This window comes from Solanum verrucosum, unplaced genomic scaffold (assembly GCF_900185275.1).
Source record: "Solanum verrucosum unplaced genomic scaffold, falcon-dt-bn FXZP01000150.1, whole genome shotgun sequence".
Lineage (NCBI taxonomy): Eukaryota > Viridiplantae > Streptophyta > Magnoliopsida > Solanales > Solanaceae > Solanum > Solanum verrucosum.
This window is the reverse complement of record NW_026020371.1, coordinates 528,753-672,931: the sequence shown is the minus strand read 5'-3', so window position 1 is coordinate 672,931 and position 144,179 is coordinate 528,753. Positions and strand designations below refer to the sequence as shown.

At 34.1% G+C, this 144,179-nt stretch overlaps 2 protein-coding genes and 2 pseudogenes across 2 annotated transcripts; 3 read left to right on the top strand and 1 right to left on the bottom strand.

Annotated features, from left to right (window-relative positions):
- Positions 1-13,376: 13,376 nt before the first annotated feature.
- LOC125838344 (uncharacterized) lies at positions 13,377-14,672 on the top strand (annotated as a pseudogene).
- A 6,438-nt stretch (positions 14,673-21,110) lies between these two features.
- Positions 21,111-37,331, top strand: LOC125838423 (uncharacterized). The gene is made up of 6 exons (XM_049517483.1): positions 21,111-21,183; positions 23,943-24,028; positions 30,306-31,076; positions 31,175-31,396; positions 31,479-31,603; positions 36,731-37,331. Exons 1-6 carry the CDS (start codon positions 21,181-21,183, stop codon positions 36,829-36,831), a joined length of 1,308 nt encoding a protein of 435 aa, XP_049373440.1. The 5' UTR covers positions 21,111-21,180; the 3' UTR covers positions 36,832-37,331.
- Positions 37,332-38,576: 1,245 nt separating this feature from the next.
- On the bottom strand, positions 38,577-43,290 carry LOC125838347 (GDSL esterase/lipase At5g33370-like). Its single transcript, XM_049517409.1, has 5 exons — positions 42,963-43,290; positions 41,852-41,979; positions 40,519-40,761; positions 39,627-39,879; positions 38,577-39,037 (listed from the first exon to the last, which is right to left on the bottom strand). The coding sequence occupies exons 1-5, from the start codon at positions 43,207-43,209 to the stop codon at positions 38,805-38,807; spliced, it is 1,104 nt and encodes a 367-aa protein (XP_049373366.1). The 5' UTR covers positions 43,210-43,290; the 3' UTR covers positions 38,577-38,804.
- Positions 43,291-70,910: 27,620 nt separating this feature from the next.
- Positions 70,911-137,106, top strand: LOC125838389 (WAT1-related protein At1g09380-like; annotated as a pseudogene).
- Positions 137,107-144,179: the final 7,073 nt, after the last annotated feature.

Genomic DNA, 144,179 nt, shown 5'->3' with positions numbered 1-144,179 from the left:
CCAACCCTCTCAGGAATGACATGATCTGTTCAGCTAACACTGGGTCAATGAGAGTAACACCGGTAGTCTCAGCCTGCACCTCTTCCTCTTGTCCAACCTTCTCAACATTTTCAACCTCAATATCATTTTCTATCTCTTCATGATGCACATGAGGGGCCTCATTTTGGGAAGCATTTCTGACTGGTACCCCATCTCTAGTAGGCGCCACTCTTCATCGGCCTCTACCCCTAGCTCTTCCTCTACCCCTGCCTCGACCGCGACCTCTCGCTGCAGATTCCTCAACTGGAGCATTGACGGGAGCTATGGGCCTGACGCCGTTAAATCTAGTATTAACCATCTGCGGACATGAGAGTGAAGGGAGTTAGATACCAATTGGAATAAAGTCATAGCACGAAATGAGACAATAGAAAACATAAAAATTTTCTAAAGTCCTATAGCCTCTCCAAGAAAAGTAAAGGCGTTCCCGTACCGTCCCGCAAGACTCCACTAGACTCATTTTGGTACATCGAGATCAACGAACCTTAGCTCTGATACCAAATTTGTCACAATCCAGACCGTCATGATTGGCACCCACACTAACCCTCCGGTGGGAGAACCACTAATACAACCCAAACTAAACAACTAAACCAAAAACTAAAGCACTTAAGCTACGGAAGCAAATTAAATAACTAAAAATTAAAGTTCCCATAAACTTCCAAAAGATCTAACAACTAAACAATGCGGAAAATACATCTAGAACCTGAAAGTCAATGTACCAAAACATCTAACAAGATCCATAAGTCTAACAAGAAGAGTTACAACCCCAACTAATAAACTAATAACTACCTAGAAAAGTCTAAATCCGAAATGTGGACATAGACGAAAGAAGAACTCATGGCAGCGTGGTAGAACTGGCTCACCCTTGAATTTGAACAACGATCACCGATCTTCTAAGCGAGGTCTGTATTTAGCCGCCTGAAGATGCCCTGTACTCAACAAAGAAAGAGCAAGTGTAGTATCAGTACATAACCACAGTGTACTGGTAGGATCACGCGGCAATCCCACTAAGTGCATCAATCAATACAACAATATAATCACATGCAAAATATCGAACATATACAAGATTATCAACATGTACGAGCAACAAACAACTTAACATTTCTCAAGATACACAATTATGACAAGTCATTAGTCCTCTCATGGAACCCAAACCCAAACAGTTAGCATACCAGAACGTGGCCGATCCAATGTTTATGCCAGAACGTGGCAATCGATCCCATAATTATGTCGGAACGTGGCAAAAGATCCAAGTTAGTGTGTCGGAAAGCAACACCCAATCCATTCAATAAGCCACAATCATAATCACAATCACAAAGTACATTCTCATAATCATACAATCAAGTCATGATTCATGGCATTCATGAGTCATATATCCTCATTTACAACAAGTGTGATCAATAATGCAACATTCCATACAAACATGTATCATAATGAAGCAAAGACAAACATACATTACACAATCATAGAATCACAAACATCACCTACCTCAAAACAAGCTTGAAATCATAAAAAACTTGATCCTTCCCTTTCCAAATTCGTTCCGCTTATTCTTGGTCTACAAACTATCAATATAATACGGGAATGAATAAACAATCACTAATTACCCGAATTACTAACAATTCTAACAACCCTAGATCATACCCATGATCCCAAGTATCCAAACTAGGGATTTTTCCACCCTAGTTTCTAGATCAAAATCCTCCCCCATCGATAATTTTTAATTAGATTACGTTCTACAGTTCGAAAATGGATTCGGGGAGTAAAATCTTACCTTTAACCTCAAGAATGATGGAAAACTGTCAAGAATCGCCTGGGGTTAGTTCCTTAGCTCTAAAAACCAAAAAATATAGAATAAAGACGTTTTGGGGTTTATTTACGACCTTAAGTCGCGTCTGGCCCGCCACAATGACCCTCACCCCACTACAGCGGCCTCGCTAGAGCGACCAAAACTACCGTCAAAGCGGCTTGCACGAAACAGTGAGCTATTTTAATAATTCCAAGACCCCCATTTAACAACACGCCTTTAACCAATGACGCTCATAAAATACCGTGCACGCTAAGATCGATTTCGGAAATTCTACTCACCCGAATTCAATTCCGTATACGGATTCCTTAACGACTTATCTAACTACTCATGTAATCAAAATCATAAATAGATCACCCAATTGCTACTAGATTTATCTAGACTTTAATGACTCCGATTTCGTTCAAATCTAGACTAGGTTGAGAAATTCTAAGTTACTACGAAAAAGTTTTTCGACCCAAAAATTTTCCCCGTTGGATTTTCCATAACGACGGAACCCGGTCGTTACATAAATATTTCTGCTCCTTACAAAAAGTAGAAGCAGAAAATTATTTTTTTTGAAGACTAAAATATCACTTCCATATATACATATATTTACCAATATATTGCTTATCAGTTAATTAGCATATCTCATAAGTTTGGTTAAATTTCATTCAAAAAAATTATTTATTATTTTATATTTTATATAATAATTTTTTATTGTATTTTATGTTTATATATTATTATTTTATATATTATATTCTATATATTATTTTACTTTTTATTTCACGGAATTAGAAATAAAAGTAACAACAATATTTTTGTAGGATTAAAAAATGAAGGGCTTTATTTATTTTTGTGGTGAATTTTTTATATATAGTGGTTTAATTTGTGGAATGATTTTTAAATTTATTTTGCTTGATATTTTTAATTATATTTAAGGCATTATATTAATATTTTATTTAATTATTTGTTTATGTATGTATGTATAATATTGATTGAAAACTCGAATATGAACATTTTAATTTAATTTAAATTAACAAATTTCTAATAGATATTTAAAATAGTTTCTTGTTTGCAACAAATTTTAAGGTGATAGAAAATAAATTGCAATCACAAAAAAATATGAAGAAACATAATTTTATTGATAAACATAGTTCGAGTACAATTTTGTTTCTCTCTTGATACTTCTCTCATAAGATATTTAATTTATCCATTGATTCTTCTCTAATAAGATATTAATCCATGATTCGAGGGTCATTTGTATCGTATTCCTCAAATTAGGATGATTTGAATTTGATCTCCTTATGAATACTCCATGAATTTGCAGAATATGCAAGATGCTTTTTCAAGGGAATATATTACCATTTATATAGGCATGAGCTAGGGTTTAGCGTTGAGTAGCCTCCAAAAATTCTAGTTGAAATTGAACACACATTGTAGAGTCTCAACTCAATTAAACACGCCTTGTAAAGTCCCACAAAATTCCATTGTCTACAAAGGCCCCCTGCTTCAAGGCTTGTCGGAGTGTAGACTTGTTGAAACTCAAAGACGAGACTTGAAGTACTCATTCTTCCATCTTTGCAGTTTTGTGAGATCAGATTTGCAGATTTGATCTGTGAGAGAAGAGATGAAGGGTAGATTTGGTCACACATGGTGTGCCAAGTTGTTTGCAACAAATTTCAAGGTGACAAAATAAATTGCAATCACAAAAAAAATGAAGAAACATAATTTTATTGATAAACATAGTGCTGGTACAATTTTGTTCCTCCTTTTATTCTTCTCCCATAAGATATTTATCTATTGATTCTTCTCTCATAAGATATTTATCCATGATTTGAGGACCTTTTGTGCGTATTTCTCGAACTAGAATGATTTGAATTTGATCTCCTTATGAATATTATATGAATTTAATGAATATTCGCTATGACTTTTCAAGGGAATATAGTGCACTTTATATAGGCATGAATTAGGGTTTAGGGTTGAGTAGCCTCCAAGAATCCTAGTTTGAATTGAACACATCTTATAGAGTCTCAACTCGAATTAAACATGTTTTGTAGAGTCCCACAAAATTTCAATGTCTACATTTCTCTCTATAAACTAATCTTAATATTAAAAGTACATTGATACTTACCTTTTTTCGTAATTTAACTCTCGAAAACACTTTTTAAAAAAGATTAGTCTAACACAATTTATTTATTAAAAGTACTGTTCAAATGAATTAACCAAACAAAAATTATTATTTTTCAAAAATACTTTTTTAAAAAGCTATTTTTTAAAAATACTTTTAAAATAAGCAATTTTTAATAGCAATGTCGAACAGACTCTGAAAACTGTAAACTACAAATTGGCACGTCATTTGCAAATACTAGTTTAGTATACATGCCTTTGCATATAAATTTTGCATTTGTCAAAAATAAATTTTTAGAATACAAGAGAAGAATGAATGAATCAATATAAAAGGAGATGGAGATCAACTTCTTTTTTCATTATTATTTTCCACACTAAGCTAAATCATTTTTATGTCACTCTAGTTGAGAAAATCGTCTATCAAATTAACTTTTCAATAGTTTATGACTCAACTAATTAATCTTTTGTTCCTCAAGATACAATACCAACCGGTACACGCATTTTTCAAGTACTAGAATTGTAAAAAAAAAAAAAAGTAGATTCAACATCTAATTAATAAAAAAGTAAATAACATATATATTACATTGACATAACAGTTGAATTCAAAGTACGTAATTAAGAATTTTTATAATATGCAAAGACTACATATCGAGTTAGTTTTGGAATATGTGTCATCATGACCTCAATTTTGAATCGTGACAAATAGTGTATTTGTGTGTGGTGAGTTTAGGTTAGGTTAGGAGAGGAGAGAAAGTGAAGAGACACTTATATTGTTATGGAAATGAGAGGTAAATGTGGAAATTTTAAAAGATCGAGATCAAAAGGTTTTAATACTTGTTTCCATATATATGTACAGAATTGAAGCTCCAAATCACACGACTATTTAAAGATCCCATTGCTTTGTTTAGGTTACATGTGATACACGACCCTGGATTGGATTGTGATTCCATTCATGGATCGTGGTATTCTTCCCGTGAATTTGCTTACCCAACTTGTGCTCATGATGCTTAGGCCAATGAATGCATCTGCAGACATCACTGCCTATCATGAAAAATTGTAAAGACATATTTTTCAGATATCCTTTCAAATATTCTCATGTGACATTTCCTGGTTAAGCATGCATCATAACACATATTAAAAGCAAAAACGATCTATTCCAAAAATAAAGATGTATTTTTTTTAAAAAAATGAATTGCCTATCAAGTAACAGTTAATTTAACATCACAACAAATAAAAATTATGATCTCATTGGGTTGTTATAGCCTAATATGTTGGTTGTGTATTTACCATCGATCCTTAAAAGTGATCACATTTTTATTTTTCTCAGGTAGCTCTATCAGTGTCCCTGATAGAATGCGTGCGTCCACTCTGAGTCAATGGACCAGGTCCCTTGACTCAACAAGAACAATAACGAAGAGTAAATAATAACAAGAACGCAACACAAACAGTTTACGTGGAAACCTCCTTGCTCAAGGGAGTAAAACCACGACCTGTCACACAGGATTTTCAACTGTTTCCACTAATCTTCCTTAAACAAAAGTGAAACCCAGTTACAACCAAAGTGAGAAAAAGCTATTAATCTCACAATCAAGTAATAACTCTATTACTTGAAGAGCCTAAGCAGATGTCACACTGCCCACTAAGTTATCACCACTAGACAGCTTAGGATTCAACTAAACAACACACAAGTTGCCCACTAAACCACCCACTCTAGATGACTTAGACTTTGACTAAGCAACAAAACGATGTTGCCCACTAAATCAGTTACCCTTAACCGATTTAGACTTTTCAACCAAACACAATATCTGAATCCTTTATAGATTTAGGAACGGATTTACAATATACGTGCAGAAGAAATAATCCTAAGACAACTAAGCTTGCAACTCTATCAAGTCCCTGTTGTTCTTGAGGATGATTCTTCACTTTTGTTAGCCTTTGCAAGAGTTCTTGAGAGTTTTCAGGTTGCAAAAACTTATAAAATGATAGACACAAAATTTAAACTCAACAAAGACGCTTCAGCACTTTATCAGATCCTTTTGTTGAGTATGAGTATTGTTCTTCCTTGAAGATGGCTTTTTCTTTTAAAGCTTGTGAGTTTTTTTTTTTTTTGCCAAAATCTTGAGTTTGTGTATTTTGCAAAGAGATGATATAAATCAACACAAACTCGTTGAAACAATCCTATTGGCTGAGAGTCTGTTGGTGTGAAAAGTTGTGCACCTACCAGCAGCTTTTTCTGACGGACTGTCTTGTCACCTTTTCATATCGCAGTCTTGCAGGGACCAGGTCCCTTGCAAACTTCTTTGTGAACTGTTGAAAAGGCTTGCTAGCTTTCTCTCTTCTTGAAAGGATAATGTTGTTTGTTTATTGTTGTATATATCAGTTACCAACATGGGTTTTAACCACTTAAACAAACAACTCCATCCGCCCTTCCTATTGGTGAAGTACGCTGCACATCTCACCAACCAACCTGACAAGACAACTGTAAAGATAGCTTTACAGCTATGCACCACTTTGAGTTTGGACAGAGGTACTCTTCCAAGGACCAGGTCCCTGAATTTGTGAGGATCATCAAAACACCTAGAATATAACATTTTCCCCCTTTTTGATGAAGACACAGATTATTCATTCATTTCCCTGTCAGCAGTCCCAATAACAAGGATCTGGTTCCTTGTTAGATCGATAAGTTTGTTAAATCATCAAAACTTCATATCAACTTCGAACTAACATCTCATATCAGCTTCGAAGTAACATTTTCCCCCTTTTTGATGATAACATACTTATTCACCAGTTCCCCCTATCAACAAGAACTCTTCGGGTAACTGGAGTTTTATCATTCCCAAAATTTGTCAAATCATCAAAACATCTTGATAGCAGTCCCTATTACAGAGTTGGTCAATGATACTGAGAAAATCTATGTGAACTCTATTAGTCATCATGACTTTGGCTCAAATATTTAGTCTTCCTCCTGTACTATGTTAATCACAAAAATTGTTATATATGTTCTTAGGAGTTGAAGATCTCTTCCATCCCTAAAGTCCACCTCATCACCAGGGACATGAAATTCTATTTTGTTATTTTTCGAGTCCACGCAAGCTTTTCTGTTGTCAAAAGGATCTCCCAAGGATGATAGACACAATCTAGGATGACACAGTCAGCTGGTAACGTAAACATGCATATGCACTCGTACTAGCTCACCATCAACTATTTGAATGAGTTTCTAATTTATTGATTAATTTGTCATTTGCAAACCACAATATTTGCTTAGCTTAGACTGCTTATAGATAGACAACGTAACGACATCAAATTGATGTTAGCTCAAGGAATTTATAAACCTATGATGTAAGGAATGGCATCCTCCTCCTCCACAGAACCACTTTCTTCCTGCCCCTTAGCCAGAAAAACAACTGACAAGTATTGTTGGTTCAACAAATTTAGACTTTTCTACCTTCTCTGAGTAGTAATTATCATGCAATGAGACACAGTTCCATTTACATTATATTGTTTTTTTGGATCGATAGAACTTGTCTCTTTTGAGGCAAATATATATGTTTTGTGTCAAAATTTATACAATAAATAAATAATAGGTAAGATATTATTTATAACTAAATCTCAGGGAACAATACCGTAAATCATACTCTTATAGAATTCATTAATTGCATATATATTATTATTATAACTGAGTAACGGGTTGATGATAATCTCATATTTTTCTGCTATGACTAAACTCTTGATGCCATCTTGTTTTTGTCAATAACTCATACTCTCATCCATATTTGAAGATAGATGGACTTCTGAAGTGGTATTGATTTCTATACGTGAATAAAGTTATTGTTGGTCAGCATTTTGATATTATATTATATTCTACCTTGGAATGCATGGCCACATTAACTATTTTTGTTTGTCTATTCGTTGGAGCATCTACTGGATCAATGGATAAACATTTGTGCCTTAGTGGATAATTAATAACCAAAGGCATTATTGCATTAGCCTTTGTGATGAACGTTTCTGTGAACGTTGGAAAGTTGGCCGTTGTGCCAATGCACGTTAGAGGCATTGGTTAGCCCCTCTCATTATTCAATTCTTAATTCCTCGATTATCCTTGTAACCTATGTAACTCCTAAGACCATTATCTTTACTATTTACTACACCATTATCTTCCTATTCATTGCTAGGAAGACTTCTAGTATAAATAGTGGTGATCTTCATTTGGTTTAGATACAAGAAAATATAGAGTGCATAAGATTTGTCAAAAAGAGATTTCTTATTAGTTGAAGGGACGTGTTTCTTTTGTGGAGCTTTGGACTCAACTCTTGTCCAGAGTTGTTGAGTTATACTTTGTGAAGGCTGTTGTATCCTGGAGGGGACAAGTCAAGAGGACTACTGCTGGACCAGTGAAGAACATTTTCTGCAGTAGACTTGAATCTCCTTAAAGAGAGCGAGATATTCACGCCTCAGTCTGAAGAGATTTATTACTTTATTTTTCTTTTCAATTGTAATATTGTATTTTTTGTTATCTTGTAAGTTTTTCACTAACAGTTACTTCTTATCGGTCATATTTAAAAATTAAATTTGACATTATTTTCACTGACTCACGTCTTACCCATCTGATCATTCTTCACATGTCACCTTCTGACTCATTCACTTGTCGAGTCTGAGTTTTACCCTATACAGAAATGTCACTATGAAACTTATTTTTTTTTCCTCTGTTATTTTTCTTATTCTTAAGAAACTAGTCTTTTTTAGAGAAAATAGTTGAGAAAACTATACAAACTATCCATCAAAAGAAAAATAATTACACATACTTATAAATATCTATAAATTACTAAAGTTACCCATAAGATACAAGTACATTACCTGAATTTCCCCATCCTCTTTCTGACCGAAGTTGTCAACAATTCTAAGTGAAGTGATGTCACAATTTATTTATTTTTGTATTTCCCTTCTTTTTTGTTTTGTTTTGTTTTTTTTATATATAAAACAAATATAATAACTAACAATTTTTACACTAATAATTTTTTAAAAAAAAAACTAAATAACCAAACCACAACAATAAATAATAAAAAAAATGCTACTATATGTCTTTTTTTCTCTTTTGAAAATAAATAAAATTTATATCTAAAATATGACTCTATATATTATGTAGTTATTTTTACAAAATTTAACTTGATAATATAATATAAAAATTAAGTGTAAATTCTATTTGTCATATTTTCATATAGTTTATTCTTTTCTTTTAAAGAAATGAACTTCTCATTTATGATATGTTGGCAATATAATTATATTATATATACTATATGGATATCATAAAGAATTTGTGAGTTTCTTTTAAAAATGAATCGGTTCTTTATGATATATTATTTTTATGTTATATAACATGTTGGTATCATAAATGATCGATGATTTTTCTAAGCGATGAATAATTCCTTCATACTACTAGTATTTAATATATATCACGCGGGTATCATACGTCTCATGAGTGTTTTTCTTTATTTTTAATCAATCAACCAATATCTATGATACCTTGTCAGTATATGAAATATACCATATGCATATCATAGGTGATTAAGCTTTTTAAAAAAATAAAATAATAATGAGCCAAACTTCTATGATATTTTATTGATATATGAAATATGTGAGTCAGTAATCCATGAAATTCGATCACTTTATGATTTATATCATGCAAGTATTATAGATGACTGAGGTATATATATATATTGAAGAAGTGAACCAGTCCTCTATGATACAATGTTAATGTATGATATATACCATATGTGTATCATATATGATTGAATAGTATTTTTTGAAGGAATGAGCCAATCTTCTATGATTCCCTGTTTGTATACAATATATATCATGTGGGCATCAAGGTATACTGCAACAATATACTTTCACTATTACTGATTTAGTATACTATATGCTAAGCCAAGTTATTTTTTATTATTGATATTGAAAAGAATAAAGATATACTATAATTAACTAGTTTTTGAATTTTAAACTCTTTTTTATAAGGAGGTGTTTGGATAAGACAAAAAGTATTTTTAAGAACTTACTTTAAGGTCAAAATAATAGAAAAATAATCTAAAAATCAAAAGTATGACCAACATATGAGTTTCATCTTATTGGCTACTTTTAAAAGCTAATCCAAACACCTATATCAGTTATTTACATTGATATAGAAAAAAAGAGGACAAAGATAAGATTAAAAACAAAACAAAAGGCAAAAGATGCGTAGAATTTGATTATGAGAAAATGAAAATAAAGAAAGAAATAATCTTACATTGATATAGAAAAGAAGAGGACAAAGATAAGATTAAAAACAAAACAAAAGGCAAAAGATGCGTAGAATTAGATTATGAGAAAATGAAAAGAAAGAAAGAAATAATCTTAGAAAGGAGAAAAAGAAAGATACCGTCAAATCTTGTAATATCAATTATTGGTTATAACGACATTTCATTATAACGATCCGATTTCTCCAAAATTGTTTATTCCTATTATATTTAACTTCTCTATAACAACATTCTATCTATAACAGCAACATTCATCATAACAATACACTTTTTTTTTTGTAAAATTACTCCCATATAATATTCATACTCAAATATTGTCTAATAATATTTTGTAAGAAATATATTATGTCTAAATAAAATATTAATAATAATTACTTAATTTCATGCATATAGTAAATTTCAAGTACAAATATAAAAACTGAAAAACATTGTATCTAAATGGTATCCATCAATTATAATCATAACTTCACGACAAAAGGCTATTGATATTTTATTTTACATTCATGCTCTTCTAATTTTACATACTTTTATTTATAACAGCTAAATCAGATTTAAACATCAAAGCCTACATACATATATAACACCACCTCATCGTAACATCTATAAAACTTACACATAAACCTGCCATTATGGAGAGGTTTGGTTGTACAAGTTATACTTTAAGTGAATGAATATTTGCTATGTATTTTTTATTGTATATAAACAAACAAATAAAAAAGAACAAAACAGTAAATGAAATTAGATTTATCAAGGAAATCTTTTTTAATTAAATTAGAAAACAACAAGAAATAAATTAAATGAAAAAAAAAGAGAGGAGATTTATCGATATCAAATTCGTAAAAAAAAAAACAAATTCTTACTGACTACAAGAAAGTATGAATTTAGCAACAACTTTTTAGCAATAACTATATTGTTATTGCCTTATATCAATAAATTGCAACAACTTGATTTGATTGTTGATATTTCTTGTAATTTTTAACCACAATATTTTAATTGTTGCCATATATTTTGATATTGTTGTTATATTCTATTTTTAATATAATAAATCTCAAATATAAGAAAATTGCAACAATATTTTTGCAACAACCATAATACTGTTGCCTAATTTAAATAAATTGCAACAATTTAATTAATTTATTGCTATCCTGTAGAATATTTGGCAACAATTTTTTTTTTTTATTGGTAATGTACTTAACTTTGCGATAACTTATACAGGTTGTGCTCTGGTTTAATTTTCTTTTTCAATTTACCGCCAAAACAGAGCGCAGTCTTCTAATTTTCACCAAAATAACTCAGGGAAGTTCCCCAAATTTTAGCGGCCGGTTTAGTTTTTCCTGAAATGAAAGCTAGGTTCTTCAAAGAAAGCTAGGTTATGGGTAGTATCTGGTATGTTTTCTATTTACTTATTTAGTCACTTTTCATAAAGTTTGGTGAATTTTTGCCTATGATTATCTTATGATTTTAGTTTCTTTGATTATCGTCTTCTTGGGTATGAACCATTACAGCTTAAATTTACATAGTGAGACCAATATACAATTGTTTTGAACCTCTTTCTGCACTTTTGATAATTTTCCTTCGCATTCAATTATGGTTATGTTAAATTTTGGTTAATTATGTTAAACTTTGAGTCTTTTTTGTTTATCTGAGCATTGTTGGTTAAGTCTTTGCTGGGTGTTTGTCAAATTTCCATCTTACTATCTTGAGTTAAAGTGTTAGTTGGATCAATAGTGTGTAAAGCTATATTGTGTTTTCTTGAATATTCCTAATTGGGGTTATTAACTGACTGATTAAGAAGTCTTTTGTTTATGCGTACATATGTTTGTGTTTGTTCAAGTCTTCTTTTTTCTTTTGAATAATTGTAAATTCTATTAGTGATAAATGGATCAGTATTGCAAATTTTTTTGTGGTTTCTGACTACATTGAGCTTTTTTCCTAATTTTAAAATTGACATCCTAGATAGTAATGACTTGAATATTGGGGTTTATTTTGAGGAAGAGTTGATCGGATGATTGTATCTTGTTTGGGAGCTAGCTACATTAGATTTATGATTATATTTGGTGAAGTCAATTATATCCATTTCAACTTTTTCGTCAAATATCAATCGGAAATGTTTGTTTTCCATTGACAAGTTAAATTGGCTTATAAGCTTTACCAAAATTCTCTGGCAATCTGAAAATCCATACTGATTTATGGGTAAGCTAGTTTTGTTCTATTAGTAAGTATCTTTTATTCCTTGAGTAGTGGATCTACCGGAATCAACTTCTCTACCTCTAAAGTAGAGGTAAGGTATGTCTACATTCTATCCTCCCAAACTCCGCTTTGTGAGCTTATATTGAGTATGTTGTTATTGTTGTTGTAGGCAATTAAGATTATATTTTATTCTCAAACATTCGTATTAGTTTGTGAATCCTTCGAGGAAAGCAGCATGAATTAAAATAAAAATGGGCATTCTAAACGCATACCTTAGAGGGTCATAGAGAAACTAGTGCTTGGTGACTCAAGAGAGTTGGGGAAGTTGCAGGTCATCATTAATGGAGACCAAAAAGACTGAAATGTTATGAAAGAGTGGGTCGGACAATTGATCTCAAGGTACATTAACTGTTTGTTAAAATTACCAAAAGAGAAAATGTCTAGCTTTCATGAGGCACTCATTTAACCCAATAACTCTTTTCAAATAAAGAGCAGTCTAATTATGATTTATGATGTGCTTGAAGGAGTTGGCATAAGAAAAATAGATGACTCTGACCAAGATTTGAACTAAGGATGCTTTGCAATCATAGCTAATTTGTTGAGAGAATTCACGAACTATATTAAGTATGCCATAGAGTGAGGGAAAAAGGTCACAATAAGGTACGATAATGAAGGTTTGCCGGGTTTTTATCCGAAACTCAACTATATTAGGGAAGGAGAGTGGGTGTGAGCTCATGTGCCGCAAACTGTTTGTACAGGATAACTCTAGCCACCAAGGATAGAAAATATGAAAAGAAACCGCTTAGTGTTTTTGTCTCTGTTGGTATTTAAACTTGAAATGGATAATGACAGTAAACTTCATCGAATCAGCTGATCGTTGCGTGTAGATACCTTTCTTCTTTCTCCAATTTAGGGTTTCGTGTTCCCAGGTTTTCCTATTTTTTTAGGGTTTAATTTGGTTTGATAGCTCATTTTTGGGTTTAAAATGGCTGATGCATTTGAAGAGGATGCTGAGAATACTATTTCAATTGGAGAGTTTCTCCAAGATCTCGAAGAGCACGAACTGGAGGAAGATTTGGTCTTAGGTGGTGATGAAGGCAAGGAGTGCACCTATAGTAAAGGTTATATGAAGAGACATGCTATTTTTTCTTGTTTGACATGCACACCAGATGGGAATGTTGGAGTATGCACATCTTGTAGCCTCTCTTGCCATGATGCTCATGAGATTTTGGAACTTTGGACGAAGAGAAACTTCAGGTGTGACTATGGAAATTCAAAGTTCAGGGAGTTCTTCTGCAAGCTTGATGCTAGCAAAGATGTTGAAAACACGAAGAATACATATAATCACAATTTCAAAGGTTCATACTGCACATGTGGCTGGCCATATCCTGATCCTGATGTTGAAGACCAATTGGAGAATCTCCAATGCTGCATCTGTGAGGACTGGTTTCATGAGGAGCATCTTGGTCTTGAGTCCTCTGATATGGTTCCAAGGGATGACAAAGGGGAGCCTCAATTTGAGGATTTTATCTGCCAAGGGTGCGCAACTGTTTGTTCTTTTTTAAAGCTATATCCTGATTCTATCTTTGCACCAGTCCAGCAGCAGACTACTACGAATTCCTAAGGGACAAGGAGGTGGTTGAAGATGCACCATTGACTGTGGGATCTTCTAAGGAACTTAACAATGAAAGTTCCTCAGTTGAGACTCCTATAACCGATAATAATCCTAAAGAAGACTGCAACGGAAAGGCTGTTCTTCTTGGAGAAAATGCCACAACAAACACACTCCTTAATCAGTGTAACACAATTGCTGGTCCTAGTACCAAATGTGTTGTTGGACTGAATTTGTTAGAAGCTCCAATTAGCCTTGAGAAAAGCAAGTTGATGTTCCTCTCCAAAAACTGGAGAGAAGACCTCTGTAGGTGTCCACATTGCACAGAATTCTACAAATAGAAAGGTCTTGCCTTCTTACTTGATAAAAAGGATACCATTGCCGAATATGAGAAAATGGCAAAGCAAAGGAGAGTTGAACATGAGCAAGAACAGAGCATTGAGTTGCTTAATAATTTGGGCCATGTCGAGAAAATGGAGACTTTGACTGGTATCGCTGACCTTAAAAGAGGAGATTGGTACCTACCTGGCATCCTTTGATCCATCAAAGCCAGTTACATCTGCTGATGTTCATAAGATTTTTGAGAATCTTGCCCAGAAGCGTTGGCATATGTCTTGAGTTATCTTAAATGTTCAAGAAAGTAGCTCTGCAGCTACACATGTAGTGTAGTTAGTTTTACTGCTCAATGCTCCTTGTAAACTATTCTATTTACAAGGAGAATTCTTAATGTTGCTTTATTACTATCTAACTTTAGCTTATCGTATTGTGTTAGCTATAGTGAAACAATGCGACCATGTTAATTGTTAAGCTCAAAGAACTCCTTTGGGTTAGAAAGTATCTATTGAATAAAATTTTCCTAGTAAAAATAAAAATAAAAATTGAGACCTCATGATGCTTAATCAACTTCATTGACCACTAAGACACACCCTTGAGTGCTTATTGTTTAGGCTTCTTAAGTAGTGAGAATGAGGACATGAGATACTACTCAATTCTATTATGTTCAGGTTTTTCTAGTTCTTATTAGAATGTAAATTCTTGAATAAAGTCAAAGTATATATGGTTCTGGATTGAAAAGATATAACAATATCTTATTGTGATTCATTTTGTGACACTGAATGGTATAATGTGATAATTAGAACTGGCTAGCTGTGTAAGTTTCTTCATTTATGAAATTTTGCTGGCGAGAGGTGTCTTAATTTAGAGCCGGAGCTAGAGAAAAAGTTGTGTATTTGGCAGAACCCAATAGCTTTTGTCAAAACCTTATATTTGTGTTGCGAAATTCACTATATATGAATTTTATTTATCAAAACCTTGTGTAAGATACACTTGTTAGAAAGCAGAATTCATAAACTTAAATTTCTGACTTCACCTCTAGTCTTATTAAGTAAAGCGTTCCTTAACGTGTTTGTTCTTCTATGTCTATAACTTGATATATCAACTTAATTAATTTTTCCAATTGCTTTCATGGAAGGACCGTGGATATGTTGTTGCTTTGACAAGCAAAGAACAATACAGGTTACCGTTAGAACCTGTAATGCATGCCACTATGCCAGGAGTTATTTTCCTGGAGTATGGAAATGTTCAAGTAGCAAAATAAGTAATTCAGAGTGGTAAAATAGCTATTGTATTTGTTGAACCAGTCAAAGGTGAAAGTGGCATATATAGTGCAACAAAAGAATTTTTACTAGCACTGAAGGTTGTCTATGATAGTGCATGCTCTCTTATTGTATTTGATGAGGTAAGTAACTATACTGAGGCTTTTACTTATATTTTCTTTTATTAGATTCAGTGCGGCCTAGGAAGAAGTGGTTATTTTTTGGCGCACGAAGCTTATAAGTTATAACAAATATCAAGATATTATTTTGATTCTCTCTACTTTTAAAATTTGTATTTGTGATAATTTACTTTATCAAAATATAATTATATTTATCTTTTATTTGCAGGATGAAAATGCATAATTCAACAAAAGTGTCGTACAAGCTAAGTACTATTGGAAGAAGAGTTTTTGAAAATTGCGTGTAGGATTAGAATACAATAACTTGTCTATATATATATATAGAGATAGATACTAACAATTAGTAAAGATTTGCACAAGTATTTAGTTTTTTTAGGAAGGTGTAAATATCTAGGCCATCAATCTTATGTATTGACCTTTGCAAATTTATATAATTTTTAATTTCAATATTTATTTAAATTTTAAAGAAGAAATGTGTATTGGGTAGGGATGTGCACTATTCGGATTAAACCGAATAACCAAACCAAATCAAATCGAATTTTTATTTGGATTGGTTTTTTGGTTTTTCGGATTGGTTTTGGATTAATAAATTACTTTGTTTGGTTTTTTGGTTTGGTTTCGGATTTTAAAAGATAAAAATAAAAAAAAACCGAATTATATATATATATATATACTGCGTGGAGTCGCGTGGTGTGCCACATAAGTCAAAAGGTGTACAAAATTACAAAAAAAATGAGTTCAAGGGGGGGTAATAGGACCTTAATTTAGTTAAGGTGTGTCTCTGTAATTTCGGTCATAGTCTAGGGGGTACTTGTGTCTTCTCCCTTTTATGTTTGAATTACATCTATAAGATGTGTTTCTGTGATTTCGGTCATAGTCTAGGGGGTACTTGTGTCTTCTCCCTTTTATGTTTGAACTACATCTATAATAGGTATACTTATAAGTGTTGTGTTTTAAGTTTTACTTATGATTTATATTAGAAAGTATATTTAAGGGATTAAATATTATTACTTTGGCTATATATGTTATTAATTATTGACATAACTGAATAACCAAATTGAAGAAAGCCAAACCGAATAGAGGAAAACCAAACCAAACCAAATTTATTTTGGATCGGATTGGGTTACACTTTTACAAAACCAAAAACCGAAAATCCAAACCGAATAGTGTAAAACCAAACCAAAAAACCGAATGCACACCCCTAGTATTGGGTATATAACAACTACTTAAAAATTGTTGCTAAAGGTGTATAGAAATATATTTTTTTATTGCGACAAAAATTATCGTTGCTTAAAAGCCTTTCTAATAGAATAACAACTAACCATTTGCTAATTTTTTGCAACAATTAATATTGTTGGTAAAAAGTTCAATTTGTGGCAACAACGGATTTTGTTGCGAAAATTTAAAAAGGCACAACTATAAGAATGTAAGGCAACAAGTTTTTTGGTTGCGATAAGTCATTTCTTGCAACAATATATTTTGTTGTTGCAAAAACTTTTCGCATCAGCATTTATTGCAACAACATGCAACAACTTTTGTTTTGTTGCCAAAAGTACTTTTGGCAACAACATTTAATATATGGCAACAAAAAATATTGTTGGGAAGTACCTTTTTTCTTGTAGTATATTATTTATAATTTGTAAAAAAAAAGGCCAAAAATAGTTTTAAACTATAGGAAAAATATCATTCGTTAATATTTCGATCCAAAAATGCCCATCACTTTTGGGTCAAAAAGGTGTTTATTAGGAAAAACACTTTTTTCCTAATAAACATATTTTTTCTTTTCTTTTTAAACACATTATTTTCTAAATAAAATAATATTTTTGCAAATTATTTTCTTTTAAAAATCCGATTAACTAGTATAAAAGTGAAAAATATTTTTCTTCTTCTTAATCAATTAAAATTGAAACAATGTAATAAATTTTTGTTTATGACATTATGATTATTGTAACTTAATTCTAAAAGCAAGGATAATAATAATAACAAATGTTTACCCTTCTTCAACTCAAAAAATATTAAAAAGTGAAAATATTTGGTATTTCATTAGATTTTTTTTGAAATTTATTCAAATAAAAATTAATAATAGACTAATATGATCTTATATAGGTTAAAAATGTGTTACAATAATTTTTTTTAGAAAAAAAATGAGGTTAAAAAGAAAAAATATAATATATGAATAAGGTATTTTTGACACAAAATAACTAAAGAATATTTATGGATTAAAATATTGATAGCAAAGATTTTTTTTATCAAACTATTAATGGATTCTTTTTTATTCAATTTCACGTAGTTAAAAAAAAATTGACTTTTTTTCGTTAAAAAAAAATAAATCTGAAAAACTCTTCGGTTTTCCAAAGGATTCCTAGCATGTGGTATATTTAAGTCGGCATATAAATAAAATGGAAAATGATTTTAAAAAATGCCTTTAAACTATATGAAGTGAACAAAAAGCCTTTCTTTCGTAGTTGATAAAAAAAGGAAAAGACATATATTCCCTCTTGAACTTGTTCCGAAAAGTCAGTTACACGCTTAAACTATTATGACGACCTATTACACACTTTTACTACTTAAAAGTGAATTTATTTATCCCTAAAACTGATGTGGCAAAATAATTTTAAAAAAATTAAAAATAGGCGCGTCAGATTTATTAAAGTAGAAAAAAAAAATCAAAATTCAATTACACCCCACCCCATTCTCCACATCTCTTCTTCTTCACAACCCACCCGCCTTTTCTTCTTCTTCTTCTTCTTCAACCCCATCCTCTTGAGAAAACACATTTTTCTCCTCTTTCTTTTAAGCAAAAATCTCTCCTTCTTCCTTCTTCCTTCTTCGACTTATTCTCAACTTGCTTAGCAAATTACTTATCATCAATCTAAGTATTATGGATTTTGATTTGTGTTTGTTAACAAAAGATATTTTAATGTCATCGGCGGGATAAAAATTTGGGGGTTTCTTAGCCGTTGCAGCTATGACAGGCTTTTTTGAGAGAACGGGAGAATCTTCCACTCCATAAATCATCTTCATGTTTCCATTAGGGTCTGTTTGGAAAGTCACCTGGTAATTGGAATTGGTGTAATTACTAGGATAGTAATTACCAGCCTAGTAATTACACTGACCTGTTTGGTTGCCACAGTGTAATTACATTGTAATTACACATGTCATGTTTGGATGCACAGTGTAATTACACATGTTCTGTTTGGATGCACAATTGCAATCATAAAATTATAATAAATTTTTAAAATAAAAATTAATTATTTAAAATTTATACTAGACAAATAAGAAACTTTATAAATGACATTAAATTAAATATTTAAGATATATATTCTTTTCTGAAAATATATTAATTAATAAGCATATTTTCTGTAACTAATATTATGAAAAAATAATTGATTTATATTTTTTCAAATTAATATATTTCAATTGAATTGATCGTAACAACTAAAAGTATGAAGTTTCTACGAACATCGTGAAATGCATGTTTGATAAAAAGAATAATATATAAATAAAATGTCATAAATTATTAAATGTTTGACAAAAATATAATTTATCAACTCTAATTAAAAAATGACGTGCAATGTAGATTCAATATTACTAAAACAAATGAAACTGAAAATATAACATAAGTTATAAATTCAAAACAAAAATTTTAACATAATACTCTTATAACAAATTTCAACATAGCAATAAATATGATTTAGTTTTAGTTTTTCTTAATAAAGAAAACGTAAGTCTATAACTTACTTAACAATAAATTCTATTTTAATTTAAAAATTAGAATATAATAAAATTATGCTAATGAGAAAATAAGCATGGCATAAAGAAATAGATAATATGAAAAAATTACATAAAATCATGTAAAGTAAGGTTGAGAATAAGAAGAAAATGAAATATAATAATATAAAATATAAAATATAAAATATAAAATAAACTTTTACAAATTTTTAGAATAATAAAATTAAAAAAAAGAACTTAAAATAATAGAAGTAAAAAAAATTAAAACAAAAAAATTAAAATAGAAATAAAAAAAAAAGAAATTAAAAAGTAATCAGGTGGTAATTACACCGTGTAATTACCAGCAATTCACAGCTTCTGCCTGTGAATTATAGAGTGTATTACCCCCTGCCAATTACACCAATTACCTGCTGACTAAGTAATTACATGTCCTTCCAAACAGGACAAGACAGTGTAATTACACCAAATCCAATTATCAGAGTGTCCTTCCAAACAGGCCCTTAGTGTTCTTGGCAGCCATTGTTAAAAAATTTCATCTTATTGTAATTTTGCTATGAAGAACATATAATTATTAGATATTTTTAATAATTAATTGGAGATTAATTAGTGTAAAATATAGTTAACAAAAGAAAAGTTAACTAAAAATAAAAAAAGATGTAAATTTTTTTAATTTCTAACATGGCGTTGACATGGCAGTGATGTGACAACGAGTGTAATACACCACATATTGTGAGAGTGGTGTTACATGTCTCAGAGGTAAACAAATTCACTTTTAAATAGTAAATGTGTGTAATAGATCGTCATAATAGTTTAAGCGTGTAACTGACTTTTCGGGAGATGTACAAGGGGGAATCTATTCCTTTGCCCATGCCATCAATATTGAGGTAATGGGGGTCCAAAAATGCTCTTTTCTTTGTTAGGTTAGTCCAGAAATCCTCCTATTGTTACTAAATGGGTCAAAAATGTCCCTTTTTGAATAAGTATACTATTTTTTTTCTTTTAAAACACATCTTGTTTTTAATAAAATCATCACTTTTTTTTAAAAAAAAAAACCCTATTTTAATTTTTATTTTCTTTTAAAATCACTTTTACTAATAAAAATGTAGGAAATATTTTTTTCTTCTTAACCTCAGTTTATCAATTAAAATAGAATAATTTCATATAGCCTTTTAATGGATAATACATGTCATATATAAGATCATGATAAATCCATCATTACAATAACAAATAATTATAATAAAATAAGTTTTTCTTTAGAATTTTTTTAAAAATTGAAGTAGGATACAAAATTCCTAATAAAAGAATATCATTAGCATACAAATGTGTTAAAAAGAAAATAAATAATATATTTATTTTTAAAAAAGGACATTTTTGACCCATCAAATAATAATAAAGATATTTATGGATGACAAATACATTTTTGAACTAAAATATAAATGGATGATATTTTTAATTTTTTTTTAGCATAATTTAATGACATTTTTGACCCTGGTTAAATAATATAAACAAAAGAGAGATGGTACCTTTGTGTTTTGCTACTGTGGGTTTTTGGGGTGGGCGGTTTAGGGATTTGGGAACTCAAAGAGGAGGGAAAACTTGATCATCTTTTTGACATTCAAACATACATTACTTCCGGTGAACATACACACAGTTCCGGTGGGTCCTCCAAATTATGGTAAGTTTCTTGGTGCTTCCGCTGTTTTCTTCCTTGCTTCAATTTTAAGCTAATCGTTATTCTTTCAGAGATTTCTTGCCAGTTCTGTGTAATTGAGCGGGTTCCAATTTTGATTATTACTACTTTATACTGCTAGGGCTGATAGGGAAAGGAAGTAATTCCCTAGTGAAGATGATGTCCTTTGGATAAAATAATAGAGTCGGTTTATTTTCTCAAAATAGCTTTTAAACCGTTTTGTGTTTTTTTTCTTTGGTGGAATAACAAAATTAATCCAAACAAAGCTCACAGGAAAATAAAAAGTGGGTCCCTTCCCTTAATGAGCTTCTTATATTTTTAACTGGGAGGTGTGTTTGGTATGAACGACAATATTTTTCATGGAAAAGGATTTCCTAGAAAAAGTTTTCTTGGAAAATGAGTGGATTTCTTACTCTTTTTTTTTTTACTGTTTGGTATGTAAGTAAGAAAATATTATCCCAAAAGTATTTATATGTCATCAAGCAAAATATTGTTTATGGAGACATGATGGGATGAGTAGTGGGATTTCGAGGGTGGCGCGAGGTGGGATGGTCAAGGGGTGGGGGTGGTGGATTAGGTGGGTGAGGAGGAGACAATGAACTTGAAATGTTACTTAAGCAACTTGTTTTCCCTACTTCCATTAGGGAAGTTATTTTCTTAACTTTTAAGGAACTTGTTTTCCTAACATTTTGACCAACCAAACATAAGAAAATTGGGAAACATTTTCCGAAAAATGTTTTCCTCCATACCAAACACACCCTTGTGAAAAATGTTAAAGAGGAAGAATGAGTTGGTGACATGTTTTTTAATTTTTAGCGTTGTGTTTATTTACTGATCACCCAACTGATGTGGGTTTTCTTGAATGTTTTAGTTTTGTATACCATCACGTACAGAGAATTATGTTTTTGTGTTTCTTGACCTGTGTTGCAAGTCATTGAAAAGGAACAAAGATTTGTTGTTGTCTGGAATTTTGCATTTATTGGCAACAACTCCCTTATTTACCGGCTACTTATGGAAAACACTTATTTGTTTACCTGCTGTTTGGTAGAGCAATAATATAGCATTGGGCTAAAATATGCAGTATATCCTTAGATCCGTGTTTGTTTGATTGAAAATGAGATATATGAACTTTATTTGAAAAACCATTTTTGCTTGCAACTAGGTAACTTTCTTTCTGACGTTATCTGTGGATTGTAGGCTGTCTGACTACATGCAAAGGACAGTTTGTTATTAAGTTTCTTATATAAATAAAACCTCCTCTATATGTTATGGCATGACAGTGGACCTGGATATGTCAAAAAATCATTTATATTTTAACTCGGAAAGATCCAAGATTTGATCTTTATGGATTTGAAGAATGGGTTCAAAACATAGATTTTTACATATGGTCTACATGAAAAATTGTGGGGATCCCCATAGGCTATAACGATACATCTGCCACCATCTATTAGCACATAAAGTGAAGTTATTCACCTGTTGATATTTGCAAATTGGACAAAATCCTAAATGCACCATAAGCTTGCTAGTTTTGCTTCAATCTAGTGTCAATGCATTCATTTGCGATAAGTTTACCTCCATGATTTGCCTTCCTTTAATAATTGCCATTTGTGCATCATCCACCAACTTATGAATTGTTTCTTTTGAAATCTTTCTGCTAGTAACTTTGAAATGATCTTTTTGAAGATACCAGTCAAGCTTATGGGCCTAAGATCTCTCAGTTCCAAAACAACTTTCTTCTTAGGAATCAGAGCAATATAAGTGAGGTTGAAACCTTTTACAATCTTCTTCTAAGTAATGGAAAAGATCCAGGGCCTTCACTATGTCTTCTGTAATCATTAACCATCATCTTTTGTAGAAACTCATGGAAAACCTATCTGGACCTAGGTGCTTTTTCACCTACACATGCCTTATAATCTCCAGAACTTCATCTTCTTCAAATGGTTTTTGGAGCCATATTTCTTCCTCCTCCATATTTCTTCAAATGGTTTTTGGAGTCACCCATGCTGAACCTAGCACTCCTGTTTTCCCCATTAGCATACAGGTTCTGATAGAACTTCAAATTTCAATTTTTATTTCCTTAGAATTCTCCTTAGTTATTCCATTAATTCTATGAGCGTTTGCCATCTTGTGAAAGAAACTAGTTTTAGTATCACCTTGTTTCAACCATAACATCCTTGATCTTTATCTCCAAGTGACTTCTTCATATTTGGCTATGTCTTCCAACTCCATTTGTAAATTGACTATAACAACCTCCTCTTGAAATGTCCAATTTTGTTATTCTTTTCACTGTCTAGATGAGTTATTTATGCTAACAGCTAGCTGCTCACTTTTCCTATGATCCAAACTCGAAAGTTACTTTTATTCCACTCAGTCATCTCCCTTTTATTAGAAGCAGCTTCTTTGACAGAATAAATTTTGGTCTGTCTTTATTCTATATTCTTGTCCACCATTCTTTCACTTTATCCACAAATTCAGCTGGATCTTACTTTTTCTTTGTTTGGCTCAAGAGCTCGGTGAGCTTATATATGACTTCAACTGGGAACACATTTTACTCAACTGGAACTCAGCAAAAATTTAGATGAGCCAGACTAGTGGCTACTCAGTGCTCCATACCTCTAGTCTGAATCTTTGCATCTATGGTTTCTTTCCTCTCTAACAAGAAACTTGGCTTCTCTGCCTAGTTGTATATTTCTTGCATAATGATTCTATGTATCTTTAATTGGTTTTATTGTAATTAACTGCAGGGCACACTATGTTTAAATTGTGGCCACAAAGGTTTCACTAACGCATATGTTTTCTGTGTGAAATGCCTAGAAGTTGCTGTGCACCGGTAAGTTATATCAACAACTGAATATCATTGTTATATGTCAAATATTGTACTATCTCTTTATTGCAATTTAATTACCTCCACTAATCTATTAGCCTTTTTGTTTTTTTCTCTTGGTGGAAACCATTTTTTGGAGGTCTCCAGCATATCCTTAATGCTGATGAATACAACATTACCTTTATCAAAAAAAAAATAAAAAAATTACCTCCACTAAGTAAGGCTTGACTCACCTAAATATCCTACCCATTTTCATGGCAAAAATTTGATAGAGTTTCCTCTGTACCAAGAGCATTCCAATTATCCTTCTTTTGACCAATTACCACAACACATAAAAGATCCGCCGACATCAACAACTACAACTCTAAGTCACTAATGATCAAATATTCAATAGTCTACCAACACAAGGCTCGCAAAAGCAGCTCTCCAATTACCGTGACTGACTTGAGAATTATAATTCTAGAAAAATGTCAAAAATCATGATTGAAAAGTCCAAAAAATAAAAAAGTGAAATGCTCTCTCCGCTATTGCAATTGGGTTGTGGATGTCTAATTGTCCGGGCAATACTGAAAGTATCTTTCTCTCTATTAGTGGATCACAAGTCTGGTGCAGTCCAGGACAACTAACAAAATTTTGAAGGATGAGAAAGAGGGGGTCAATTAATGTGAGCGGTGTGTGGACAATCAACCATTGCCGTTTTGTTTGGAGAGAAGTATATATGTACATACATATACAATATAAAAAACAGCACTCATTTCAATTCAAAGTAATATGGGGGTAAAAGTTACATAATACATTAACTGAGCATCAGTACACATACTTCACAATTTTATCAAATTAGGTTTTGCTCAAGTTGTGAGGGAGCTTCCAAAGAATCAATATCAGACTGTTGACAGTCGAGTCTTAGTGTGAAATAAATTTTTTGCTAGTTTTCTCTAGTACAAGGTGCTCCAGGCGTAATGTGTTCTGCCATTGGACAACAATATGTAATGTTGCTACTCATTACAAGTATCTCAATATACATATATCATATATATGCATATAAATTGCTTACATGTATTCTTCAATTATCACTTGGTGATAACACCATAATAACATATAATAACCGTAAATCATCTCATGTGAATGATTTTATTTTTGAAAACTGGTAACTTGTATTCCTTAGCATTAAGGGTATGCTGGCCACCTCCATGGAAAGCTATCTGAAGTTTCTTCTTCTGGTGTGCCTCATGGGTGAGACATGCTTTCTTCACTACTAGCCAAACAAAACATTTCACCTTTGTTGGTGCCATGCTTTTCCAAGTAGCTTTCCATGGACCCTTGAGACTTTCTGCCATCTCAAATAGACTCCTCTTGTAAACTTTCACTGAGAACTTCCCATCTTCATTGTGTCTCCATCTAATTGTTCTTGTCCAGTGGTTGTCCCAGAGAAAATTTCCCTCATCCTTACAATTTAACCATCCTTTCTACTTCCCAATCATTCAACAGTCTTCTGAAGATTAGATTCCAGCTTTGTGCTGTCCACTCTCTTCAAGTTGCGATGTCTGGATTTGTGCAGATAGCAACTAGATCAGGGAAAGTTTCCTGCAATGAGTCTTTCCTAGTCCAGTTGTCTTTCCAGAAAAATATCATTCTTCCATTACCCACATGGTAGCTTATATTCCTACTTAGAGGTGCCCATAAGGACCTAATAGTTCTCCAAGCTCCAACTCCAAAAGTGTCTGTGACTTCATCAGTGCACCATGGCTCATCTGCCCATACTTCTGTTGAATGACCTCCTTCCAAAGGGCTTGTCCCTCCTTGTTATATCTCCAAAGCCATTTCATGAGTCAACTGTTGTTTTGCAGCTCAATTTTTTGACCCCCATACTCCTTGTTCCCTGTTCTGTTGTACTATCAGATTAAACCCTTTGGCCTCTTTGTTGCCATGCCATAGAAAGTTCCTTCTCATTCTGCCCACAGCTTTGATTACCTTACTCGGCATGGGAAATTGTGGCATCACATATGTTAGTAAATAGTCCAAAACAGAGTTGATTAAAATTATTCTGCCTCTTTAAGAGAGATACTGTGACTTCCACAATGCCAACTTCTTCCAGTTTTCTCAATAATGCCATCCCTGATTTCAAGTGCCTTGTGTTTTGAACCCAAAGGCATTCCAAGATATACAGTAGGTAGCTTTTCCATCCCATAACCCAAAATGTTTGCCAACACCTGAATTTGTGAAGTATCATTGATGGGAAATATATTTTTTTTCCTCCGGTTTACTTTCAATCTTGATATAGCTTAGAAAATGATTAGCATCACCCTGAGATAACTGATTTGCTCAGGCTTAGCATTACAGAAAACTACTGTGTCATCCGCATATAGTAAGTAGGTGGCGTATTTCCAGTATCTCATCAACCCTGTTTTCAATTCTGAAGCCTTGTATCCATCTGTTTTCTGTGGCAATCTTTGCCATGTTGTTGAAACTCTCCATGGCTATGATAAATAGCAAGGGTGACAGAAGATCTCCCTTTTGAGTCCTGTCTGAGTCCCTCTCTGCTGAAAAAACAGCTGGTTTTCCATTAACCAAAATTGAGAACCTGGTAGTTTTGGTGCAGAATTCTATCCATTTCAACCATCTGTTGCCAAATCCCATTTGTTTGAGGATACAGAGTAGGAAGTTCCAGTTGAGATGGTCATATGCCTTCTCAGTATCCAGTTTGCACATCACTCCATAATTTGTCTTCCCTTTATGAAGGCCACTGATGAGTCCTGATCAACTTGTCAATCACCTTCTTTAGTCTTTCTACCAGCACTTAACCAATGATTTTGCTTATTCCAGTTATGATCCCTCAACTCAATAGCTCCCACCTTGTTTGGAATCAAAGCCACATAAGTTGCATTAAAACTCTTCTCAAAAACCTGTTGGGAATGAAAATTCTGTAGTGGTTGAAGTATATCATCCTTCAACATCTCCCAGAAATCTTGGAAAAAGGACATTGGGTGGGAAGCCATTTAGACGGAGTTCTTTGTTCACCATACATAATTTGATATCATTTAATATTTCCTCTTTATTTTTTTTTTCTTTTGATAACCGAGAAATCCATCTGTGACCCGCCCTTTGGACCAATCACAACCTTAATATTTCCTCTTTTTTTAAATTATCTTTCCAGCCAATCTTGCTCTTCTATGATAATATGTTGAAATCTGGCCTCCAGTTCTCTGGTTCCTTGTAGAGTTCTTGATAAAAGCTCATAGTGGAGTTCTTGATGCCATCAGGACCAGTGATTTCTTCTCCCTCTACCTTCAGAATATCAATTGCGTTGAACCTCTTGTGAGTAGTGGCCACCTTATGGAAATATTTGGTGTTGTATCTCCATTTTTTATTTATTGAACCCTTGATCTTTGTCTCAAAGCTATTTCTTCATTTCTTGTTACCTCTTCAAATTCCATAGCCAAGCGTGCTTTTTGTAGTTTCTCATCCTCAGTCGGGATTCTTTGGTCTTGAATAGAATCTAGGTTACTGACTTGTGAAAATTTTGGTCCTTTCTTTCTCTCCGGTTATTTTTAGTTGTTCCTACTCCATTCTTTATGTCCACCTTTTAGAAGGCTTAGCTTAGTAGCTAGTGCTATTACCAGTCTTGGCCTAAGTACAACCAAAATAAACTCTTTGTCTTCCATTTACTTTATAATATTAACTTAACTAATAACTAATTCAATATCATCTTCTCTTCTTAATGTTGGAAAAAGATAAAATTTAGGTGACCCATTAGACCATCCACTAGCTTGCATTTTATTTGTACTAGTTCTGGGCACGTGTGCGTAAACCCTATGTCAATGAGTATAAACTTTTAGAAATCATATAATAGACAATCCTACGCAAAAATTCTACCTATTTATATGTATATATATGAGTAGTTTCGTTGACAACGACAACAATAAGTAAGGTTCTTTGACACAATAGATATAATTCTCTTTTCAATGTGATTGAATCAGGTGTTAGTCCATCACATGAAAATTGAGAGCAACGGGGTAACATGTTATCTCTATTGTGTTTTACAAATTGAAAAGAAATGCTTTAATTCCTAATAGCTTATGCCTATTCTTCGACTTCTTGTATACTCATATAAAGGATTTTTAAAGGAGAAGTTCTCTTTCCCATCAATTATTTTCAAATTCGGAGAAGCTCTCTTTTACATACTTATAGCACGTTAACTTTCATTTACAAATTATTCAAAATCATAAAGAACAAGACATAATTACACGTTTAGGGCAAAAATTAATTTGAGGCCTTTTGCTTCACACAGAAGTTAAAGCATTCAAGAAGAAATATAAATAAAAACGAGCATGAAATACAAATAACAAGATACACCTCTACACATAAGGGAGGGTAGTTCCTAGGCTATAAAAGTGCAAAGAGTGAACGTTCAGAGTAAAATGAAAGATTACAAATTCGCTTCATACTGCTGGAGCTTTGAAAACTGTTAAATATATAGTTCAAGAAATTTCATAGTACACCTCAAAATGAATTTTGTTTGCTCCCCTTTCTGGCAAATGTTTCTAACCTCAATGCCCCAACTTTTATCACCAAAACCACTTACATTTCTTGTTGTCGCTGCTATCAATTCCATACAATTCTGCAACAACTGCATTGCAAGTACTTGTTACATTCTTTTTTTCATTTTCTATGAAATAGATGAATAAGCAAACAGAAACCATATTTGAAACATGAGTAAACTATTCTTTTGCAAGTTATATGAATATAGCAAGTTATTAGCATCTTCTGAACAAATCAAGCAGTAATATAACTAACATCAAAATTGGACAAGATTATTCTAGACAAAAAGGTAGAGTTTTTTCAAGGTACTCGATTAGACTCTCCAAGTAAAAGAAATGAATCAATAAAACACAGTTTCCACTGTATATATATATAAGAACTACAGAAATAGCACAATACTCAAAAACTAACTGGAAAAGAAAAAAACTTACTGGAATTTTGACATATGTAGATTGGTTGTGTGCTGCAAATGGTGAGTATATTTTCCAAATAAAAGGAACAGTATATTTTTAAATGATCTGATGGGGGGAAATTGTTTAATTGACTTAGTTGCCCACTTAGATGAAGTGGAAGAAAGGGTGAAAAAAAGATTAATCTATGATAATTACTGAAAGCTGAAAGAACAACATTGGATTTGCATTTTAAAGGTGAGGAATTATTTCCAATAGTGTACAGGAAGATGAAAACAACACCAAGAATTTGAATAGGCTCCGCCAAGTGATTGCACCGGAACTCCACATGCCTCTCTGCTCATTTACTATGGGAATACAAATTTATTACTTTCTTGAAAGTTAGTTTACTTGTTAGTACAAAACTATTATTTAAGTGATGGGTAAAATAGTCGTTCAATTTTTTATGAACATTTTATCTTTCAATTTGACTTAGCACCTTCCCGTTTTTAGTATAGTATGATATGATTAGTATTGCCAAAGATTGTTTCCTCAACAAGGGTCCCTATATTCCCTCTTATATGGCAATTTTTCCAGCTTTTGTTTCAATGCGGGCAATTTGTTGATTTGTTCTGTTGAGTGAATTCCATTAGCATAGCTGTTGATGTTTTCGTTCTCTTTTAAGTTTCCCTTATAGCAATAAACATGCTAACAACCCTTTTTTTGTTTGGGAATAGTCAATGGACCAGTGGCCCTTTTCGTTTGGGTCATTACTTTTTATTGTGTGTGTATGTGTTTCTATTTGTTTTTACAGAATGGAGTGTCAATGGTCTTTATAACTAGCTGGAATGTTTATATGAACCTATGATGGAATTATGCTAATAAATCATTGGAAACCTTTTTCCATTTGAACTTCAGTTATGTAATGGAAGTTGTGGACTAACCAGTACCTGTACTGTTTTTTTTTTCTTTTTATTTTTTTTGAATTTGAGCAAAGTAGCAACTTTTGGTATTTTATCAACTCGGATATAACTTAAAAGTTGTTAGTTCATACTAATTTACCTTTTCTCCTTGCATTGGACATTCTTCAATATGTTGGTTTGTAAAGATCTGCCCCTGTTTCTCTCAATCTTTGGTTGCTTAACTTTATGGATGGTTGTCTTAAATCAAATATCTTCTGAAAGCACAAGAGGGGAGGTGGATTGTGAGCCTTCCGAAATTCTAGTCGATTACTTAATAAATTTAATCAATGATAACTAGATAAACAGTTAAGAGCAATTGAAAACCAAGATGGATTACAGGTAATCCTTTTGTGTTTCTTTATATGGTTTGTTGATCTTTGCTTATTTTTTCAGCTACTGCCTTGAAAATGTGACATTTGATGAGTTTGTTTATTGGGTCTGCGATGACTGTGAAGTGAAAGAGCTAGACGAACTAAACATCAAGAAATCTGATGCCATCACAGTAGAAAATAAGGATTGCACTAGTTCAAGACATTGTAAAGTGAGTTCTGAAGTAAATATTGATGTTCCTGAGACAACATTAAAGAGGTGTGAAGGTAGGCTTCAACAACTTCAGCAGCCACCTTCTGGGATTGAAATGGTAGAGCATCGCCAGATAGCGGGTGATACTTCAGGCATGAAGATGAGCAAGAAAAAATCTAGTCCTACCTCATTGAGAGATGAGAAATATGAGCCAAGACTAGTACATAGCTCTTCTGAGCAATCCCATGAGTCACAGACGAGCATTGCATGCAATGAACGAACTCAATCAGCTAATGTTTCTCCATTGCCAGCTAAGCGATCAAAGGAAGAAGTTACTGCCACACTGGACAAGCTAGCGAGAGAAAATTTTCAAGCTTGCCATTTGAAGAAACCTTGTGAGGGAGATGTTCAGCCTAGCACACAGGGTAATTCTTCTAGCATGATTGAAAAGACAAGGAGTATATCATCGTCTGTCAATCATCAAGAAAAGGAATCGGTGCCTGGAAAAGATATAAGATTAACACCTCAATCTGGAACTGTTTTCAATGAAGAGCCTTCTCAATTTTCAAAAGGTGAACAGCCAAATGAACCCAAACATGCTGGCCAGGAACGAGCGTTGCCTCTTGTCGATTTCATTTGGAGGTCAGAAGATATTTCATGAATTTTAGCTCAGGATATAATCTAACTGATGGATTTATTGTGGTGCTAATGCAAATTTATCCTCTATGGTGATCTGACAGGGGTAGCTTTAACATACTGAACAAAGAGTATGAGACATTTGATGGACTTTTAGCTCACCTATCGGTTAAAGCATGTCAAAAGGTTTATGAAGAAGCAAGCTTGTTTCCAGCTTTGCTTCAACTGGAAATGCTTCCAAAGTCTGATGTATGGCCTAAGAGTTTCACCATATCAGAGCCCACTGATGACAACATCGCATTGTATTTTTTCCCATCAGACACAAGGTAATTACTTTTCTATTTTCACCATTGACCAGGTTCTTTTATCAAAATTTGGTTTATTATCCTTCTGTTTTTCTTGCTTTAGATGTGAAAAAGAGTTCGATCAGTTGGTGGAGCAGATGATCGGCGAAGAACTTGCTCTACGAGCAACCGTAACTAATGCTGAGCTTTTGGTTTTCACTTCTACAGAACTTCCCTTGCTATACTGGAGTGAGTTGTTATTTGATCCTTTGTTTCACTGTCTACATGTCCTTCCTATTTTGGTTTACCCTGAAGATGATATGCTTGCTAAACAGGAGACCATGTTCTCGTGCTTCTCATTATTTTGTGTATATTGTGTTGCTAAAAAAGCGTGTGAGAAATATATATGGGAAAAATATTATTGAATTGTGTATCTAAATTGTTACATTGAGACCCTATTTATAGACACTACATTAGAATCCTTTTCCAACTAGGATTCCTATTCCTATTTTAAGTAGGAAATACTTATTTCTATTCTAACACTCCCCCTCAAGCTGGTCCATACAAATCATATGTACCTAGCTTGTTACAAATGTAATTAATACAAGGACCTGTGAGGGACTTGGTGAAGATATCTGCAAGTTGATCATTTGACTTCACGAATTTCGTAACAATATCTCTTGAGAGTATCTTTTATCTGACAAAGTGACAGTCAATCTCAATGTGCTTAGTCCTTTCATGAAACACTGGATTTGATGCGATATGAAGAGCCGCTTGATTATCACACACAAGTTCCATCTGATCAATTTTGCCAAATTTTAGTTCTCCCAGCAACTGTTTGATCCAAACTAGCTCACAAGTTGTTGTCGCCATTACTCGATATTCTGATTCCGCACTAGATCGAGCAAACCACATTCTGTTTCTTACTCTTCCACGACACCAAATTACCTCCTACTAAAGCACAATATCCGGATGTCGAACGTCAGTCAGAGGGTGATCCTGCCCAATCAACGTCTGTATATCCAATGATATGCTCATGGCCTTGATCCTCAAAGAGTAGTACTTTACCGGGAGCTGACTTTATATATCGCAGAATACGAATAACTGCTTCCCAATGACTATCACAAGGGGAAGTCATAAACTGACTTACAATACTCAAAGGAAAAAAAATGTCAGGTCTGGTCACTGGGAGATAATTCAACTTTCCAACAAGCCATCTATACCTTTCAGGATTACTAAGTGGCTCCCCCTGTCCTGGAAGGAGTTTAAGATTGGGATCCATAGGAGTGTCAATAGGTCTACATCATATCATTCCTGTCTCCTCAAGAATGTCTAAGGCATACTTGCGTTGAGAAATAACAATACACGATCTAGACTGAGCAACCTCAATACCTAGAAAATACTTCAATCTGCCAAGGTCTTTAGTCTGGAAGTGCTTAAAGAGATGTTGCTTCAAATCGGTGATACCATCTTGATCATTACCGGTGATAACAATATCATCAACGTAAACAACCAAATAGATACATATACTTGGTGCAGAGTGCCGATAAAACACAGAGTGATCAACTTCACTACGAGTCATGCCAAACTGCTGAATTACTGTGCTAAACTTCCCAAACCAAGCTCGAGGAGACTGTTTCAGACCATAAAGTGACCTACGCAATCGACATACTAGGCTACTAGACTCCCCCTGAGCAACAAAACCAGGTGGTTGCTCCATATAGACTTCTTCCTCAAGATCACCATGCAGAAAAGCATTCTTAATGTCCAACTGATGAAGAGGCCAATGACGAACGACAACCATAGATAGAAAAAGGCGGACACATGCTATTTTAGCCACAGGAGCGAAAGTGTCATTAGAATCTAGCCCAAATATCTGAGTATATATACCCTTTGGCAACAAGGCGAGCCTTAAGTCGATCAACCTGACCGTTTGGACCAATTTTGACTGCATAAACCCAACGACAACCAACAATAGATTTACCTGCAGGAAGGGAAACAAGCTCCTAAGTACCACTCTTATGCAAAACAGACATCTCATCAACCATAGCCTGCCTCCATCCAGAATGAGAAAGTGCTTCACCTGTAGTCTTAGGAATGGAAATAGAGGACAAAGATGATACAAAGGCATAATGGGGTGATGATAGACGATGATAACTTAAGAAGGTATAATGTGGGTTAGTATTTCGAGTGGATCGTATACCTTTTTTAAGTGCAAGCGGTTGGCTAGGAGGAGGCAAGTCCGCAGTAGGAGCAGGGTCTGGTGCATGACATGAATCATCTGGGACTAGGGTTGGACGTGGACGGCGATGATAAGTTAGTAATGGTGGCACTACAACTGGAGATGTAGAAGTAACCGTAGATTCCTCAAAGGTTGGCACATGTAAAACCTGAGGTATGGGTAAGACCATAGATACATCAGGATGATCAGAAGATGTATAGTAAGGCTAAGACTAAAAAAATGTAACATCAGCGGACATAAGGTATCGATGAAGATCATACCCTTTTTGAACTCGAGAGTAACCAATAAAGACACATTTGAGGGCACGAGGAGCTAATTTATCTTTCCCTAGGCTAAATTATGAACAAAGCACGAGGGGGGATAGGATAGAGATGTGACTGAGGAAACAGTATGGAATGTGGAACCTGATTCTGAATAGAAGAAGAGGGCATTCTATTAATTAAGTAACAAGATGAAATGACTGCATCTCCCCAAAAACGCAGCGGAACATGGGATTCAATTAGGAGAGTGCGAGCAGTCTCAATGAGATGCCTATTCTTTCTTTCTGCTACACCATTTTGTTGAGGAGTATGGACAAGATGTTTGGTGAATAATTCCTTGGTGAGACATAAACTCCTGAAACTGGGATGATAAGTATTCTAAGGCATTATCACTACGAAAAGTACGAATAGAAACACCAAACTGATTTTGTATTTTAGCAAAGAAACTTTTGAATATAGAAAATAACTCAGAACGATCTTTCATTAAGAAAACCCAAGTGCATCTCGAATAATCATCAATGAAACTAACAAAATAACGAAATCCTAAGGTGGAACTGACTCTACTAGGACCCCAAATATCAAAATGAATTAATGAAAAAATAGACTCTGAACGACCCTCAGTACTACGTGAAAATGTAGCACGAGTGTGTTTCCCAAGTTGACACGACTCACAATCTAATGTGGATAAACTAGACAAACTAAGCACCATCTTTTGCAGTTTGGATAGACTTGGATGTCCCAAACGTTTGTGAATTAGATTTGGAGAATCTGTAACCGAGCATGATGTAAAGGAATTTGAAGAGGTAAGATAGTAAAGGCCTTGTGATTCATGTCCTGTTCCAATCATCTGTCCCGTACTGCGGTCCTGCATGAGAAAAAAATCATCAAAAAAGGTTATGCTACAATGTAGGGCTTTCGTCAAACGACTAACAAATGCTAGATTAAAAAGAGTACCAGGGACATAAAGAACAGAGTCTAGGGTGACAGAAGATACGGGTTTGGCGTTTCAAACCCCTTTTGGTTTTGTTTGGATCCCATTGGCTAAAGTAATAGCTGGAAGAGATTGTGAATAAACAATATCAGACAAAAGTGATTTATTACGAGAGATATGACCAGAAGCCCCTGAGTCTATGACCCATGATCCAAGAGTGCTAGACTGTGACACACAAGTAAAAGAATCAGGTTGTGCAACCGAAACTACTTGTGGAGACGTTTGTTTATTTGCACGATGCCGAAGGAACTCTTTATATTCCTTTAGAACAATAGGATCATAACGGGGTGGTGGACCATGCAAAATATAGCATATGTCACGAGTGTGTCCAGGTTTATGACAATGATTACACTTGGATCGAGGTTTTCCAAAACATTGTTAACTTGCGCGATTTCGAAGGAGCTCATTATATTACTTTAGAACAATAAGATCATAACTGGGTGGTGAACCATGCAAAATATAACATATGTCACGAGTGTGTCCAGGTTTATGACAATGATTACACTTGGATTGAGGTTTTCCAAAACGTTCTCCCCCTCGTCGATTCTCCATAAGCTGCTATGTAGGCTGGAAACTGCCGGAAACTACTACAGTGGTCTGAAAATATTGGAAGCTGCCGGAATTTGCCCACAGTGGCCTGAAAATTCTGATTTTGCCGGGAACTTGCCGGAAACTGCCCTACAGTGGTCTGATTTCGCCGGAAACTGCCTGAAAATCACCGGAACCCTAATTCCGGTGATCGGATCTGGAGAAAACTAAATGGGTTCTGGTCGGAAATACTGGATGACCCCAACAGAAGAAAACTGCTCGAAAACAGATGACCGGAGCAGCACTCACGCGCCAGCGCGTGACCAGATCTCGCCGGAAAACTTCCACCTTCGAACGGTGCGTGGAGGCGCGTGAGGGGCTGTTTTTCGGTGGATCTAATTGGGGTTCGGTCGCCTGAGCTTCCCGAGCGTCGTGATGATGTTGTCTTTCGCACAACACCTTCAGAACGAAAGATGACACAAATCAGTCCCAACCGTTGTCACCGGAATTTGACACGGTGACTTGAAGTTTCTCACCAATACTTTAATGCCATCTGAGAAATATATGGGAAAAATATTATTGAATTGTGTATCTAAATTGTTACATTGAGATCCTATTTATAGACATTACATTAGAATCCTTTTCCAACTAGGATTCCTATTCCTATTCCTATTTTAAGTAGGAAATACTTATTTCTATTCTAACAAAGCGCTTCAGGTCCACTTTTATGCTATTAAAAGTTCAAACTGATGACGAAGTTAACTTCATGGGAAAAACTGAAAGAAATTGGAGAATTTTTGTCGTTGATTGAAAGGAGATACGGTAATTAGAAGTCGAGGATTGGTGGTCAGATTACCAAAAAAATGTTAAGGCAGAGAGACAGTGCCTTCCTGTGGCTTTGAAAAGGGAGACTTCAAATGGTTCATTTTTTCAAGCCAAAGCACAGGGCAGAGTTAGCTATGCGCATATTGGATCAAGTCCAGTTTCTTAGACAGTTGCTTCTTATCATATCCTTTCAGCAAAGTGAACAAATTAAACCAGCATCTATCTTTCATACTTATAAAAGATGAAGGTTTATAACTTGTCATATTGCCAATGGGTTAATGCTTTTTGAGAACTCTCTTAAATTTGACAGAAGTTATTTCTCCTAAAAATATAGTCACCAGGAAGTTTGGACCCACTTGTAGTATAATATAATAAAATAAAATCTGAACTCTTACCGTCATAAGCCTGCCAACTTGAATGCCACACTATAAACTTGAATTTAAGGGTGTTCAGATTAAATATCACCATGTCTTCTAGGTTTTGCGTTATCTGAGGCTCGTTGTTAATCTGCTTAGAAAATCAATTGGCAGGATTTCAGGGTAAGTACTATCTCTGGGGTGTTTTCAAAGCAAAGCGGGATTCCAGTGGGAATACTACGATGCCAAATGGGAGGAGCAAACCTGCAACTTGACCAACTCCTGTGAATGAATTGGGTGTTGTCAGAGATGTCGCGAATGCCAAAACATGGGACAATCATTTTAGCCCTTTGAGCAACAGTGCAAGCTTTGGGTCTTGAAGTGTGTCAGGTACTCTTGTTGTTTTGATGTGTTCCTCTCACATGTGTGACCTAGTATGCTCTTTGATGCATATCTGGCGGAGGAATGAGAATGTGACGAAGCAGCTTTCTTTTTAGAGCCATCTTGTTGTGGAGTTTTGCCCCATTGAATAACGTAATGTCCAGTGAAAGTTATCTGATTTAACAAGAGCCTTCTGTTTAGCAGTTAATTCGAGGACTAGTGAGCTTCGTAGATCTCCATAAGTAAGAGAAAAGTTTTAACATTTTCTCTTTGTTAACCCCCCATATTTGGGGCTCATGTTGTATATTTTGAATGTAGATGCAGGTTATGTAATATTAAACTATCTTGAATGTAGGGATGACAATAAGAGTTGTGGGGGTTGCTTTTCTTTTTCTTCATTTGTCAGTTTGCATGTTTTACTTTCAATGAGGCCTTTAAGTTTTGTTTAAACAAACAAAACAAAATTCATATACAATTCCATAAAGCTTATGATTGCAGGGCAATGATCATAGATCCCTTCATTCATAAAGCAGACTTCAGATGCTGGCAGTTGTGTAATCCAATCCATGTTAATCAAGACGATACTCTTTCTCCCCCCTTTTGCTTATTATTCCAAAATCCAAATGAAAGGACCCTCATAATTTGAGGTCTTTGAAGCTCACATTCTTCAGCACATTGCCTAAATTCCCTGATTTCTGTCCCAACCTTTCATTTGTATTCATTATGCAGTTAAAAATCCCCATTATTGCCCAAACACTATTTATGTAGCCCCTGAAAGGCGATTAGGTGAGGTGAGGCGACCCTTCATCGCCTATTAGCTTTGTGGTGAGGTATTTTCAAAAGGTGACCCATGGCGAGAAAGGCCGTCGCCTTTTGTATTTTTTTATTTTTTATTTTTAAAAAAAAAGAGCAAGCAATTTAGGGGTTTAAAAGTTAAAAGGTAATTTTAGAGTTTCCTTTTCAAATTTACACAGTTGCACTCTTAGATTGCCATTGTGACTCCAACCCAGTCGACTCGACTAGACTAGACTTCTTTGGTGACAAGCCAGACTTTTCCGGACTACTTTGGTGACACGCCAGACTTTTCCGGCGATTCAAAAGTCCAACCAATACATATTTCATCTTTTATGGTTTGCCAAAGTGAAGAATGCTGTAAGATAAAAAGTTGGAAAACTATACTTGAATGTATGATTTGTAGTAAAGTTATGTTTAAGGTCTTTTAACGTTTCATGTTTGATTTGATTCTCCAATAATTTAACCAACTTTTTGTAAGTCTGAGTGTGGTGGTGGGGGATACAATTCGAGATGAAAAATTTCAAGAAATTTATTTCTTCGGAAAATGAAATATATAGATTTAAAATTAAGGTAAAGAATGATAAATATAAAAATTAGAGCATCTAAAATTTGTGAAATTATTGATAAGGAAACGGCAACTTTCATTTCATTTCAACACATGCTTACACGATGAAATGAAATTTCTTGTCCTGTTATAATTTGAATAAAAGAAAATAATCTTTTTAAATCTCGTACGTATAAAAATGAAAATCTCTTATAAAAGACGCATACCTATATATTACATATATGTAACACTTTAATATAGAAAACTTGTAACACGAAATGATAAAACTGAACTCCATTAACATTACAATGACCTTATGAAGGTAAATCAAGAACCATTCCGCACATACATATATATTACGTACCAACACCACTCCTCTAGTTTTATGATATTACAAAATATAACAAAAAAAGGTGACGACCCAATAATAATAATAATAATATATAGTTTAAGATACCACACTCAAAATGAAACAAGACACAAATAAATGATAAATTGTTGAAACATAGAGGAGAATTAATTAATTAATTAGGTCCTAGAGTCCAAAGCCATAATGGTGCTGAGGTTCATTGGGTTCATATACTCAGAAGAACCAGTCAATATCTGCTGAACAATGATCCTATTTGCCCTTTCAGATGGATGAAATGGATCCCAAAATGCATATATGTCCCTATTTGGACACAAGTTTGATAATGGTGTACATAGCCCTATTCCATTGTAGGGTCCTTGTCCACAACATGCTATCTTTGATGTCACAAATCCTGCTCAAATCAAATCATGAAAATCGAATTCACACTTATTGATTTTATCAGTACGCTAAACTTTGAGTCAATAGACGGAAGTCAAAATATAAAGAAGTATATATAGAGTGACAAAGAAATGAAATACATATATCGTGTCAAAGAAATTCAACATACTATATATATAAAAAAGAAACTAGCTTACTTACATAGTATAGTTTTCTGACCAATGAAGGGTGTCAATTAACTCCGTTTAACAAGGGTAATTACATTTTTCTTAGTTCTTATACACTTTCTATTAAGGATATATATTTTCTCCGTTCACTTTTCTTTATCATTCCAAAAATAGATTTTTACTTTTACTTGTCATATTTAACGACATATATAAGAAATAATTATTTTTTTCATATTTCATCCTTAGCAGTAATTACTTATTCTCCTAATCATTTTCCAAAACCTAATATTAAATATCAATTAATATGAATATAGCAATAAAATACTCATATCAATCGCTACTTCTTACGAAGGGAATGCAAAATTCAAAATGGACAAATAAACATGAACGAAAGGAGAAAAATTAGGGGCATTGGTGTATGTTGAGATTGATTACCATAAGCTTGAGGATTAGATACGAAATTCATGTTCATAGTAAATGTGTTAGCAGCAATAAATACATTAGCACCAATTTGTGAATTGAGATCAGCCAACATTTGAGTCAATTGAGGGTTGAATAAAGCAGCTGCACGCTGCAATTCCACTGAACATTCCCCACTTATACTCCTCTGTGCTAATTCTGCTGGCACACAACCTATTGGTCCAGTACCTGTCACTAATACTCTTCTTCCTCCCAAATCATACAACTTCTGCAAAAGTGAAAAAACATACCAATTAACAACTTCTCCGTCTTATATTACTTGTCCACGATATCTATTCTAAATCACTCTTTCTATTTATTTTTACTTATCCATATTCCAAAAACAAATTTTAACTTTTACTTGTTCTGAATCGAAAAATTATACTCCACTATACTATATATATAGGATCAAATCTATATTTTATGTCTATATATTTAATATTGAACCCCCTCACCACAAGTAAGGGGAAGGCTTGATTCAATAGCTATGGGGGTTCAGAAACTAGTAGGCATGTGAGTTCAAATCTGGCTAGCAATATTTTTCAATGTTTACAGTTTATTTGATAGCACTATTTAACATGTTTTTTTAACCGCTCAATAAAAACTCTGGCTCCACCGCGTTGAAAATTTCCTCTTATGTAGGGGACCTAGGTGTGGGTAGGTGGTGCATAATTTGTTTCCAATAAATGCACATTTTCAGATAGGGGTCTTGATGACCATGTGATGATATGTTAGTCTGTCGCACCAACCAACCAAACATTCATCATATAAGTATGTCCCTACTCTTCCGAAATCAATCTTCGTAGCTCAGTTAATTAACTTTTGTTAACAATAATTCGATTCGTATATATAAATGGAGAGAGATTACCTGTAATATTTTTCTGTACTCAGAGATAAGATAAACAACATAATCAGGTAGAGAAAATTGTCGAGATCTTGCAGAGAAAGGGACCAAATAGTAGTTATTAACAAAGTCATTTCCACCAAGAGTGATGAGGATAAGTGCACTGTTCACTAACTGCTCTGTTTGTTCTGCTCCAATTAAACCACTTACTCTCCTTTGATATTGTTCAAAGTACTCCAATTGTTTCGCAATTCTGATTATATTAAACTGAAAAAATAGCATACAATTCAATTATAATATAAACTATATAAACCTTAGCATGCCACTTTACTATATTTAAGTAGCTTTTAAGCATCAAGTACTGCAATTGAATATATGAATAAACAATTACATGTTTTGGTTTAAGTATTGGAACTGATAATAAGCGATTGATGCGCGTGTGATTTGGTTGAAAAGTACATCAAAAGAAATTACGAAGTATTTTAAGGTGATTTGACCGGCTTTTAAGCTAATACAAACAGTCTCAACATTAAATGTGTGTTTTTATTTATTGCTAAACTAATAGAATATATAGTACTATAGTAGACATTCACAATTTTTCTAGTGCTATGTGCATAGTATCCAATAATTTAAGAATCCATCATTTAAGTTTGACATAACACATAATATGTTATTTAATTAGGTTTCAGTTAATATCTATATATGTCCTTCAGTTTTGGGTGTACACAAATAGACATGTAAATTTGTATAAAATTAAACAAGTAGACACATGTCCTACGTGACATAATACACATAGAATGTCACATAGGACACAAAATTGTTGTGTAGGACACCACGTAGGACAAATGTGTCTATTGATTCAATTTTATACAAGTTTAAGTGTTTATTTGTGCACATTCAAAGTTGAAGATCATAAATGCCAACTGAAACTAAGTTAAAGAACACAATTTAGAAAAAAGAAAAGAGAAAAGCAGAATGAAAAATAGGCAACAAATTAAACTACTCCCTCCGTCCCATTTTATGTGGCAACATTTGACCGGACACGGAGTTTAAGAAATAAATGAAGACTTTGAAATGTTTACCAAATTGCCCTTTAAAAAGTAGACTCACTTTTCTCTCTTCTCATAAATGTATTGGAGTATTATTTTAAGATTAAGTGGGACCAATAAGGGTAAAAAAGGAATTGTACATTTAAATACTTTCCATATAAGGAAATGTGACATTCTTTTTGGGACTGACCAGAAAGGAAATGTTGCCACATAAAATGGGACGGAGGAAGTACTATTATAGTTTATTCCAAATTAATTGAGTTAAATAGGCAAAAATTAATGAAATTAATGAGTTGAATTTCACATACAAATTGGATGCCAGTGTCATTAAGGATTCCAACTCCAGCAGAAGCAAAGTTTGCTCCAACAAGAAGCCTATCTCCTGTGAGTTGTGGAGCCAAATATGGTAATGTTGGCTCCATACCCAATTGCTCACCTTACAAAAAAAAAACACGTTATTAGCATATTTGTGATAAATACTGTACCTTTTTTTTTCTTTCATTTCATGTGACACTGTTTCCAAATTAATTAGTACGCTCTGAAATAGAATGAGTCATTTGATATATTTAAAAATAATTTAACTTTATATCGTATGGTTTTATATTATAGCCACATCAATGTCATTGCAGCTCTAACGTCACAAGTTTCAATTTTGTTTTTGTTTTTAAAAAAAACTTCATGCTGAGTCAAACATCGTCAGTGACAATAAAAAATTATATTAATCGTGTATAAATAATGTAATTTTTCATCGAAGGGGTTCAAATGAGCCTCCTTGCCCTCCCTAGTTTTGCCGCTGAACAAAAAATAGTATTTGAAATAATATTCATGCTTAAATGTTTGGGAAAAGGTAGAAGTACCCCCTAAACTATGACCGAAATTCCAGAGACACACATTAACTAAACTAAGATCCTATTAACCCCCCCCCCCCCCCTCACTTTTTTTTTTTTGTAAATTTGTACACCTTTTTGGCTTACATGACACACACCACGCGCCTCAATTGCGTGGAGTCACGCAGTGTGCCACGTAAGACAAAAGGTGTACAAAATTACAAAAAAATGAGTTCAGGGGTTAATAGGACCTTAGTTTAGTTAAGGTGTGTCTCTGAGATTTTGGTCATAGTTTAGGGGTACTTATACCTTATCCCTAAATGTTTTTAAATACAACTTCAGAAACCAAAAGTAAGTTGAAAAACAAATTGTTTGAACTTCAACTAAAAGTTGTATCAGAATTCCATGGTCAAACACACATTTTCAAATAAAATGATTTTTTTTTTTTAAAAAAAACAAATAATTTTCATGTCCAAACGGATCCTTAAATTCCATAAAGAATGAATATAATAACTAACAGATCATAATACGTTAATTTATACTTTGATAATATAAAGAAAAAATCAATCGATCAAAATAATGTTCATCATACTTATGATATCGGGTATGTTGAGTCCATTGGAAAATCGACCAGTGGCGCGATGAGTAGGGTAGTCAATGCCATAGGGGGGAGAATCTGCCCTGGCACTAGTAAGTAAGTAATTATTGTTACCATTATCTACTAGTGAATCACCAAACACGAAGAAGGCTCGACTTTCAACTTCAAGCAGAAGATCACAAAATGCAAGCACTAAAAGTAGTATACAATATGATAAAAAAGACAATGAGCAACTCATCATGTAAAAGAAATTAATTTGCTATGTGAATATACAAGAATGATTATGTATTTGGTGGATATTATATAGTAGTAAGGGCTTCAGTAGTGAAACATCCAATTAATGTTTTTGTTCTAACTTTTGGTGTAGTAGATGGTGATAATTAATGAAGCAAAAAGGATCACTCCACTGCTCAAGCAAAGCTGCCTCAAAGCAGTAATTCCCCTCATTCTAAAATACTCCCATCATGGACGGAGCTATCCTGTGGTCAAGAGTTCATTTGAAATCTTTCGATGAAAAATTATATTATTTATTATATTTAAAATATTTTTTTTAAGTGTATATATATATATATATAAATAGATGAAAATTTTGGCTTCGCCACTGCCTGACATACCCATTAAGAAAATAATAATTGACATGCCTATTTATCACACTGCACTTATTAATTGATATTTAGTACTATTATTTTTTGAATGATTTGAGAAATTAGTAATTAATGCTCAAGTAAAATATGAAAAATATAACAATTGTCTTTTTTAATGTATTAAAAATAACAGATAAAAGTGAAAATCTATTTTTGAAATAATTAACCCGTATAAAACGAGTATAAGAGTGGCGGCTTTTGTGCAATTCTAAAAATCTTGACAAATTGTTTTTTTTTTCTTTTCTTTAAATTCCTATTTTTCTTATTAATGAGCCAAAAAAGTGGAGGGATCCATAAGGATATTTATGCAGCTTTTCTGATATGGTCAACTTTTTTTCCTTTCGTTTTGGCACTCCAGTGTATTTTTTTCTTCTGTTTCTCACGTGGTATCTGGTATTTATATTGGCAGGGGCGTATTCACCTACACCCAAGGAGTGTCGAGCGATACCTCTTCATCGGAAAATTGCATTGTATATAGAGGTCAAATTTTGATTTAGTAGATACATATATAAGGATTAACACCTCTTGAAATAAATTAAATATTTAATCTAGTGGTTAAAATATTGTGAAAATTCCTTGAGGCTATGGGTTCTAGTCATACTAGCCTCATAATCCGTTACTCCATATTGGAATCTGATTAAATCTGGATTCTCATTGGAAAGAGTACTTACTACTCCACCACAACCCTCGTTGACAAGGATCATTCAAATTTACTAGCAAGATAGCTGCCTCATTTGCAAGCTATGTTCAATGACGAATTTAGTAGGTAAATTATGGAGCACGTGAACACCATATGTGAAACACCGTTCACTCGCAAAAAAAGAAAAGAAAGTGTTAGCTTTAGATTTTGAAAATTGTTTACAACAATCTTTTTAATACTCGTATTTAATTCTTAAGACATATCTAATAAAAAGGTAACTTTATAAATTATATATTATATTTATTATTTTTTTATAGACGTGAAATAAACTAAAATAACATTTATTTTAATACTAACAACATCTAGGACGTAATTGACCTATTATTAAATTTAGGGATTTATAAGTTGTTTGCTCTAGATTCATTTAATTTATAAGATATACTTGAAAAATAATCTTTCATTATTACTTAACCCTTTTTGCTCATGTTTTTATTTTTTTCAAAATTGTCATTTGAATATAGTGTTAATTAATAGCCAAGGACAGAGATTTCAAATTTAATTATTCGAGACAAAGGGAATAAACCTGGCTTAAAAATTAAAGTTTTTGTTGACAACTTGAATTAAGAGAATAAACCGTTAGAGGTTTATTTTTTGCATTATTTTTATACGTGCAATGATTTGATTTTAAGATACTCATCAATTAAGTATTGACATCAAATGCCAACTTTAATTTAGTCAATATCAATAACCTATTTAAGTATTAGGAACTCATAATCACTATAGATTTATTACGAGGAATAAATTTATTAGGATCCTTTAGCTCTTATTCTGTCCGTCCATTTTATTTGCCATATCTTTTTTTCATGCACTTAAGAAAAATATTAATTAAAAGGATAATTTAGCTAAATTATGTTGAATATAACTATTTGAGATGACGGGCACTATCGATTTCTCACAACTTGAATTTTATTATATCAAAGTACGGACCCGCTTCGATCTTACAATCTTGATCACACTTGTTGCTTGCTTCAGCAACACTCCTTACTTGAGCACTCACACTTGTTTGCTCTCTTGCTTATTACTTATTTAGGGGTCGTTTGGTGTGATGGATAAAGGGAGTTAATCTCAGGATAAATTTTGAGCACCCTTTAATCCTTTGTTTGGTGTCACAACATGGGATAACTTATCTTAGGATTAATAATTAGTCCTGGGATAAGTTATCCCTATCTTTGGGTGGAATAGTAATACCGGGATAACTTATCCCGGTATAAGATAGATAAAATGACAAAAGTGTCCCTTTAAACTCTTTTTATACCTCATTTTTTATATCCATGTAAAATCATATATTATTTTAAATATCATGTATAATAATAGTTATGACCTTCACTACTCCTTATTTTTATTATAATAATTCTTCATATTTTAAAAAAAAATTACACTATATAAATATAATTTTATTTTTGAATTTATTTGACTAATTCTTATGTTTATTTATATTTTAATTTAATTTTCTTACTATCGAATTACATATTTTTAATTGTATATTCTTTTAGCCGCTTGAAAATTTATATTTTATATATCAATTAAAATGAGAGATAAAACGAAATGCTACGATACTGAATACAAGCTTCCCGTACAATTTTCTCTGAAATTAGTTTATATTGGTATTCTTTTTAGCTAGATCTTTTGTGTATTTTTTTTATTTTTTTTATCTTCTTTTCATCTCATGTACGCTAATTTCGAGAAGAATTCTATTGTTAGTTCACATAAATTTTAAAGGAAATAGTAACATGAAAGTTGATTTAAAAATAAAGATAACTTTAATATTTTACAATTTAAGAATGATACGTGTTTAAATGAAGTAACATAAATAATAAATCATTTTGTACTTTAACAAATTTAGATGAAAATTTTATTCTTAAATACATTTGGTACAATTATGAAAATGCACACAAAAATATTTAAGTTAAATAAGACTAAAGTTTTATTTTTAAGAATAAATAACTACTGCTTGAAAAGAAAATATATATATATATATATATATATATATATATATATATATATATATATATATATATATATAAAACTAAATAAATTGAAGGGTATTCTCGTAAACAAATAACTTATTCTTAGAATTTATGTAATGCATATTGTATTGAAAGCAACCAACCAAACGGTCAATAAGAAATGATTCCAGCATAACTTATCCCATCCTAACTTATCCCACCATAACTTATCTCATCATAACTAATCACATCATAACTTGTATTCAAACCAAACGACCCCTTAGTTACTTGCTTGGTTGTATACAACTCAAATGGACCACCTCTATTTATAGGAGGTGATGGAGCAATCTAGCTAAGCATATTTTCTACTCTATTCTAGAATATCCCTTCAACTATTTAATTCTAGAACTACCCTATCTAGAACATTTCTAGACTATTCTCTCTAGAATACTCATTCTAGAGATCTTCCTTTAATTCTCTATAACTCCGAAATATTCTAGATTTTTCATGACTTATCTTAAGTAAATAATTAAGTTGGTGATGAATTCTTAAAAAATTATCTTTATTTATTACTCTTCGATCTTAATGTTATATATTATTCTCTTTTTCATTATATTAATTATACTCTCTCTATATTTATTGAATAAGGACGATTTTATATTAATTATTTTTAGTAAGCACGATAACTAATTAGTACATTGTAAGTTTCAATTTAATTACGTAATAGTAGTTTATTAAAAATGAATTTATGACTTTTGTTAATGATATAAAATATTCAAACAGTTTTGACCATAAATTCTTACATGCAAAAGGAGATGGTACTTGGTATCAATATGAGCTTTATTTGATTTTTTTTCTAACAGAACTTAAAAGACTATAATTTTTTATATTTTTTAATGATAACTAACAGTGAGAGCCATGTATATTGTTATGGTTACTCTTTTTCTCAATAAATGGGCTAGACCCAATTTTAATTTTTTTTTTTTTAAAAAAAAAACGTGAGAGGTTTGAAGTTGAGAAATCTACTTACTATGATATATCATATTAAAATGTGTGAGAGCATAATCTAAAATCTTAACATGTTAAATATGAGCATATTCTTATTTACCGAATTATATCAATATTAAGTTATTAGAGGAAAGTTTACATATGAGTGAAATTCTTTCTAGGTTGTTCAGTTGTTGGAACTACTACATCTTCATCAGCCAATCTCTACTTGCATTGTGAAATTATTTTTGTATTTTTTATGTGTGTTGTTAAAATAGCTATCCTTTTATATAAAAAATAAAATAAATATTAACTTAATGAACATAAGAGTCCTCTAAATTAAACATGGCAAAAGTTAGAGAAATGTGAGAGCATAGACCTGATAGAGTAGTGCTTGCAAATAAAAAAAGAAATGATTGAGGGTTGTGTTAGAGTAGTAAGTACTCATTCGTTTTTAACTAAAGGTCTCAGATTCGCGCGAGTCCTCCTGAGTATAGAATTACCTTTGTTAGGGAGCGCTTACCTTTCAATATGGGACTTTTCGGCACAAATCTAAATTTAGTCAAATTTCAATGTAAGTACCGAACACCATATAGGAAAAAAAGAAGAAGGAAGAAGACATGACAAAATATGGGCATGTGTTCACAATAAATGTTGTGGGGGTAATAGCTCTATGTGCCTTTAATATCATTTCACAATTCTATTTTGGTCCCACTTTTAATATTGTCTTTTAACCCTTGCACCTTACTTTTAATTTGAAAGCTTTTATTGTGATCATTTCAACTGAAAATCCTTTTATGGCAAACGGGTTAATGCTAAGGAACTCTAAGGATACATTTTGGTGTAATGAATAAAAATAAATAATTTTGGAATAAATTTTTAGTACCCTTTAATTTTTTATTTGGTCATAAAGTTTGATATAATTTATATCAAAATTAATAATTAGTATTGAGATAAGTTATCTTTATCTCTGGATTGAATAATAATTTTAGGACAATTTATCCTTGAATGAAATAGTTAAAATAACAAAAAAACCTCCTCAAACTATTTTTGTATATTAATAATTTTTATATCATTTATACTTATGGATGATATATTTATAAATAAATAACTTATTCTGAAAAATTATGTAATGCATATTATTTTTAATACAACAATCAAACATTCACTAGAAAAGCACACTACTAAAAACGAATTTGTCACGATCCAAAAATGGGTGTGATGACACTCGTCTTATCCCTCTAAAACAAGTTAGCCTAAAATCCAAATATAATGATAGAAATGCGGAAAATAAACTATTAATAACATAAATGCGGATAACTTAGTCAATCTCATAAATATCCTAAAAGTCTGGTTGTCACGTGTACATGCCACTGTTGTTTTACAACTGACTCCAAAGTAATACAAGTATCAATGTCTTTATTTCTAGACTACAACTGTCACGCCCTAAGCCTACACCCTGGGCGGGACTGACACTCGAGAACCATTGTTGGCCCCAAGCGAACCCTTGGCCTAACTTAACTTATAGCGAAAGACTTAAATAACAGAAAACAGTCTCAAAGGACAACTAATGCAATATCTTAAGGAAATATTAAACTAGACAAAATGGCAACTCAAGTCTTTATACAACTAAAAATGGAAAGACTAAAGAACTATAACTACTCGTGTATGAAGCCTCTAAAACAAATAGGGATGTCAGGACAAGACCCCCGATCATCCTAACAACTGATGTACTAAAACAATGTAAAAAGAGTCCTCCAGAAAGTAAGGAGGCTCACCAACTGACTCTGAGTGCTCAACTGGATCAACGGGGCACTGCATGCTGATCCTGGTTACCTGTGTCTGCATCATAAAATGATGCAGGCCAAATGACATCAGTACATTGAATGTATGAGTATGCGAGGGGAAAACTGAACATGACATAAGCTTGACAGGAATCTGAAAAGAACACTTACCTTGGCTTTACTCAACTCATGAATAACCCAACTCAAATGTAGAGTAAAAACAACAATAATAGTGCAGTTTATACAAAGCATTTAAAGTAGTAGGTGACAACTCAAAGTATTAAACAAATACAATAACAAATCAATTACATATAAAGTAATATAATACTGTAGGAATTTTTCTAACTGATAACCATCACTATGAGCCTAAGTGATGATACAACGTCTCTCCCACGTTGTCAGAATTGTCCTATTCCTTGCCGTGATATAGAATGCCTCAACTAAGTGGATCCACTAGTCTATGCTAAAAAGCACTAAAAAGTCATCTAAAAAGTATGATCCTTTCTACCCATGATGGCTACATGGTTTATGGAGACTTAAGTTATTATGAAATCGTCCCAATATCGGTGCTCAATACTACTCCCAAAATATACTCAGCTTGTATGTTTTTAAAAACAAAACTCTTTCTTTGGTTTGAGATAATTACACAAAAACTAGCTCAAATGCTCTCTTGGAAATCGGTGTTTCCTCTCTTGTTTAAATGTGAAAACATTTTAACTCTTGGAAATACTTAGTTCCCGTATAATCATTTGAAGAAATGAACTTTACTCTTACTCTTTACTCAACTCAAAACTCAAGCCTTAAAAAAAAGTAAAAACGTTTGTAAAAGACTTTTGGAATACTCTATGAACTTCTCTTGACTTGACTCTTAACTTTCCTTGAATTGAATTATGGATTCCAGGATCATGATCTCATATTTATGGATGATTTCATGATGTTTAGACCTACCTTAGAGTGTAGAAATCGACTAGAAATCATAGGTACGTTGCTGGGGAACTAGTACGGAAAGAAGTGGGAAAAGGTGGAAGAATTAGCGTCCCTAGCGCTCTAAGAGGCGCGGGGCGCCAACCTTGAAACTTTAGAGGCTGACTTGGGGCACTCTGCCTGGCGCGGCACCCCAGAGGTCAAATTTCAAAAACTGTTTTGGGGCGCGCTGAGAGGCGCGGCGCCCAGCCCCTTCCCTAGAAAATCCCAAATTTTCTTCTTCGTTTTTCAACTCTAAACCCTCTAAATTCAATTGGTTCTTTCCCCAAACACTTAGAATCAACTATATCATCAATCTATGTAAGATATTCTACTCGAAAACACACCCAAAATCATGAATCAAACTCAAGAAACTTCAACAACAAGAACCCATAAGATTTCAAACGAATTATCATCAAGAACTTCTAATATTTGCTTTCAAAACTACACAACTTCGCTGAATTGAATCATGATTGGTGCGTGGGTGAACTAACCCAACGCTATGTGATCTCACATACCTCGTAGGATTGAATCCTTGGTGAAATCCATAACCAAAATTTCACGATCTTGACGAATCTGAACCTTTCTTCTCCTTTCTCATCTTTTCTCTTTTCTCCAAGCCCTAGCGTGTTTTCCAATAGTCTAAACTGATCTAATTCTGATATGACCCCAATGAAACTCCTAAAATCGAAATAAAGTGATTGGGCATGGAAAAGACCAAACTACCCTTCCAAAATCCGGATTAGACTTTCCTTATTTAAACAACCCAACTTCCAATGGGCATATCTCACTCATACGAACTAGGAATTGAGCAAACTCAACTGAGTTGGAAAGATAATTCAAAGATCTTTCCTACGGTATCTGTAACCACACCTAACTCATCCTGATATAGGAGTTATGGTCATTTGAAGTTGACCAAAACTCAAACTTAACCAATTTTCCAGATTTTTCATTCTTTCCAAAAATGACTCTTTCTAATTCTAGCTCGTTCTAGTTCTTTCAAATAGCGAGGTGTTACAATATCTCCCCCTTGGGAACATTCATCCTCGAATGAGATTAATCTTAGTAGGCTAAAAGTGTAACATCTAACATTCAGCTCAAACACCCAACAAGCAAATCTAACACATTAAGCATATCAATTTAAAGAGTACTAAGAAGAGAATTAGTATCTTGATCTAGCATTTCTCCGGGCTCAAAGAGATGTGGATATCTCTTCTTCATATCCTCCTCAGCTTCCCAAGTAGTTGCACTTCTTCAACATGGTAATATGAAATACCGGATGGACCACTGCTAATTCTTGTGGTAGCTCCAACTCTTAAGCAACATTACCAATGCCAATATACCCGGGACTAAGATTCCCCTTCTTACCAAATCTCATAACACCCTTCATGGGTGAAGTTTTCAAGTATACCCAATCATCTGCTTCAAACTCTAACTCCCTTCTTCTGACATCAGTATAGGATTTCTGACGACTTTGTGCTGTTTTCAACCTCTCTTGAATGACTTTCACTTTCTCCATAGCTTGGTGAGCTAAGTCTGGTCCTATCAACCCAGCCTTACCAACTTCAAATCATCCAATAGGAGATCTGGATATTCTCCCATAAAGAGCTTCATAGAGATCCATCTGGATGCTAGAGTGGTAACTATTATTGTAAGCAAATTCAATGAGAGGTAGGTGCTCATCCTAATTACCTTTGAAATCAATCACACAGTCCCTCAACATATCTTCTAAGGTATGAATGGTGCGCTTTGCTTGAGCATCTATCTGAGGATGAAAGGCAGTACTTAAGTTCACCTTTGAACCCAAGCCTTTCTGATAAGATTTCCAGAATTGTGCACCTTTGTCTGAAATAATCGAAATTGGAACCCCATGAAGTCTAAATACCTCTTGAAGATACAACTTGGCATAGTCCTCTATTGTATGGGTAATCTTTACCAACAAAAAATGGGCTGATTTGGTCATTCGATCCATAATCACCTAAATAGAATCATGCTGCCTGTGAGACTTTGGTAAACCTGTGATGAAATCCATATTGATCATTTCCCACTTCCATTCCAGAAGTTCTATATTCTGAGCCATACCACCGGGCCTTTGGTGCTCTACTTTAACTTGTTGGCAATTTGGACACTTAGCAACAAACTCTGCAATGCCCTTCTTCATACTACTCCACCAATAAACTTCTTTCAAATTGCGATACAACTTTGTGGAACCCAGATGGATAGAGTATATGGAGATATGAGCTTTCTCCATGATTCTCTCTTGGAGTTCATCCACCATTGGTACACACAACCTACCTTGATACCTCAATACGCTATCTCCCCCTTGTTCAAAAGTCAATACTTTTTGCTTATGAACATTTGCCTTCAATTCAAGCAAAATAGGATCTTGGCCTTGATTCTCTTTCACTTCTGACACTAATGATGATTCAACCCCATTTATCACCACTACTCCTCCTTCTGTGAAATCCATTAATCGAACTCCTAATCGTGCAAGTCTGTGCACATCTTTTGCTAACTCTTTCTTATTTTCCTCAAAATGGGCGGTACTGCCCATAAACAATCTACTCAAGGCATTAACAACAACATTATCCTTACCCGGGTGATAAAGAATACTCATGTCATAATCCTTGAGTAACTCTAACCACCTTCATTGTCTCAGATTAAACTATTTTTGACTAAACACATACTGAAGACTCTTGTGTTCACCACAACAATGGTTGTGGATTAAATTTGATTGATTTCTAAGTTGGAACCTTAGGAGCCCCCCACCCCCTCCCTCCACCCCCAAATCTAATTTATTTGGATCAATAGGGAGAGCCATTTGTCGACCAGTGGACTCATCCTCAATGTCGTTTAGACTCTCCAGTTAAGTCGGTTGTCCTCCGACTGGATTGGCTTCGCTATCTTTCCCATGTAGGGGTCGGTCTATCCCAAAAAAAGGGTCCTTCTATCTGAAAGAGATTCCTAAGTGAGCGAGTTCCTTATTCCGTATCTCAGCCATCTTATCTGCAATTGTGGCTTCCTCCGTTTCTGGTTTGCATGTCTTTCATTCTGAATTGCCTCCTTTGACTCGTGCATGCTTGCGTTTAGAACACATATACATAAACAACATAGAGGTAATGACACCATATTTTCAAAGAAAATACTACGACATCCAACTCTAGATCGTTGGTTGGATAATTCTTCTCATGAACTTTCAACTGTCTGGAGGCATAAGCTATGATCTTGCCATTCTGCATTAACACACAATCCAAACCAACTCTAGACGCATCACAATATAAGACAAAACCTTGAGTACCTTCTGGTAAGGTCAACACTAGGGTAGTAGTCAACCTTTTTTTCAATTCCTAAAAGCTTTTCTCACAAGCTTCAGACCATTGAAACTTCACTATTTTCTGAGTCAATTTGGTCAAAGGGGACGAAATAGATGAGAACCCCTCTACAAACCTTCTATAATATCCAGCCAACCCCAAGAAACTCCTAATATCAGTTGAAGATGTGGGTCTAGGCCAATTCTGCACTACTTCTATTTTCTGGGTATCAACTCTAATCCCGTCACCGGAAACAATGTGGCCTAAGAATGCTACAGACTCAAGCCAAAACTCACACTTAGATAACTTGGCATACAACTCTCTATCCTTTAGAGTTTGGAGAACTATTCTAAGATGGCTAGCATGATCTTTCTCATTTCTTGAATAGATTAGAATGTCATCAATCAACATGATGACAAACATATCTAAATAAGGCTTGAATACTCTATTCATAAGGTCCATGAATGTTGCAGGTGCATTGGTCAAACCAAAAGACAAAACTAGGAACTCATAATGACCATAATGGGTCCTGGATGCTGTCTGTGGAATGTCACATTCCCTCACCCTTAACTGATGGTAGCCTGATCTGAGGTCTATCTTAGAGAAACAGGTGGCACCCTGAAGCTGATAGAAAAGATCACCAATTCTCGGAAGAAGATACTTATTCTTGATGGTAACCTTGTTCAACTAGCGTTAATCTATACACATCCTAAGGGAACCATCTTTCTTCCTTACAAATAAGACCGGAGTGCCCCAAGGTGAGACACTAGGTCGAATAAAGCCCTTATCAAGGAGATCTTTGAACTGTTCTTTTAACTTTTTCAACTCTGTTGGTGCTATTCTATATGGAGGAATAGATATAGGACGAGTATCTGGAAGAAGGTCTATATCGAAGTCTATCTCTCTCATAAGGGACTCCGGGTAGATCATCAGAAAAGACTTCTGGAAACTCACTCACAACTAGAACTGACTCAATATGAGGTGTCTCAATACTAGAGTCATTAGCTCAGACTAAGTGATAGACACAACCCTTGGAAACTAACTTTCTTGCTTTAAGGTATGAAATAAAACGACCATTAGGCACTGCTGAACTACTACTCCACTCTATAACTGGCTCCTTAGGAAATTGGAACTTGACAACTCGAGTTCTACAATCGATAGAGGCATAACAAGCATGAAACCAGTCCATACTAAGAATGACATCAAAATCAACCATGTCTAACTCAACTAAATCAACCATGGTGTTCTTGTGATTGACGAAAATGGTACAATCACGATAGACTCACTTAGCTAGAATAGACTCCCCAACCGGTGTAGAAACACAAAAGGGCTCACAAAGTTTCTCAGGAAGAAAATCAAATTTCATCGTAATATAAGGAGTCACAAAAGATAAACTCGCTCCTAGGTCTATCAAAGCATAAACATTAAGAGTATATACTTTGATCATACCAGTGACAACATCTGGAGAATTCTCGTGATCTCATAAAGGTGGTTTGCTCCTCCGCTAGTACCAGAAGTAGCTTCTCTAGGTGCAACCCTGTTTGGTGGAGCAACTGCTGAAGATTGGGCTCTATTGCCTTGATTCCCATTACCTTGCTAGTTCTTAGGGAACTATTTCATGAAGTGACCCTCTTGACCACAGTTGAAACAACCTGTGGAGCCATCACGACACCTACCTGGGTGGTTCCTACCATACTTAGCAGATGCAGAAGCCCAGTTACCTTTTTGTGTCATACTACCCTGAGACTGCACAGGTCTAGCTTTGAAGTTCTGCGAATTCTGACCATTATATTCACATTTGTTTCTGGGTGCAAATGTACTAGCAGATGATGGAGCAGATCCCTTTTGCTTTTTCTGAAAGGAAAAACGGTTCACACTACTCATTTGCTGCCCGGACTCATTCCCTGTCTTAGCTTTCTTGTTTCTAAACTCTTCCCTATCCCTCAACTTCTCTTCCTCAACCTGCTGCACATAAACCATCAACTTTGCTATATCCATGTTCCCTATTAGCATAGCTGCCTTGTCCTCTTAGCTTGATAGACGGGGCAACCCAGCAACAAACAGACTCATCCTACTCCTCATATTAGCAACCATCTCCGCACTATATTAGGAAAGTTGGGTGAACTTCAAGCTGTACTCATTAACACTCAGTGAATCCTGCTTAAGGGGGGGGAATTCCCGTACCTTGGCTTCTCTCAGTTTGCGGGGAAAGAAACGCCTTAAGAACGCACTCTCAAACACATCCCAACTCAAAGAAGATGCATCCTCAGCCCTACTCTTCTTCCACTGGTCAAATTAAGTCCTAACAACATTCTTCAGTTGATATGCAACTAGTTCCACTCGCTCAGCATCGGTAACTTGCATAACCTCAAATACCTTTTGAACCTCCTCAACAAAGTTTTTCGGATCCTCAGTAGTGCTTGAAACAGTGAAACTTGGAGGATTAATCCTTAAGAACTCACGAATCCTCGAAGTGTCAGCCTCTTCCTATCGAGCTCCTCTTTGTTGCCCAGCCTGGTTGGTCAGAGCATTACTTAGCATTCAGATTGCTTCCCAAAATTTAGCATTGGGGACTTCTCTTTGAGGTTGCACTTCAGGAGCATTTGGTACCCCTTGCTCCTCAAGCCTAGCATCATGACATTTGACAGCTCTTCGTGGAGGCATGATTAACTGAAAGACACGCGTAATCATGAGTTAGAAGGAAACTTTATAGAGATAAACTCTATCACACAAAATGAATATCAAAGAAGTGAAGGAATTTCCTAAATGTTACAGCGTTCTAATTACAGATATGTCACACTTCACACCGATAACTAGGACTCTACAAACACGGCCTCATAGACTCCCTAGAACTCTTGAACTCTGAGCTCTGATACCAAGTTTGTCACGCGCCGAGCCTACACCTTGGGAGGGACTGAAACTCGAGAACCATTGTTGGCCCCAAGCGAACCCTTGGCCTGGCTTAACTTATAGAGGAAGACTTAAATAACATAACACAGTCTTAAAGGACAACTCATGCAATATCTTAAGAAAATATTAAACTAGCCAAAATGGCAACTCCAGTCTTAACATATACAACTGAAAACGGAAATACTAAAGAACTATAACTACTCGTCTATAAAGCCTCTAAAACAAATAGGGATGTCGGGACAAGACCCCCGATCATCCTAACAACTGAAGTACTAAAACAATGTTCAAGGAGTCCTCCGGAAAGCAATGAGACTCACCAACTGACTCTGAGTGCTCAACTGGATCAACGGGGAGCTGCACGCTGATCCTGGTTACTTGTGTCTGCATCATAAAATGATGCAGGCCAAATGGCATCAGTACATTGAATGTACGAGTATGTTAGGGGAAAGCTAAACATGACATAAGCTTGAAAAAAATCTGAAAAGAACACTTACCTTGGCTTTACTCAACTCATGAATAACTCAACTCAAATGCAGAGTAAAAAGAACAATAATAGTGCAGTTTATAAAAAGCATTTAGTGTAGTAGGTGACAACTCAAAGTATTAAAGAAATACAATAGCAACTCAGTTACATATAAAGTAATATAATACTATGGGAGTTTGTCTAACTCACAACAATCAGTATGAGCCTAAGTGATGATACATCGTCTCGCCCACGCTACTAGAACTGTCCTATACCTTTCCGTGATATAGAACGTCTCAAATAAGTGGATCCACTAGTCTATGCTAAAAAGCACTAAGTAGTCATCTAAAAAGTATGATGCTTTCTACCCATGATGGCTACGTGATTTATGGAGACGAGTTATTATGAACTCATCCTCATATCGGTGCTCAATACTACTCCCAAAATATACTCAGCTCATATGTTTTTAAAAACAAAACTCTTTCTTTGGTTTGAGATAATTACTCAAAAACTAGCTCAAAGGCCCTCTTGGAAATCAGTGTTTTCTCTCTTGTTTAAATGTGAAAACATTTTAACTCTTGGGAATACTTAGTTCCCGTATAATCATTTGAAGAAATGAACTTTACTCTTACTCTTTACTCAACTCAAAACTCAAGCCTTAAAATAAAGTAAAAGCGTTTGTAAAAGACTTTTGAATACATTATGAACTTTTCTTGACTTGACTCTTAACTTTCCTTGAGTTGAATTATGGATTCAAGGATCATGATCTCATGTTTATGGATGATTTCATGATGTTTAGATGTACCTTAGAGTGTAGAAATCGACTAAAAAACATAGGTACATTGCTAGGGAACTAGTACAGAAAGAAGTGGGAAAAGGTGGAAGAACTGGCGTCCCTGGAAGAACTAGGGGCGCTTTGCCTTGCGCGATGCCCAAGAGGTCAAATTTCAAAAACTATTTTGGGGTGCGCTGAGAGGCGTGGTGCCCCAACCTATTCCCGAGAAAATCCCAAATTTTCTTTTTCGTTTTTCAACTCTAAACCCTCTAAATTCAATTGGTTCTTTCCCCAAACGCTTAGAATCAACTATATCATCAATCTATGTAAGATTCTACTCGAAAACACTCCCAAAATTATGAATCAAACTCAAGAAACTTCAACAAAAATAACCAACAAGATTTCAAACGAATTATCATCAAGAACTTGTAATAATTGCTTTCAAAACTGCACAATGTCGTTGAATTGAATCATGATTGGTGCGTGGGTGAACTAACCCAACGCTATGTGATCTCACATGCCTCGTAGTATTGAATCCTTGGCGAAATCCACAACCAAAATTGCACGATCTTGACGAATCTGAACCTTTCTTCTCCCTTCTCCTCTTTTCTCCAATCCCTAGCGTGTTTTCCAATAGTCTAAACTGATCTAATTCTGATTAGACCTCAATAAAACTCCTAAAATCGAAATAATGTAATTGGGCATGGAAAAGACCAAACTACCCTTCCAAAATCTGGATTAGATTTTCCTTATTTAAACAATCTAACTTCTAATGGGCCTTATCTCACTCATACAAACTTGGAATTGAGCAAATTTGGCGGCGTTGGAAAGATAATTCAAAGATCTTTCCTACGGTATCATGAAACACACCTAACTCATCCTGAGCTAGGAGTTATAGTCATTTGAAGTTGATCAAAACCCAAACTTAACTTAACCAATTTTTCAGATTTTTCATTTTTTCCAAAAATGATTCTTTCTAATTCTAGCTCTTTCTAGTTCTTTCAAATAGCGAGTTGTTACAATAACAAGAACATAAATAAGGAACAAGTGGGCTTGCTGAAGTGACAACCAACTACCTGTCAAGTATCCACATAAAAGTCTCGGACGAAGTAGAGAGGAAGAAGAGTATCACGATGATCCGGGCTCGTAATCTACACAAGTGTAGAAGTAAGGGGTGAGTACCAAAAAATACTGTCCTCATCAAGCAAACCTTTAAACAGAAGGTAAAATATGGAAGAATATAGATACTCCCGTCACATCCAATTGAACCTCCACAAACTACAATATGTACAGAGATGATCGTCCCAATCTAATAGTTCACAATTCACATAGCACATACTGTAGTTCAGTAACAACACTTTAACAATACAGATCATCAACGTCAACATCAAGTTCATCAATCACAAGATCACCAAAGGAATACTCACAGTTCACAAATGATAAAAGATGTGTAATGCAATGCAATTTTAGGTAATGTGATGCATGTGTGTTCTAACGATACACATCCACTGAGATTCACACCGTAGCCCATGAGGGATACATAAGGTCTATGTATCTGTCAGAACCATTTTCCTTTGACATATTTCACTTGCCGGAATCATTTCCCCTTCAATGTCATCGAAACCATTTTCTTTCGGCATAATCATCACAATAGGTCTCATCACGGTGTTTCATAACCGATGCAAATAAGCATGTTCACATAATTATGATGAGATGACAACTTGTTTATCAATGCACAATTTATAACAACTCAATCATAGTATTTCATCAATGACGTATCAACATTACCACTCCAATCATTCACCACATTGCACACATCAAATTATCATCACGTGGCCTTTTTCATTATCCCTTTTTTTTTATCATTAAGATCAATTAAAGTGAACAATTCATCTCATCATCAATTTTCATTACTCCCCAACACATAATACAAGGAATACAAGATTCTACAAGCTTAACAAAGGTCTAAGGGTCCACTTGCCTTAATAAAATCACACAATGACTCTGACACTTGAACTTTACCCCTTTGAACGACATCCAAATCAACACAAGTTATTCAAATAAGAAAACACAATAAGAATTCAAAACTAACAATACTCATATCATTATTTTTGGAAAATAGGGTCAAAATGACCCAATACCATAAATGAGGGGGTAACTCTAAAATTTAGTATAAAATTGCATTACCCAAAATATTTGGAAACTACCGATGAAAACCATTTTAAAAAATGAGCTCAAACAAGTCTTAATTCATCAGTTTATCAAAACCTTAAGCCTTTACAAAAACCATCAAAGTTTGGAATCAAAACTCAATGATTAATCATCAAAATCATGAAATAATTAATGGATAAAAGAGTAAGAAAGCTAGAAATCGTTACCCAATCAATGAATTTCAAAAAATCTCTTTAAAATCGCCAAAATCGAGCTCCCAAAATTTGAAAATGGAGAAATGGGGTTAAAATCCCGATTTGGAATTAACATTTCCAAGGCCTCACAAATGCGAACTCGGGTTTGCTTAAACAACCATCGCGAACGTGACACCCTGATCGCAAACGCGATCCTCAGATATTATGACTCCTTGCGAACGCGATAGGTCTATCGCTAACGCGACGATCACGAAAGCAAGCAGGCCTTCACGAATGTGATGATCATATAATTGAATCCCTCTCAAACGCAATCAGGTCTTCAATAACGCAAAGGTTGTGTAAGAGATCAACCCTTTGCGAACGTGAGTTACAATAGACATTGGATAAGCAGCCAACATATAAGTCTCCGAAAAGACCTTTGGGAATTGTTCGAACCTCAATACACACAAATCAAATATATCTCCCAACCAAATTCAACGTTCCATACTCAATGGAACCCTCGAAATATGAATTCGAGGTCTCCTTGACCCAAAACCCGTGAAAGTCACAATAAACTAATATAACGCCTAAAAAGATCAAACTAAGCTCAGAACCTCCACAAATTGAACCAAGACTTCTCTTATGCCTAAAATCATCCCCTAAATCCAATGGAACCATCGAATATCTGATTCGAGCATCTGAACTCTGAATGTTGACCAAAATCAACTCAAACCCTAAAATCACCCCAACTTTCAACTTAAGACCTCAAATCCACGAAACAATTCTAAATTTGAAATCGACAACTCTCTAGAGCAAATTCTGCATTCTAGAGCCGATTGAACTGATAGAATTTCATTATTAGCCTCGAAACTCCAATTGACACCAAAAATCACTTTGACCACTTTAAACCTTCCAAAACTCAAAACTTTCAAAAATCCTAACTTTTCAAAAGATTTTCAAAACCAACCTCAGAAATCGATCAGAAGTGACTCGGGTCTACTATCGGACGAGGCAAATTGGTAATTTTATGAAAATTTTCAAAATGACCTCTCAGGTCATTACATTATCCACCACTAAAAATCATATTCATCCTCAAACATAAGGAAGAATAATTTACGTTCAAAAATTTTGAATTATGATCTTCTAGAGTCGGTGTCCATCTCTCCAAGTGAGCTCCTCCTTAAGACCATTCCGTCAAGATCAACGTCTAAGAACTGAACTTTCGAATCAACTTAGGCAGATCTATCAATCAGGAGTGATTACCAAGCCATACACTAACTCATAAATCTTATTTGAATCAAAACTCACTGGACAATAACACAACCATCATGACAAATATTTTCTCACTTAACCATGATAACATTCCGAATCAATACTAGCTACAAGCAGCAGTGAACCTGAATCAACCAGCTCACACTCATAATGAACAAATCATCACAAATCTTATCAAGATTTTATCCACACAACTAAATCTTTCCATGAGCATAAGTTATAACAATCTGATCTTTAGACATTGAGTACCCATCACGGGAGAATCAAACTTATCTAACCCCAAAAAAAATAAATGATCAAGTAACCACCTAGCGAGAGATACACCTAAGCATATAGAATCCCTAATAACATTGTCGGAATGACAGACCAGTAGCTGAGATTGTAGACAACTTTTAAGAACGGTAGAACTAGAACTAATGATCCCCATATCCAATCACACATAACTGAAACGTGAGCCCGATAACGAGATGAATAATAAGACTGTTGGACAACTATAAATATTCATGGTAGCTCTTTTATAACTTCTCATAAACAAAGTGGTACGTGTAGAACTACTGGAAAACTCCAACTGCCCAAAGGCAACACCAAATCTATCATATTAGAAGTGACCAAAGTTTGCATAAGCATCCTACCCTACCAAGAGGACTTTGCAGAATCCGTACATCCAATCCATCACTAGGGATCCACCCATAGAAGTGGAAACTCGTGTGGCATAGGCAACAAATCATACCCCAAATCATGTCCAAAATAAAGTAGATTGTAGCATAGGAATGCACGAAACTAAGGTCGAATATCACCAGATACTCCGTCAATAGTGTCCATATCCAACATTTCATTCATCTGACTCCATCTCTTTGATTTTCTAACTACCCTCCATCAACTAGTTTGGTTCTCATTATGATCGTACACATACTTAGTTTATCAAACCCCACATACTCTTCACGGTACTCCACTGAAGCCAACATTCTTAATACTAACAAAACATAAAAGAATATTTAGCAAACACATTATCGCCTTCAAAAATTTCAAACTATGGCTCCGTGTCTTTCCATTTAAGCATTTCATGATAGATACGGGCCCACCCAAGGTTGATAGCACTAATTTCAAATCTGATAGTACTTTCTAATCGAGATAAAACTATTGAATCATGTCCAATGGCAACTTCACACCATTTTCACATACCAAGTTTTAACTAACATACAAACCATCATATACCTTATGCCAAAACTTAGAGAAATTCTTGTTCACCCCAATAATTATGTATATTATGAGCACATTACTTCTATTTACCATCATTTGTCTATGTAACACATCAGAAGAGTCTGTTTAGTCCCATCAACAGAGTAGTTTCAATCTCGTTGAAATCCTGAATAACCACGTAGAATTGTAGGTCCATACCATAACGCCCCCATAAGTCATCTACCATAATTCGAACAATCCAATACAATATAAAAGTGCAAAATATTCCATACATCCCTGGTGTTTACCCAAATCAAAACCAAACAGGGTAAGTATATACACATTCTGCATTTATACATCTAGGATAAACATATACAAATTCTCCATTTATACAATTAGGAACCGAAAATTATACATTAAGAAATTTTTCAGAATTAATACAAATCAAATGTATCAACATGATAATTATATACAAGCTAGGGTAAGCATATATAAATTCTGGATTTAAACTTAGGAACCGAATTATAAAAATTTTGGACGTGACTCGCATAAATTTGGTTAAATATTAGTGGAAAAAAGTAATTTTTTTAAACTATAGCTATGTTAAATAATTAACTAATAGATGTTTACTTAGTCGCGTAATTTTCCCTTATTATTGCTTCCCTATTGTTTATATTTTGGTGTTTTGTTGCTTGTTGTTGGATTTTGGCTTGTCTATTGGGGTGGGGGGTTAATGGTAGGAGCAATGATGTCTCGATTTCGGATTGTGATAAATTTCAATTTTTATACATGTCTAAACAAAACTTGAATTTTAAACTTAAATAAATACTCCATCCATTTTCAATTTGCTTGTCCTATTTTGACTTGACACAACGTTAAGAAAATGAAGAAAACTTTTGAATCATGTAGTCATAAACTAAAGATATATCAAATACACCAAACTATCCTTTAGTTTTATGATATTAAACATAGATACAAAAATTTGAAATAAAAAAGTAGCCATAAAAAAGGACATTTTTCTAAGCGGACTAAAAAAACAAATTTAACATAAGGAGTTCTATTTTTTAAATGAAATTAAAAAACACAATTTTTATGTCCAAACGTCTCTCCTTATTCACAACTAATATTTCAGGCTCTTCAATTGAAAAAGACATCTCTCCATTTCCAACTGTCAATTTAAGTTCACCCAAAGTAACCCAAAAACAGAGGAAAAAGAAGTATGTACTAGTACATTTCTATTCTTCTTTTTTGTGAAAGATAAAGTACAAAAAAAAACCAGTTGCTCCTGCTTGCCATTGATCAGGTAAATAGAGTACCATTATTTAATGTTGAGATATACAGAATTTAACACCGACACTGTACGTCAAAGAGACCTATTTATAAAAGTTGCAGAGTTCAATATCAATATTTCCTAAGCCATTGATACATCATAAACTTAATTTGGATGGTTGTTATGTATTATTTCATAATGTATCGTATTGTATTATGGTATATTGTATCGTACTATATTGTTTATTTGTTTTAATGAATACAATTTTTGAACAGATTCTATCATTCTTCATTGTTACATATGTCACACACTCATAATTTGAATGATAAATCTACGAGAAAAGTATGCTACATGGTAGAGCTACTATAAAAAGATAGGATAAAAGATGAAATATAATTATTAAATAATAATTAAACACAAAATGAGAATAAAATATTAAGGTAACGACGCGATCACACCAAATCGATCGTTACACAAAATTGGTCTTCTCATCGTTACATAACGATGGATTTAAATGATACAATGCAATAGAATTTAAGTAACAATCAAAATAAACATTGTATTTAAACTAACAATACAATACAACGAGTAACAACCATCCAAACTAGGTGTAAGCAATCAATTATTTTATTTAATACCGTTGATGTGAATAATTGTATTTTGACTAATTTACCTTTTTTTAAATACAATTCTTTATTCAATTAATTTTATGTACAAACATGTAAAGCATTCATATACGATAGATGTTTTAAATTCATTAAATATCTTTAGCTATTTTCAGAAGTTGTATTTTTTTTTTAAAAAAATAAAAATTAAAAGAAAAACAAATAACAAAAAGGTGGGTACGAACCGAAATATTTTTTAAAAGGGAAAATGGTCAAGAATACCCCTAACTTATTGAAAATGGTTTAAAAATACCCCTCTTCCACTTTTTGGTCTAGAAATATCCCCTACCTTTGTTTTGGGTTCAAAGATATCCCTTCTTCCACCTTTTGGTCCAAAAATACTTTTAACCCCAATCTAATTAAATTGAATTCTTTCTAATTAGTTAATTCTTTTATTTGTTCTAAAAAATATATTTTTTAATTTAAATTCTTATATTAACTCATCCCAAACTAGACATTATTATTAGGGGTATTCACGGGTTGGTTATTGGTCAAAAACAAAATCAAATCAATTTAATTAGTTTTTAAATTATTAAAACCAAACCAAAAAAATAGCATATATATTTATCAGTTTGGTTGTTATCGATTTCAGTTCAATTTAATTCGATTATTCGGTTATTAAACGTACGTAAAAATATCTTATCATTAATTTATTGTTTAAAAATACATAACCATATTGTCTCTACAATGCTAAACCAAAAGAGGTCAGTCCAAAACTTTGATACTCTGCACAAATTGTGCTATATATGCTAGAGAAAGTTGTATGCACTGAGTTTCAAACAGTGCAATTGTCATTCAAAGTACCTAACCCCTTTTTTGCTTCAAAATCTATGGATGATTTTATTACATTTGGAAGTATCCACATTAGCCCTCTTCTGATCTGTTCAGGTAACCAAAGGCCCAATTGGTCTGATAGGCCCTTTAGACTTGAGCCCATGTGGTGTAGCCATCGTGATTTCAAAAACCTCGTTGATAGTGCTTTCACTCCTTCCAACCCCAATGATTGATTCCATTGACCTATTCCAATATAAGGCCAAGGAATGGAATAAGCACACTTTCGAAAATATCTTCTATAAGATGAGAAAGATACTGGCAAGAATAGGGGGCATCCAAAATTCTGCAAATTACCCTCATAGCACCTTTCTCAACAATTTGGAAAGAAGCCTCCAAATTGAGTATGATACTATGCTCAAATTTGAGGAGGACTTTTGGAGAACTAAGTCTAGAATCGATTGCCTATCTGAAGGAGACTCAAATTCAAGATTCTTCCACTATTCTACCATTAATAGAAGATGCAAGAATTGAATTCTTGCCCTTAAGGATTAATCTAGAAACTAACATTCTACCCCCCCCCCCCCCCCATTCAAAATCTTATCACAACTTTCTACTCCAACCTCTACAAAACTCAGAACTTTTGGTCCAAAACACCAAATGGGCCCAATGAGGTTGACACCCACCCCACCCCAAATAATGGCACTGGCCCTGTTGACTCCCCTACAAGGGATAGTGAAATCACTCAAACTATTAACTATTTCAAGTCTTTGAAAGCTCCAGGACCTGATAGAATTTATCCCATCCTCTTCCGAAAATACTGGGACATCATTGGGGAGAAAGCCATCACTCTGCTCAGGGAAAGTGGACCCCAACATGAATAGAACCCTACTTTGCATGATCCCTAAATGCCAAAATGCTAACATGCTCAAGAACTTTAGACTTATCGGACTTTGTAACACTGGCTACAAGCTGGTAACCAAGATCATTGCCAATAGACTGAAGACCATGCTTCCCTCAATGATTGGGCCCAACCAAACTAGCTTTCTGACTGGGAGGAGAGCTTCTGATAATGAAATAATCGTGCAATAATACATCTCCCACTTCAGGAAGATGAAAAGTGTGAATCCCAATATGATTCTAAAAATTAACCTTGAAAAAACCTTTGACAGACTTGAATGATCCTTCATAAATGACTCCCACAGGCACCTTAATGTCCCCCATTTGCTTACTAGAATCATCGTGTCTTGCAACACAAGATCTTCCATTTCTATCCTAATCAATGGATCCAAGACTAAATTCTCCAACCCTTCTATAAGGATCGGACAAGGTGACCCCATCTCTCCTTAAATATTTATAATATGTATGGAAAGGCTTTCTAGAATGAGCGAAGATGTTATAAAGAACAAAAATTAGGACCCAATCTCCATCTCTCAATCTGGGCCAAAATTTTCCCACATCTTCTTTGCGGATGATCTAACTCTCTTCTCAAGAGCAAACCTCAAAAATTGCACTACCATAATGAGGATCCTCAACTCTCCTCGCAAAGAATCTGGGCAGAAAATCAATACCACCAAGTCAAAAGTCATTTTCTCCAATAATAGCTCCACTATCAATTCTAACCTCTATGCTACTATCCTCAACATTCAGTCCAGTAGTAATTTTGGTAAATACCTAGGTTTCTCCATCTTTCACTCTAAACCCATGAATAGAGACTTTCCATTCATCATTGACAATATGCAGGCTAAGTTTAGTGGCTGGAAATCCAAGTTCCTCAATATGATCGGCAGAATTGTCCTTACCAAGACTACTCTAGGCAGTATCCCCTCTCATGTCATGTAATACATTAAATCCCAACAAGGGTCACCAATAAGATCAATAGATCCAAAGAGGCTTCATTTGAGGGACAACCTTAGAAAAGAATAAAATGCACCTAGTTGGGTGGAAAACCATTACAAAAGAGAACAGAGAAAGAGGGCTTGCGATTCAGAAGAGTGAGATTAAGAACAAATCCCTTCATGTAAGTTTTGCATGGAGTGCTTTCACAAACAACCAGTCTTTTTTGGCTACATCTCTCTACTATAAGTACTGCCACAATAAGAAAGTACAAGCCAACAATATGCAAGTTTCCAAAACTTGTAAATATATCATGCATGGATGTCAAACATGCGTGAAAGGGTCAAGCTGGACTATAAACAAATGAGACAGGGTTAGGTTCTTTGAGGATTGTTGTATTCCCAACCATGGTAACATTAGAAGTATCATCCAGGAACTCTCCTGGAACATGAACTTTTTCTAAATGTCAAGGTTATGCACAAAGAGAGCTTATGGGATTTAAATAATCTCTCCATAATCCTTCCTCAAAGCATTATTGCAACCATCATTGATACATACATTGGTCCTAACACTGAGGAGGACAGATTGGGCTGGAAAATTCAAGTAATGGCCTCTTCTCGATAAAAAATGCCTACAATCTGATTGTCTAGGAATCAAACAATGTGACGGAAAACATTGATTACAGTTGGATTTGGAAGCTTAATTGCCCTAACAAATTCAAGACCTTTATATGGCTGCTAACTCACCAAAGATTACCCACTAATCTCTATGTTCATGGCATTGGGATTGATATTAGGTTGAATTGTCACTTCTGTTGTCAAACCTCTAAGGATATTAACATCATTCTGTTCAGGTGCCCCAAAGCAACCACTTGTTGGGAAAAAATCATGCTCCGAATTGTTCCAAGCCAGTTCATCGATTGGTCAAGAATAAACATCGGTAATCTCTCTAACACCTGGAGGAACCTAAAGGGGAGACCCTTCAATCAATGGCTTACCTAGCACGAAGTCATCCCTTTCATCCTTTGGAATCTTTGGACTAGCAGAAATGACATTGTCTTCAAGATAAATAAGCACAATGTGAATACTTCCTATGTCATATCTAGTGCTACTGAATACCACTTGCTAAATATAGGAGCTAGGGGCACCACAAAGCAAATGACCACTATAAAAATCAGATGGGAACCTCGATAATTCAAGCTTAACACTGATGGTGCAATGGGAACCAAACCAGGCGAATGAGGCATTGGGGGAGTGACCCGCGACCACAAAGGCAATTGGATAATGGGTTCTGGAGAAAGTGCTCCCATGTCAATTTTCAACAAGTGGAGCTTCTGGGAATCCTCTTTGGCGTTAGGCTAGCTATGGCCAGAAATCTGAAACCTCTAGTCTTAAACACAAGTTTTATCAATGCAATCTCCATGATAGAACAAGATCACTTGGACTATGCTAACATTATATTTGAATGCAGGTCCTTAATGCAACAACTAGGAGTACCAAAGACAATTCACACACTTAGGGAGAAGAACGGAGTGACGGACATACTAGCTAGGGGCGGGGGGGGGGGGGGAGGAGATCACAAACTAGAAATGCCTATATTTTTGAAGTTCCACCATTGTGTGCCTTTCAAGCACGGGAAGCAAAGAAGATTGGAAATTATTATGACATGACTGTAATATTAAACAACTTTAATTCGGCTATGGGGAACACCCCTATTTCTAATTTTGTACCGAACATCGGAGTCTTTAGAATTCATAAATAATTATATATAACTACCTATTTCTACGTAAAAAATTACTAGTTTCGACAACAATAAAAAAATGTCCACATTAGCAAAGTAAAGACAATATTTGTACAAAGCAAATAAATTCAGCATCAAGTTTAATAACAATTGTTGTTCATATAAAGACGATCTACATATCTCCTCAAATTTTTATTACTTAAAAGAAAGAAAACATTCATATTTTCTATTTTCTTTTTCTTCAATCAAAACAACTTAATCAATTTTCAAAGGAGTACCTGGATGTTCTGAAAAAGAATAATCATATTAGGCATTAAAAATAAGAAACATAAAAGTACATAAACAAGTTATAATTAAGTAATTAACTGTGTGAATTACTTTTTCCAAGTATCTCAAGATTTTGACATCTAAAAGAGCTTTAAATCTGTACTCTTTAAAAATTGTCCTTAACCATTGACTACAAATACGAGCTTCAGTTGTCTTTGGCGATAAAGAACTTCAATAACAATCAAGAATTAAACCACTTGTGCTAAAAGCTGATTTTGATGCAACTGTAGAAATATGAATACCAAGCGCATCTCTCACAATTTTGGAGACAGTTGGATATCATTCAGATAAAGCTTTCCACCAAGTCAAGATATTAAAATTCTTGTTCTTCACCAAATCATCCAATAAATATTTATTGAGATCAAACTTATTATCGACATTATTTTCATTTTCAAGAAACTTTTCCATTGTGATTGCACATCACAACCTTGTGTTTCATTGTTTCGACTCATCACACAAGCATGAAGTTTAATATTTTTCATCATGGGTCTCAATAAGTGAATTTGCATAGTTAGTAACTGAGTATACAAGAGACATAAAATATTCATCACTTTAGTAGATCTAACTACTCCCTCAAAAGACTTATAAAATATTTTAAAAATGAACTTCACATACTTCAACTTATATCAAGGATCTAATACAATAGCAACAAATAATAACATATTCATATCATCAAAGTCTCTCCAATATTTAGTAAACTTTTTTTTGCATATGCTTAGCCATATTACTCAACAAAAGATCAGCAGAATTATAATATTTGAAAATATAGCTTTGAAGATTATAAATCTTATTAAAGAAATAGTTAGAAGTGACACGTAAAGTTTCTGAAAATTTCAAAGTGATTGATAGAAAATTTCAAAAAACTTAATGAATACTCTCACATTCTGCCAGTCAGCTACAGGTGTGTGTTTTGTTACTCCTTTCTAGTTCAGATAATACCTGAAGTACTTATATTCTTCAAAGGTTATTTTCAAATTTTAAGTTGTGTTTAACATTAAGTATGTCAAGTTCCACCTCGTCTCAACATGTAAACTCAAAAGGCCATGAGTGTCCATTTTAACTTTCTCAACATATAACTTAAAAGAATGTAACATCCTGAAAATTTCTAAATTAAGACTCGAGCCATTCTTCATTTGTGAATAAGGTTGTACCGAGTGATTCTAAGTTTTTTAGGTGTTGAGGTCACTAGATGTTACACCTCGGATTTCAAAAAGAACTAAAGAGAATTTCGTTCAAGTCACCCATTAGTTTTTAGTTTTGGATCAACTTCAATCAACCATATCTTTTAGCACATAATGAATTATTCATTAGATGACTCATGACCTATCAAATCAAAGGTCTTCAAGTCCTCTTTTCAATGCCACCAAGTTGCCTCAATCCGAGTTTTGAGTAAAATGATATGACTAATTTACTAGAGGCACTCTAACCTAGCAGCAACTCCACGATGGCTCCGCGTTACAGAGTGAATACGGACCTCACCGTCCGCTGAAAAATATCCCGACTTTCAGCTCATTTTATTTATTTTTTAAGGATATTTTAGTCCTAAAAACCCTTAGGAAGTCATCTATAAATTACCATAAACATGTAGAAAAATCAGTTTTCATAATCAAACCCTCTCATTCATTCCTAAATTTCTACGCTCATGAACTTCAAGAAACACTAAGGCTAGGGTTCATTTTCCAAGATTTTCCTTCAAGTTACTTCAAGAGCATTGTTCTTTCGGGTATGTGAGGTTTCTCATAGTGATGGACTTGTTCATTCTCATGCCAATCATGTCATTCTTTTATTAATTTATCCATGAAATCGTTTATGTAAAGATTCTTAAAGAGTTCTTGAGTTTTAGCCCCATTCTTTAACAATGGAGTTTTGAGTTCTTGAGGTGAGGGTCTTGCAAATGAGAGATATTTCTTGATAGAATTTGAGTGACATTTCAATGAATTTGTGTTGGATTTGTGAATCAAAGAGAGTTTGGAAGAAACCAATCGATTCTAGATGAGTTAGGATCCTAAATTGAACATGAAAATACATTGGATTTCTGGGTTCGGGGTGGGGCAATGCGCCACCAATGCTCCAGGAAGGCTGGAGCCCTGCGCGAGCAGTGCACCCCAAAGTACTCCCAGTACTCTTGGGGCTGGCGCGATGCTCCACTGATGCTCCAGAGTCGCCTGTCCTTTTTCTTCTCCGTTCTTCGTTCTGTATGTGTTCCTTTGAATCGTTTTTCATTCTCTTTTTGATATTAAATCTTAAATTCTTCATTAATATTTAAGAGATTCTGCATATCCTAATCACATCTCTCAATTTGCACTTTGAATTAAAGTAAAATTAAGATGAAAGTACAAGAGGTTCTTTTTAAGTCATTTTGAAAAGTCTTTTGCAATTAACTATAGACTTGAACTAAGTCTTGAGTAAATGAATATGAGAATGAGAAGAGTTGTATTCATGAGTCTATATTGTTATTTATATTCTTGAGTCGAGTCGTTCATGCCTATAATTCTGCATGAATTCTATGAATTGAGTAATCTTGAGATGAGAAGTATTGTTGAGTTATGAGTTCTTGAGTTCAGAGTATTGAGTTTCTAAATTGTTATTGAGATCCTTGAGTTGATTCATCATGTTTATATTTTCAGCATGAACCCTATTTTGAGTTATAAGTCCTGAGAGTTTTTGAAAGTCAATCATTGTGTTTTAAACTAAGTTTTGAGGAAAAGTTTAAAGAGAGTTTTGAGTAAAGTTTAAGGGAACTAAGTATTCCCAAATGTATCATTTTTACATTGAGAAAAGAGAAACTTTGATTTCTAAAAAGAGTTTATGAGTTCAAAGATATTTCAAAGAAGTTACCTCTTTTAAGAGGGTAGTTTGAGGAATTATCTCAACCCAGAGAAAGAGTGTGTTTTATACATTTGAGCATGCGTATATATTATTGGGAGTAATATTGAACATCGATATGAGGATGAGTTCAGACAACTCACATTTTTCATAAACCATGTATGCCAACATGGGTAGAAGATCATGCTTTTTAGATGAATCCTAAGTGCCTTCGGGCAGAGCTTAGTGGATCACTTAGTTGAGGTGTTCTATACCCCAGCAAGTTATAGAACAATTTTGGCAGCGTGGGTGGGACGTTATATCATCACGTAGCTCATAGTGATGGTTGTCGGTTAGAGAATCTCTCAAATAAGAGTAAAGAGTATGTTATTGTATTTGTATACATTTTGAATTGATATCTACTGTTTGGAGCTTATTGTATTTTTACATACATCCTTGAGTTAGTAGCTATTTATTATGAAGCTTTAAACATGATATCTTTTGCTACTGCTTTCCTATTGTAGTTGAGTCGAGTTGAGTATTGTCTTCCCATGTTATCAGTTCAGTTAGCTATGTTTCAGTTTCTCCTTGCATACTTGTACATTCAATGTACTGATGTCATTCGATGTGCATCATTTTATGATGCAGATACAAGTGTTCAGGACTATCAACATGTGCTTCGTTGAGATTACTCTACACTCCAGTTAGCTTTTGGTGAGCCTTCTTGTATTTTGGAGGACTTCACATTTACTTTTAGTTTAGTAGTTTTGAGATGTTGTGGGTCTTGTCCCGATATCCTTCTTTAATAGTAGAGGCTTCATAGATAGTTATAGTTGAGAGGTCTTTCTGTATTACTTTCTTTTGAGTTGTTTTATAAACTATAAATATTGCTTATTGAGTACTTTCCAGATTTTATGAAGTTGAGTATTTGAGGTTTAATGAATTTAATTCAGTTTTAAGCCTATTATTGCTCGAATTAGTTTTCCGCTAGTAGTCAGGTAGGATGAGGGTTCGCTTGGGGACCAGCAATGGTTCTTGAGTGCCGATCACGTCCAGGGTGTAGGATCGAATCGTGACAAGGAATCAATTCTTGAAGGAGAAGACTTAACATATTTCACAGTGAGCCTTACTCGAGAAATAGATTCATTTTGTTAACTAAGCCCTTCCTTCACAATAAAATTTAGAATATGAACATTACACCTAACAATTAAAAAGTTATTTTCCAACATAATACCTTTCCAATCATTAATCCTAGCTTTCAAGTGTGTGATTGCAGCACTATTAGCTGTTGCATTTATCCTATGTTACTGTGAATAGATTCTAAATCCCCAATCCCATAAACATCCTCAATTCCTTTGGCTATCGTCTCACCCTTTATTATCTGGGATATGAAAAAAGTTATTGCAAATTTCATTAATCATTTATCCAGTGAGCAATAATGACCATGTAGGTCAAATTTTGAATTGATGTTCAAGTATCATGACTTGTAAGGCACACACATTGATCTTTACTATGCCTTTTAAGCTTATTTATAAATCTGCAAACACTGTCTAGCAACAATAACGTGAGAAGGTAACTTATAATTAGGCAAAATGGTTGTTCATCAAGAATAACAAACTCAACAATGACATTCTTAACCTCAACAACATTATAAACAACCTTTTCCAAAACCCCCTAGTCCCTCTTCTTTGATAGGTTTAAAGGGGATTTGGCATAATTACTATTTAAATGTTTTCATAGATTAGAAGTCTCATTCTTACTACGGCAAGAAAATTCTTTAAAGCAATAATTGCATTTTTCCCTTTTGTTCACCTTTCTTATCAAGAACTTTATCAAAGTGCTTCCAAATTTGTGATGTTTCCCTATCACTCCCTCCATGGCTAGAATCTTGACCAGAAACAGTAGTTCTTTTTTAATTTTTTTTACTAGGAGGATTGCACATAGTAGAATTTGTAGAAGTTTAAAAATTTAAAAATCAAAATAAAAAAAAATTGATTTACTAGGAGATAACCCATTAATAAAATTTAACAATGAATACTTTACCTATGACAAATGGTTGATTTGCAAGTTGCAATAGAAAACAAATCTGAAAAAGCTCACTTAGAGAGGAAAATTACGGCTAATTGCTGCTCAAAGAATGTGCCTAGTACTTTATTGAATTTGACCTAAGAGTCGAAAGGCTACAATTCGGTTTGGTTTGATTTGGATCGATTTTTATCCAAATTGTGAACATCCCTAATTATGACATAGGATTTGGAAGCTTAATTTTAAGTTTGAATTCAAATAAGAGTTTGTTTATGAAACTGCACAAAATTTCAGTTTTAAATTATGATTTCAAATTCTAAATTTTTCAAAAAAGTATAAATTAAAGCTTCATATCGTGATTGAAAAAAGAAAAAGAAAAAAACTCATTAAATATTGCAAATCTCATGCTCAATAGTCAATAGGAAGTGATTGTATACGATCTATAATGTATTAGACTAATAAATCAGTATAAAATTATATGTATTTAATACTTTGTAATAACAAGTTGTTACAAAAAAAATATTCATGAAAAAAACATAAAACATGTGATTTATTTATTCAGTGCATTAGGATATTCTAATGGGAGCTCTATTCTAATACCTTATTTATGAATTGTAATTTACTCATTTGGTAAGATAATATAAGAGTTGGGGGGAGTTTTGATAATTTTCATAATTATGGGATTTTAATGTTTACAACAAAAATATAATTTAAAAAATCCAAATTGCATGTCCAAAAAAAATATCAACTTAAAATTAATCTAATTTCAAATCGCTAATTTCAAATCATGTCTAAACGGCTCTAAATTTTCTTTACAAGTAAAAAAGTTTCTTGTATTATGGTATAACCTTATTGATCGATGAGCTTAAAATTCTCATCTTCACTATTTATATTAAGTACATTCTTGATTCTACCATTTTTACTTATCCACTACTCCTACAATAAAAATCGATGTTCATTTCAAAAACTTAAAAAATAGTTTATGATTTAATCTCTATTTTTTTAATAACTAACTATAATCATTTTTTATAATGTTGAATTTATCATAATTAAAAGATGATATAGTAAATTTAATATTTTATTAATTATTTATATTTGAGAGATGTATTAATTAAATTAAATATAGACGAATAAAATTTATTTTTAAGAATATGTCAAGTTAAATATGAACTAATAATGTTATTGTGGTTTAATATCTAAAAGAGGAATCATGAGTGAACAATTTCACCAGCAATCAGTTGGCAACCCCACAAATTCTCAAGTGCGCCTAGTCAACGTCCATTTGTTTCTTTACCAAGGAAACCAAATCTATAAAATGTAGGGAAAATTATACCTCATTGAATTTATTAGACAAACTATTTTTTTAAAAATTGGACTCAATCTAATATATTTATTTTGATTAGATCTCAATCCAAACTATTTGTTTGACTGTCCTTCTTATTCAATTTACTGAACAATTGTTGATACTATCAGAGTACAGGGGCGAACCCATCCTATGTCATGAGGTGTTGACCGACACCGCTTCATTAAATTTTTTTAGTATTATATAATATTAAAACATCTGAAAAATAGAAATATCTCTACAAATAATGTTAATGACACTACTTGAATAACTGAGCTTCTTGGCTCGTTAGTTTGCAGCGTTAATGGAATGATCATTTGCATAGGCACGGCTCGAGTTCGATTCCCAATAAGGCTAAATTTGTCTTTTATTTCTGAGTCATTTTAGAGAAAAGTTTAATATTATAGTGATTTGAACCTCCAACCTCTTATTTATAGTCGGAGACATTTTAGAGAAAAGTTTAATATTATAGGGATTTGAACCTCCAACCTCCTATTTATAGATCAAATTAGGTTAGAATAAACCAATTGCACTAGAATATTTAGTACTTATATTATCTCCAATGAAGATATTATGAATACATTTCAAAATTTGAAAACTTGAAGATATTATGGATTCATTTCAAAATATGAAAACTCGTCGTTTAGTAATTTACTTGACTTACGTTTAGTATATACTCTAATGGTATCTATATACTCTAGTAGTAATTGAACAGTCTTTTCACTGAAACACTACTTTTTCCTCCTTGATGTCATCAGAGTATATATATATATATATATATATATATATATATATATATATATATATATATATTCTACTAGTATCAAGAAGTAACTGAATAGTGTTTTCACAGAAACATTGTTTCTTCCTCTTTGATATCAGCATAATATATGCATACTATGATGATATCAAACATTAAACGTGAATTAGTAGTTAAAAACAAAATAATATACAAGTAAGAAATAGTCGTTTGTAAATGGTTTCCCTTTTCGAGGTATACATGTTCTTTTGCCTCAAATCTAATGCATCGTATATCTACGGCCTAAAAGCTATGAAATTTGATTGCGGAAAACAATTCTTTTTTTTTTTTTGATAATTTCATAGACCTCTCCTCACGTTTAACCTTATAACACTTACTTCCCTTGTAGTTTCAGATATTACACTCATCTCCCTTATTTTTAAATTTCTGTAACCAGACTTATTTAAATGATAATCTTTCAACCACATTCCAAAAATACCCTTTTATGACATTAATATAACTATTTAATACTTCTATATGACTAATAACCTAAGCAATATTTCATTCCAGTTTTTAGTACTATATTTGAGTTTTTTTAGCTTGAGCTTGGATTCATAATACGAGAAACGATAAGTATAAATCAATGGGTAAATTCATTTTTTGGATAGAAAAATGCAACCTGCATACTTGACCTCCAAATATTTGTATAAACATTTTATTTTTCATTTGACATGCGATAATAAATGTTTAGTTTGATAATTTTTTAGAATTAAGAAAAAAACAATTATGTTCATAAACTATGTATATAATGAAAGATGGTGCGCGATGGAGGTCTCTTAAATTATCCCTTTTTTTTTCACCTAAAACATTTAAGGAAAACCAAATTTTCTTGCACAAGATTACTATTTCTCTCTCACTTTTTAAAAAAAAAATAAAAGAGAACTTTATCTTTTCTCTCTAGATAAAAAAAATATCAGAGAAAAAAAAGATCATACTTATCATGATTTGGAAACCATAACTCCACTAAAAAAATATACATAGATTTTTTTTTATTATTATTTTTTTCCACATAAATTAAAACTTATAACATTAATTTAGACATAAAAGTTCCTTCTTGTGGGATAATTTTAAACACTTTGAAATTTTTACCAAACTTCTAATGATGGCAAATGCACACGATACACAGTTTTAATTTCTACTTGGTCTTCCAAAGTTATATATCCAACATTTACGTCTCCTTTCAAAATCCATTCTCCCAAGCTTGCAATATTTTTTCTAGTATAGCAATTGGTCACTATATATATAGTTCCAATATTTTATCAGATAAAAATCACCATTTCACTTCACCTATTAATATTAATATATATATATCTCCACCCCTCCACCCATTGAAGTTTTTATCAGAAAAAGGGGAACGAATTGATGATTTTTATGGTAATGGTGATCGTAGAAATTGTGTATGCCGGAATGGTAATAGTATCAAAGTTAGTGATGGATGGTGGCATGAATGCTTTCGTTCAGTCAGCTTATATGCCTATTTTTGCAACTATCTCTATTGCTCCATTTGCTTTCTTCTTTGAGAGGTATTTATAAATATATATATCCCTAATTCTTCCTATATAAATTAGGACGGAGGAAATAAGTAATGTATGGTACTATTGACAATTGTACCCTTTGCATCGGGGTAATTGTTAGCGTGGCATTTTAATATTTTAAGAATTTACATTTCTTACATTGCCACATAGTCATTGATACTGCCGTTTGGTTGACTCCTCATGGGCTGCAGAATGTTAGTGGCAATATTGATTGCTGCATTACTCCATTTTGGACTTACAATATTTGTTACTGTTGCAGCTTGTCAACAAACCAACGGTTAGTCAAGAAAAGTTACATTGTCCATTTAAACTTTTGTAACCTTTCATACATTATTTCACTCATTATCCTTCATTATACCTTGTAACCTATGTAACTCTTAAGGCAATTATCTTCACTATTTACTATCCCATTATCTTCCTATTCATTGCTAGGAAAACTCTCTCAACTATAAATAGTGATGGTCTTCAATTGGTTTAAAACACACAACACACAAGAAAAATATAGAGTGAAAGAGTTAGTCAAAAAAGAAAGTTCTTATTAGTTGAAGGGAGATGTTCTTTTTGTGGAGCTTTGAACTCAACTCTTGTCCAAAGTTGTTGAGTTATACATTGTGAAGAGGTTGTTGTATCCTGCAGGGGACAAGTCAAAAAGGACTATTGCTAGACCGGTGAAAAATATTTGTTGCAGTGGGCTTGAATCTCCTTAAAGATAGCGAGATATCTGCGCCTCAGCCTGAAGAGATTTATTTCTTCATTTTATTTTCAATTGTAATCTTGTATTTTTTTTTGTTATTGTCGCGCCCCGTTTTTCTCAAAACGGGTTCTGGTGCATGACCTAACAACTCTTTTGGGCTTTGGAGGATTGAAGAGTCGCCACCTAACGAGTTAAGGTGCGTTAGGGCACCTATCTAACCTAGCTAAATCTAACTAAGGTCAACGAAACAGAGATCTGGGTAAGGGTCCAAGTTCCATTGAGGGGAAGGTGTTAGGCATCCCTCAAGGTCCACAAATGTGGGTCCCGGTCGTGTCTCATGCAGTTTATGTGGGGGGTTACAAATAGCAACTAAGGTCACTTCATTTATTATTTATTTAATTAGCATGATTACTAAGTGATAAATAATATTAAACAATTGAAGCCATTTTAATTATTTATTTAATTAATTAAGCATGTGAAAACTAGGTCACTTCATTTATTATTTATTTAATTAGCATGATGACTAAGTGATAAATAATATTAAACAATTGAAGCCATTTTAATTATTTATTTAATTAATTAAGCATGTGAAAACTAGGTGATAACAATATTAAGCAATTAAGGGCACTTTAATTATTTTAGTTAATTAGATGGGCATGCGAGACTAAGTGATAACATAATAAATAAATATTACACAATAAATAAAGAGATGAGCGAGGGGATAGAAATTTGCACAATTAGATAGAATAAACACTTTTTATTTTTATTAAACTACCCCAAATAATTATAACAAGTAAAGGTAGAAAAGGAAAGGGAGACTCTAAAAGACTTTAGGATCAACACTTGACTTTTCTTTATTTCGGTCGGTTTCTCGTAGGGACAGACAAAACCAAGGTTTGTCATTTAAACCGAGTCGATGTCATCATCTCCATAGGGCCTAAACTACCCCTACCCTACCACCGCATGCTTAACGTCCTAAAGGGTGCCTATCGTCCCCGCTTAAGGTCCAAGAGGCATTGAACTACTATTAGGAAGGGTTTAAACTGAAATAAACTCCTAATAGGCCCACCTAGACACCAAGTCAAACAAGTTGGACAATCATTTAGCATGTAAAGTCTCATGTTGGCCTCTAGATTTTATTAGTCATGCTAACAAACACACACACACACTTGTGAAAGGTCTCATGCTTAAGTGTGTGACATACAAACACATAAGCAGACTTTATATGTAACACCCCGTATTCGAAACAGACAAGAATGCAGATTTTGCGAAGTTGCAGGTGCAACTTACGGTTACCATCCACGGACAGTAGGTCAGACCACGGCCCGTGCTAGTGGTCCGTGGTTCACCACTGCAACCCCTCCCCAAACCAGCTCAGAAAAATTGGCTAAGTCACGACTCACAGACAGACCCACGGTCCGTAGATCAGACCACGGTCCGTGGTCTGTGTCCATGGATCGAGACTTCCCTTACCAGCCTCTGACATAAACTACGATCGACCAGCACGGACCGTCAATCGATCCACGGTCCGTAGGTCTGACCGTAGATGAGGATCAACAGCCAGTTAGCTGAAAATTCTGATGGGTCAACTTCAGATGGTCATAACTCTTATCAAAAAATGAATTATGTGTCCCATCACCTATGATTAGATAGATAATTGAATTATCTTTCCAACGCCACCGAGTTTGCTAAATTCCAACCTCCGAGTAAAAAGTTATGCCCGTTTTAGTGAAGCCCTGTTGGGCAGACTCGACCTACGGACCCGATCGACGGACCGTCGATTGATTGACGAACCGTCAGTCCAGTCCGCCAGTCACTTCGACAGCAGTTAATTCAAGGGTCTTTTGGTCTTTTCCTATTTCGTTTAACCCCTAAGATACGTCGTTTAGACCCTAAATCATGAGATTTTAATCAGTTTAAACCTAGAAACATAACTAGAACCTACCTAAGTCAAATTCATTAATCAAAACTTAGAAAATTAGAATCAAGAAGGAGAAAAAGGTCAAGAACCCTAGTTCAAGAACGCAACGAGGTTCCTTCAGTTCCAGCCCCAAAATTGAAAGATTTCTTCGTGGAATTCGTCACCAGGTATATGGGATTTCACTAGTGGAGGTCTCTAGAATTCAGTCAGATTCTTGATTCCATGATTATGAACAGACCTAGGTTTTCTAGAATTTCAATAGATCATCATGAATTAGTTATTTAAATGTTCCAAATCAGATTATCATGTTATTGCTCAATTTATCGCATGAATTTCAGAACCCTAGCTATGTATTTCTTTAGTTCTTGAATTACACATGCTAGGTCAGATCTTTCAGTATTCAGTTATACATGCCTCAGTTTATGAATGCATCATTATCAGATTAATTGTTGCATTCTCAGTTTGCATGTTCAGTTCGAGCTATCCAGTATTTACAGAAATTCAGTCATAACCAGTTAACTACTTAATTCATTGGGGGTAGCATAATACCGAGTTGGACTAAGGTTTCAGCGTACCTATATAGTCCCAGAACTACGAGCCACGTAGGTGTAAGTCCCCTCTGTGGGCAACATCAGTTTAGTGATCACGCCAGCATGCCTCTATACCTCTGGCAGGGTATATTGGGTCCTCTCGATGGGGCGTATACATCAGACTCCACATTTAGCTCATGTGGTGTTATGTCGGTTATTAGTAGCTCCCACAGTTCAGTCAGACTCTATTGCATTGACCATATTTCAGTACAGTCAATATTCAGTCTCAGCATGTTATAAATTTGGTCATTGCATTCAGTTAGCTCAGTATTCAGTATTTCAGTATCTATATCATGTTCAGATTATATCATTGCTCAGTATGCTTTGTTCAGTTATATGTTATTTCAGCTTTACTCCATCTTGCATGCTCAGTACCTTTCAAGTACTGACGCATACGTGCGCTACATCTTCTCGTGATGTAGGTTCAGGTTCTCAGCATCCAGATCACGCTTAGATCGGTTGCCGATCTCCAGTTCAGCAGAATCAGTGGTGAGTCCTCATTCTCCGAGGACAATAGTCATGAGTTTCTTTTCAGTATTTTTAGTCTTTAGTTTCAGTTTTGCTAGATCTAGTTGGGGCATGTCCCAACATTTCTAGTCAGTTTAGAGGCTTATTTCAGACATAGTTAGATTCAGCTTAGTATTTTGAGTTTGATATTTCTTTTGTATTAAACTCTCAGATTTGATATATTCAGTTATAGTATATGGGTATCCCCCATCTTTTTAGATTTATTTATGATTTAGCTTTCGCATCAGTTTATTATCTTTAGTATGCTCATGATCATGCCAGCAGGGTTAGCTTGGGATCACTTGTGGTCCTAGGTCCCGTGTCCACGTCTCAGCGGTAGCTCGGGGCATGACAAACTTTGTATCAGAGCATTAGGTTTAAGTGTCCTAGGATGTTTGAAAAGCCGCACTAGGTAGAGTCCTTTTCATGGGTGTGTAGTGCGCACCACATCTAATGAGAGGTAGGCTACAAAGTGTCTTAGGAAAAATCATTATTTTCTTGTTACTCTTATCGTGCGTAAGGTATGATCTAATTTCATTCTAACTCGACGTTCTACGTTTCAGTGATCATGCCTCATCGTAGAGCTTATGTCAGGAATGCGAATGCCAGGAACGCAAACGCAACTCCTCCAGTTCCAGATCAGGAAGTCTCAAATGCTGAATTCAGGAATGCCATTCAGATGTTGGCTCAGAGTGTCGCTAACCAGAACAATCAGCAAATGGTGGATTAGCAGCAGCAAGGGTCCGTGACTTTGTTAGGATGAATCTTCCAGAGTTCTTAGGATCGCAGACTGGTGAAGATCCCCATAATTTCTTGGATGAGATCAAGAAGATCTTTGAGGTGATGCAAGTCACTGGGAATGATCGGGTTGAGTTAGCATCTTACCAACTTAAGGATGTAGCTCATATCTGGTATACTCAGTGGAAGGAGAACAGGGGTACAGATGTTGCTCCTATTACTTGGGAATGTTTCAGCGAAACCTTTTTAGACAGGTTTTTCCCCATAGAGTTGAGAGAAGCAAGGGCCCAGGAATTTATGAACTTAAGGCAGGGTAACATGACTGTCCAAGAGTATGGGCTCAAGTTTAACCAACTCTCCAGGTATGCTCCTCACATGGTTGCTGATTCCAGGGCTCAGATGAATAAGTTTCTCTATGGAGTGTCAGACTTAGTGAAAACAGAGTGTAGGAATGTTATGTTGTTGGGAGACATGAACATCTCTAGGCTCATGACTCATGCTCAGCAGGTTGAGGGTAATAAGCTTAGGGAACAGGCTAAGGAGACTAAGAAAGCAAGAACAGGTAACTACGAGTATTCCCACCAAAAATTGGGTGGTGGAAACCGTTCGCATTTTCAGCAGAAGTCTTCGACTCCAGCCCCTTCATCAGCTAGTGTTCCATCCCCCAGGTTCCGTAATGATCAGAAAGATAGGGCCTCAGGCTCTAAGTCTCAAGGTAGTGTTTCAGGCACCAAAACCTACCCAACTTGCCCGAAAAGTAGTAGGAACCATCCGGGCGAGTGCTTTGCAGGTAAGGAAGGATGCTTTGGGTGTGGCCAGTCTGGTCATAGATTGAAGGATTGTCCTTCAAGACAGGGTCAAGGAGGAAATAATGGTAGAGCTCAGTCTACAACTTCAGCAGCACCAGCAGGTCGCCCGACTCAGCAGGGTAACTCTTCTGGTACTGGTGGCGGACAACGCCAAAACAGGCTTTATGCTCTTCAGGCTCATCAAGATCAGGAAGATTCTCCTGATGTAGTTACTGGTACGTTACGAGTCTTTGATCTTGATGTTTATGCATTGTTAGATCCATGGGCTACTTTGTCTTTTGTAACTCCTTATATAGCAGTCCAATTCAGTGTCAGCCCAGAAACCCTTTCAGAACCTTTCTCAGTCTCTACTCCAGTCGATGACCCAGTTATAGCTAGACGGGTATACAGAAATTGCCCTGTCACAGTCTCTCAGAAAGTCACCTTAGTAGATCTTGTAGAGTTGGAAATGGTAGACTTCGATGTCATTCTAGGCATGGATTGGTTACATTCATGTTATGCCTCAGTTGATTGTAGAACTAGGATTGTTCGTTTTTAGTTTTCAGACGAACCAATCTTAGAATGGAAGGGTAGTAGCTTAGCGCCTATGGGTCGATTCATTTCTTACCTTAAGGCCAGAAAGATGATCTCTAAGGGTTATCTCTATCATCTAGTTCGGGTTAAGGATTCTAGTTCCGAATCCCCAACTCTTGAGTCAGTTCCTATAGTCAGTGAGTTTCGAGAAGTGTTCCCAGAAGATCTTCCTGGAGTTCCTCCCGAAAGGGAAATAGACTTTGGAATTGATCTCCTTCCAGATACCCAGCCTATCTCTATCCCTCCTTATAGAATGGCTCCAGCTGAGCTTAAGGAATTGAAAGAGCAGTTGAAAGACCTTCTAGATAAGGGCTTCATCAGACCCAGTATTTCTCCATGGGGTGCACCAGTGTTGTTCGTGAAGAAGAAAAATGGTTCTCTCAGAATGTGCATTGACTATAGGCAGTTGAACAAGGTCACAATCAAGAATAAGTATCCCATCCCCAGGATTGATGACTTGTTTGACCAACTTCAGGGTGCTAGTAATTTCTCAAAGATAGACCTCAGATCAGGTTATCATCAGCTTAGAGTATTGGTGGCAGGGGGACTGGGTCGGCCCGCCCCGGCCCGTGACCGGTTCGAGAACCGGCCCACCGGACCCGGTCCCGTTTGAATATTGCGGGATGGGGCTTTCGGGATTAGGGGACCGGTACCGATCCGGTTCACCCGTTGGTCCCGGTCGACCCGGCTCGGTCCCGGCCCGGATGAACCGGCCGGTTCGCGGGATCCCCTAACAAATTTATTTATTTATTTATTTTTTTTTTTAAATTCTATCCGTTGGGCAACGGCTAGGGGGGCCCCCCAACGGATATTTTGACAGTTTTTTCCCCCAACCAACACCCCCTACCACCCCTACTTTTAATAATTTACTTTAAACCCTCAAGTTATTATAAATACACTTTAACCCACTTTTAATATTATAAATACCCCTCTATCCCTTATTATTTCTTACAAAATCATATATTCTCTCATCTATTTTTTATATTCTTTCAAGTCTCAACTCTCAATCTTAAGTCTCAAATCTCAATATTTTATTTCATTTAAGTCTCATATTATATCATAATACATATATTTCAATTCTAAGTTTTCATATTATATATCATAATATATATATCTAAGTTTTCATATTATATTTGCTATCAAATATTGGAGTTCCAAATTACAAGTTACAAGTTACAACAAACTACAAGCTTCAAGAATCGGTTATAACGTCTGCTATTAACGCAGACATTTGGTACATTCGTTTCATAATATTTATATTTTATTTTTAGTCATTAATTTTTGTGTTATTATTATTTTTATATTATACTTTACATATAATTAAATATGAGTTCTAACAAAAAAGATACCGGTAAAGGAAAAGAGAAGGAACCAAGTGGCATTAGTAGATTATTTAATTTTACTAAAAAAAGTAGTAAGGAAAAAAATAAGAGTAACTGTGGTGGTACTTCTAGAGTTAGATTTAATACAAATGATTCTACTTATGTTGATGATACTTCTTATGATATTGATTCAAATGCTCAACTCGATCATGAACTTTTACAACAAATTTATGGTGATATTAATCCTTATCTTGATGAAAATTCAGGTGAAGAAGTAGAAGTTGGTTCGGGAGAAGATGAATTAGAAGATACACCTACTAGTCCGGTGACAAATGTTCCAAATGAAACTACAAATTCAACGGAGCAAAATTTTGGACGCCCACCCCTTATACCTCCTACAAGGGAGAAGGTGAAGTATGAACGCCCTAAAACTTCTGTTGTGTGGCAATTTATGACTTTAGATAAGGAAAATTATATTGCTATTTGTAATAAATGTAAGCAACCTTTTAAACATAAACAAGGTAGAGTTCAAGGTGGGACGGGGGGCTTAAATAGACATTTGTTATCTTGTGTGCCGATTCAATATAAAGAAGCTAAATCATTAGCCAATAGAAAAAAAAGGAATTCCAGTTAATGATTTTGATATTAATGTTAATGAATCGGAGGGGCTTCTAACATGGTTCAAGGAACATTAGATCCTTCTAACCCCGGTGGTCCACTAACACAACGTAAATATAATAAGGAAAGAGATCATGAAAATTTAGCTAAAATGGTTTCTGTTTGTGGTTTACCTTATAGTTTTCCTTCAAATCCCGATTTTATTGAATATATTCAACAAACTTATAATCCTAATTATAGAGGTTTTTCAAGAAATACTGTTAAATCTGATGTTTTTGTATATCAAGGTAAACATTGTCAATATCTTCGTTGTGTGTTTAGCATATTAGATTGTAAAGTGTCTATAACTTCGGACATGGGTCGTAGTGTTAATGGACGTGATTATTTAACTGTTACAGCACATTGGATTGATCATAACTAGAATTTGCAAAAAAGAATCTTAAGTTATAAAGAATGTGTAGAGAAAAAAACTGGTGCATATTTAGCTTCAAATATTTTGAGTGTTATAGATTATTACATGCTTATTGATAAAGTAATGTCTGTCGCATTAGATAATGCATCTAATAATGTAAACGCTGCAAGTATGTTAAAAACTAGATTATGTCCAATTGATGATAATTCTTTTCATGTTAGATGTGTTGCACATGTATTAAATTTAGTTGTACAAGATAGTATTTCATTATTTGAATGTGGTTGTATGAAAATTGAATATGTTGTTGCCTGGATTTTTTATGCTAATAGAGCTGCTAGAATTAGGGAATTTAATGAGCGTTGTGTACTATGTGATTTGCCACCAAGAAAAATTCCAAGACATATTAAAACAAGGTGGAATTCTTTTTACGAAATGCTTTCAGTTGCTTACGAATATAGAGGACCCATACAAATGGTGTTTAATGCTCATAATGCTGACCCAATAGACAGAATTTGTGAAGAAGATTGGGAAGAAAGTAATGAACTATTAGAATTTTTAAGACTTTTTTATGATGCAACAACCATGTTTTCTGGAATTTATTATCCTACTATTTCATCAGTATTAATAAATATTTGTGCTATTTCAATTCAATTTTCTAAATACAAAAAAATTGAAAAATTTAGAGTTGCAATTGAAGGTATGATTGAAAATTTTAAAAATATTTTGTTCCTATTCCTCAAATTTTTTTAACTGCTACTTTACTTCATCCTGACTATAAATTACAAGGTGTGCAGGGACTTGTTGACACTTTTTATGATACCTTAGAAATTTCACCGGAAATAAATCCAACTAGTCAACTGTGTAAGTGTAGCATAAAAGTAGAAGCAAAAATTTTGTATGAAAAATATAGAACTACAGGAAATACTCAAGAAGTTGGTCAAACTTCTAATCCTCAGAGTAAAGCTCGAATTTCAAGTTATATGCGAGATTTTCTTGGTCTTAATTCTACTAACCGTGATGATTTTAAAGAATATCTTAATCAATCTTTAGAAACAGTGGAAGACGAAGATGGCAATGAAGATTTATTAGCATGGTGGAGGAGGCGGAGCGTTGCATTTCCAATTTTAAGCAAAATGGTTCGTGATGTTCTAGCTATTCAAGCTTCATCAGTTGCATCAGAGGCTGCTTTTAGTGCGGCAAGGTTTCAACTTGGCGATCATAGACATTCATTGGCGGAAGACAGTTTTGAAATATCAGTTTTATTTAGAGATTGGGTCAACGCCGAAAGGAGAAATGATAATTTGCCAAAGTTAAGTTCCAAACAAAAAGCTTGGATTAATGCGGTACTTGGATCTAGTGATGATGAATTAGAGTCACAAGAGTTTCTAGCAAGTTTGCCAACACCGGAGGATGTTACCGTCGATATGATGCGACAATTAGAATTGAATTTTAAAGGAAAATACAAATATTAGATTACATCCGAGAACTAATTGAAACAGAACCCTTCCTAGAAGGTGGCTGCGTAAATTAGTTACTCATCTAATATTTGTAACAAATATTAGTTTTACATATGAGAACTTATTGAAACAGAACCCTTCCTAGAAGGTGGCTGCGTAGATTAGTTACTCCACTAATATTTGTAAATTGTAACTTCTAAGTTCTAAGTTGCAATTAGATTTTATTGAATAAATTTGAAGGCTTTATTAAGTCTTTTTTATATAACTATTGTCTTGCATTTTAATTTTAATTTTAATATATTCATACATATTTACATATATACTAATTTGTTTGAAAATAGTTGAACATAATAAAAAGAGAACTAGCTATTACAAAATTTTATAATAAGGAACAAATGTTAAAAAATGGAACTTTAATACATCAACTAACATCTAGATTATTAAAAAATAATAAAAGAAGGAAAATTCAAAGTATTGCACATAACGTCCTTCTTTTTTGGGGCCTTTTCTTCATTTAAAAATCAAAATTTCAAGTTTAAATTACTTTAAAATATTTAAAAGACAAATTTGAACTTCTCAAATTTGTAATTTCAAAATTGAAAATTGAAAATTGAAGTTTGAAATTTGAAAGTTGAATTTGAAATTTGAAATTTGAAAGTTGAATTTGAAATTTGAAATTTGAAATTTGAAATTTGAAGTTTGAAATTTGAAGTTTGAAATTGAAATTTGAAATTGAAATTTGAATTTTGAAAACTTAAGCATTATTTATTAGCTAAAAATGTTATTGAAAAAAAATCAAATAAACTAAAAATGTTATTCAATAACATATAATTTCAATACAAATAAATAAGTATATAAAAAATAAAAAATCCCCCGTCCCGTCCCCCCAAAACCCGTCCCATCCCGTATATATAGTGGGACGGGATGGGACTTATTTTTGTCCCCCCAATCCCGGTCACCCCAATCCCGGTCCTGGCCAAATCCCCCCAGAACCGTCCCCCGTCCCGTCCCGTCGCCCTTCGTCCCATCCCCCAGTCCCCGTCCCCGTCCCCTTGCCAGCCTTAGCTTAGAGTCAGAGATAGTGACATTCCGAAGACAGCCTTCAGAACTCGGTATGGTCATTACGAATTTATAGTTATGTCATTTGGACTAACCAATACTCCTGCAACTTTCATGGATTTGATGAACAAAGTGTTCAAGCAGTATTTGGACTTGTTCGTTATCATCTTTATTGATGATATCCTCATTTATTCTAGGAATGAGGAAGAACATGCGAGTCATTTGAGAGTTGTTCTACAAACTCTCAAAGATCGCCAGTTATTTGCAAAATTTAACAAGTGTGAGTTTTGGTTACAATCAGTTGCCTTCCTTGGGCATATTGTGTCTAGTGAAGGAATTCGAGTAGATTCCCAGAAGATAGAAGCAGTGAAACAATGGCCCAGACCTACCTCCGCTACAGATATCAGAAGTTTCTTGGGTTTAGCAGGCTATTACAAACGGTTTGTGGAAAGATTTTCATCCATAGCCTCTCCATTGACTAAGTTAACTCAGAAAAAGGTTAAGTTCCAATAGTCAGATGATTGTGAGAAAAGCTTTGCAGCACTGAAAACTAGGTTGACTACAGCTCCTGTCTTGACTCTACCAGAGGGTTCAGATGGTTATATGATCTATTGTGATGCATCCAGAGTCGGCCTAGGTTGTGTGTTGATGCAGCGAGGTAAGGTTATAACTTATGCTTCTAGACAACTTAAGGTACATGAGAAGAATTATCCAACTCATGACCTTGAGCTAGCAGCAGTGGTGTTTGCACTTAAGCTTTGGAGACTGTATGGTGTTCATGTAGATGTGTTCACAGACCATAAGAGCCTCCAGTATGTATTCACCCAGAAAGAGCTGAATCTTCGCCAGAGAAGATGGCTAGAGTTCCTCAAAGATTATGATATGAGTGTGCATTACCATCCTGGTAAGGCAAATGTAGTAGTAGATGCCCTTAGTAGACTATCTATGGGTAGTGTAGCACATGTTGAGGAAGAAAGGAGAGAGCTAGCAAAGGATGTTCATAGACTTGCTCGCCTAGGAGTTCGTCTTATGAGCATATCAGATGGTGGTGTAACGGTTCAGAATGGAGCAGAATCTTCTTTGGTAGTAAAGGTTAAGGAAATGCAAGATAGTGATCCAATCTTGCTTGAACTTAAGGGTGCAGACCATAATTAGAGAGTGGAGGTTTTCTCCCAAGGGGGAGATGGTGTACTTCGCTATCAAGGTAGATTGTGTGTTCCTGACGTGGGTGAATTGAGACAGCATATTCTTGCAGAATCCCATAATTCCAGATATTCTATTCATCCAGGCGCCAATAAGATGTACCGCGATCTGTGGGAAGTCTATTGGTGGAATGATATGAAAAGAGATATAGCAGACTTTGTGGCTAAGTGCCCCAATTGCCAGCAAGTAAAGGTAGAACATCAGAAACCAGGAGGTATGACTCAAGAGATTGACATTCCTACTTGGAAGTGGGAAGTGATCAACATGGACTTTATCACAGGCTTACCTCGTACTCGCAGACAACATGACTCCATTTGGGTGATTGTTGATAGGGTTACTAAGTCTTCTCACTTTTTGGCGGTCAAGACTACACATTCGGCGGAGGATTACGCCAATCTTTACATTAATGAGATTGTGAGGTTGCATGGAGTTCCTTGTCTATCATCTCAGATAGAGGTCCTCAGTTTACATCTCATTTCTGGAAGTCATTTCAGAAAGGTCTTGGCACTCAGGTTAATCTTAGCACAACATTTCATCCACAAATGGATGGTCAGGCAGAGCGTACCATTTAGACCTTAGAGGACATGTTGAGAGCTTGTGTGATCGACTTCAAGGGTAGTTGGGACGATCACCTTTCTCTTATTGAGTTCGCCTACAACAATAGTTACCATTCCAGCATTCAGATGGCCCCTTATGAAGCATTGTATGGGCGTAGATGTAGATCTCCAGTTGGTTGGTTGAAGTAGGTGAAACAGCCTTGATAGGACCAGATTCAGTCCTTGATGCTATGGAGAAAGTGCAACTCATTAGAGATAGACTCAAGACTGCTCAGAGTCGCCAGAAATCTTATGCAGATGTAAGAAGAAGGGAACTAGAGTTCCAAGTTGATGATTGGGTTTTCCTGAAAGTGTCACCTATGAAAGAGGTGATGAGATTTGGCAAGAAAGGGAAGCTCAGTCCCACATATGTAGGCCCTTACCGAATGTTGAAAAAGATTGGTAAAGTGATTTATGAGTTAGAGTTGCCAGCAGATTTAGCAGCAGTGCATCCAGTCTTTCACATTTCTCTTTTGAAGAAGTGTGTGGGTGATCCAGCATCCGTAGTGCCATTAGAGACTGTGGCTGTAAAAGATAGACTTTCTTATGAGGATGTACCAGTTGAGATTCTCGATCGTCAGGTTAGAAAATTGAGAAATAAAGAAGTCTCTTAAGTCAAGGTTTTGTGGAGGAGTCAGTCCGTAGAGGGAGCTACTTGGGAAGCAGAATCAGCCATGAAGTCCAAGTATCCTCACCTTTTTCCTTCTGATTCCATTCCAGCTTGAGGTAATAGTTCCTCTTCAGTTTTTTAGTCATTTATGCGTAAATTCAGTCTTAGAATCATGTTCCTTCAGTTTGTACTTGCATTTTCAGCGTATTTGCATGTTCTTGGAACTCAGTACAGTCAGAAATTCAGTTGTCAGTGTTTAGTGGTAGGGATTGCAGCCCTCTCCCTCTATTTCAGCTAGTTTAGTCTTCATTCGAGGACGAATGGTCCCAAAAGGGGGATAATGTAACACCCTGTATTCAAAACAGACAAGAATACAGATTTTGAGAAGTTGCAGGTGCAACTTACGGTCACCATCCACGGACCATAGGTCAGACCACAACCCGTGCTGGTGGTCTTTGGTTCACCACTGCAACCCCTCCCCAAACCAGCTCAGAAAAATTGGCTAAGTCCCGACTCACGGACAGACCCACGGTCCGTAGATCAGACCACGATCCGTGGTCTGTGTCCGTGGATCGAGACTTCCCTTACCAGCCTTTGACACAAACTACGGTCGACCAGCACGGACCGTCAATCGATCCACGGTCCGTAGGTCTGACCGTAGATGAGGATCAACAGCCAGTTAGCTGAAAATTCTAATGGGTGAACTTCAGATGGTCATAACTCTTAGCACAAAATGCATTATGTATCCCATATCCTATGGTTAGATAGATAATTGAATTATCTTTCCAACGCCACCGAGTTTGCTAAATTCCGACCTCCGAGTAAAAAGTTATTCCTGTTTTAGTGAAGCCCTGTCGGGCAGACTCGACCTACGGACCCGATCGACGGACCGTCGATTGATTGACGGACCGTCAGTCCAGTCCGTCAGTCAATCCGACAGCAGTTAATTCAAGGGTCTTTTGGTCTTTTCCTATTTCGTTTAACCCCTAAGATACGTCGTTTAGACCCTAAATCATGAGATTTTAATCAGATTAAACCTAGAAACATAACTAGAACCTACCTAAGTCAAATTCATTAATCAAAACTTAGAAAATTAGAATCAAGAAGGAGAAAAAGGTCAAGAACCCTAGTTCAAGAACGCAATGAGGTTCCTTCAGTTCCAGCCCCAAAATTGAAAGATTTCTTCGTGGAATTCGTCACCAGGTATGTGGGATTTCACTAGTGGGTTCCTTTCGCCCATTAGGTCCCTAGAATTCAGTCAGATTCTTGATTCCATGATTATGAACAGACCTAGGTTTTCTAGAATTTCAATAGATCATCATGAATTAGTTATTTAAATGTTTCAAATCAGATTATCATGTTATTGCTCAGTTTATTGCATGAATTTCAGAACCCTAGCTATGTATTTCTTTAGTTCTTGAATTACACATGCTAGGTCAGATATTTCAGTATTCAGTTATATATGCCTCAGTTTATGAATGCATCATTATCAGATTAATTGTTGCATTCTCAGTTAGCATGTTCAGTTCGAGCTATCCAGTATTTACAGAAATTCAGTCATAACCAGTTAACTACTTAATTCATTGGGAGTAGCATAATACCGAGTTGGACTAGGGTTTCAGCGTACCCATATAGTCCAGAACTATGAGCCACGTAGGTGTAAGTCCCCTCTGTGGGCAACATCAGTTTAGTGATCACGCCAGCATGCCTCTATACCTCTGGCAGGGTATATTGGGTCCTCTCGATGAGGCGTATACATCGGACTCCACATTTAGCTCATGTGGTTTTATGTCGGTTATTAGTAGCTCCCACAGTTCAGTCAGACTCTATTGCATTGACCATATTTCAGTACAGTCAGTATTCAGTCTCAACATGTTATAAATTTGGTCATTGCAATCAGTTAGCTCAGTATTCAGTATTTCAGTATCTATATCATGTTCAGATTATATCATTGCTCAGTATGCTTTGTTCAGTTATATGTTATTTCAGCTTTACTCCATCCTGCATGCTCAGTACCTTTCAAGTACTGACGCATACGTGCGCTACATCTTCTCGTGATGTAGGTTCAGGTTCTCAGCATCCAGATCACGTTTAGATCGGTTCCCGATCTCCAGTTCAGCAGAATCAATGGTGAGTCCTCATTCTCCGAGGACAATAGTCATGAGTTTTTTTTCAGTATATTTAGTCTTTAGTTTCAGTTTTGCTAGATCTAGTTGGGGCATGTCCCAACTTTTCTAGTCAGTTTAGAGGCTTATTTCAGACATAGTTAGATTCAGCTTAGTATTTTGAGTTTGATATTTCTTTTGTATTAAACTCTCAGATTTGATATATTCAGTTATAGTATATGGGTATCCCCCATCTTTTCAGATTTATTTATGATTTAGCTTCCGCATCAGTTTATTATCTTTAGTATGCTCATGATCATGCCAGTAGGGTTAGCTTGGAATCACTTGTGGTCCTAGGTCCCGTGTCCGCGTCTCGGGGGTAGCTCGGGGCGTAACATTATAATAATGTGATAAATAATTTAACAAGGACAAAGGGTTATGACACAATGCAAAATTTATTTATTTTATTAATAGAGCATGCATGAATATTTATTTATTAGTTGATAAAATAATGGCAAGACAATTATTCATAATGATGAAATTAAAATATTTCGGGCAAAATTTTACTAGGACAGCAGATTTAAAAAAATAGCAGATTATGTAGAAAAAATCTTATTTATGCGGTAGCGGATTAAGCTATTCTGTAATGATTCATTAATTTGATTAAACTAGCATAACAATATTCAGAACACCAAGAGTCAATTACTAGGCGAGATTTAATCGGGCAAGAAAAAGTTTAAGGACAGTTTAATCAATTTAGGCTGGTTCAATACAGGAAGAGAGGTTTTTTTTATTAAACATGCTGGAAATGATTTAATGATTGATTTTAAAAGGGCAGAATCTAAATATGAAATGCAAAAAATTAGTTAACACTTGGAAATGGATATGCAACATATTTATTTTAATTATTTAGCATGCTTAAGATATGATTTTAACAAGTTTTATTGGTGTCATTAATTAAGTCCTATAGACATGATATCTAAGTGGTTGGATTTATTCACATAAGGCAACCATTATAACTGATTAAAATAATTAATTAATTCACATGCTGTAAAAATTATCAGAATGCCTATAAATATGATATTTTGAGTAAAAGTACAACCTATAGGCATGGTTTCTACACATAAATGACATTTTAAGAAATATTTAAATCCTATAGGCATGCATTTCTAAATAAAGATATAATAATTGTTCAGACAAACATATAAGCATGTTTTCTAAATGAAACTGAAGTTTAAATCTATATGTATGAATTCCTATACCCGTTAGTATGCAAAAAATTTAATTAAGCCTTTGATCATGATACCTGAATGGCAAATAAAAAATAAAAATGCTTGTATTTTTTATATATATAAAGGAACCAATGTTATTTATTATTATTAAGCAACCGATATCCACATATAAATAAGCTACAAAGGGACATTTTGAGTCAATTGAACACATTAATGATTTAAAAACATAGTTAGATAAAGCTTAAGGACGTGATTAATTATTTCGGGTCAAACTTAGGAGATTAAAAGCAATAGTGATTTTTTTTTAAAATTTAGTTAGATCCAAAGTGAACTATCTAAATGTGAACTATCAAACAATCGACAATCATATAGGCAAGCTTTCTAATACATTTAAATAACAATAAGGTAAACAAGTAGCACGTAGTTCCGTCCCCGTTTAGACGACCCCCAAATTATATTTATATATATATAGAGAGTTTGATAGCTATAAAAATATTACAAAACTGAAATAAATAATAAATACAAATTCAAATATACATAAAATTAAATGATCTAGTCTCTTGGCGATTCTTCAACTTGAAACTTCAAGTTCGAAACCTGTTAATTGATAACAACAATACACTAGAAGTAACAACACAATAGCAACCATTTACATATTTAGACAGAAATTGTAACAACCAATCACACATACGTAAACACTCGTAGGAAAGGAATAGAAACTGACTCGTATGCTTCCTTTGTTTTATTCAAACATACAACGAGATGCATAAGGTAAAACAAAAATTAAATTAAGGCAAACACTAACCAGTTACGCAAAATTAATTATCAGTAATGAAGACAAACTTAATCCACTATTCGACCCGAACACAGTAAAACAACAACACAGAGAAGAAACTTTAATTTTAACCGGAAAAACTTAATTCCCCTTTTAGTAGAGAGTAATACTTTTTCTTAGTATTTTAGTATGAGCAAAGTCAGATGTGAGTAATGTTGAGTGAGTAGAGATGTCCGGATATGAGTGTGAATAATGAAGGGAGGGCTCCTATTTATACTAGGTGAGAGGGCACTACCATAAGGAAAAAAAATAAATAAGGAGTCAATTATAATAAGTTTTCTTATTTTAAAGGAGAGCCAAAATCAGATTTTAATAAAATTATTATTACCAAATAATGAGCAACTAAATATGGCAAAGAAATGATTAAGAGTTTTCAATAGTGCAAGAACCGGTTGGAAATAAATATTTACCTAATATTAAATTACCGTAAGTAAAACACGTAAGAATCTATTTTGGACAAGAATTAAGGGAGGAGGAATCAATAATATAGCAAAGAGAGGAACACAATAAGGAAAAGGAATAAATTAGGAGCAATATTTTCCTTAAATAACGGAGAGCTAAAATAATATTATTTTATCAAATATAAACAAGTAGGAAAGTATTCAACATTTCCAATAAGGTAAGAAATTATTGTTGACACTAATCAATTAATCAGTCAAAATTCTTTTACCAACAATTAAACAAGTAAGAAAATCTATCTTCCATAATTAAGCAAAATTAGTTAATGGCAGATTAAAATCATGCACAATCAGGCACATAGAAAAAAAAATATTTTAAGGAAAATCAAATAAGAACAGTCCATTCACGAACCAAATTGCGGTAACTTTTACCGTAACAAAATGAACGGTCATCATTCAAAGGTAACTAATCAGCAGAAAATTTGCTAACAAAAACAATACCAATAACCATGAATTATTTAAGTTAATTGGAGCATGATCAATTCAAAAGTTATCCTAATTGAGGAATCAATTATCAAACCATATATACTATATCAATTAAGATAGATTAGCAAATATTAAGGGATGTGAATTAACTTAAGCAAAGGAGGACAACATTAGTGTGAATCAAAAGCTTCTACCAACCCAAATCATACGACTATCATTCTATTTCCAATGACTAAAATCATATAAACAAGGATTAAACCAACAAATTCATAGAGTCATAAATAATAGCACATGCTTAGTATGAGATACATATGACATTGATTTTCACATGAGCATATTGCACAAAATCACAAGTTCAAATATCAAACTAAAATAAATTAAGTAACAAATCAAACAAGAGAACAAACCTGGACGGATCTGTAAAGATCCGTCTTTAGCAAACCGGAAACTCAAACATTATCCGAACGATGCTCGTCGTAACTCATGGCCGAGATTTTTTTGGTTGCTGCCTTCGCCAGTCATACTCGTGGAGAGGGGAAGATTTCGCCGGAGCTGCTGCCTGCGCTGGCTGCTGTTGTTGTTTCTGGTTTTTGCCAGTGTCGCTAGTTGCTGTCACGGAGCTGCTTGAGTTGCTGGTGGTTGTCCTCGCCTGGCGCTGCTGGTTGCAGCTGCTGTTTCCGTCGGTGGAGCCTGCTCGCTGGAGCTGCTGGCTGCCTGTTGCTCGGAGCTGCTGGCTGCTGCTCGCCAGTGGAGAAGATGGAAGCAGCGATGGGAAGGGGAGGAGAGGAAAGGGAGGGCGCCGGGGTTGCTGTTGGTCGCAGCTGCTGCTAGTCGCCGGAGCGAGGAAGAGAAGAGAGAGAGAAGAGGGTCGGCTGCTAGAGAGAGATAGAGGAGAGAAAGAGTGAAAAAAATGTTTTTTAGGGTTTGGGTATTTTAGTGTTAAAAATAGGAAGGTTAGGAAGATTTCATCTGGTCCGTTGATTTAAATACGATGAATGGTTGAGATTAAATCGGAGTGAGATGGGTGGTTAAGATTAAAAGGGGTGAGTTGGATTGAAATCTGAAATTGATTGTAATGGAAATAAAGATTGGCTAGAATTGAAATGAAATGTGGCTATAATTGAAATAAAATTGGAATTGAGGTGGCTAAAATTGAAAGAAATTAGAAAGAATAGGCTACAATTTAAACAAATTTGAGGAAAATTAAAGAAATGTTATCAAATTAAAGTGCTACACATATCATAACATTTTATATAATAAAATCTCTTAAACTTTAAATAAAAAAAAATATTTTGATTTTTTTACTAATAATTTTAGAAATATTTTAATAATATTTATGATAATTTTATAAAGCATGCATACTTAAAACGTATAATTTTAGACAAAATCAACTAAAATTTTAAACTCGAAATATATTTTAAAATACGTATTTAATCGAATAGCATTTTCAAAAAGGGTTAAAGGTCTGTCAAAATTGGGTGTCAACAGCTTCCCCTTAGTTGCTTGAGAATGAAGGATGAATTGTCGGGCAACCAACGTTGACTGAGTAGCTGATTTTGTCCGACCGATGAGATATGTCGGTAGGATCAATTGAATGATATAAGGTTAAAAAGGGGTACGACCGAGACTTGGTATTAAGCCGCCTACATATCTCTGGTTATACGAGAATCAGGTCGTGTGTAGTTCTAGATTTAGGAGTAAACGAGACTCCTAAAATTGAAAGAGCGGTACGGTATACGAATGAGAATGATATCGGCTTGAATGGATAAGATTAGAGTAGCGAGGAAGGCATGACAGGGAGGTTTCTGGTTTAAGACCGAAGGATTCGATGAAGCGATAATATGAGTAGCCAAGGGTTAATTGAAAACGGTAATATGAGTAGCAAAGAATTTGATAGGGTCTTTGTTGCGATAGATGTAAGCACGATAATTGTAGCCGAGAGGGAGATTGATCTCGCCTGCAAAAATGTTAGTCTCTGCAAATCTGTAGCTTATAATATGACTAAACAAAGTGATTAGAGCAGATATATCAAACAAACGATAAAGGCAAACATGATGCAATTTCCCATATCGACAATGATGTTTGCCATAAGACTATGAAAATGATGTCTTAGGCTATGATGTCTAGGGCCATGATACACAAAAATTATATCCTCAGGTCATGAAAATGTTGTCTGCGGGCCATGAAAATGATGCCTTTAGTATAGAGTAATTTGGTCTTTCATCACGTCGGAAGGACAATATGCCATTTGACTGGCGATTGTCGGGCTCAGAATAACTTGGTCCTTCATACTGTTGGAAGGATAGTATGTCATTTGACTGGTGATTGAGATCAGTATAGATGAGTTTGGTCATTCGCCATTGATTAGCGATTTGTCGGATATATCGGCACATTGATCCTTCAAGTAGTGTTGAAGTTGCTTTTGTCTTTTCTGTATTCAAAGAAAAATAGTTAGTTAAGGGGAGGTTGATCTGTATCCCTGATTCGACGTAGCATGCTCCTTTGACGTCTGCTAGAATGTCTTTTGGAGTGTTGTCAAAAATTTTGAGGTCCCTTCAAAATTTTTTGCCCTAGTGTAGAACTTCTGCTATTATGATTTTTGATGTAGATTGTAGCTTGATTGTTGTGAATTTTTGGGAGGATCTTAAAAATTCTGCCCCAGTCTTGATTTGCAAGACAATATGTTTTTGAAGGAATTTTTGAAACCCTTTCAAAAATTTTGCCCCAGTATCGAGATTTAGCAAGGAGAATGCTCTTTGAAGGAATTTTTGAGACCCTCTCAAAAATTCTGCCCCAGTTACACAGTTCAAGGGGGAAAATGAGATTTTTATTATGATAAGACCGAATTCCAAAGGAGCGCCTACATATCCCTTCTTAAACGGGAATCAGGTCTGACGTAGTTCCAAATACAAAGAGCAAAATTCAAGACATTAAACAAAGCATACAGCAACAACCAAAAGATAAATTCTGACCAAACTTTATTGCCCATATGCTAACATGGGTACCTTCCTTGTCAGAACTTGACGGAACATGAATGTAGAGAACTTAAGTTTAAATGGCATAAGCCTTTATTGGAAAATGTTTCAAATGACCTTCAACATGTTGTCTGTTGAGATTTCTTTGGTGCAAAGTCCTCCAAGCATATGATCTTGGTATCAATCAATTGTTGGATCTTGTCTTTCAGATCACGACATTCTTCTATGGTATGTCCTTTCATTCCTGAGTGGTAAGCGCAAACCTTAGAAATTTCAATCCACCTTCCACGTGTGTTCATCCTTATTTCACTGACATGAGTGATGTGACCAGCAATCCTCAACTTTTCATAGAATTTATCCATGGGCTTAGTCAAAGGAGTGTAAATTTTGATGGGCCTCTTCTCCACGTTGAATTGATTTTTGCGAATATGTTTTTGAGCGAGGATTTTGACATTGTGAACAGGATAAGTAGGCTTTTGATATGGTAGAGGAGACCTTTGGGATGGAGGCATTTGATATGGAGGCATTTGAAGTGGCGCACAATACCAAGGGACTTGGTGTAAAGGTGTTTGATATTGGGGAGCGTGTAAGGGAGGACTCGGCATACTCGGAGTAAGATATGGAGGTTTGGGAGCAGAAGCATGATGTTGAGGAGGATATGGGTAATTTGGAAAGTGAGTGCTCTTTGGAGGCATTTGAATGGAGCTTGGTTGATTTTGAGAAGTGGGGTAAGTTGGTGGGGGATGAGAAATAGGGTGAGTGAGTGGAGGATTATCTTGGAGAGTGGCTTGACTTGTGACAGGCGACTTATCTATGTTTGTCTCCAGAGTGGGATCGACAGAAAGTAACAACTTGGCTCACTCGCGCATATCCGACACCTCTTCTTCTAACTTCTTTATTTTCAGTTTCAGGCTTGAGACCAACTCGTCTGAAGGATGCTTCTTTTCAATAGTCTTACTCATAACCTTCTCATTAGTTGCTTTCCTCTCCCCTTTGTGGTTCTCATTTGGAAGAGAAGGAAGAGCTTCCTTTGATCACGTATGGTAAACCATAGTCTACAGATCAACCGTTGGGGAAGGGTAAAAAATAAAAGTAAAAACAAAAAAAAACCCAAGTTAGAGCATTGCATTAATTGAGATAGCAAGCACACTGCTTTAAGATAAACGCCCTAAATGCAATGAGCCTCGTTGAGCCAGAGGTAGGCCTAAGACGACATATAAGTAATGCACAATAATTAATTCAAGCCTTATTTGCCAATTGGAGTTTAGAGTTAAAGAAATAAGAGCAATCTTTATTTATTATAAAATTCGAACAATACATCCTAATTGAAAACAAAAAACTGAAATAAACTAAGGGAAAGGGGTAACAAATGGGAAAGTCATCCTAAATTCTGAAAATCTTAAAGATATCGGTTCCAAGAGCTTGGCGCCAATTGACTTCTTGTATAGGGAGTGACTTCATTCTTGATCTTCAATACGTTGCGTGCCCATATGTTTTCCCTTTCATCAGTTAGCCCATAGTATCCTTCCTCACTCACATCTCTGTCTTTGATCTCTTTTAGGATCCATATGTAATATTCACGTGTGCATAAGGCCTGTCGTGCACCCATAGGAATGGTTAACACTCGCTCCCATCTTCGAAGTATGATGTGGACTTGGGGTTTATCTAATCCAAATTCATACTTAAACTGCTCCATGTCAGACTGGAGTGGTATTACCTGAGTTCGTCCAAATTGGCGGAGTACTCGAAGAGGAGTGTATGGTTGTACGCCCTTTAAGCCAATGAGCTCAATGAAGTATCGATCATCGCCTCTTACTATTGCATGAGGGGTGGACAACCAATGGAGCTTCCATTGGATGCGGTAGCTCTCGAGCTCTGTCAAGAATATCTGCCAGTCTACGAATCCTACAGGGGCGGTGAAAGCTATCATTCTTCTTGGATGATTATCAATCTTGTTGCCATAACCAAGAAAAATGTCTACCACATCAGACCGTAGGTAGAAGTGTTCAATAGCCCATAATTGCAGCAAAATGTTGCATCCCTCGAAAAACATTCGATCATCGACGCATGCTGAAAGACTCCTCATTATTTCCGACAAGATCATAGGTACTAGGGTTTTCCTAGGTTTGCCCTCTCTTTGGGCTAAATCTCAAACCACATAACCCAAGCGTGTGTCAATCTTTCCCCTTATCTTAGGAAAAACCAGGGATCCTAATAGGGTAATGGTAAAGGCATTTAGACGATATGTTTCCCATTCCTCGACGGAGCATTCAAACTCATCAATAAAAGAGTAATAACTATCATCTCGGCCAAAGCGTGAATACAGAAAGTCGAAATGAATCCACCCAAGGTCTAGAGAAGGCAAAGTTGGATTTGACTTCATTCCCAGACTTTTTAGAAACTCCCTCGATGATGGCTTATATGGTACTATCATTTCACACTCGTGGTATGACATGTTAATGAAACCACTTATCTCCTCAATCGTTGGTGCCAAGTCGAAATCCACGAATTTGAAGACCATCCTCACAGGGTCCCAAAATTCTAGCAAAGCCCTAACAAGTGAGGGTTTGGTATGACAAAGATGAGGTAAGTAAGACCGCCCAACAACTGTTGAATCTCTCTTTCACGGTCTCTCTTGATATCCATCCACCAGTTCCTTAGCTTGTAATTTACCTCTATGACCATTTGCAGATTTGGGGAGTTGAAAATGTCCATGACTCTGCAAACAAAACAACAAACGATTTCTAAACTGCATTTTGGTAAATTTGACTTAATTTAATTATTATGACCACATTGACACATAATTATGCAATTTGTCTAAAGGGTGTTGGGGCCCTTTAGACGATAAGGTGGCTACTAATCATGCGAATTGACAGCAAGGGTCAAACCACCTAAGGATTATGCAGCATGTATGACCTAAGTAAACTTTCTAAGACTTGGCTTGACACGGACTTAAAAGGGGTTCTATGTGAGAAGGCTCGTGGTTTCCCGGTAGTAAGACTATCCGTTCCGTCCACGCATATGTCGACTCACTATAATTGGGTGTTTGAAGAGAATTAGAGTAGTTCTGAGAGGTGCAAAGGCACAACATCACGGTAACAAAAATAAAAAAGGAAGAGGGTCTCAATTGGGGAAAGTATAAGCGGAATGTCAGTTTATCAAAACAGTAACATTTAGCACTTAGGTGAAAAGCAGTAACACACATGTAGTTCTATGAAAGCGGTAAATAGGTAAATAAATACATACATAAATAAAAGGCGGTAAACATATAAAATAATAGAGAATCAAACAAGTAAGGAAAAAGGGTATGGGATTATGAAAACAAGTAAACAAATAAGGGAAAAAGGATAAGGGCGAAACATGAAAATAAACAAATAAGGAAGAAGGGAAATGGGTGGAATATGAAAAACAGATGGTAAATAAAGAAACAAATAAACAAGGGGAAATAATAACAACTTAACATGCCAATAACCAAACAAACAATGAAATAACCAAGTAAACCCCACATAAGCATGAAATACGTAATGGTAAGAACCTAATGTCCCCAGCAGAGTCGTCATTCTGTCACGCCTCATTTTTCGCAAAACGGGTTATGGTGCACGACCTAACAACTCTTTTGGGCTTTGGAGGATTGAAGAGTCGCCACCTAACGAGTTAAGGCGCGTTAGGGCACCTATCTAACCTAGCTAAATCTAACTAAGGTCAATGAAACAGAGATCAGGGTAAGGGTCGAAGTTACATCGAGGGGAAGGTGTTAGGCATCCCTCGAGGTCCACAACTGTGGGTCCCGGTCGTGTCTCATGCAGTTTATGTGAGGGGGGGGGGTTACAAATATCAATTAAGGTCACTTCATTTATTATTTATTTAATTAGCATGATTACTAAGTGATAAATAATACTAAACAATTGAAGCTATTTTAATTATTTATTTAATTAATTAAGCATGCAAAAACTAGGTGATAACAATATTAAGCAATTAAGGGCACTTCAATTATTTTAGTTAATTAGATGGGCATGCGAGACTAAGTGATAACATAATAAATAAATATTACACAATAAATAAAGAGATGAGCAAGGGGATAGAAATTTGCACAATTAGATAGAATAAACACTTTTTATTTTTATTAAACTATCCCAAATAATTATAACAAGTAAAGGGAGAAAAGGAAAGGGAGACTCTGAAAGACTTTAGGATAAGCACTCGACTTTTCTTTATTTCGGTCGGTTTCTCGTAGGGACAGACAAAACCAAGGTTTGTCATTTAAACCGAGTCGATGTCATCATCTCCATAGAGCCTAAACTACCCCTACCCTACCACCGCATGCTTAACGTCCTAATAGGTGCCTATCGTCCCCGCTGAAGGTCCAAGAGGCATTGAACTACTATTAGGAAGGGTTTAGACTGAAATAAACTCCTAATAGGCCACCTAGACACCAAGTCAAACAAGTTGGACAACCATTTAGCATGTAAAGTCTCATGTTGGCCTCTAGATTTTATTAGTCATGCTAGCAAACACACACACACTTGTGAAAGGTCTCATGCTTAACTGTGTGACATACAAACACATAAGCAGACTTTATAATAATGTGATAAATAATTTAACAAGGACAAAGGGTTATGACACAATGCAAAATTTATTTATTTTATTAATAGAGCATGCATGAATATGTATTTATTAGTTGATAAAAGAATGGCAAGACAATTATTCATAATGCAGAAATTAAAATATTTCGGACAAAATTTTATTAGGACATCAGATTTAAAAAATAGCAGATTATGTAGAAAAAAGCTTATTTATGCGGTAGCGGATTAAGCTATTCTGTAATGATTCATTAATTTGATTAAACTAGCATAACAATATTCAGAACACCAAGAGTCAATGACTAGGCGAGATTTAATCGGACAAAAAAAAGTTTAAGGACAGTTTTATCAATTTAGGCTGATTCAATACAGGCAGAGAGGTTTTTTTTATTAAACATGCTGGAAATGATTTAATGATTGATTTTAAAAGGGCAGAACCTAAATACGAAATGCAAAAAATTAGTTAACACTTGGAAATGGATATGCAACATATTTATTTTAATTATTTAGCATGCTTAAGATATGATTTTAACAAGTTTTATTGGTGTCATTAATTAAGTCCTATAGACATGATATCTAAGTGGTTGGATTTATTCACATAAGGCAACCATTATAACTGATTAAAATAATTAATTAATTCACATGCTGTAAAAATTATCAGAATGCCTATAAATATGATTTTTTGAGTAAAAGTACAACCTATAGGCATGGTTTCTACACATAAATGACATATTAAGAAATATTTAAATCCTATAGGCATGCATTTCTAAATAAAGATATAATAATTGTTCAAACAAACATATAAGCATATTTTCTAAATGAAACTGAAGTTTAAATCTATATGTATGAATTCCTATACCCGTTAGTATGCAAAAAATTTAATTAAGCCTTTGATCATGATACCTGAATGGCAAATAAAAAATAAAAATGATTGTATTTTTTATATATATAAAGGAACCAATGTTATTTATTATTATTAAGCAACCGATATGCACATATAAATAAGCTACAAAGGAACATTTTGAGTCAATTGAACACATTAGTGATTTTAAAACATAGTTAGATAAAGCTTAAGGCGTGATTAATTATTTTGGGTCAAACTTAGGAGATTAAAAGCAATAGTGATTTTTTTAAAAAATTTAGTTAGATCCAAAGTGAACTATCTAAATGTGAACTATCAAACAATCGACAATCATATAGGCAAGCTTTCTAATACATTTAAATAACAATAAGGTAAACAAGTAGCACGTAGTTCCCTCCCCCTTTAGACGACCCCCAAATTATATTTTTATATATATATAGAGTTTGATAGCTATACAAATATTACAAAACTAAAATAAATAATAAATACAAATTCAAATATACATAAAATTAAATGATCTAGTCTCTTGGCGATTCTTCAACTTGAAACTTCAAGTTCGAAACTTGTTAATTGATAGGAACAATACACTAGAAGTAACAACACAATAGCAACCATTTACATATTTAGACAGAAATTGTAACAACCAATCACACATACGTAAACACTCGTAGGAAAGGAATAGGAAACTGACTCGTATGCTTCCTTTGTTTTATTCAAACATACAACGAGATGCATAAGGTAAAACAAAAATTAAACTAAGGCAAACACTAACCAGTTACGCAAAATTAATTATCAGCAATGAAGACAAACTTAATCCACTATTCGACCCGAACACAGCAAAACAACAGCACAGAGAAGAAACTTTAATTTTAACCGGAAAAACTTAATTCCCCTTTTAGTAGAGAGTAATACTTTTTCTTAGTATTTTAGTATGAGCAAAGTCAGATGTGAGTAATGTTGAGTGAGTAGAGATGTCCGGATATGAGTGTGAATAATGAAGGGAGGGCTCCTATTTATACTAGGTGAGAGGGCACTACCATAAGGAAAAAAAATAAATAAGGAGTCAATTATAATAAGTTTTCTTATTTTAAAGGAGAGCCAAAATCAGATTTTAATAAAATTATTATTACCAAATAATGAGCAACTAAATATGGCAAAGAAATGATTAAGAGTTTTCAATAGTGCAAGAACCGGTTGGAAATAAATATTTACCTAATATTAAATTACCGTAAGTAAAACACGTAAGAATCTATTTTGGACAAGAATTAAGGGAGGAGGAATCAATAATATAGCAAAGAGAGGCACACAATAAGGAAAAGGAATAAATTAGAAGCAATATTTTCCTTAAATAACGGAGAGCTAAAATAATATTATTTTATCAAATATAAACAAGTAGGAAAGTATTCAACATTTCCAATAAGGTAAGAAATTATTGTTGACACTAATCAATTAATCAGTCAAAATTCTTTTACCAACAATTAAACAAGTAAGAAAATCTATCTTCCATAATTAAGCAAAATTAGTTAATGGCAGATTAAAATCATACACAATCAGGCACATAGAAAAAAAAAATATTTTAATGAAAATCTGATAAGAACAGTCCATTCACGAACCAAATTGCGGTAACTTTTACCATAACAAAATGAACGGTCATCATTCAAAGGTAACTAATCAGCAGAAAATTTGCTAACAAAAACAATACCAATAACCATGAATTATTTAAGTTAATTGGAGCATGATCAATTCAAAAGTTATCCTAATTGAGGAATCAATTATCAAACCATATATACTATATCAATTAAGATAGATTAGCAAATATTAAGGGATGTGAATTAACTTAAGCTAATGAGGACAACATTAGTGTGAATCAAAAGCTTCTACCAACCCAAATCATACGACTATCATTCTATTTCCAATGACTAAAATCATATAAACAAGGATTAAACCAACAAATTCATAGAGTCATAAATAATAGCACATGCTTAGTATGAGATACATATGACATTGATTTTCACATGAGCATATTGCACAAAATCACAAGTTCAAATATCAAACTAAAATAAATTAAGTAACAAATCAAACAAGAGAACAAACCTGGACGGATCTGTAAAGATCCGTCTTTAGCAAACCGGAAACTCAAACATTATCCGAACGACGCTCGTCGTAACTCATGGCCGAGATTTTTCTGGTTGCTGCCTTCGCCAGTCATACTCGTGGAGAGGGAAGATTTCGCCGGAGCTGCTTCCTGCGCTGGCTGCTACTGGAGTTGCAGGTTTTTGCCAGTGTCGCTGGTTGCTGTCACGGAGCTGTTGGAGTTGCTGGTGGCTGTCCTCGCCTGGCGCTGCTGGTTGCAGCTGCTGTTTCGTCGGTGGAGCCTGCTCGCTGGAGCTGCTGGCTGTCTGTTGCTCGGAGCTGCTGGCTGCTGGTTGCTGCTCGCCAGTGGAGAAGAGGGAAGCAGCGATGGGAAGGGGAGGAGAAGAAAGGGAGGGCGCCGGGTTGCTGTTGGTCGCAGCTGCTGCTAGTCGCCGGAGCGAGGAAGAGAAGAGAGAGAGAAGAGGGGCGGTTGCTGGAGAGAGATAGAGGAGAAAAGAGTGAAAAAAATGTTTTTTAGGGTTTGGGTATTTTAGTGTTAAAAATAGGAAGGTTAGGAAGATTTCATCTGGTCCGTTGATTTAAATACGATGAATGGTTGAGATTAAATCGGAGTGAGATGGGTGGTTAAGATTAAAATGGGTGAGTTGGATTGGAAATCTGAAATTGATTGTAATGGAAATAAAGATTGGCTAGAATTGAAATGAAATGTGGACTATAATTGAAATAAATTGGAATTGAGGTGGCTAAAATTGAAAGAAATTAGAAAGAATAGGCTACAATTTAAACAAATTTGAGGAAATTAAAGAAATGTTATCAAAATTAAAGTGCTACACATATCATAACATTTTATATAATAAAATCTCTTAAACTTTAAATAAAAAAAATATTTTGATTTATTTTTACTAATAATTTAGAAATATTTTAATAATATTTATGATAATTTTATAAAGCATGCATACTTAAAACGTATAATTTTAGACAAAATCAACTAAAATTTTAAACTCGAAATATATTTTAAAATACGTATTTAATCGAATAGCATTTTCAAAAAGGGTTAAAGGTCTGTCAAAATTGGGTGTCAACAGCTTCCCCTTAGTTGCTTGAGAATGAAGGATGAATTGTCGGGCAACCAACGTTGACTGAGTAGCTGATTTTTGTCGCGACCGATGAGATATGTCGGTAGGATCAATTGAATGATATAAGGTTAAGAAAGGGGTACGACCGAGACTTGGTATTAAGCCGCCTACATATCTCTGGTTATACGAGAATCAGGTCGTGTGTAGTTCTAGATTTAGGAGTAAACGAGACTCCTAAAATTGAAAGAAGCGGTACGGTATACGAATGAGGAATGATATCGGCTTGAATGGATAAGATTAGAGTAGCGAGGAAGGCATGACAGGGAGGTTTCTGGTTTAAGACCGAAGGATTCGATGAAGCGATAATATGAGTAGCCAAGGGTTAATTGAAAACGGTAATATGAGTAGCAAAGAATTTGATAGGGTCTTTGTTGCGATAGATGTAAGCACGATAATTGTAGCCGAGAGGGAGATTGATCTCGCCTGCAAAATGTTAGTCTCTGCAAATCTGTAGCTTATAATATGACTAAACAAAGTGATTAGAGCAGATATATCAAACAAACGATAAAGGCAAACATGATGCAATTTCCCATATCGACAATGATGTTTGCCATAAGACTATGAAAATGATGTCTTAGGCTATGATGTCTAGGGCCATGATACACAAAAATTATATCCTCAGGTCATGAAAAATGTTGTCTGCGGCCATGAAAATGATGCCTTTAGTATAGAGTAATTTGGTCTTTCATCACGTCGGAAGGACAATATGCCATTTGACTGGCGATTGTCGGGCTCAGAATAACTTGGTCCTTCATACTGTTGGAAGGATAGTATGTCATTTGACTGGTGATTGAGATCAGTATAGATGAGTTTGGTCCTTCGCCATTGATTAGCGATTTGTCGGATATATCGGCACATTGATCCTTCAAGTAGTGTTGAAGTTGCTTCTTGTCTTTTCTGCATTCAAAGAAAAATAGTTAGTTAAGGGGAGGTTGATCTGTATCCCTGATTCGACGTAGCATGCTCCTTTGACGTCTGCTAGAATGTCTTTTGGAGTGTTGTCAAAATTTTGAGGTCCCTTCAAAATTTTTTGCCCTAGTGTAGAACTTCTGCTATTATGATTTTTGATGTAGATTGTAGCTTGATTGTTGTGAATTTTTGGGAGGATCTTAAAAATTCTGCCCCAGTCTTGATTTGCAAGACAATATGTTTTTGAAGGAATTTTTGAAACCCTTTCAAAAATTTTGCCCCAGTATCGAGATTTAGCAAGGAGAATGCTCTTTGAAGGAATTTTTGAGACCCTCTCAAAAATTCTGCCCCAGTTACACAGTTCAAGGGGGAAAATGAGATTTTTATTATGATAAGACCGAATTCCAAAAGGAGCGCCTACATATCCTTCTTAAACGGGAATCAGGTCTGACGTAGTTCCAAATACAAGAGCAAAATTCAAGACATTAAACAAAGCATACAGCAACAACCAAAAGATAAATTCTGACCAAACTTTATTGCCCATATGCTAACATGGGTACCTTCCTTGTCAGAACTTGACGGAACATGAATGTAGAGAACTTAAGTTTAAATGGCATAAGCCTTTATTGGAAAATGTTTCAAATGACCTTCAACATGTTGTCTGTTGAGATTTCTTTGGTGCAAAGTCCTCCAAGCATATGATCTTGGTATCAATCAATTGTTGGATCTTGTCTTTCAGATCACGACATTCTTCTATGGTATGTCTTTCATTCCTGAGTGGTAAGCGCAAACCTTAGAAATTTCAATCCACCTTCCACGTGTGTTCATCCTTATTTCACTGACATGAGTGATGTGACCAGCAATCCTCAACTTTTCATAGAATTTATCCATGGGCTTAGTCAAGGAGTGTAAATTTTGATGGGCCTCTTCTCCACGTTGAATTGATTTTTGCGAATATGTTTTTGAGCGAGGATTTTGACATTGTGAACAGGATAAGTAGGCTTTTGATATGGTAGAGGAGACCTTTGGGATGGAGGCATTTGATATGGAGGCATTTGAAGTGGCGCACAATACCAAGGGACTTGGTGTAAAGGTGTTTGATATTGGGGAGCGTGTAAGGGAGGACTCGGCATACTCGGAGTAAGATATGGAGGTTTGGGAGCAGAAGCATGATGTTGAGGAGGATATGGGTAATTTGGAAAGTGAGTGCTCTTTGGAGGCATTTGAATGGAGCTTGGTTGATTTTGAGAAGTGGGGTAAGTTGGTGGGGGATGAGAAATAGGGTGAGTGAGTGGAGGATTATCTTGGAGAGTGGCTTGACTTGTGACAGGCGACTTATCTATGTTTGTCTCCAGAGTGGGATCGACAGAAAGTAACAACTTGGCTCACTCGCGCATATCCGACACCTCTTCTTCTAACTTCTTTATTTTCAGTTTCAGGCTTGAGACCAACTCGTCTGAAGGATGCTTCTTTTCAATAGTCTTACTCATAACCTTCTCATTAGTTGCTTTCCTCTCCCCTTTGTGGTTCTCATTTGGAAGAGAAGGAAGAGCTTCCTTTGATCACGTATGTAAACCATAGTCTACAGATCAACCGTTGGGGAAGGGTAAAAATAAAGTAAAAACAAAAAAAACCCAAGTTAGAGGCATTGCATTAATTGAGATAGGCAAGCACACTGCTTTAAGATAAACGCCCTAAATGCAATGAGCCTCGTTGAGCCAGAGGTAGGCCTAAGACGACATATAAGTAATGCACAATAATTAATTCAAGCCTTATTTGCCAATTGGAGTTTAGAGTTAAAGAAATAAGAGCAATCTTTATTTATTATAAAATTCGAACAATACATCCTAATTGAAAACAAAAAACTGAAATAAACTAAGGGAAGGGGTAACAAATGGGAAAGTCATCCTAAATTCTGAAAATCTTAAAGATATCGGTTCCAAGAGCTTGGCGCCAATTGACTTCTTGTATAGGGAGTGACTTCATTCTTGATCTTCAATACGTTGCGTGCCCATATGTTTTCCCTTTCATCAGTTAGCCCATAGTATCCTTCCTCACTCACATCTCTGTCTTTGATCTCTTTTAGGATCCATATGTAATATTCACGTGTGCATAAGGCCTGTCGTGCACCCATAGGAATGGTTAACACTCGCTCCCATCTTCGAAGTATGATGTGGACTTGGGGTTTATCTAATCCAAATTCATACTTAAATGCTCCATGTCAGACTGGAGTGGTATTACCTGAGTTCGTCCAAATTGGCGGAGTACTCGAAGAGGAGTGTATGGTTGTACGCCCTTTAAGCCAATGAGCTCAATGAAGTATCGATCATCGCCTCTTACTATTGCATGAGGGGTGGACAACCAATGGAGCTTCCATTGGATGCGGTAGCTCTCGAGCTCTGTCAAGAATATCTGCCAGTCTACGAATCCTACAGGGGCGGTGAAAGCTATCATTCTTCTTGGATGATTATCAATCTTGTTGCCATAACCAAGAAAAATGTCTACCACATCAGACCGTAGGTAGAAGTGTTCAATAGCCCATAATTGCAGCAAAAGGTTGCATCCCTCGAAAAATTCGACCATCGACGCATGCTGACAGACTCCTCATTATTTCCGCCAAGATCATAGGTACTAGGGTTTTCCTAGGTTTGCCCTCTCTTTGGGCTAAATCTCGAACCACATAACCCAAGCGTGTGTCAATCTTTCCCCTTATCTTAGGAAAAACAGGGATCCTAATAGGGTAATGGTAAAGGCATTTAGACGATATGTTTCCCATTCCTCGACGGAGCATTCAACTCATCAATAAAAGAGTAATAACTATATCTCGGCCAAAGCGTGAATACAGAAAGTCGAAATGGAATCCACCCAAGGTCTAGAGAAGGCAAAGTTGGATTTGACTTCATTCCCAGACTTTTTAGAAACTCCCTCGATGATGGCTTATATGGTACTATCATTTCACACTCGTGGTATGACATGTTAATGAAACCACTTATCTCCTCAATCGTTGGTGCCAAGTCGAAATCCACGAATTTGAAGACATCCTCACAGGGTCCCAAAATTCTAGCAAAGCCCTAACAAGTGAGGGTTTGGTATGACAAAGATGAGGTAAGTAAGACCGCCCAACAACTGTTTGAATCTCTCTTTCACGGTCTCTCTTGATATCCATCCCCAGTTCCTTAGCTTGTAATTTACCTCTATGACCATTTGCAGATTTGGGGAGTTGAAAATGTCCATGGACTCTGCAAACAAAACAACAAACGATTTCTAAACTGCATTTTGGGTAAATTTGACTTAATTTAATTATTATGACCACATTGACACATAATTATGCAATTTGTCTAAAGGGTGTTGGGGCCCTTTAGACGATAAGGTGGCTACTAATCATGCGAATTGACAGCAAGGGTCAAACCACCTAAGGATTATGCAGCATGTATGACCTAAGTAAACTTTCTAAGACTTGGCTTGACACGGACTTAAAGGGGTTCTATGTGAGAAGGCTCGTGGTTTCCCGGTAGTAAGACTATCCGTTCCGTCCACGCATATGTCGACTCACTATAATTGGGTGTTTGAAGAGAATTAGAGTAGTTCTGAGAGGTGCAAAGGCACAACATCACGGGTAACAAAAATAAAAAAGGAAGAGGGTCTCAATTGGGGAAAGTATAAGCGGAATGTCAGTTTATCAAAACAGTAACATTTAGCACTTAGGTGAAAAGCAGTAACACACATGTAGTTCTATGAAAGCGGTAAATAGGTAAATAAATACATACATAAATAAAAGGCGGTAAACATATAAAATAATAGAGAATCAAACAAGTAAGGAAAAAGGGTATGGGATTATGAAAACAAGTAAACAAATAAGGGAAAAAGGATAAGGGCGAAACATGAAAATAAACAAATAAGGAAGAAGGGAAATGGGTGGAATATGAAAAACAGATGGTAAATAAAGAAACAAATAAACAAGGGGAAATAATAACAACTTAACATGCCAATAACCAAACAAACAATGAAATAACCAAGTAAACCCCACATAAGCATGAAATACGTAATGGTAAGAACCTAATGTCCCCAGCAGAGTCGTCATTCTGTCACGCCTCATTTTTCGCAAAACGGGTTATGGTGCACGACCTAACAACTCTTTTGGGCTTTGGAGGATTGAAGAGTCGCCACCTAACGAGTTAAGGCGCGTTAGGGCACCTATCTAACCTAGCTAAATCTAACTAAGGTCAATGAAACAGAGATCAGGGTAAGGGTCGAAGTTACATCGAGGGGAAGGTGTTAGGCATCCCTCGAGGTCCACAACTGTGGGTCCCGGTCGTGTCTCATGCAGTTTATGTGAGGGGGGGGGGGTTACAAATATCAATTAAGGTCACTTCATTTATTATTTATTTAATTAGCATGATTACTAAGTGATAAATAATACTAAACAATTGAAGCTATTTTAATTATTTATTTAATTAATTAAGCATGCAAAAACTAGGTGATAACAATATTAAGCAATTAAGGGCACTTCAATTATTTTAGTTAATTAGATGGGCATGCGAGACTAAGTGATAACATAATAAATAAATATTACACAATAAATAAAGAGATGAGCAAGGGGATAGAAATTTGCACAATTAGATAGAATAAACACTTTTTATTTTTATTAAACTATCCCAAATAATTATAACAAGTAAAGGGAGAAAAGGAAAGGGAGACTCTGAAAGACTTTAGGATAAGCACTCGACTTTTCTTTATTTCGGTCGGTTTCTCGTAGGGACAGACAAAACCAAGGTTTGTCATTTAAACCGAGTCGATGTCATCATCTCCATAGAGCCTAAACTACCCCTACCCTACCACCGCATGCTTAACGTCCTAATAGGTGCCTATCGTCCCCGCTGAAGGTCCAAGAGGCATTGAACTACTATTAGGAAGGGTTTAGACTGAAATAAACTCCTAATAGGCCACCTAGACACCAAGTCAAACAAGTTGGACAACCATTTAGCATGTAAAGTCTCATGTTGGCCTCTAGATTTTATTAGTCATGCTAGCAAACACACACACACTTGTGAAAGGTCTCATGCTTAACTGTGTGACATACAAACACATAAGCAGACTTTATAATAATGTGATAAATAATTTAACAAGGACAAAGGGTTATGACACAATGCAAAATTTATTTATTTTATTAATAGAGCATGCATGAATATGTATTTATTAGTTGATAAAAGAATGGCAAGACAATTATTCATAATGCAGAAATTAAAATATTTCGGACAAAATTTTATTAGGACATCAGATTTAAAAAATAGCAGATTATGTAGAAAAAAGCTTATTTATGCGGTAGCGGATTAAGCTATTCTGTAATGATTCATTAATTTGATTAAACTAGCATAACAATATTCAGAACACCAAGAGTCAATGACTAGGCGAGATTTAATCGGACAAAAAAAAGTTTAAGGACAGTTTTATCAATTTAGGCTGATTCAATACAGGCAGAGAGGTTTTTTTTATTAAACATGCTGGAAATGATTTAATGATTGATTTTAAAAGGGCAGAACCTAAATACGAAATGCAAAAAATTAGTTAACACTTGGAAATGGATATGCAACATATTTATTTTAATTATTTAGCATGCTTAAGATATGATTTTAACAAGTTTTATTGGTGTCATTAATTAAGTCCTATAGACATGATATCTAAGTGGTTGGATTTATTCACATAAGGCAACCATTATAACTGATTAAAATAATTAATTAATTCACATGCTGTAAAAATTATCAGAATGCCTATAAATATGATTTTTTGAGTAAAAGTACAACCTATAGGCATGGTTTCTACACATAAATGACATATTAAGAAATATTTAAATCCTATAGGCATGCATTTCTAAATAAAGATATAATAATTGTTCAAACAAACATATAAGCATATTTTCTAAATGAAACTGAAGTTTAAATCTATATGTATGAATTCCTATACCCGTTAGTATGCAAAAAATTTAATTAAGCCTTTGATCATGATACCTGAATGGCAAATAAAAAATAAAAAATGATTGTATTTTTATATATATAAAGGAACCAATGTTATTTATTATTATTAAGCAACCGATATGCACATATAAATAAGCTACAAAGGAACATTTTGAGTCAATTGAACACATTAGTGATTTTAAAACATAGTTAGATAAAGCTTAAGGCGTGATTAATTATTTTGGGTCAAACTTAGGAGATTAAAAGCAATAGTGATTTTTTTAAAAAATTTAGTTAGATCCAAAGTGAACTATCTAAATGTGAACTATCAAACAATCGACAATCATATAGGCAAGCTTTCTAATACATTTAAATAACAATAAGGTAAACAAGTAGCACGTAGTTCCCTCCCCCTTTAGACGACCCCCAAATTATATTTTTATATATATATAGAGTTTGATAGCTATACAAATATTACAAAACTAAAATAAATAATAAATACAAATTCAAATATACATAAAATTAAATGATCTAGTCTCTTGGCGATTCTTCAACTTGAAACTTCAAGTTCGAAACTTGTTAATTGATAGGAACAATACACTAGAAGTAACAACACAATAGCAACCATTTACATATTTAGACAGAAATTGTAACAACCAATCACACATACGTAAACACTCGTAGGAAAGGAATAGGAAACTGACTCGTATGCTTCCTTTGTTTTATTCAAACATACAACGAGATGCATAAGGTAAAACAAAAATTAAACTAAGGCAAACACTAACCAGTTACGCAAAATTAATTATCAGCAATGAAGACAAACTTAATCCACTATTCGACCCGAACACAGCAAAACAACAGCACAGAGAAGAAACTTTAATTTTAACCGGAAAAACTTAATTCCCCTTTTAGTAGAGAGTAATACTTTTTCTTAGTATTTTAGTATGAGCAAAGTCAGATGTGAGTAATGTTGAGTGAGTAGAGATGTCCGGATATGAGTGTGAATAATGAAGGGAGGGCTCCTATTTATACTAGGTGAGAGGGCACTACCATAAGGAAAAAAAATAAATAAGGAGTCAATTATAATAAGTTTTCTTATTTTAAAGGAGAGCCAAAATCAGATTTTAATAAAATTATTATTACCAAATAATGAGCAACTAAATATGGCAAAGAAATGATTAAGAGTTTTCAATAGTGCAAGAACCGGTTGGAAATAAATATTTACCTAATATTAAATTACCGTAAGTAAAACACGTAAGAATCTATTTTGGACAAGAATTAAGGGAGGAGGAATCAATAATATAGCAAAGAGAGGCACACAATAAGGAAAAGGAATAAATTAGAAGCAATATTTTCCTTAAATAACGGAGAGCTAAAATAATATTATTTTATCAAATATAAACAAGTAGGAAAGTATTCAACATTTCCAATAAGGTAAGAAATTATTGTTGACACTAATCAATTAATCAGTCAAAATTCTTTTACCAACAATTAAACAAGTAAGAAAATCTATCTTCCATAATTAAGCAAAATTAGTTAATGGCAGATTAAAATCATACACAATCAGGCACATAGAAAAAAAAAATATTTTAATGAAAATCTGATAAGAACAGTCCATTCACGAACCAAATTGCGGTAACTTTTACCATAACAAAATGAACGGTCATCATTCAAAGGTAACTAATCAGCAGAAAATTTGCTAACAAAAACAATACCAATAACCATGAATTATTTAAGTTAATTGGAGCATGATCAATTCAAAAGTTATCCTAATTGAGGAATCAATTATCAAACCATATATACTATATCAATTAAGATAGATTAGCAAATATTAAGGGATGTGAATTAACTTAAGCTAATGAGGACAACATTAGTGTGAATCAAAAGCTTCTACCAACCCAAATCATACGACTATCATTCTATTTCCAATGACTAAAATCATATAAACAAGGATTAAACCAACAAATTCATAGAGTCATAAATAATAGCACATGCTTAGTATGAGATACATATGACATTGATTTTCACATGAGCATATTGCACAAAATCACAAGTTCAAATATCAAACTAAAATAAATTAAGTAACAAATCAAACAAGAGAACAAACCTGGACGGATCTGTAAAGATCCGTCTTTAGCAAACCGGAAACTCAAACATTATCCGAACGACGCTCGTCGTAACTCATGGCCGAGATTTTTCTGGTTGCTGCCTTCGCCAGTCATACTCGTGGAGAGGGGAAGATTTCGCCGGAGCTGCTTCCTGCGCTGGCTGCTACTGGAGTTGCAGGTTTTTGCCAGTGTCGCTGGTTGCTGTCACGGAGCTGTTGGAGTTGCTGGTGGCTGTCCTCGCCTGGCGCTGCTGGTTGCAGCTGCTGTTTTCGTCGGTGGAGCCTGCTCGCTGGAGCTGCTGGCTGTCTGTTGCTCGGAGCTGCTGGCTGCTGGTTGCTGCTCGCCAGTGGAGAAGAGGGAAGCAGCGATGGGAAGGGGAGGAGAAGAAAGGGAGGGCGCCGGGGTTGCTGTTGGTCGCAGCTGCTGCTAGTCGCCGGAGCGAGGAAGAGAAGAGAGAGAGAAGAGGGGCGGTTGCTGGAGAGAGATAGAGGAGAAAAAGAGTGAAAAAAAATGTTTTTTAGGGTTTGGGTATTTTAGTGTTAAAAATAGGAAGGTTAGGAAGATTTCATCTGGTCCGTTGATTTAAATACGATGAATGGTTGAGATTAAATCGGAGTGAGATGGGTGGTTAAGATTAAAATGGGTGAGTTGGATTGAAATCTGAAATTGATTGTAATGGAAATAAAGATTGGCTAGAATTGAAATGAAATGTGACTATAATTGAAATAAAATTGGAATTGAGGTGGCTAAAATTGAAAGAAATTAGAAAGAATAGGCTACAATTTAAACAAATTTGAGGAAAATTAAAGAAATGTTATCAAATTAAAGTACTACACATATCATAACATTTTATATAATAAAATCACTTAAACTTTAAATAAAAAAAATATTTTGAGTTTTTTACTTATAATTTTAGAAATATTTTAATAATATTTATGATAATTTTATAAAGCATGCATACTTAAAAAGTATAATTTTAGACAAAATCGACTAAAATTTTAAACTCAAAATATATTTTAAAATACGTATTTAATCGAATAGCATTTTCAAAAAGGGTTAAAGGTCGGTCAAAATTGGGTGTCAACAGTTATTTTGTAATTTTTTCACTAACAATTTTACGGAGATTCAGAATCACTACAATTGAAAAAATCGTGGATGTCAAGATGGGAGACCTTAACAAGCCATTTTGGTTCAATGGTAACCATTTCAAAAGATGGAAGGCTGATGACACCTCCATGGATGATGATGAACTTATTTCTCATCATGAGAAAATGGAGAAGTACGATGGTGAGGAGGCAAGGGGCCAAGATGCACTTTTACAAAAAGAAGAGAGCAACATCACAACAAATGTAAATTTAATTACTTCAAATAATGCTACTCTTGAAACTCACAAAAATACTTCTTTGAAGCCTACGAAGTAAAAAATCAAGAAAAACAATGGTAGACCTCCCAAGAAAAATAATGGTAAAAATAACCAACCACAAAATCAACAAGTTCAAGATAAGGGACAGTGCTTTGTTTGTGGCAAGAGTGGGCATATTGCTCGATTTTGTAGATTCTGAAAACGTGGTCCTAACCCTCAGGCAAATGTTACCGAAGAAGTTTTTGTGGCGGTGCTTACCGACATAAACATGGTTGAGAGTGTTGATGGATGGTGGGTTGATTCTGATGCAAACCGTCATGTTTGTTATGACAAAGACTGGTTTAAAAAATATTCTCATTTTGAGGAGCCCAAAACCATCATGCTTGGTGATTCTCACACAACTCAAGTGCTTGGAACGGGAGATGTCGAATTGTGTTTTACTTCTGGAAGGGTATTAACTTTAAAAAATGTACTCTATACTCCTTCCATGAGAAAAAAATTTGATGTCTAGTTTTCTTCTTAATAAAGCAGGCTTTAAACAAATTATTGAATCTGATCAATATGTAATTGTGAAGAAGGATATTTTTGTGGGAAAGGGATATGGTTGTGATGGGATGTTCAAATTGAATGTAGAAGTGAATAAAGCTTCTACTTCTTTTTATATGCTTTCTTCTACTAATTTTTGGCATGCTCGTTTGTGTCATGTTAATGATCGTTATGTTGGAATCATGAGTAGTTTAGGATTAATCCCAATGATTAAAAAGAATTTTTAAAATTGTGAGCCTTGTAGGAAAGTTAAAATCACTAAAAGGCCTCATTTTTAAGTTGACAGAAAAACTGATTTGTTAGAATTAGTTCATACTGATATTTGTGAACTTGGTGGAATTTTAACTCGTGAAGGTAATAGATATTTTATCACTTTCATTGATGCTTTTTCTAAGTTTACATATGTTTAGTTGATGAAAAATAAAAGTGATGCTTTTGAAAATTTTAAAACTTATCTCCATGAGGTTGAAAATCAGTTTGGTAGAAAAATAAAAAGAATTAGAAGTGATAGAGGCCGTGAATATGAGTCAAATGAGTTTAATTCTTTTGTTTGATCATTGAGAATAATTCATGAAACTCCTCCTCCTTACTCTCCTTCATCTAATGGAGTAGCGGAAAGGAAAAATAGAACTTTGGTTGAATTGACTAATGTCATGCTTATTGAGTCACATGCACCTTTAAATTTTTGGGGTGAAACTATTTTGACTGCTTGTTATGTTGAATCGTGTGCCTCATAAAAAGTTTAAATTGACACCTTTTGAATTGTGGAAAGGTTACAAGCCAAGTTTGGGATATCTAAGAGTTTGGGGTTGTCTAGCCTTTGTAAAGCTAATGGATCCCAAGATTACAAAATTGGGTAAGAAAGTTACTACTTGTGCTTTTCTTGGTAATGCTTCAAATAGTACAACCTATAGATTTTTTAATCTTGAAGATAATATTGTGATAGAATCGGGTGATCTATTTTTATTGAAAATAAATTCCCTTTTGATTCTAGAAATAGTGGGGGTCAAAGGATTGAGCAAAATATTTTGTCACTACCTAGTTCTTCTACTTCTACTTTAAAAAATAAAGAAATTGATGATTTTGAGTTAAGAAGAAGTAAAAGAACTAGAGTAGAAAAAGATTTTGGTCCTGATTTTTATGTGTTTAATGTTGGAGATGACCCTCTCACTTTGAAAGAAGCATTATCTTCACATGATTCTATATTTTGGAAAGAGGCTGTAAATGATGAAATTCACTAATTTCTAATAAAACTTGGAAGTTAGTTGATTTACCATCGGGTTGTAAAACTATTGGTTGCAAATGGGTCTTAAGAAAAAAGTTGAAACCATATGGATCTATTGATAAATACAAGACTAGGCTAGTTGTAAAAGGTTTTAAACAACTAGAAGGCCTAGAGTTTTTTGATACTTTTCACCGGTAACAAGAATTACATCCCTAAGACTTTTAATTGCTATGGCTGCAATTTTTGATTTGCAAATTCATCAAATGGATGTAAAAACTGTTTTTTTAAATGGAGACCTAAATGAGGAAATTTATATGGATCAACCCGAGTCTTTTGTTGAAGCATGTCAAGAAAGCAAAGTATGTAAACTTACTAAATCCCTATATGGCTTGAAACAGGCACCTAAGCAATGACATGAAAAGTTTGATTCCTACATGATTGAAAATGGTTTTAAAACGAATGAGTGTGATAAGTGCATGTATCATAAGTCTTGAAATAATTCACATGTGATTATTTGCTTATATGTTGATGATTTGTTGATCTTTGGCTCTAACATGAATGCTATTGATGAAGCTATGATTATTCTTAGAAGCCATTTTGATATGAAAGATCTTGGTGAGGCAAATGTTATTCTTGGAATAAAAATAACAAGAACATGTGATGAAATTTTCCTTGACCAGTCACATTATGTTGAGAAAATTTTGAAAAAATATTAACTTTCTTGATTGCAAGCATGTTGCTACTCCTTTTGATTCAAGTGCTCATTTATTTCCTATTGAAAGTGAAAATGATGTAGTAAATCAAAAGGAATATGCTAGCATAATTGAAAGTTTGAGCTATGTGACTGATTGCACTAGGCTTGATATTGCATATGTAGTAGGAGTACTTGGCAGGTTTACAAGCAAGCCAGGTAATGAACATTGGCATGCTATAACAAGAGTTATGAGATATTTAATTGGAACAAAAAATTGTGGTTTGTTCTATAAAAAATATCCTGTTGTACTTAAAGGCTTTTGTGATGCAGATTGGAAAACATTATTAGGTGATTCCTATTCTACCACTGGTTATGTCTTTACTTTGGGTGGTGGTGCTATTTGTTGGAGATCAAAAAAGCAAACTATAATTGCTAAGTCTATCATGGAGGCTGAACTAATTGTTTTAGCTTCAGCTAGTGAGGAAGCGAATTAGTTAAGTGATTTATTGTTTCAAATACCTTATTTTGAAAAACCAATTCCTCCTATTTTAATTCATTGTGATAGAACCGCTACGATTGGTAGAGTTCAAAACCGTTATTACAACGGTAAATTCAGACCTATAAGGAGGAAAGATAGTAATGTAAGATCGTATTTGACAAATGGTACCATTAATGTTGATTATGTCAAATCTTGTGATAATCTTGCAGATCCTCTTAATAAGGCCTTAATGAGAGAAAAGGTCTGGAGCACATCGAGGGGGATGGGATTGAAGCCTATAAATCCTTGAGTCATATATGAGGAAACCCAACCTGGGGACTAGAGATCCTATAACCAGGTTCAAAGGGAAAAACTAATCATATGATGACTTGTTGTGAAAAAATGCACTATTTTTTTTTATTCCCTCCCTATGATGTGAGTGCATTGTATCCTGTAGTACTTTGTGAAGGTTGAGTTGATAAAACTCTTAATGAATATTTGTAGCCCGTATAGGTGGAGTGTTAAACTTACAGGAACACTCTCGACAGATTTCACCTATGTGATGTGTGGAAGTAGGTCGCTTCCTATGAGAATTTGACTTATTCTCAAAAAGACTCATGAAACCGGGAGAGCACATGGTCACGTGTTGTCTTTTACAGCTCATGTCAACACCTTGATTATTATGTGTGAGCAGTGATATTTTATTTCCCTCAAGCAGTCATAGTTCAAGTCTAAGATCACTACAACTTTGGAGTAAAAGTTACTGCTTTACTAAGTGGAGGTTCAATGCAGAGCACACCTTCATTTTGCATAGTAGTCTTTCTTCTGCTGATAGACTCTCTTGTGAATATTAAAATGAGTGGGGGATTGTTAGTGTAGCATTTTAATATTTTAAGAATTTACATTTCTTACATTGCCACATAGTCAATTGATACTGCCGTTTGGTTGACTCCTCATGGGCTGCAGAATGTTAATGGCAATATTGATTGCTGCATTACTCCATTTTGGAGTTACAATATTTGTTACTGTTGCAGCTTGTCAACAAACCAACGGTTAGCCAAGAAAAGTTACATTGCCCATTAAAATTTTTGTAACCTTTCATACATTATTTCACTCATTATCCTCCATTATACCTTGTAACATATGTAACTCCTAAGACATTTATCTTCACTATTTACTACCCTATTATCTTCCTATTCATTGCTAGGAAGACTCTCTCAACTATAAATAGTGGTGGTCTTCATTTGGTTTAAAACACACAACACACAAGAAAAACATAGAGCGAAAAAGTTGGTCAAAAAAGAGAGTTCTTATTAGTTGAAGGGAGGTGTTCTTTTTGTGGAGCTTTGAACTCACCTTTTGTCCAAAGTTGTTGAGTTATATATTGTGAATAGGCTGTTGTATCCTAGAGGGGACAAGTCAAGAAGGACTATTGCTGGACCGGTGAAAAATATTTGCTGCAGTGGGCTTGAATCTCCTTAAAGAGAGCGAGTTATCCGCTCCTCAGCCTGAAGAGATTTATTTCTTCATTTTATTTTCAATTGTAATCTTATATATTTTTTTGTTATTTTTTAATCTTTCACTAACAAATTTTCCGCATCCCACTTTACTAACGTCATGGGACACAAATTAATTAGAAATTTTAGGTTTGAGTTTTGAATGCCGTATTATAATATCTCTTCTATCTCTAATTACTTGTCCAATTTTCCTTTTTTACTTGTCCATTTTGACAAATCAAGAAGAAACATTTTTTTTTTACCTATTATACCCTCAATTAATTAATTTTGAAAAAAGGTAGAACTTCTTGAAAACCTTAAATTTGTAATTCATTCGCTTCATAATTAATATGGATAAAATGGTAAACTCTCTATGTCAATCATTATTTTCTTAATAGGTGTGTCAATTTCAAAATAGACAAGTAATTAGGGACAAATGCAGTTGTTATAATATGTGATCGTTCAGAAAATATATATCTACTAGTAACATTTATTCTCCTTCAAATACTCCCTTCGATCCATTCACAAATGACAATTATTTTCCATATTCAAGTCCTGAAAATAGTAAAATTCAAATTAATGAACCAATTTAATCGAGATCTCAGAACCAATTGGGTGAGACACATTTTTGCTTTTTTAAAAAAAAAAAAAACATGAGGTGGAAGTTAGGATACGAGGTCATTTTTTGATATAACTAATGAAGGATGAATTTTCTATTCTTGGCAAATTAATTGATGGGTATTACCTCATTCGTCCCTGAAAATAGAAATCGATAACATAATGGTTTATCATAATTCATAATTGTGTCTTTTTTCAGCTTTTTCTTATTCCACATTTCTCTTATTTACTCATGCATCTTATTATTGACAGGAAAAACAAATCGAAGTTGACAATCTCTATTCTTTTCCAGATATTTTTGTGTTCTATTTTCGGGTAAGAATTTTCTTTTCTATTGGAAATAAATTAAATATTCCCCTTGTTCAAATTTATGTGACACATTTTGAATTTCGAAATTTAAATAAATCTAACCTTTAGTGAAAAATTACAAGATTACAATTGAAAATAAAATGAAGAAATAAAAACCTTTTCAGGCTAAGGAACGGATATCTCGCTCTCTTTAATGAGATTCAAGCCCACGATAGTAAAGGGAGTAGTATTCCACTCAACCAAAAGTTTTGCTTACTTTTTATACGTTGCATGTGAGTTGCACAATGGAAAAGTAAGAAACGAATTATTTTCTCCATCTTGAACTAACTAATTGTAGTATTTCAGTAATTAGGTGGCAACTGGCAATCGGCTTAATAAAAATCTTATATTTTCGGAAGACGTTCAACCACATGAAAAGATTCTTTAATAAAACTTTAGCCGTAACTGATTGTGACATAGAAACCACCGGTTAAATAAAGGATATGAACAATTTAGAATCATATCGAGGATTATAACTTATTTATGCTTTTAAACCATAATTGTTATATATAATTATGGGAAAACTACATAATTATTAGATATACTAAACTGTCATATAAATTAGTATTACCTATACTTTTAAAATATTACGTATCTTATCATAAATTAAGAATTTTCAACGTATTTTACACTTAGATACATGCATTTTTGCTACCAGATACATAAAAATAGAGAGAGAGAGAGGCGAGCGAGATTGAAGAGGGAGGAGAGCAACATTCGTATGTATCTCAGATACATGCGAATCACACTAGATACACATTAGATGCATGCATCTGCATGTATCTGGAGTGTTTCACCTGTATCTGGGATATCATATAAATGGGAGAGTGGCGAGGAAGATGGGAGAGAGGCGAGGGAGATGTGTTATGTATCCCAGATACATGCGAATCCACTTGGATACAATGTATCGAGAATAAATTACACCTAAATTTGACTCCATGTATCGAAGATTCCTGTATCTGGACGTATATAGAGGTACCAAAAAATATGGATGTATCTAGAGGCATAAAAAATCCGGTAAGACACCTAATATTATAAACTACAGTGTATCTAAGTAATTAACACCTAAACTAGTGGAATTTACGTAAGTTTCTATAATTATACCCTCGAAATCTTACTTCTTCTTTTTCTTCTTATTTTATCGCAGGATAACAGCGAACCAATATGCATGGTTCATTGGCATAAAGAATTCAACTCCAACAATTGCTTCCGCCATTGATAATCTAATTCCAGCTTTCACCTTTATCATAGCCGTACCCTTGGGGTAATTAATTAATTCTCTACATTTCAAAAGTAAAATAAAAATAAAAAATACATGTTGGAACGTGATAAATAAATAAGGCATAAGGGACATGTACCCCTTAGACTATAACCGAAATCCAGAGACATATTTTAACTAAATTAAGGTCCTATTACCTCTCCGAATTCATTTTTTTTTTGTAATTTTGTACATCTTTTGGCTTACTGGCACACTCTGTGACTCCACCTAGTTGAGGCGCGTGAGAGATGTTTGGATGCCACGTAAGCCTAAAAGGTGTACAAAATTACCAGAAAAATGGATTCAGGGATAATAAGACCTTAGTTTAGTTAAAGTTTGTCTCTCTCTGAGATTTCAGTCACAATCTATGGGGTACTTATGCTTTTATCCCAATAAATAAATAAATAGTTGTAAATAATTTTATTTTTTTTGGGTGCAGGATAGAAAAATTGGGATTAAGAAGTATAGGAGGACAAGCCAAGTTTTGGGGTACAATAGTATGTGTTGGAGGTGCAATGTTATTGTCATTATATCATGGCAAAGTTGTGATTGGTCAATATGCAGAAAATACAGGCATAGATGTCAATTTTGCCCATTCCAACTCTTTTTAGGACCTTTTTACTTATAGTGTGCAGTCTTACTGATGCCATTTGGTTAATCATTCAGGCAAATCTACTAGTTAAACCTCCTCATAAAATTCTCATACAACTTAATTTTACTTATTCTTAATTTTTTGAAAGGGCAAATGACATTTTTGGTCGCTGAATTATTACTTTATCCTAGTCTTAGTCCTCATGTTATTTAACTAACCACATTAAACCTTCAATTAATGTTAATGTGTGATTTTGATCCCTAATACTAACGCATGTTAAAAATTTATCCGAATAAAAAATAAGAAAATAAATAACTGAAAAAGACGAGCAAACATAGGAGATTTTTAGCCTATGTTTTTTTGTTTTACTTTTTGTATATTTATTTTTTGATATGCGAGTCTGTTAAGTTTTTAACCTCTGATAGTATTAGGGATCAAAAGCACACATTTATATTAATTGAAGGTTTAATGCCTTTAGTGAAATAATACGAGAACTAAAATAAGAATAAGGTAATAATATAGGGACCAAAAATGCTATTTATCTTATTTGAAATGCTAAAAAGCTAGTTCTAACAAATATTTTTGTTGTTATTTTGTGGGTTAAATTAAACAAAGCTAAATGAGAAGTATGCAGCTCCATATACATGCATAACATTGATGTGCTTAATGGCAAGTGTGGATAGTGTCATTATTGGCTTTTGCATCGTCCCTAAACTTTCTGAATGGGCTTTAAACCCCATTAGAGCTCTCTCTGTGGTTTATAATGTACGATTCTTTTGCTTATCTATTAAACTTATATAATGAATTTATGTGACACCTTTCAGATTTCAAGATCCAAACAAATTTACTTTTTACCATAATATTTGCATATAATTGTCAATTATTATGACTTTTTACGTAGTTTATGTTGGGATATATACTATTAACCACGTGTTTAGATATAGTATTTATTATAGAATAATTATTTATTTATTTTAATAGATCATATATTCGTTTATGGTGCTTGTTTACTTATATAGTAGATGATTTAGTGTATAGAGTTTAAGCTTATACACAGAGAATTAAATCATCGGTTCTTATAAGTATAAAGTTTTTTTGTTCACAATCTAAGATGGAAATTGGACATGCCATCGGTACGATTGTAGCACAAGATTATATGTAGTTTATCTTGATTATGGAAATGGTATAGTTCCAACTTCTTGTGCTAGTGCATTTTGTATGTATTGAACGGGACCGAGTAGAGATACTTGCTTTAGACTGACTGACAAAAGCAATTCTCTAAACTATTAAATGTACTTATATTCTTAATCCTGATATAACTATTATGATCTGTATATGTTAATCATCGTTTTGATTTATTAAAAGGTGAGATTCTAAGATGGGTCAATATTCTTGGTAGATTGGATGATGATAATATATATTGGTGAAATAATAAGTTAGTTGATGGAATCCATGTCTCGATATAGAGATTGATGATATGCCTTTTTGAGAAGCTTAAAAGTTTTCATCGTGTCAAACCTTGCAAGTGGATTTACGAATCCGATACATGAAATAAGTTAAGCAATGCTCTAAAGGAAATTGATCATTGAATTAAGTTCGTCAGTAATTTAATTTATTGATTAGTATCTGTAATCTTAACATGGGGAATTACATATGTGTCTAATGGGGAATTTCGAAATATAAATAGAGGAGTGCAATTACGAATTTCTAGTGGAATGATTTGTAATTTATTATGGTAAGAATAATTTAAATTAATTATTTGGAATTATTTTCATAATAGGAAGCCTCGGTAATTAATTATGTGGTCCCTACCGTGCCCATATCTAGAACTCATAATTTATTGTAAAGGGAAAAAGGAGAAGTATGTGTCTTTCTCTATTCTAAGGAAAGGGAGAAGTATGTATCTTTCTATGTTCTAAGGCAAGGGAGAAGTATATCACTTTTTCTATTCTAAGGAAAGAAAGAAGGATATGACTTTTTCTTTTCTAAGGAAAGGGAGATGTACATGTCTTTCTATTCTAAGGAAAGACATGGTATTCCTTTTCCTTGGACTAAGAAGAAATCTCTATAAATAGGGATTCTTCTAACCCTTGAAAAGGAATTTTTTTTCTTCATAAAATACTTGTCCACCCAAGTATTGAGAGGGTTCGGAAGTGAACTTGGGATCACTGTAGAAGACCGTAGAACTGTGGTCTAGTTTGTGGACTAGCTTATGAATTTGCTTGAAGTTTCTAGCTTGTCGACTAGCTTGAGGATTCACTTGAAGTTATCGGCTCACCCTTCAAGAGGTAATTCTGAAATTAAATTCAGAAAGTTTATATGTCCTAACATGATTGTACTTGTTCTAGTATAAACAATGTGTTGTCTATTATTCATGTAAGTTGTATGATTTTGGTATGTTTCCGCTGTGCATATAGTTTTCCAACAATTGGTATCAGAGCCATACTTACATCTTTATAGATAACATAAAATATATGTATGTGCAATTGTATGTATGATTCATGGTTGGTAAATATATTTTTATCGCGAAAAAAAATGAATCAGATGAAATTTTAAGGTTTTTGATTAGTTGACTAAAGTATATACGCTCTTAAATTTTGAGATTATCAAGAGGGTAAAATGTGTTGGCGACAATTTTTCACTTTCACGTGGGAATGGACAGCAATAGTAAACATTTGTCCTAATGATTATTTGAAGTCCTTTATTTTTTAAATTAATGGAACCCAAATTGAAAACTTTTCATCAGTTAAAAGAAAAGTTAAAGTTCAATGGATTTGTTTTATTTCATAAATGAAAGTACGAACTTCTGCACATGTGATTGATTTTTTTTTCGGCGGCTAGTTGCAATTTTTTTTGGTTTGTTTCTTATTAATCCATCAAATTTGCAAAGCTTGATAAGAAAGGGAATCATAGAGGTTGTTAATGAACAAATTATCATTGAACTGATTGTGAAGTTTTTTTTTCAACTTTATAAATTTTGTTCTTGACTAATTGTTGACTCCAAACCTTGTTAAATGGTGGTGATAGTCACTCTTCAGGTCAATTGAATTTTTTTTTCTCTTTTTGTTCAATAATTATTTGAGCATGTTATTCATTACATATATATCAATTTGTATAAATTAAGAATTTTTTGGTTAATAAATAGTTATCACTTAAGCAATTTATTTATTTGAAATCGTTGAAAATTCTTTAGACTTTATACATGTGATAATATATTTTGTAATAGATGAATTGAGAATTATGATTAATAAATAGGATTCACTAAAATGATCTATGTATTTGAGTCATTAGAACATCCTCAATTCATCAAGTATAAATTATTCTAAGTGAATATTAGTGGTAAATATTTATTTACGTAAATGTTGATTTACCTTAAAATACTAGTAATGCTTAATTAATTAATGAGAACAGATATCGAGGTTTTCAGTCAAAAGAGAGAAACATAATATCTTGGATTCTCAAGTGTATTAATTTAGAGAATAATTTATTATAAGAAGGTATTGAGTGCCTCAGCCAAAGGAATGACACAACATATGTTTCATGCTCATGAGATAATTATAAAAAGAGAATGAAAATCTGAATCATGCTATTTTTATTTTTAACTATGTCTAAAATGATTCTTTTTTCAAAGTTGGTCATATTTTAGGTGGTCATGAATTTTCTGTTCTCTGATTGACTTGAAATTTGATGGTTCCATCGAAAATTATTTAGATGGATTTTAGGTAGTTTGAAAGATTAAAATTTGATCTGAATATGATAAAGTCATATTGGTTTAATTCCTAAAGATACTTAAACCACTTGAAGTTGAATTTGGTCATAGCTTTGGAAATATTTTTGATAGACTCCAATTGACATGAAATTTGGTAAGTTCATTGGTGATGGACTAGTAAGAAATACTCATTGCTATGTGGTTATAGTTTTGAGGCCCTTAAAATGGTTTTTAAGTCGCTCTTTGGAATTAAAATGTGATAATATAATCCTTTATATCAGTTTTATTTATGTTAAATGTGGTACATGATTACACATGATGAGTTAACATGAATTGATATATGATAAGGATATGGATCTGATTATTTTTCTTAAATTGTTTCAATCTAAATTTGATCATAACTTTGGAGATTAATATTATTTTTAAACTCTAATTGATCTGAAATTCAATAGGTTCATCAGAAACAGTCAAATTAAAAATATTCATAGTTATGAAGTGATTTGGCAATTTGAGATCGTTTAGATGAAGTTATTTTTATATGTATATTTTCATATCTTGAAAATTAATTTAAATGAAAATTACTCAACTATGATACAGAGGTGATAGAGTTTGTTCTCTATGGATGACTAAATTCTAGTGAAGTATTAAGTTCATGTGTTGGCTTAGACCTTCCTCCATATCAGATGAAATTAGTACAAGTCACTAGATTTAATCTCTAGATTTGATAATCTATATTGACTCTCCCTATCTGAGTAATATATGATTGAATCAATTGATCTAGGGATAATGATATTCACTTGGTTTAAATTAACAATATACTCTCCATCTGAGTTAGCTGATGTTCTAAATTTATTGGAGTGAATATCTGACACCATATATGTATGTTGCATGAGTATTAATTTTTTCATCAAAATTTATTGTTCAAGATGCATGGATATCTATGAGGTGTGTTTTGAATTTTCATATTCAATGCATTCACAAACATGCTGATTTTTGGAAAATAGTATTCAGATAAAGTAAATAGTTTTTTAGAATTTTGTTCTTTGCTCTTGATTTGTGAATCTATTTCACAAATGATGATATGTGTCATGCAATAAGAATTTTTGAACGGAAAAATTTTAAATTCTATTTTCACCATATAACATTTTCAATCAAATTGATCATAGTTTTGGAATTCGAAAAAAAAAAAAAAACTCTGATTAATCTGAAATTTGGTAGATTCATAAGAATGACCTAGTAAGAAATTAATTTTTTTTGGATCGTTATATGAGTTTTTGGTCATATTTGATTAAAAAGTAGTGAAGTATTAGTTTTATGTTCTGGCTTAGACCTTCCTCCCTATCGGATGAAATTGATACAAGTCACTATGTATTTAATCGTCTAGTTTTGATAATCTGTATTAACTCTCCTAAACTGAGTAATATAGGATTGGATCAATGTAACTAGAGGATTTTCACTTGACTTAAACTAACAATAGACTCTCCATCTGAGTTAGGTATGTATAAGTTTATGGAATGAATAATCGGTCATTGTACATGTGTATTGCATGAGTAGTTCTCCAATCCTATCGATTGGCTATTCGAAATGCATGGATATATCTGTTTAAATGAGCCTTGAATTTTGTTAGTTAGGATTATTCGAAATATTATGATCTATTTAATGTATTATATCTCATATTCTCAATAGACTTTACGCACCCACTTAGTACTACTTAAGCTTTTCTTTTGGTAGAGATAAGATACTAATTCAAAGAATGCATTGCACGTGTACCTTATGTTAGAAAGAATTATTTTCAGTTTCTAACTAGATAAGAGATGAGTATTTAATATATTTGTTTGTAACTCTCCTATCATTGGGTTTGATGAATATTTTATTTCTTGTGGTACATTGATGCATGATTCCTTTATTAGTATTATCTCTCATGAATTGAATTATATTAATTTGTCTCATAAGGGAAAGTATCTTTTAAATTGAATGAAACTTATCTGTACATTAGCGTCTAAGTCATTTATTCTGAATAGAATTTCAAGGTTGGTTAATGGATGGACATAACGGTTCATTGAAAGCGAAGTCACTACCAACATGTGAGTCTTGTTTAGAAGGAAAAATGACTAAGAGACCTTTCCTCTTAGAAAAGGAAAAAGAGGTAGTGAGAAGTTAAAATTAATCTATTCTGATTTGTGTAATAAATGAGCATTTGGGCAAGAGGTGAATTTGAGTATTCTGAGTTTTCAAGAAGGTTACTCATGATATGAATATTTTTTTTTTTTGATGTTTTGTAAGTCTAAATGTCTTGATAAACTCAAAATATTTAAGACACATGAAAATAGCATCATGAAAAATATATAAAGCCACTGCAATCTGATTGCAGTGACGTAAACCTCTCTGCAGAACTCATAAGTCACTTACCTTATAGAATAATTGCATTTCAACTGTCTACACCAGACACTCTATAATAGATTGGTGTAGAAGAGAAAAGAAGTAGACTCTTATGAAGATGATAAGATTAATTATTGACTTATTATTAGTTATTTTGTTTCTTTTGGGATAGGTTCTAATAACTACATATCACATTCTGAATTCAATTTCTTTCAAATCAGTACCTTGAACAACTATAGAACTAGTTGGATTTGACGTAAGTCTAATCTGTGACATGTTCAAATATAGGATTGTTCAGCACATGTGTTGAGTGGGAGAATAAGAAAATTAGAATTAAGAATGGAATGTGTGTGTTAATTAGATATCCTAAAGAATGAAAGAAGGTTTATTATAGTGTCCTAAAGAAAATCAGACAATTGTTAACACAACTGTCTGATTTCTAGAAAAGGATCATTTAGTAAACCATGTTCCTAGAAGTAAACTAGTTTTACAGGAATTGAACAAAGAAATAACAAATACGTCAATTATAAATTCAGACGCTCAAAAACATCTAATCGGTATGTCAGAAATGACGTTCCATTGCATTTAAGTAGTGGGAGAAACGTTGCTAGATATAAGAAAACTACTACCTCAAGTAGTGGAAGTGATGTTGAGCAAATTGAAGAACACTACATGAAAAGTTGTTAATATTTCAATATCGAAAGTTTTTGAAGAAAATATTAAGATTCAAGATCATGAAAGTGTGATTATGTAGTGCTTAGTCGTAGTGGGAGAATCATAACAAAGATTGATTGATTTTGTATATTTAAGAGGACTTTCATGATAAACCTCTGAAGATCTAATACAAAAACGATAAGTTACGACTCAACATTACTAGACGAAGTTGCATAAGAAAATAACTTTGTAAGATCCTTTTGATAAGAAATATAAAAGGAATATTTGTGAAAGTTGTAAATGCATTGTTAACAGTCTAAGTGGGAGATTGTTAGGGTATATACTATTAATCATGTGTTTAAAAATATTGTTCTAATAATTTTAAAGATTAAATATCTTAGTGGGAGATTGTTAGAGTATATACTATTAACCATGCATTTAGATATAGTACATTATAACAATCGTGATGGTTAAAAGTCTAAGTGGGAGATTGCTGGGATATATACTATTAACCACGTGTTTAGATATAGTATTTATTATAGAATAATTATTTATTTATTTTAATAAATCATATATTCATTTATGGTGCTTGTTACTTATATAGTAGATGATTTAGTGTATAGAGTTTAAGCTTATACACAGAGGATTAAATCATCGGTTCTTATAAGTATAAAGTTTTCTTGTTCACAATCTATGATGGAAATTGGACATGCCATCGGTACGATTGTAGCACAAGATTATATGTAGTTTATCTTGATTATGGAAATGGTATAGTTCCAACTTCTTGTGCTAGTGCATTTTGTATGTATTGAACGGGACCCTAGTAGAGATAGTTGCTTTAAACTGACTGACAAAAGCAATTCTCTAAACTATTAAATGTACCTATATTCTTAATCCTGATATAACTATTATGATCTGTATATGTTAATCATCGTTTTGATTTATTAAAAGGTGAGATTCTAAGATGGGTCAATATTCTTGGTAGATTGGATGATGATAATATATATTGGTGAAATAATAAGTTAGTTGATGGAATCCATGTCTCGATATAGAGATTGATGATATGCCTTTTTGAGAAGCTTAAAAGTTTTCATTGTGTCAAACCTTGCAAGTGGACTTAAGAATCCGACACATGAAATAAGTTAAGCAATGCTCTAAAGGAAATTGTTCATTGAATTAAGTTCGTCAGTAATTTAATTTATTGATTAGTATCTGTAATCTTAACATGGGGAATTACATATGTGTCTAATGGGGAATTTTGAAATATAAATAGAGGAGTGCAATTACGAATTTCTAGTGGAATGATTTGTAATTTATTATGGTAAGAATAATTTAAATTAATTATTTGGAATTATTTTCATAATAGGAAGCCTCGGTAATTAATTATGTGGTCCCTACCGTGCCCATATTTATCTAGAATTCAAAATTTATTGTAAAGGGAAAAAGGAGAAGTATGTGTCTTTCTCTATTCTAAAGAATGGGAGAAGTATGTATCTTTCTATGTTCTAAGGCAAGGGAGAAGTATATCACTTTTTCTATTCTAAGGAAAGGAAGAAGGACACGACTTTTTCTTTTCTAAGGAAAGGGAGATGTACATGTCTTTCTATTCTATGGAAAGACATGGTAATCCCTTTCCTTGGACTAAGAAGAAATCCCTATAAATAGGGATTCTTCTAACCCTTGAAAAGGATTTTTTTTTTCATAAAATACTTGTCCACCCAAGTATTGAGAGGGTTCGGAAGTGAACTTGGGATCACTGTAGAAGATCGTAGAACTGTGGCCTAGTTTGTGGACTAGCTTATGAATTTGCTTGAAGTTTCTAGCTTGTCGACTAGCTTGAGGATTCACTAGAAGGTATCGGCTCACGCTTTAAGAGGTAATTCTGAAATTAAATTCAGAAAGTTTATATGTCCTAACATGATTGTACTTGTTCTAGTATAAACAATGTGTTGTCTATTATTCATGTAAGTTGTATGATTTTGGTATGTTTCCGCTGTGCATATAGTTTTCCAACAGTTTACAAATATATAAATTTCATTCAAAAATTTATAAAGATTTCATGCACAAATTTTCGATCAAACTTAAATTGTTTGACTGATCACAAAAAATGAATAATCCACATAAATTGGGATAGGGGAGTATAATTTAGCATGCTAAAATCATGGATAACATATCCTATTTAATAACAAGTTGCAAATTTCAATTTTTCTTTGATTAATTAAAGGAAGATTAGAAAGTATCATATTAATTTGTTTATGATCATGATAAGTTTTATTTAATGTTGACAACAGGGAGTTGTGTATAAGGTTGTGTATTGGACAATATATGAAATATTAAGTTTTTGAATATAGCGAATGATGAAAATATTTAAGAATCAACAATAATATAATGTGTTTGAAGGTCAACAGAGAGAACATTCTTCTTCAATGAATTAGTTACAAAATGTGATATGTGCATTGCTATATATATATACAGAATGATGATGTGGTCTAATTGACTCAACATACTAACTAACTCTTCTAACCAATTATTGATTGGTCCTAACTAACTAATTGTACATATAATTAATATACAACTGTGACACCATGCATCAATTCATTGACATGCACTTGTTTAATTCTCTAAACTCCACTTCAAGCTAGCTAGGACTATGAAGATATTCTTTATTCCTAGCTTGAACAATGAGGAATATTCTTCCCAAGTGCTTTCGTAAGGCCATTAGCAGGCTGGTGTAATGATGGCAAATAATCAGTAACAAGTAAGTCATCTTCCGAATGAAATGACAATCTATCTTAATTAATGTGCTTGGTCCTCTCATGGATTATCAGCAATTTGAAGGGTTGAAGTGCTGCTATCTGAATGAATATATATGGCCACTTCTGGCGTTGTTGAAGCCATGGCTCTATATTTAGCTTTAGCTGAACTTTTTTGACATCAATATTCCTAGACCTGGTGCAGACTTTAGATACCTTACTAACCTAATTAAGTGGAGCATCCATTTATGGGAGGTGTAGAAACTGACACAAACAGTAGACAGCAAATGGGATGCATGGCAGGTCTCCCAATTGGCCTTCGATCAGTGTGGGAAGGCGGTTTGTTGGCATCAAACTCAGTTGTGGTGAGTTTTAGGTTTAGTTCCATAGGTGTGGTGTGGACATTGGTTTAGCTACTGCTCAACCCATGTCTGCTATTTCCTCTGGTAGATAAGAATGTCTGCCTCACTCCTAGAAAATTCCAATTCCAAACCAACAAAGTACATGATCTTGAAAGTTAGTGGTTTGTATACGTGACAATCAGATTTTGGGGGTTTTAATAAGTTTTCCTCTTTATCTTGTTCTTGTTTTTACTATTTTCCGCTTTTCATTCGTTTTTGTTGGGTTAAGACTAACTTGTCTTGATAGGAAAAAGACGGGTGCAATCACGTCCACTTTTGGATCGTGACAATACCCCCACCGCAAACGCGAGCTGACAACCCGACCTCCACAAATGTGATGCACATACATGACCCAACCCCGATGTTTCTCTCCACGAACTCAATTACTCTGCTCGTAAACACGAGGTTCAAGAATTTTCCATTAACGCAACGAAAGCTTTGTGAACACAATGAATGAACTAGTCAACTCCAGAATCAGCAGACAGAAGTTCCAAACTCGTGCAATTGTTCTGTTTGAAGCATTGAAAACAAATCAATAATGCAAATTGATAACAAAACACATTTAGTAACTGTTGAAATCATCGAATCACTATTTTGAGGTCGTTTTAACCTAATGTTGATCTCGTGATAAATTTCATTTTAAAGATAAAATAGAATAATTGAACCATTGTTGATGACGGTAAACTTCAATCTTAAGAGAAACTAGAATTTCATCCAATGAGTCAATGCACCATCGAATGTGAGACATTGCACCCCCTCCCCCCCGAACCCCCCGAATACCTTGGGAACCGTGCCAAACCTCTAACTAAATTATTAAAAAAATGCAAAAATCACAAAATAATGTTAAAGTCGTTACAAGACAAGAGTTACATTGGTGCCGGCCTTATAACATCTAAATCTAAAATAAATAAAGAAATAAAGCCCGATGACAGATATGTTGGAAGCTCGAGAAGAATTGGCATTGGGACAACTTAATAGCTTATATTACTCTATACCACTTAATTTATTTTTGGTTTATTTTCTAGGATTGAGCTTTTAAAAAAGGAAAAAATGTGGGGTCATGGGTCTCTTTGGCCTTTTTAAAACTTGGGGTATATTTGTGAATGTGGGGTCATGAGTTTGTTTATTGTTTTTAAAACTTGGGAAAAATATACTCTCTCCAATTCACAAAGAATAACCTCATTTCCTTTTTAGTTAGTTTAAAAAAGAACGACATCTTTCCTTTTTTGGTAGCATTTTACTTTTTGCTTTCCACGTGGCATGTTTAAGACCACAAGATTAAGGACAATTTTGTACATTTGACATAACTTTAATTTAGGACCACAAGATTCAAAAGTCTTCTTTAATTTCTTAAACTTCGTGCCAAATCAAACCAGACCACTCTTTTTGAAACGGAGGAAGTATATCTTTACAAAATTATATTATAATCCCAATACATTTTAGAGACCTAATTTTATATTGAAATCTCATTTGAAATGTTATATATATATATATATTAAAAGACACCTTTTCTGAAACCTGTTCCGACGTTTCTTCTTCTCAAGTGCAAGGGTTTTTCATCTTCCCCATACATCAGTGTAATCATCGCTTCTCTTCCCCATACAACTTCTCAACCACTAACTTATACAAACTTTTCTTCCATTAACTTATACAAACTTTTTAACCATTTCATCGTCCTAAACGTCTCTCAAATCTTCATCTGCTTTATTGAAGCTTCTTCCCCAAGTTCAAAGCTTTCATCTTTGGTAAGTTGAATCTTCTGTAATGGTGTTTTTCGGTAATTTTTAGCCGTATTTGGTTGTTTATTTTGTTATAGTAGTGTAATTTTTAGCAGTATTTGGTTGTTTAATGATTCCTTTTTTTGGACTGTTTTTCTTCATGTTCTTGTTTAGGATGTTTGTCGCGGTATTCCATGAATATTTGTGGTCTCTAATGACGTTTTTGTTTGGATATAAATATTTGACCCTATTTGGTTGCTTATTTTTTTTAAAAATAATTTATGTTTATCTAGCCTATTGATTTTGAATTTTTTGCTTTTGTTGTGGATTGCTGTTTTTCTTGGTTGTATTTGTTTGCTTTTGCTGGTCTTGTTTTTTCTTATTACATCTGTTGTTACACGAAATGCAGTATTTTTCATTGCCCTCTTTTGTTAGATCGCCTAAACTTTGATCGACTTTAGTGGCATTTTTTGTCAATCACATTGTTAATTTCTATGTTGTATTTGCTTTTTATTTTGCATGTTTTATTGTAGGTTTACTCTGATTATGGATAAAACTGGAGGTCGGATTGTTAAACGACTTGTTCTTAAGCCTTCAAAAAACAAGAAAAGAAAGGCGAAAGAAGTTTCAAGATGTTCAAAAAAGAAAAAAATTGTAGTTGAAGCACCCAAGTCTAACTCGAATTCTGATACGATGGCTGAAATCGACAACTATGAGGACAATAGTGCCTAAGCTATTGATGATGTTGAGTCTACTGAAGAAAACACTGATAGTGGAGATGAGTCAAGTAGTGGAGATAGCCGAGATACTGGAGATGAGGATGACAATCGACAACTATGAGGACAATAGTGCCCAAGCTACTGATGATGTTGAGTCTACTAAAGAAAACACTGACAGTGGAGATGAGTCGAGTAGTGGAGATAGCCGAGATACTGGAGATGAGGATGATGATCCTCTGTCCTTGCCAACTTGTGCAAGAAAAATCTCTGGTAAGTCCTATAATCTTACTATATGTATAGATGAGTTAGGATCTTTTCCAGCCAAAATTTCTGTGAGAGCAAGAATAACTCTTTATCGTGATTTTAGAAATGCTTTAGTTCAAGAACAAATTTATAATGACTTTAAAGGTAGTTGTTTTGAACATTTAAGGAAAATTCCTGAATATTACAAGTTCAATGGACAGATGGTCCATTACATGTTGTTGCGTCGTGTAAAAAATAAAAAAAATTGCATGAGATGTGGTTTTGTGTGAATGATAAGTCTGCTTGTTTTGGCTTAAAAGAGTTTGCATTGATTACGGGGCTGAATTGCTCAGCATACCCCGTGATGCAAAAATGAAAAAAATGCTTCAGAAAGGTGAGAAATTTTACTATAAAGTGACAAAGAATAAGAATATCAGTGGTTCAAAGTTGTTGAGTTTGATTAAGGGTACCAGATTGAATAAGGAGCAGAAGTTCAAGTGCTCTTTAGTTTGGTTCATCCACTCGATGTTGCTTGCCCACAATCGATCTAAGATTGTGGATGCAAATCACATTAAGATGGTCAATGATTTAGAATTTTTCAAGAGTTATCCGTGGGGCAAAGAGTGTTTTGATTTAACAGTGAAGTATTTGAAGAACAAAATTAATTTGAAGAAACAAAGTGAAGTGTACAAGGAAAGAGGGAATACATTGTATGCTTTGTATGGCTTCCCCTGGGCATTTGTGGTAATTTATATCAATTATGGACTTGATTAATATTAAATTCTTATATATTTATATAGTATTTCATAGTCTCTGTTTATTTATTTGTTAATTTATTAATTTCATGTTTGGATATATGAGATTTTTCATCATCTTTCTAATTATGCAAAGAAGTCCTTGGATTCTACTCTGCCAATTCCCCGTTTACTTAGATGGCACACGGCAAAGAGCGATAACATTGTTGAAGGTGATCCATATAAGTACAAAGGAAAAAGTACAAAGGTATAAACTTATTTATTATTATCTAGCAATATTTGTAAATTAGTGAGTCTTGTACTATTTATATTTTTTTTTTGTAGGTTCTGCATCCATACCTAGTACCTACTGTCCGTGAGACAAAACAAAATTATATGGCAACATTAAAGTCACATACGGACAAAGTGAAGGACACAATTATTGATGCCTTAAAGGCCAATTTGAAAGGTGTCACTGTCCTCACTTCTGCAGTAGAGAACCAGGAGGATGAAATATTGGGTGAGAACAATTTCAACCAACCTTGTGAGAATTCTGTTTCGAGTGGACAAAAAAATAAAGATGATAATTTGTGTGAGCGTGTTGCATCCCTTGAACTATCAATGATGGACGTTGTTGCTTTCATACAAGATGAGAAATTGAGGAGAGCTCAAAAGCACAAGAAAAATGAAGATAGACTAATTTATATACTATCTGTATGAAATTATTTATTTGTAAAAATGCTAAGCCATTGATCCTGCAGCAACAATTGATAAAGATGAAGACTATACAACACCAACAGTTCATAAAGCTGGTGCTGAAGTTGATATTGATGAATTACTTTCATTAGCAATAGTCGATAAAGATCTGCTTGCAGTTGATGAATACTTTGTAGAAGAAGTTAATGAACAAGAGGAGGAGAATATGGTAGAAAAAGATGAAGAAAGAGAAGAGGAGAAACTGGAAGAGAACAAAGAAGAAGAAAAAGAAGAGGAGCAGATCGAAGAGAAGGAAAAAGAACAAAAAGAAGAGGATAGGATTGAAGAGAACAAAGAACAAGAAAAAGAAAAGGAGCAGATCGAATTGCAGGAAGAAGAAAAAGAACAGGAGAAGCTGAAAGAGAAAGTAGATGAAGGCAGTGATGAAAATTCCGTGGACGTGATGAATATCGTGATGGAGCTCAATGGTGAGCTAAATGGTGATGAGTAAGGCAATTGGTTTGTGAAGTTGGTTTAAGACAATTGGTTTTTGAAATTGTTGATTATTTGTGTTGATGATAAGACAATTAGTTTTTAAGATAATTAGTTTTTGGTGGTTGAATATTAACACAATTGGTTTTTCAAGTGGGTAGATAATTAAGACAGGTGGTTTTTTAAATGGTTGATTTTTGGTGGTTGATAATTAAGACAGTTGGATCATGTAAATGTTATTTTTGTTTTGTATATATAATGCCCTGTCCTACCAATTCCAAAGAGACTTCATTTTATTAATAGATTGTACTACTACATGAGTAAAAGATATAATATTGTACTACTGCATCTGTTGACACTCAATTTTGACCTAACACTTTCAAAATTCATAACTTTTAAATTTTATTTATTTAATAGTTCAAACTAATTTTTTTATAATTTTAAATAAGTTTATCGATAACTATCCTTATTTATCAAAATTTAAGATTTTTCTTTTATCAATTAATTTTAAAATTACATTTTTATATGTCATTAGTTTACGTTCATTACATTTTTTTAATATTTATTTTATTTGTTATATTTGTTAATATTCATTTTTGATATTTTGCACCGTCTAGAAATTTATTCAAATATAAATAAGATTTCATACACAGATATTTTATCAACCAATGATTTTTGGGCCACAATCTTGAGCCCATGACTTGGGCCCATTGTATAACAATTCCCTATTTAGGCTTTATTAGGTAAAAAAAATAAAATGAGGGTGGTGGATAAAATTTTAGATAATGGGAGTGAAATTTTCAGATTTTAAACTTAATATTTTCTTGCTATTCTTTGCCTTCTCCGGCACATTCAACGGAGCTTCGACAAATGACCCAAGCACGAGTCCACCACTGCACAATAGCTCCCTTTCCAGTTGCTTTTGAGAATCATACAAACCATCTGTTATCTCCTCCAACCTCACAGCCACCCCAAAACCACTGCCAACCCAACACCAGTGCTACCCCCTTTCCATTTCCAGCAACCAAAATACCAACGAGCCCCATTACCACCAAAAAAACCCACCTGAAAAAACTCATCCGCTAGACCCCAAAACCCTCTCTGTTTTCCAGCAAACAGTCAACAACACCAAATCACCGCTAGAAACCACCTCAACGCCACTGCAACTCCAACAGTGAACAACAACCCAAAACCCTCTCCCTTTTCCGGCAAAAAACAACCAAACCTCTCTGTTTTCCGTTGCCATTTCAGGCGACAAACAAAAACCAACAGAACAACAAACAAACGACCACCCCAAAATCCCCATTACCAACTCATCAAAACCACCAAGAAACCTCGCCAGAACCCAACAACAAACACCTACAAACACACATCCAAAAATCGACCCCTTAAACCACTATTAATTTCTCTATTTTTTCCAGCGAGAATTATCGCTCAACTTTTAAAACCCCTTGTTTGATGCAACCAGCAGCTCAGCTCCGACGAGGAGTTGCAAACTCCGAAGAGCTGGAGAAAGTAAAAGTTGCCATCAAACAACCACCAAAAATCCCATTCAGTTTCCCCTTTCTTCGCTGCTCCAGTGAACTCCATGTAAAAACCAATCTCCGGCGAGAAGCTTCAAGGTCTGATGAACCGGAGCCAATAAAGATGGTGGTCAGTTTTTCCCCTCCCCTTTCCCTTTTACGATATTGTTTGTTGTATTTGCAGATTTATGGTGAAGCTCAAAGCTCCGAACAGTCAACCAAGCTCCAACTTCGACTCTGGTGAACAAAGCTGGCGAAACCTAGTGACCAGAGGAGCTCGAAGCTCTGAAACTCTATCCTCCTCATAGCGTTTTCCCTCAGTCAGATCTAAACGGAGAACCCATCAAGAGGTTGAACTTTTGTTACCTTTGGTTTTACCTGCATCTTTTGAATATATTTTGTTTTATTTGGCTACTGTTTTGTCAATGTTTTAGCTTATTTCATGGTTATCTTAATATTTGGTTATTGTATTTCATTTTCCAAATATTATTTTTAGGCTTGTTTATGTATTTTCCAATAACATTTCTGCCTTTCTTTACGATATATAGGTGTATGTGTGTGTATATGTTCTTATTTTATTTATTTTTATGTGTGTTTATGCCATCAGAAGATTTCTTTTAGAGGAAGTGTTTGTTGTTGACACTTTATTTTTATTAAATTTTGTTAATTTTACTATTGCCATGTTTTGTTTATGTATTTGTTTTCTTGTTTATGTTCTTAGTTTTCTACTGTTATTAAGTCTTTATACTCATGTTAATTTTGTAAATCATCTGGGTCAATTAATAATTGTTCAAAATTTTGTTTTAATGAATATTTACCTCGCTTTCAATATGCTCAGTCTTAACACTTGTGTATTTCTCTTTTGTTAATTTTTTGTTTATTGTTGGTCACGTTATTAATGTTATTGTTGGTCACATATTGTCATTTTATTCTCTTAATATTTGTTATTATTGTTGCTAAATATTAATTGGCCGATGAATAAATAATCGTTGATTTTCAAGGCATTCCATGTTAATAAGATGGATTTATTTTTAAGTTATTATTTGAGTTATTCATTTTTAGTCATATTTATTTAATATTAACACTTTTACTAAGTGTCTTTACAGGTACACGAAGCTGCTTTCCGTTGAAGCTATTCGAACAAAGTTCAAATTATATTTTTTATTTATTATTGTTTGTTTATTATACTTGTATATTTAATTTTATCTCCTCCTCAATTTGAAAAAAAATGAATTAAGTCGGGACCCACAATTGTAGATTTCGAAGGATGCCTAACACCTTCCCTTCGAAATAACTTGAACCCCTTACTTAGAATCTCTTGGTTTCCTAGATCACTGAAATGGTTTCCTAGTTTCCTAAAATTAGGTGGCGACTCTTTTAAAATTCGTTTATTCTTAAAATTCCTTTAAAATAGAATTAATTGATTATTTTTTGAGTCACCACGACGTTTTACCCTATTTGAATAAAATAGGAATGCAAACAGAATGGTGACTCTGCTGGGAATATAGAGGTTCTAACCATTATGAGTTCATTTTTTCAAATTGAGGAGGTTTTCTTTTATTGTGTTATGTCTTGTATCTTATATATTTTTGTTGAATATTTGTATATTGTACTTATTATTTATTCGTTATTTGTTTAATTATATGTATGCTTGCATTGCATCATGACATAATTTCCGCCATTTGGCCTTTTTTTATTTCTTACTAAAAGGAAGATTATGCGGGTCTCAATCGTTCATTATCCAAATTGTTTATTGGAGTACCCTGACGAATGTAGTTAGCCACTGGATGGTTAACGATCGCTAACTTTCCCAACCTAAGTTGTCCGCTTGGGTCATCGGTCCACTTCAAATAAAGTCACTCTTAGTCGATCGGAGCATCAAGCAGCGCAACCCGGGCCCTTTTTGTGCCTCGACTCAAGCGACTGAAGTCAAAACCCTGATTTAGCGCATTGACCTAAGATGATCCAACACCCAAGGCGTGTTGGGCCCATTAGAAAGACTTCATTGAGTCCAAAATGGCCTCCAGCCTAAATGGACGATTATGATTGTGTGTTTAAATTTGAAGGATGTATACGTCATATGACAATTCATTGTCTATAGGGGTTGGGGTTTATCTTAATAGCTTACTCTAGTCGAAGAAGGAATTCCACAAGCTCTCATTCCATCTAAAGGTGTTGACATTCGAAAATGAGGAAAAAATCAAGAAGGAAGGACCTTCCACGAAAACTTAGTTTAGGATTGTACACTTACATGAGACTAATTATTTGTATCAATTTTTCCTCAGTTTGTAACTCTATTGATTTATTCATAAAATATTTATAAAGTGTTTTTGGGGCAATGAAATGTTGTCAAATGACGTAATACATCCTTCAAATCGATAGGCCTACCCTTGGCACAAAAGGATCATGCATTTGTGTAGGACGCACAATAATTGTTTGTATGCTATGTAATATAATTGAGTTTGTCTTTAATTAAAACAGTGCTTATGTGTTTAATTCATTCTTTGTGTGATATTTTGCATTATACATTATTGACATGAATTAACACTCTTATCTTTTGAGGTTTTCTCATTTTTAAGCAAAAGGTTATTTATGTTCGAATTTGAAAATTATTATTCACTCGAAGTTGCAAGAGACAAGAGGACTCGCGAAATTCGAGTCTTTGTATTTCATAAGGCACTAGTATCAAGTCAAAAGTTAAATCAGGGGAGTCTTTGACTGTAAGGTTGCACTCATTTATTTTTTATTGTTTTGCATGTTGGCCTTGCTTTCACACATTTCTCATATTTTTGTAGGAAAACCATCCCCAACTGGTCATAATGATGTCCGATTCTCGTGGATAATTGGGAGAAGACACAGTTCCAAGAGACATTAAAAAAAAAAAGAATACAACAAGTGGTTACTATAAGAAAAATGAGAGACCACATTCAACAGACAGTACAAAGATCGACAGTTAAGAGGATACAATGAATCGCTCTGAGTTTGTCTAAATTTTGAAATTATTTTATGCCCTATCTGAACGAACAATGCGAACCTGATTCTCATCTCAGTGAGATACGTAGACAATTCTTCTTTGATTCGGTATCTATTTTTTCAAATTTCAAAAATAAAAAGTAAAATAGTTTGTGCATATTTTCAAAGGCATAGTTGCATAAACTATGCACACCGGATTCTCATATTAATGAGATACGTAGGTAGCCCTTATTGGGTTCAGTATTCATTCTTTTAAATTCAAAAAAAAAATCAAATAGTTTGTGCATATTTTCAAAACACATATCTGAACGAACTACGCAAACTTGATTTTCATCTCAATGAGATACGTAGGCAGCCCTTCTTGGGTTCGGTATTTATTCTTTCAAGTTTTAAAAAAAACAAAAAAACAAAAAAAAATATAGTTT

Bases quoted from the DNA above. Each gene is read 5' to 3' on its own strand.
- LOC125838423 (XM_049517483.1), top strand. The intron at 31,077-31,174 runs GTCAGAAGATAT...GTGATCTGACAG, and splicing joins CTTGTCGATTTCATTTGGAG to GGGTAGCTTTAACATACTGA. The intron at 31,604-36,730 runs GTGAGTTGTTAT...ATCAATTGGCAG, and splicing joins ACTTCCCTTGCTATACTGGA to GATTTCAGGGTAAGTACTAT.
- LOC125838347 (XM_049517409.1), bottom strand. From the start codon at position 43,209: ATGATGAGTTGCTCATTGTCTTTTTTATCATATTGTATACTACTTTTA. The intron at 41,980-42,962 runs GTATGATGAACA...TTTTTTTGTAAG, and splicing joins CAACATACCCGATATCATAA to GTGAGCAATTGGGTATGGAG. The intron at 39,038-39,626 runs GTAATCAATCTC...TGATTTGAGCAG, and splicing joins ATCTAATCCTCAAGCTTATG to GATTTGTGACATCAAAGATA.